General features: G+C 37.6%; 1 protein-coding gene across 1 annotated transcript; it reads left to right on the top strand.

Moving 5' to 3' along the window:
- Positions 1-49,608: 49,608 nt before the first annotated feature.
- On the top strand, positions 49,609-118,300 carry LOC134790450 (transcription factor Sox-21-B-like). Its single transcript, XM_063761257.1, has 5 exons — positions 49,609-49,924; positions 65,585-65,814; positions 82,204-82,398; positions 106,486-106,622; positions 117,074-118,300. Exons 1-5 carry the CDS (start codon positions 49,920-49,922, stop codon positions 117,518-117,520), a joined length of 1,014 nt encoding a protein of 337 aa, XP_063617327.1. The 5' UTR covers positions 49,609-49,919; the 3' UTR covers positions 117,521-118,300.
- Positions 118,301-144,179: the final 25,879 nt, after the last annotated feature.

Consider the following 144,179-nt stretch of genomic DNA (forward strand, 5'->3'; position numbering starts at 1 on the left):
CTGGGACAGTGTCAAGTCCTAGTGCATGTTCATTAAGTACAGCCCATAAACCATCGCCTGCGTGCTCATTTGCGTACACTAAGATATTAAAAATACCTCCCTACTTAAGGCAGGCGTGAGGCAGGGGTCCAGAATATAAATTCAAATCCAAAATATTATCCGAGACACCGCAGCTTCCCATAATGTAATCTTGACCGTTCTAATTTTCTCATGACCACATATTTCTCTATAAAATTATACATTCCCATACAATGTAAACATGACTTATTGTGTACCTCGAGGGTGCGCGCGAGCACTATGGCTCCTTACTCTATTTGTCTATGCTCATACAAGACGCGGAGTGTATTACAAAAAGGCTAATTATGCTTTATGTTAATTTTATGGATAAAATGCCTTTTTATGATCTTGGGGTGTATAATTTTGTGTCGGCTATGCGTATGTGAATTTGAATGTTTTTAATGACATTTTGAATGTTTTAATGTGTCAGTTTGACGGCATTAGCGGTGGATTAGAGAGGAAAGTGACAGCTCTTACGAGAATTACATTTGGAATAAAACGTTAAAAGATTAGACAAGGTAATGTGATTGTAAATTATGGTATGCTGCTATTATTTCTTTAAAGTAATAAAATTGAGGATTCTCAAAATATACTTAATGCAAAACTAACCGTTCTATTTTACAGTTCAACAAATAGCATAACAGAATGAAGAATTAAAATAATATTATTTTATTTTGTTTATGTTGTTTTCGTCTCTATTTGCTTCGTTTGGTGTCGGAACTCTGGGACCATGGGGCCCAGCGCGAAATTCTTATTTAAAGAGATTTCCTAGCACCTTCGTAGATACAGATACCTCAGGTGACCAGAGATCTGGCAGCTACTTTGGCCAGAGAATAAGCCTGGCCAAAATCTGGCCTAGCTGCCAGCCCTCTGGTAACATTAACCAAAGAGGTTACGCTGCCAGCCTCCTGTGCACCATGACGGGGTCCCTTTGTTTCTCATAAAGTTTTAAGTCATAATGTATTGTTTGTCATATTATCGTTAGTCATAAAACTGAAACCGTTAACTTTTCAGGGTTTTCGTAAGGTTATTCTATAGATAGGTTAGGTTAGGTTAGGTTTGTTTTATGGCAATCCTGAAAAGTTACGCGTTTCTGAAAAAACCCAATCATGACTAACGAAAATTCGGACAAAAAATACATTATGACTTAAAACTATTTGGGAAACAATAGAGACCCGCACCATGACTCATGGAGGCGACCTTGGGACTATAGCTTATTTTAAATTCTGTAATAGTATAGTTTAATTTTACTTAATATTAAAGTAAAAAGTCATTTATTGTCGCAAAACATACAGTAACAGAAAAAAAAACAAACAAAGAAAAAGAAAAAAGACACAATAAGCACATAAGTACATAAGTACAATAGGGTTGTTGACTGTATAAATATATATATATATATATATATATAATATAATTATCTAAATGTAGAAGGAGAAGTTAATTTGAACGATTTGAACGTGAAATGTATGGCAAGCATAGACTTAGGTCCTTGGGAAGCGTGTCCGTGTGAATTCCTTCATCCCTATTGCTACAGTGTGTAGGGCGGTGCGCTCAGCAGGAGCAGCCCGCCTTCTACTTGAAGAGGTGTGACTCCTCGCGCTGCGTGGTGCCCTGGTACGCGGTCTCAAGGAAAATAATAATCATGTTATATTTAGTCTGTCAAGTCATTTATGTCAGTAGAAAGCGGCAATTTTAAAAAACGTAGGCGCGAAGGGTTAGTTCCATAGACAATTTGACTAACGCGCCTTTTTCTACTGACAAAGTTGTTTGACAGAGAATAGTTTAATTTAATGATTGTGTTGCGATATATTTACATTAAACGATTTAGCAGTACATAGTTATGAGACTTATGAGTATCTTTCTATGTTCTATCTTCTTGTCTAACAATTGTTTATCCATGAGAAGTCCAGCACCTATTGCTACATTAATTGTGTAAGGGCGGTACCCTTAACGGGTGCGGTTTTTAGACTTGACTTTAAACTCCTCGCGCTGTTTGAATATAATATGGACTTAAGTCGTTTAAACTTTAATCGAGCTTTAAATTTTAAAGTTCGATCCGCAATTTTCCGTTACATGTAGTCTTCTGAGGTTACTTTACAATGTTGACGGTAATAAAATTGAGAATTCTGTTATTAATGTTCAATTTTTGATTTTCCCTGACAAAACATACCACAGCTACATCATGCGTGTGAATTCGTTCGTCTAGTTGCTTCTGCAGGGCGGTGCGCGCAGCAGGAGCGACCCGCCTTCAACTCGAGTGGAGGTGTGGTAAACGCTGCTTACTCGTATCAAAGAAGTATTACTTCACTGGGAAATTATTACCGTTTACTTTTTTTCATTAAGTTAAAATTGTAATTGGGGAACTGTAGAATGTACAATTGAGACATACAAGCTGGGACATGGCTGGGACTCATGATGATAAAGTATTTTATTTTTATAACTTGAACACGGGACCTCGTTTGCAGGCTACCGACTAGGCTATGAGGCCGTTAAATATAATATTTCTTGAACAATCCCATAAGTACCAGGAGAATAAAGTGTTAGGGGCCGTCCTAATACACCGCGACTATTACGGTTGTAGTGCATAATTATTTTCCATCGTATTTTCCTGGAAACGTACGAACGTGTCTTGCTATTTCAGTCAGTCTCGGTACAAAAAGTACTGACGTTGACTGAAGTAGCATGTTACGAACGTTTTTCACTTACACATCATTCACACATTATTTCTGCGTTAGGTAGGTTAGGCGTAGGTACACAGTTTGTCGCTGACTGTACGCCTGTGTCCAGACTTCAGTTAGTGCTAGACTTTGCTGGAACTGTCCCGTAAATCACTCGGATTCACTCACCGCCCGCCATTATGAACTCCGTAAGGCTCTTATATTAATGTACACGCGCCCTTACAAATTGAAACTAATACCGTACAGAGCACCATAATCTTGGACTGTAAAGGCTAGGCTACACTGATAATAAACTTCATAGACCACGAATTTTTATAAAATGTTCAATGATAATTGAAATAATATGGAACGATAACGGAAAGACATTTACCTTAATTTATATTTATTATACAACATCAACATACTAATACTAAAGGCCAGTTACACCAATCACGGACTGATCAACCGACCAACGTCACTCAGCAGAGAACTGTGAAACTTCACTTACACAATTTTACGAACGTTTTAACAGTGATACCGATCCTAAATAATGATGACGACTCATCGTTTTATGAAACATAAACACCACAAATCGAATCCTTACTATATTCCTTCCATCCCTACTAATATAAAGCTAAAAGTCTAGTTGTTTGTATGGAGACAGTTTGACGCTCGGGAAGGCCCAAGAGTAGTTTTTATTAATCATTATCATCCCACGCAGATGAAATTGAAGATAGAAACAAGTGAACAATACATTATTATATAACAATCGATACAATGCCATGTTTTAACGTACCCATGACAATAATACTCTTCAATAATGTACTAAAGCATCCACAGCCAAACATAAAGAAACAGTCATTTAATAAAATTCAGCTCATTTCATTTTATTTACACACCGAAGGACCAAAACGAGAAATAATTACATTTTATAACACAAAAATGTCCTCAATCGATAAAGATTATACGAGAAATATTTTAAAATTTAAGGTGCAGTGAATCCTTCTACGTATGCAAATCGCTGAGCTCCGAGCGGACGGCCGTGCGTGCCGTTTTTTAATTGTTACTTTTAGTTAGTTTAAACAAAAAAGTCACCGATTAATTTTATCAGAAATAATCACCCAACAATAAAAAAAAATTTCATGTTAATAGCTTTTTTTGCAAAAATAGTTACACATTTTTAATGGTGCATTCTAGACTTGTTTCGTTTTTTTTCGAGTGAAAGTTGTTTAATCGATTTCGAATCGATGAAGTTACTTGAGAAAGGCCTGAAGATCCATATTTCATATTTTTAGCAAAAGTATTAATCTAAAAAAGCGCTACGATTTTTCAAAAACTCTGTTAGTTGAACCCTCTGCACCTTAAGGTATATGAACGCAGCCGTATGGTATATGGTCGTGCAGGTAAGTCAGTAAATCAGGATTAGGACAACGAGGTCCATTTGTGCGTTATTTATAAACTAAATCCACACGACGAGGTCACCGCGGACGGAACGCTGTACAATTATGCTTTCAATGGGGTCTAATAATAAGTTTTCTGTCAAAATATGTAGATAGCAATAGTAGATGATTTACCTTACATTTATTAATCGTTAGGATGATATCACAACTGTTCAAACTTAATGATTTTCAATACATACTCGTACTAGTGGTTATGTAAGTCGAAGACCCCGAGAACCCCAATGATTTCGCCGTTAAAAAAGATCCAAAAACCGGAAAAAAAATCAATTATCGAATCTGCTTACAAAATTTCACCAGAATCGGTTGAAAATGTGACCTGTAAAGGAAGACAGAGCATGTTCGAAAGCATTTTTGCCTAAACTGAAACGGTTTTTATGCTCGTAATTCGCCCTCGCTCGGGTCATAATCATAATACCTTTGGAGTGTTTCACATTAATGCCAGCGGCAGCCGTTTGGCAACTAATTTTACTCCATAAGATTAATGTCTCATATACTTCGCTGGTTCGGTCACCTACTCAGAATGGGAGAGGATCGGGCTGTCAAGAGGGCGGGCGTTCTGGGGACGACCGACTGGTATCGCTGGGAAGACAGTGTGACGGCGGATCTGCTTCAGCTTCGCGTCAGTAACTGGCAAGAAGTTGCGCAGGATCGGTACAGGTGGCACGGTCTCTTTTCGGAGGCCAAGATTCTCTTTGGATCGCTGAACCAAACTAGTTAAGTTAAGATTGATGTACAAAAGCCCACAAAATAAAGCAACACCCGTCGTCGTGCACCTAGCGACATTTGTTTACCATCATCGATATGAAAAACTCACATATTGGAATGCGCCGTTTTTAAGCTTATTAACTTTTCTCATTATAATGCTGATAATTCTTCAGCTATTGTAATTCCTTAATGCTGTGGAGCATTGTTCGATCTATAAAGTGGCATTATTGCACGTTTCCTTAAAGTATTATCTTCGAGGGTGCCATGTGCATTGCTTCAGGGCTTTAGGACACAAGTTATGGGAAATACGCGTTGTTTGAGAGCTACTTGTAACATTACTGTTTCAATGTCGCTTATTATTTACTTATTATTTAGAAGTTTGAACCGCATGATTGGTTGATTGGACTAATTCTTCTCGATTACGAGTCGATAGAATAGGTGTTTATCATTCTGTGTACCATACGAGAAGGTTTATTTGTTTTGCTCCAACATTACATCTGGTAAAGTTCAAGTCGGACTTCCGGTTGAGCTTCATATTGATGATGCCGTCTCGTGATTTTTTGTTTTTGGCTCACGTTGTTTAAAGTGTAATATTGATAGCTTATTATTCAGAAAACTACTGTCAGTGTGCAGAAAATTAGGAATTCATCTTGAAACCACTTGAAACGCGTTTAATCTTTATTTAGTCAACCGGCAGTCCACATGACTGTTTGTAAAGTCCTGCTATCTCTTTACTACAGCAGGGCTATCAGATGATTGGCGCGACAGTATCTCGCGGCGAGATAGACTTCCTTTTTTATTAACATACATAGAAAAAGACGGGTAGTCTATCTCGCCGCGAGATACTGTCAATCATGTGCTCGGCCTACAGACTTGCTCAAAGAGCACACTTTTGATATGTTGGCGAAATCATCATACAATTTTGCCCTCCCTGCCTTGATACTGGCAAAATTGTCCCAATAGACAGAAGCCATTTTATATTTAAAAACTGAATTCAACATCAGATTTTAATCTTAACCCGCTCACCGCTCCTTCCTTACACCTGGAATCCAAACTGGACAACAGTTTGTATAGCAATTTGCAAACATAATATAATAAACAATCGTAGCAAATTATTGCGCCATACGCTCATTGTTCCACCGCCGCGGGGGATGCGTACCCTTTATCTGTTAATAATGCAATTGACAGTTGTTCTTAAAAGAATCTCAATTCTTTGCAATGTGTGCCATTTTGAAGATAAAAAGATGAACTTCTTGTGGTTTGATCGAGCTCAACTGCGTAACCTCAGGCATTTTAGTCAGCACGTTACTACGCGTCAATTTTTTGGAACAACGCCTTAGGGTGTCGAAGGTGCTGTGGTCTCTAATAAATCTTAATTATTATTATTTATGAAAATGGCACTTAATCGCGTATAATTAAGTTTTAAAATGACCTGTGACGTTTCGAGGACAGCATTGTTCCCGTGGTCTCAAAGAAGACTACGATTGGCATTGTCTCAGACTCCGACTACACGAGGACAATGTCATCCTCGAAACGTCGGAGGTAATTAAAAATATATATTATTTACGCAATTAAGTCCGTGTTTTTGTATAAAAATAGGTAATGAATATAAATCGTGATAGTTTAAATCACTAAAATACCTAGATAGAATGAGGACACCGATAGTTAAATCCATAGAAGCATCGAAATAAAACGAAAAATATCTTCATGAATCAGCTACAAAACATGCCAACTTAAACATCCACCGTTAGCCCAATAATTTCTGAATGAACAAAATTGACTTATCGCCACTCAAGCATATGGACGAAACTCCATTCAATGTCTCCCTTCATCTACCACGCAATTCCGAAAACGTGGTCGGTTTTTGTCCAGCCATTGTTGCCTCGATGCCCAGTGGGCCCACGTTTTGCGCATCTCTGCCCCCTTTTTGGCTTCGGCTCGCTCGAATCGGCCCTTTGTGCAGTGACAAGTATTTCAGAAAAATATACCACCCTGTTACTGGTACTAATTTGTACAGGGGTGTAGTTGGGTGGAAACAATATGGACGTAACTAATTTGACGTAAATTGTGTACGTATATTGTACAATAATAGGTATTACCTACGTACTACAATGATGATAATAACATCATCATGGAAATCAACGGAGAAGCGTCGGGAAACAAACTAGTAAAACAATTCTTTATTTTTCACGAAGGGGAAAAACGAAGGGTTGAAATTCCTCTAGAAACAACTCGTAATTAGTAAAATATAATCTCTAAAGATAAGTGCAGCAGTTAAAAAAGTACTCTAATAATTCACTTTTGTTTGACAGCACTTTCATTGTTTACTTAACCCTATATACCTAGGGCACACTTAGATAATAATACGGCAAAAATTACATAACATCAACTTTCTGTATTTTTTATTTTTACGTTTAAAAAATGAGCAATTAAACTAGAAATTCTGTACAACATATAATTCATTCATTTTTCTGTGATTAGGTGTCTACGGGGCTAAAGAAAATTCCAAATACGGCCCTGCGCATCAAGGTGCAACCCGTTGCAAAAACAGTCAGAAATTGTCCAAAAATTTTCTAAACGTGATCAGTCCATTGTCCCCACACACCAGCCACAATGCCTACAATGGGACCATCTTTAGCTACTCTTTTATTCCAACAATAGTACTTTGCAACTAACAATACTAACAAATCTTTCATCTAACATCCGAACTAGCATCGAACACTACTCGGATTTTCTACTTTATCTACATCACCATACGGTACTGTTTGGTGTGTAGTTAGTTGTGGAGTTACGTCGTTGTGATCATGGGAGGTAGTAATGGCATCTCACATGTTTGCCATAGTGTCATTGTTACCTATACCTATTGTGCGATTGTTGCATTGTCGGGTGGGTCAATGCGAAACATTTTAATATTGTGAAATTATAAACGTCTGCGCTAGAGGTGAGGAGTAGGTGAGATTTCGAAAAAATATAGTGGATAGATATATGGAAGAGATCCCTTAAAGCGATAAGTTCATCTTAGCACACAATTATTGTGTTCTCTCTATGTTGTGTAAGTACTTGTTTTGAGCAAGGGTCTTTAACTACTACTACAAACCTACATACTATATCTACCTAACTCAAAATTTTAACCTAACGTAGCTCTTCAATCAAATGGATTTAACGGGCTCAATATTATATATGTCGGTTAATATTATAATATAGTACAGTATAACGTCCCACACAACACCTGAATTGACATCAAAGAGATCATGAAATATTGAATATGCTTACATCTGGTTTATTTTGGTCGCAACCTTTCTATTACCCATTAGGTAGGTAGGTATAATGACTAGCGTATCAGATGAGAGGCTTAGTAGCTGCTTTGTTACTGCACACCGTTGTATGGGGACCTTGCACTTTGAGACTATGCGCTGAAACTTGGCACAGTTGATTCTTAGCTGGTCATGAGCAGATACAGACCGGGAGACCTCGAGAGCCATGTCTCATTTAGTGGGGGGGAGGGGGGGAAGTTCGACGCCGCCGCGCTTCACTTGGAGCAACATTTCTCTAAAACTATACCTATTAGGGAATGTAATATATCATTTTCGGATAAATTAAGGATAAGGAATCTAGTTTTGGAACAAAAACAATGCACTTTCTAACAAAAAAAAAGCATAAAGTAGAAAAGACTAAAAAACGTATTTTTTATTTTTTCATAATTACCAATTTTTTTTTAAAGTGTAGCAGGAATCTAAAAACAAAAAATACAGTCGTAAAGCTACACTTATTACGTTTAAGAAAATATATAGTTTAATATACAAAACTGTTGATAAATGGGAGATAAAAAATAATATTAAGCGTGGGTCAGAGTGATCTCAATACAAAATATTATGAATGTGGGAAAGTTACTTATAATTTGTTCTACAATCGTTTATTTTTCTTGTTTTTCGTAAATAACTCGTAAACGGTAGCCCACAGCAAAAAATATCTTTTACGTAAATAATCTGTTTCAGATTTCTTATAAAATAAGTACTACTGTTTTTCGCTACCATCAATATTAAAAAAAAATATTGAAGGGAGAAAATAAATACTTAGGTCCCCTTTTTTAGTCATTCGTAAATAACTCGTAAACGAAGGCCAATAGCAAAAAAATTTTTAGTACATGAATAATTTACATAAAATTTCCTACAAAAAAGGTCATTTGAACTTTTTCGCTAGGATCAATATTAAAAACGATATTAAAGAGAGAAAATAAATTCTAAGGTCCCCTTTTTAAATATTGATCCTAGCGAAAAAGTTTGAATAACCTTTTTTGTAGGAAATTTTATGCTAATTATTCTTGTGTTAAAATATTTTTTGCTATTGGACATCCTTTACGAGTTATTTACGAATGACTAAAAAAGAGGGCCTTAGTATTTATTTTCTCCCTTCAATATTTTTTTAAATATTGATCTTAGCGAAAAAAAGGAGCACATATTTTATAAGAAATCTGAAACAGATTATTTACGTAAAAGATATTTTTTTGCTGTGGGCTACCGTTTACGAGTTATTTACGAAAAACTAAAAAATTAAACGATTATAGAACAAATTATAAGTAACTTTCCCACATTCATAATATTTTGTATTGAGATCACTCTGGCCCACGCTTAATATTATTTTTTATCTCCCATTTATCAACAGTTTTGTATAATAAACTATATATTTTCTTAAACGTAATAAGTGTAGCTTTACAACTATATTTTTTGTTTTCAGATTCCTACTACACTTAAAAAAAAAAATTGGTAATTATGAAAAAATCCAAGATACGTTTTTTTGTCTTTTCTACTTTATGTTTTTTTTTTGTTAGAAAGTGCATTGTTTTGGTTCCAAAAAAAAATTCCTCATCCTTAATTTAACCGAAAATGATATATCACATGCCCTAATAGGTACAGTTTTAGAGAAATGTTGCTCCAAGTGAAGCGCGGCGGCGTCGAACTTCCCCCCCTCCCCCCCACTAAATGAGACATGGCTCTCGAGGTCTCCCGGTCTGTATCTGCTCATGACCAGCTAAGAATCAACTGTGCCAAGTTTCAGCGCATAGTCACAAAGTGCAAGGTGTCGTGCACTAACAAACTAGCTATAGATACTTATTGGGTAAAAATAATTATTTTGTTAAGTCTGATACTCCCTAGCAATTATATTTGAGCTTTGTATCAAATAAAATGTAAATGATACTTACCAGACTGAAACTATTTTATCTATAGACAATTCATATTGAACACTTTTTTGTTCGGACCAAAATTATAATAAAGCGACTCCACACCTATCGCTGCTCCGCCCACGCACGATTTATTGGAATTCGAAACTGTCTCCACATGCCTTTCATCTATTCCCAATCCCTCACAAACAATGTCGAAAACTATACCTCGCCGCGTCGCATCCGGCCATAACTATTGGTTTCATAAAATTCTTTGTGCGAATTGTATCATTCAACACTTTGTTACAATTCTAATTGTTTACCAGCATTGCGTTTATTGGAACTAAACTTTTATATTCATTTATAACTTTTTCATCCAATTCTGCACCTTATTCATAAACTATAAAATCTTTACTAACTATGTCATGATATTCTTCTTTAGATTGAAGGATTGCACATCCGGTCAAGTTCCCAGATTTGTACAATTGAATTGTCAGCCGGAAGTCAAGTGTGCTTGAAAGGTGTGCCCTGAATACTAGTGTCCTGTGGTTAAACCTTTCAGATTAACGAATACAATCTGACCATAGGCTTTTATGCGTAAATTGCTTGACAAATTGGAGTACCTTAGCAAGTTAATTGTTAAGGTTGAATACATTCAATACATACGAAACATCTGCGTTCTCATCATATTTATACTTATTTACTTTAACATGTTTAATCCTGTTCAGTTGAACTGTTTCATGGTGAATATCTGGATATCATACAGTACTTAAATCTTTAAGTTTATTCAGTTGAACTGTTGCGTGATGATCGAGCGACTGATGTCTTTCATATTGCACAAATCCCAGACATGAAAAACCTGATTACACAAAGTGCGATTAAATTAACAATTAGGTACTGATTACATCAATAGCGATGCCGCTTTGCTTATTGACAGATCGGATCAAGGCAGCAAGGGGCCAACCGCGGAAGCGGCGACTTTACCAGATCAAGCGATAGCATTCAAAGGACATCCTCGGAACCCATTCAGTACCTAGTTCAGTTTCATTCATAAATATTTACAACAGTAGCATTAGTATGTAAGCTCAGGACTTCATTCATTTCCAATTCATTCATCCTAAGGAATACGCTAGACAATCGGGCTTTGATCATCCAGTAATCCCATCTTTGTCCACATTTCTTATTTCATTCATAAATGCAGTTTTTGAAAACTTCAGAGATGTTATCAGCTCGCCGCTTTGCGAACGGGATATACATATTATTGTTCCAAGTTTGTGAGAATTACAAACAAACCGCAAATATACAAATGGCAAACAGATAACCACTTTTACTGGCCGATTTGTAGCGAACAGGTTATTAACTTATATGGGAAATGAGCAAAATGGTCTGTACTTATACATTAGGTACATGTCACATTTTAAGTACCTATCTATGAGCGTACACAAAGGCCGCTACAAATATATTAAGTTGGCTAAGTAGGCGCAATGTAATATGATTGAGAATACAATTTTTGTAGAGAATAATCCAACAGTTACACACGTGTGTAAATCAGCAACAATAGACCTTAGTCGGTCAGCGTCAACAAGCTATTGTAGGTACCAAGTACCTAACGGTGATTCCTAATCTCTTTATTATAATTTACAATTCATTATCAAAACATCTGTTACCCACTTCTGACTATAAAACGGATGCGTAATCTCCACATAATGTTACAATAACTCCATTAATAAAGAATTACCGTACAATTTTAAATAACCCATTTAGATCACAATTGCTTTTGAGGTACTCCGGAAAGACCAACAATCGACTTAAGTTGGTAGTCTAAAACTCTAATTTATCACAGAGCATCTTACACCAGACGGAGAGGCACCGGCTTATCCACATTGTTATTATCTATTTCATTAACATCCTCTGCTTCTATCGCTTCATTCTCTGTGGCTTCTGAAGTGTAAACTTTGTATTGTGAAACTTCTTAAGTAGGATTAGGAATCGAGCTTTGAGGGACCGCCTCCGTATGACTTTTGTTACATTTTGCGGTTGTGAATGAATTTCGGCGAAGTGGCTGGTTCGGTTCCGAGTGCTCGGTTTTCTTAACGATTTGAGCCTTTAAGTAACTTTTGGATACGTTTTACTTTTTAAATAATCAGCAATACTTTTTAAATAATTTTGACGACCGGTCTGGCCTAGTGGGTAGTGACCCTGCCTGTGAAGCCGATGGTCCTGGGTTCGAATCCCAGTAAGGGCATTTATTTGTGTGATGACACAGATATTTGTTCCTGAGTCATGGTTGTTTTCTATGTATTTAAGTATTTATATATTATATATATCGTTGTCTGAGTACCCTCAACACAAGCCTTCTTGAGCGTACTGGGGGACTTGGTCAATCTGTGTAAGAATGTCCTATAATATTTATTTATTTTTATTTATTTTATAGCATAGGGCAAATTGAAAAAGACATTGTCTACCATTAGTAATTTTTAAGTATAGTTACAATTAGGATTTTATTTTAACTACAATTTAAAGACACACCGTTTTTGATTTTAGGAAAAAAATCATCTTCTTATCAACCAATAAAAACAGCTGTCCATCTCTACGAGTTAAACATGTTTAAGCAATGTAACAATAGCCCAATCAAGACTTGAATAGGTACAGCTCAAAATCCCAAGGACGATGATAAATACTGCCTACAATCCCACAACATTTGGATTAAACAAGATACAATTCCACGCAAAATCCGAACCTTTTGAATATATACAATACCTATTTGACATATCCTGATCCAATAAAGGCAACAAGCTTGAAAAATAATCAACAGACAAAAGCTCCGAGTGTCGCTATAGCAAACAACTCACGCGCATAATTTTCGTCGGATATTCTCATCGCTTGCGCAGACGCTGGCGAGTCAAGTTCTTGATCAGCCCACTATAATTTGACTTCAATAACCGTTACAACTAGGCGTAATCGATAAAAGGATTAAACTGGTTGGTGTAAGCATTCGACTCTTCCACACTTTGTGAACGATGGGAATAATCCTGAACGCGATGAATTTAATTGATTAAGCCCTCCACAATGGCCGCACACATGAGATGACGACAATACCCGGGAATAGAACCTGGGATTAGCCGGTGGCCATTATCCATGAGAGTGCACCTTTACACGCCCACAGTTTTATTTTGATCGTTCTGCGAATGCTAGTTACTATGGTGTTGGTAAGATACTATAGAATTAATTGTGTTCGATTTTATTGCCAAAGATAGTTATTGCTACATTATATTATAATCTGATTGAACACTCGTACTTGTATGTACCTAGTTAATTATATATTTAAATTAGGTATAAATAAAGCTATAACTTGTATTGTAAGCAAACTCAAATAAAAGATTAACTGATAAACTTAATAGCGACCGAATAGTCCAAGCCAAATTCCTTAAAATCAGTTTCAAAGTTGCCAAATTAAATGAAGGAACGAATTAATCAGATTTTGACTAGGAAGGAATACACTGGGAAGATTTAGAATCATAATATTGTTTTCTTGCTGGACAATAATAATACTTAATAATCAGGATGGGGAATCTTTTTTTACAAATGCATTTAAAGTAAGTAAGTAAGTAAGTAAGTAAATATTCTTTATTGCACCAATAATTATACATTTTACATACATGTAAAACTACAAAGAAATTTTAACGGAAAAATAGAACCAGGTAACAACAGGCGGTCTTATCGCTAAAGAGCGATCTCTTCCAGACAACCTTTGGGTAGCAGGAAATGTAGAACTCAAACAAAAGTCAACAGGTAGTGCACGGAGCAAAATATGGAGACTATTAAACACAAACACACATATTACAAAACTAGTAAGGTTCAAATCAAAGGGATAACTTCGAATGCAGGGTATTTTGAAAATTGCTTACATCAAGTAAACTAAAAGCATTTTCTACAGTAGTAACAGTAAGCAAGATGCATTGCGTGGCCAAAATTTGAAGACCTTCTGATTTAGTAGATAGCGATTTTCAAAATTACGCCTTCGAAGTTCCCTTAATAGTGCACTTTATTCACAGTTACAAGCAGAATTTATGGGAATAACAATGAATGATAAGAATTCCAATAAGACACGTTTTTATCTACAGCCCAAAACACAAATTAACATTTTTATTGAAGCTTGAACCCAATTTTAATTATTGCATGCATGCATGTTATTTTTGTTTAATACCTGGGTTCTGTAACACATGCAATCCTAGCTCAGGACCCGTAGGCCTATATCACAATGTATCATCAGGTACTTACATGTTTATTGATAGTAAATCTTTCTATTTCTATTATTTTATTGATTAAGGTATATCAGGAAATAATCTAATAAGAAAAGTACTAGAATACTTTTAAAACTGATTTTTGTTTTTAATCTTAGTAACAGTGAAATAAATTAATACAGAAGAAACCTAAACAAAACAATAAAAGCCTATACGTGGCTTCTTTACAAGTACTATAAAGTTACCTTTTAAGATACCTAAATATACGCTCCAGACAAAATGGGTTGTTCATTATTAATATTTCCCTCTGTTTATTTAATGAAATACTCGTCTCTGAGCGGCTTCAATAACGATTGTTAGTATACATACTGCCTTCATCAACAATGCCTATCTATAGCATTCAATGCTAAACTCAAAGCGCTCCTATAGCATTCATCATTGTGCCCCACAAAGTTTAATTTAACATCAAGAAATGAACATCAATGAGTATAAAACGGCTCATTCCGACCAGGCCATTATCGGCGTCGAGGATCGACCAAAGACGAAGAGTTTCATTTGATATTTCCATTAAATTTCAATTCCGAACTCATCTTACGCAACAAAAGGTAGCTCGACAATGAGACCCGCTACTATGTCAGGTAGGTAATGAGTGCTCCTACGCGAATTTCACGCCGACTTTGCTTCTAAATCCTCCTATTCCCAGAATTGTGGCGTTCATTGATGTTTTTTTCCGAAGTATCCCCGCCCGTCCATTGTCCGCGCGGAGGCGGTGGATATAAATTTCCGTATACCTTTTTCTTTCAACAATGAAGTGTCATTGTTCATGTTTGTATTTTAATATCGCGGCGAACACACGACAAAATCGGAATAGATAAATAATGCTTAGTTTTTTTGGTCGTTTGTTATTTCGGTTCCAGAGCGTCTGGCGCGGCCATGTTCGGTGATATTAATGGCGGGATGCTACGTTCCATTCCATTCATGTCTTATGCATGTTCGTCATAATATGTTGCGTTTACAAAGAATGCTTTGTGGTTGTCGATAGCTTCATTCTTGGCTAGTTGGTGTCGAGTACCTGAATTTTTGAGAAATGGATTAAACTATACTAGGAAGCAACATTGGGAATGCTTAATGTTATTGTGCGTTTTCATATAAATCTTTTGGTCAATTTGGCTTCTCATAACAGACTACTGAAGTAAGAATTCCTGTATGATTCAAGTAAACCGTTACGTGTTTGACTTATGAAGTACATAATTTGAACTTCATGTTTTTCTTAAGAGTCCTTATAAAGCTATGTAGGTGGTACTTTTATAATAAAATCTTTTAATAACCCTGTACTTACTTTTGTTCTTTTTGGAGCAGGCGGCAGCATTAAAGTGATAGGTACCTACCTACAATAATTTATATTCTCTTCTGGATTCCTGCATTTAAGCTACTTGAGATTTCAAATAAATTTACTGACACTGACAAATACCAATTGTGAATATGTATTTTACAAATTATTGTCAAGTGAATATCTTTACAACAATTTTGTTAACCCTCCGTCATCGAACCAAGCGGATTTAGAATTTTACTTGCCTACAAACGCGTATTTTGTTTCCATAAGCTGCATCGTGATATGACCGTTTCTCAGACAATAAGTCAACAAAGGGTAGTTTCCTCTTTGCCAGAAGGGCTTAAGGGCCGTAGTTTTCCCACGGAAACATGTCGTTTTATCTAAGAAGGGTATTGGCGTATTTGTCAATGTCCAGTGCCCCTTTCAGGACGCGTTGGACCGTGACTTGCGGCTAGGATTATGTTTTAACATACTATTTAGTTTGGTAAGACAACTGGGGAGCTGATAATAGGGTATTGTGAGAATGTGTAGGAAGTAGACTGGAGCGGGTTCCGTGGAATCTGCGATAGGTTAAACATCGTTCATTCGCCTTAACCTTTTCGACGCCGTGTCAAACACAAAAGCTGTCACTCGGACGCCAGTCGACACGTCACCGAAGTGTGAAGTGTCAAAACTGAATTTAAACTTTATGCATATGCACGTAGGTATATGTTGCTCTGCGGTCTGTGACGGATTAATCCGTCTTCGGCGTTTGACCTACGGTGCGGATATATCCGCCATTGGCGTCGAAAAGATTAAACTACATATTTGAAGTAATATTTTACGAGTTGTGAACAGAACATGAAGAAATGTGAGGCCTTCAAACAAAACATTAATTATTGTCGGTTGTCGTTAAAGTATTTGTCATAAAAATAGAAGTGGCTCGGAATAACCCTAATTGATGGAAGTAACTTTTTGATTGAAAACTCCACAGCTGCTATAGTTTATCACATCTTTTAACAACTTACATCAATAAACAACAATCACATCCTCATGTCGTCAAGTGGCCCATTATTACCAGCATAACCCTTCGACGGAACCGCATGAAGAACGGGTTCACCGCTTCTAGTCAAACCCGTTCATGAAGGTGGCTGGACTAATCGGTTTGACGAAGAACGGGTGAGAATCTAATGTTTGTGCTTAGGATTAGATCATAAAGTTGTTTTGCTACCTTACCATGAATAAGGTCTGGGAATGGAGTCCAAGCTTAAACAAGGTACTTACCAAAGGAACAGATGATTTCAGAAATATAGGTACCTACCTACCTACTTGGGTACAGTGGGTCCAAACTCTACTGCATGAAGGATGACTCATGTTAGACCGGGCCGTGTCCGGGCCGGAGCTTCCGACGCATCGTTTTCTATGGAAAGCATCACGTGACCGCCTTTCATGTCATAGAAAAGTAAGCGCCGGAAGCTCCGGCCCGGACACGGCCCGGTCTAACGTGAGTCATCCTTAAGTCTATATACGGGCTCGATATGAATTAAACGAAGTATAGGTACTTAGTTATATAAGGGGAACCTCATTGAATTATTATACCGATCAACACAATGAAATTAACCTTTTCAGTAGTATATATTCATTTCTACAAGTACTCCATATTATCGACAAAAAGAAAATTCATACTTTCAACCGAACCTTACACCAACATCAAAACTGAATGCAAAGCGTCACCCATAATAGCTAATAGAGGCTCTTCAGCCGAATCAAAGCAAGGCAAGTGCCACCTTTGATCCTATATACCAGCTTTATACTAGGCCTTTTAAACAAAACAGACTTATGTGCCATAGGATAGGAACAGGAACAAGTCTTTTTTCGAAGTGAGGAAGTCTGAAAGGCCTTTATAGATTGGGCCGTGTGGAGAGTCCTTAACTTTGCGGACCGGTGTCCAGTTTGAGCTGAAAGGCAATTAAGATGGGAACTTTTCGCGAACGAATATTATACTCTTGCTTTTAATGCAATTTGAACTTTACTACTGAGAGACAAGGTTGATATTTAAAACAAAATAGTGTGTGAGGCGAGTTTATGAAAATTAGTTTTTGGTAAGTCGTGCGTGAGATTATGCTAAGTCTTTTGAAATAGCAACTTGGACAGTCGCCATCAATATCGGCGCGGCCAAAGTGATCACTAATATCTGAACAAGCACTCTAACGCCTTGATAATAGAGGCGTGCTCAGTTATTTATGAGCATCTTGGCCGCTCCGCTATAACTGATGGTGATGGTGGTGCGATATACATAGAGTATGTGGAGCTCTCCTATCGGTGCTTTAGAAAAAGCTTCCGAATACTAGCCGAGCCCGACGGCTCCGTTTAGCTACTGCATTAGGAATATATTGAGATTTTATACAAATAAAAAGTTGCGTTTGCAACAATCATCGTAGGCAAAGTTAATTTGACAGTCGCCTACCATTGAAGCAATTCAATTAAATCATCATTACAACTAGTACGTGACGAATCGTTGATGAACAATTCGTAAATAAAACATCAAACTAAATTAGTGACATGTGGCATGACGCGTCCAGTGCAGTGGCATATGCAGGGTCGCGACCTGAACAGTATGACCGTGTTGGGCGATGAATTGCCGATGTTATAATTTATAATGATATTGGAATCGTGCTTAAGTTTAAGTCTTTCCGTGCCCACAGCTGGTGCAACTCAGCTGAAACGTCGGAATTTAAGGTAAAAACAATGAAATTATATCGCGATAGACCCGTTTGTGTAATTAAATATGTGTACAGTCAACTGTAAAAATATGGGTGCACAAATCATCCCAAAAATATGTCCCATAGCTCTTATGTCAGCGAATTAAGAACTATGGGACATATTTTTGAATAAGTTGGCTACACCCATATTTTTACAGTTGACTGTACAAAACGCGAGAGTTTAAAGTGTTAATTACCAACTTACCATATTTTTTGTTTTAAAAATTATACTAAAGGGTTAGCAAAACCCTTTCACATAATTACCCAAAAAACGGTAAAAGTGAAATCTCTTAACAGCCTACCATTAACTATAAAAGAAATCCGAAAGTAGCCATAAACAAAATTGTATTAAACAAAACTGGTGCCCGGTTGTCTGGCGTGGCAGACACCACGTCTACCTGTTCGAAACCCGATTCCGTCCCACTCCCACACGTTTAAACACCCATTTACGTGAACGGGATAGGGTAACCCTATACCTTTTTTCCTTTGAAAGTGTATCCTGTGCTTGAAACTAAAAGGGTGTAAGTGTATTGTGATTGTATGGTGTTTAAATCGTTTTTATGGAGCTGTGTTGATAGCCTCCATGTTGTTTGTTCTAACCGCCTGGACCCGCGTCATTATGGAGTGTTATCTCCGGTGAGGGATATATTTTTAATGCCTTTTTTATTTTGGAATTGTGTGAGGAATTATGCTTTTTGAATGTGTCGAATATTAAACTTGGGCAGTATATGCGTGGGTTGAGATACTGGCAGTTCACCGGGTATTATTAGATTGTCTGGACAAATTATCAGAAGACCAGGAGTATAACTAGATAGACTACACTACTAGTGATTTCAAAACTCCATAGACTTCGCTACGCTTGACAGCAGAAATCTAAACTTATAAGGATGTTTTACGTATTCACAATTATTGTGTTAAAGGAAACTGCACGTCTCATTTCAAAGAAAGAAGAGATATAGGATATGAAGGATAAAGCAATACAGACACAAAGAGAGCTATCTTGTGTAAAAGTAGTAAAACAAACTACACACGTCACGTAGCAATAAGATAAATGACAGAACCCAGAAATTTAAAGTAAAATTTTAGAATTTCTGTAACTCTAAAGCATAATATTTCTTAGATATGGTAAATTTACCAATATTAAACAGGCTAAGAGGACAGGTACATATCTTATGAGTACAAAAGAAGTAGGCTCGAAGAATACTATAAGTATCATCTATTTTGCTAGTTGGGGAACGAAAAGCCTAAAATAAAATATGCTATTTACTTAATTGAAAGGATGGATCTGTTAGTCTCGTATATACTGTGGCCACCAGCGCCCGCGCATCTGATCAGGCTCGTTGCGGACCTTTATAGGGTTTTATTAAGCGGCTATATACCACCCTCCTCCCACCAAAGGACATATTTCCATATAAAAACCGTGTCGCTTACGACCCTCTGCCAATTGAGGCGGTAGGCCGCTCCCGACGTGGGAAAAGATTGGTGACTTCGCGTCTACGGAGTGACTTCCCAAAAACATATTCATTGTTTTCTTTAAAATTCAACCTAATTGATAAAGTGTTTTGGTTCAAGTTTGAGTGTATCCTGGAAAATAATGAGCTCTTATGGAAGTTTGTATTGTCCAACTTGAAGTTTAGAGTATCGATAAGTATCTCGGTGTCAATTTGGCTGTTTTTAACTTGGATGACGTTAATATTTTAATTGAAATGAGTTTGTAGATCGTTTGTGGATCTGTCAAATTTTGTGTGATGTTTTTGATAAAAATGTTTATGTTTGATCAAAATTGATCCAGCAGTTTGAAGAATATCAGCACTTTTTTCCAAAATGATCTAAGGCATTTTTGGCATAAAATGGTTTCAAATCTTATGGTTAGCGTGTGGGGTTCTTTTATTTTAAGTTTCCCACTACAATTGTAATAAACGTAACCGATTTAAAATAAGATACGTTTTAAATCAAACTGTTCAAATTAAACGGTCCTCAATTTTAAAATAGTTTTCAAGAACTACCGAAGGACAATCTTCGCAAAAAAAACTGAACCCTAACTATAGGGTTACACTAGGCAACTATTTAGTACAAAAGGACATTAATTGCATTTCCCATATCATCAAATGACGTAGCCAAATTCTGACCAGTACCAGTATGACCATTACAAAACCACACTATCCATTCGTACGCAACCATCCTTAGTTCTTCCACAGAAAACCTTTTTTCTCTTGAACCAAGCGCATAAGTATCTTTGTAAACTGGAAGGTTACCCTAATGCAAAAGGGCGTAAGTGGGTTACCCTTGAATGGGTTTAAAGTCGTTTTGGATTTGTGGCTATCAGTAGCTGTCACCTGCTAAGCCGTTAAGCCGGGCGACCGCAGTTCCCATAAAATAAGATTTAAAACACGGCCCATAAATAATGGGTATTATTTATGGCAACAATGCGCCGGCGCACTTATTATTTGTAATTATTTATTGTTGCGACAATGCTTTGTTTGATTGGACACGGTTAGTACGCCCTCTGGTTGGTGATAGTTGGTTATTTATTGACTAACAATACTAACATAACTATACTATTTTGGTTAAAGTTGTATTTACTATAAATATGTTTAACGATAAATAGGTACCTACACTCGGCGTCACGGAAATCGCACACCCACCGATTTTTGTTTTAAGCGAATATAGCTCTTATCATATGTATTATACCCTCACAATATATACATCATTTAAAAGCACAATTAATAAGCATTAAAACATGAGTAAAGCATTTTTGGGAAAAATAATAATAATCACGAAATTACGGCGTTCTGAAAGAACACCTACAATACGCGTTGTAAGGGTCGCTAGTTGCGTTACCTTGGATAGGTTTAAAAGGGGGGGTAAAAGTGGAATATGGGTCATTCGGTATCCAGAGTTCACAGAGGTCACACCGGAACAGCTGGAGAAAGAAAACACCCCAAGAAAATGGATACCACGGAAGCAGAAGCAGCTCAAGCAGTAGCCCTGGTGGAATCAGGAATGACGCAGTCTGCGGTTGCTCGGCAACTCAACATAAGCCGTTTCCGAGTTCTCCGAGCAGTTCATCGATTCCAGAGGACTAGAAGCTTCACCAGGAAGCCTGGATCCGGAGGACAACGCTGCACTTCCGAAAGAGACGACCGCTTTATTGTGTCGACGTCTTTGCGGAACCGTTTCTCCAACGCTGTCCAGCTGCAGCAGCAGCTGCAAGCAGTTCGGAGAACGGTGGTGAGTGTCTCTACAGTAAGAAGAAGGTTGCGGGAGAAGAAGATCATGCCCCATAGAGCGGCTACGGGTCCCAAATTGACGGCAGAGCATCGGCGAGTCAGACGTGAGTTTGCTCGCGAACACAAGGATTGGACGGTCGACCAATGGAAGGCTGTCCTCTTCTCCGATGAGACCAGGGTGTGCCTGTTCTGCAACGATAGGCGCAGAAAAGTGTACAGGAGGCAAGGGGAACGTTATTCACAGGCCTGTCTTGAAGAAACCGTCGGATACGGAGGAGGATCCTGCATGTTCTGGGGTGGCATTTCCCTCGCCGGCAAAACCGAGCTCGTTTGTGTTTCCCGCACTGGTGGTGGTCGAGGCCAGGGATCCATGACTGCTCATCGGTACATCACAGAGATCCTGGAGGACCATGTGGTTCCATACGCCGAATTTGTCGGTCCTGGATTCACATTCATGCAGGATAACGCCCGCTCCCACACAGCGTTGATTGTTCGGGACTACCTTGATCAGGTTGGGATCACCGTCATGCAGTGGCCAGCAAGGAGTCCGGACCTGAATCCCATAGAGCACCTTTGGGATCAGCTAAAACGGAAGGTGCGGTCACGTAATCCTGCAACTGCGACCCTGGAACAGCTTCGAGATGCCGTCATTGAAGAGTGGGATGCTATTCCTCAAGAATACGTCGTGTCTCTCGTGAGGTCCATGAAGGCTCGCATGGAGGCAGTCATTAAGGCCAGAGGAGGCAACACTAGGTTTTAAGTTTAGTTTTAGGCATTTGTATTCCGATATTTGTTGATTTTATTGTGTTTTAATTTGTTGATTTTTTTGCATGAATATACGATTTTTATTTCTTATTAAAAAAGGTGCCTTTTTTTTACTCTTTAGTAACTATTGCATTGTTTTTAAATGAAGGGTTAAATTCTCTTTAAAATGATCCCACACACTCATACTTTACCTTCAACAACATAAGGTTTATAACGGCTTGAAACAAAAATCCGTGGGTGTGCGATTTCCGTGACGCCGAGTGTATATTAAAATTATTTTAAAGGGTTACTCATGTATTATTGAGTCGACTAACGCTCGACATGTCTAGATCGTATTTTCGAGGATCTTCTTCACGGAGCAAAGACTGCACCGTCTTTACTGGTCGAGCGCGCGACATGTAGGTACTCCACCAGTAAAGTACCAGTGACAGTACCACCAAACCAGTAAAGGCGGTGCAGCCGTTGATCCTCGAAGAAGATCCTCGAAAAATGGATCGAAATAATGTCGAGCGTTTACAAATAATGTCGAGCGTTTACTCGACGTAATAATTAAATGGTAGACTTGTGGTATCGGACCCACGATCTACGACACCACGCTCATTACATATCTACAATTTCTTATTTGGTTGACATTTCCGCCCATTAGATTTGCTGTATTATTTGGTTCCAAGTGGAAGTTTTTTTTTTCTAATAAGCAAATGTGAGCAACGGAAGAAATCAGTGATTGAGTAAGTAAGTAAATATTCTTTATTGCACCAATAATTATACATTTTACATACATGTAAAACTACAAAGAAATTCTAACGGAAAAATAGAACGCGGTAACAACAGGCAGTCTTATCGCTAAAAAGCGATCAAAAAGTCAGTGATCAAATTAGTGATTTGGAAGAAAAAAAAATTGTAAGTAATTATATATTTTTATTTGTATAATAAGTAGCATAATACTATGTACTTACTTCCTAGATAAGTTCAAAAATGTAAGAATCGAAAAACCTACCAGTACGGTTACCATCAGTTTGTCACTGACATAAACGCCGTCGAGAACGTAATTTACTTTCTATACATCCCATTTGCACTAATATGCGAGTGCGAGCGCGATGTATAGAAAGTAAATTACGTTCTCGACGGCGTTTATGTCAGTGACAAACTGATGGTAACCGTACAGGAGGTCAAATTGGTTTCTACAATGTATCTTAAAGGACTTTCCTCACTATTGGGCCGATTTTATTTTGTTATAGTATTTTTTCGTTAAAATTAGATAAATTTCTGTACAATATCAGCACAATTTCTGTGACAAAATCTTCCTTTGATTTACGAAAACGTGTAGGTACCTGTTTAAGTAACTTCATAGAAAAGTACATATTATTATATTTCTTTAACCCAATTTTGTTTTTGAATGAGGAGCTCTTCAAACTTACCAAATTTTATAAAAATTGGCCCATTTATAAAACAGTTCCACACTGACAAAAAATTACTTGAAACAATATATATCATATATCTTGGATCAAGATTTATCAGTTCAGACATAGATAATTGGTTCTTGTCACAAAAAGTTTTTTCTGTGCAATGTTCCATTTCCTTCATTTATCGAACGAGTGAGCAAAGCGAACGAAGTTCTTAAATTCAACTTTGAACACACGGCTGGCTAGCGGCACGTCCCGGCATTTCGATGTTTTTAAGCTGAACTGTCAGAAGATAGTTTGATACTCAATAACTAAAGTAAATTTGTACTAATTTAAATGAAATTGGGTAAACATGTAGTCGAGGGCATTATATTTTAGTCATTAAATTATGAGCAGGCTCGATCAAGAGGTTATTGAGCTAGAAAAGCTTAGAAGGCCAAAAAGCTGTTTGTGAGGGGGCTTGCTATTCTGGTCATTTTATTTGCAAGAAAGTATGGTCGATTTTGGTATCAAATGGTAGTGCTCGGCTTACACTTTTATAATATCGTTTTTAAATTTACCATTTTGAAATAATTAGCAAGATAAAAATAAACATAATATAGGTATTTGACATTTGACAGGAAATATTTCGGCTTACCACAGATACAGTTTATTTTAATCTACTTATACGGTGACTTAAATCTATCAGTTATGGGCTCCACAGACCTTGCAAAAAATCCACGCGATTTTTGATCCAATGCCGCCTATAGTGCGACATAAAATAGTAGAAATTAAATAAAATGGAATTCAATAATGTCCATACCAAATTGTTGCCATGTGTAAGCATTTTACGTCAAAAATGTGACAGTTACGTAGAAAGTGGCGCCCTCATTTATTAACCGACTTCCAAATGTCAAAAGGAGGAGGTTATCAATTCGATAGTGTGTTTTTAGGGTTCCGTACCTCAAAAGGAAAAAATTGTGCGTTTGTCTGTCTGTCTGTCTGTCTGTCTGTCTGTCCGTCTGTCACAGCGCATTTTCTCCAAAAGTACTGAACCAATTAAGTTAAAATTTGGTACACATATGTAAATTCGTGACCCAAAGACGAATAATTTACGTAAACAAATGAATTTTAATCATGGAGGCCACTTTTGGCGGGTAAATGAGTAAATTAAAAAATGTTTTTTAAACTATATCGTGTTACATATCAAATAAAATAGTTCATTTTAAGAATGTCAAATATATATTTTTTGTAATTTTAAAATATATAGTTTAGAAGTTATTTAAGAAAATAGCCAAAAAATTACCATTCCCCCCCACTTTATTTCCGAAACTACTGGGTCTAAAATTTTGAAAAAAATATACAAAATAGTTCTTTACCTATAGATGACAGGAAAACCTATTAGAAATGTGCAGTCAAGCGTGAGTCGGACTAATTACTTAGTTTTTGATCTGAACCCTACGGGTTTTTTAAAGGCTATTCACTCGCGTTTCACATATAAAAAATACATTGTTAAAAATTGGGTAATGTACGGAACCCTTGGAACGCGAGTCCGACTCGCACTTGACCGGTTTTTTTTTTAATGTTTGTTACTCCATATCTCCGTCATTACTGGACCGATTTTCTTTTTTTGATTGTATGTATATACATACAGATTGGTCTCGTTTTTGTCAAAACCCAGTTCTGATGATGGGATCCATGAGGAATCGAGGGAACTCCTCAAATCTTAAAGGCAAGCGTATAGATATTTTTGTATTTTCATCAGAAAATCAAGCATTTTCATTAAAAACTGTCGCATTTTATGAAGTGGAACTGCTGATGATGATCAGAACGGAACTCTTCAACGACGCATAGTACACGTTTGGCGATTTCGAATTTCGATATTGACGGAGCTGGCCCTGGACCCAGACCTGAACCTGGATCCGGGCTCCCAGTACACCGCACCGCACGCGCCGTTAAGTGGGTTAGGTTAGGATTGAACTGCGATCCTCACAGAACCGAACAAAAGTGGGTTAGATTAGGTTAGAACTGCGAGCCTTACATAAACGAAATGCTACTAGAAAAGTAGGTTTGGTTAGGTTCGAACTGCAATCCTCACAGAACCGACTGCTATCAGAGAAGTGGGTTCGTTAGGCTAAAACTGCGACCCTTACAGAAGCGAAATGCTACCTTCTGGAAAAGTGGGTGGTTTTACCTCCTATTTTATGTCGCACTATACGAGTAAGTAGGTGCAACAAAATCGCTCTATATAATTTTTGCCAAACTGCGAGTTCTCAGTTCGGGGCGAACTACTAGTTACTATAAGTCTACAACACAATCAACTCATATCTCAGTCACGAACATCACTTAAAACATACGTAAGTACATCCGACCCTAAGCACAATAAATATGTTATCCATAATCCAAGACCATTATCTTCCACGTAATTTATTAAATTTGACACCGTTCCGCCCACTTTCCCCTATCCGACCATCCCTACTTCATAACACAAAATTATCTTTGCAGTCATCCGTGTCGCCACCATCTGAGCGTTAAGTGAAAAAAGTACCTACGTGATAATCGTAGTTACAAATTTCGCCGCCCGCATTTCATAAGTTGGTGTGTAACCCTTTAGGGGAAGTCGGGGAGAATGGAGTTGTCACTAAATGTATCTATTTATTTAATGTTATTGCGGAATTATGCAGAATTAGTGCGATTGAGACGCGTTGTGCTGAATTAATTTTATTACTGTTTTTGAGTGGTTATGGGAAGGCGTTAACTTACTGATGGTTAACGGCTCGATTCGAACTTTAAGAAACGTCAAATATTTGGTCTAGACACGATATGGATTAGATATGTCAGTGTCAAAAGTGACAATGATCTTCAAACAAAAACGAAGAGCGAAATGCACGATAACTACTTACATATGTAACATGATTTAGATATGTCAGTGTACGTTCGAATTGGCCTGTATGTAAATATGTTAAGGATGGATTATTAACTTATTTACATAAACACCTTTAAAATATTTAAATACGAAATACAATACGAATGCTAATCTCATCATTATTGTAACAAAATCACATATTCAATTAATATAGTTAATATGAGTGACAGATAGGTATCTTGTTAATCTTTATATAGTGTACCTAATTTAAATAACTAATATTGTATTAATCAATAAATCAACTGTAAAATAAACAAACATATTCGTGGTCAAATATGTCACCTTATTAAAATCGCATTATTATAACACCTAGTTCTGTATATTGAAAGGTGCTTGGAAGAGCAGCTGGCCAAGTCTGATAGAAAAATCGTACGTAACGTAAATTCCTAGTTAGGAATCGTAACAATACAATAAGTATCATATGCATGCATGTACATGAAAAAATGAATTGTATTACATTAAATTCAAATTACATAATTGAATTTTAAAATGTAATTGCGGTTTTCGTATTACATCAAATTCAAATTAATCTATTATTTCATAAATAATTTCTTAAATAGTGTTTAAAAGATCGCTTCGTCATCGATAACTTGGTTTTTACTTGGTTCAATTATCACACAAGGACTACTTATTCATAAATGAGTCGTAACATATTAACTTAATTAAATACGCTTAGTATGATAAACTTGTTACTTTGCATAAATTACCTTGAGATTGAGAAGTGAATATTGATCTTATTATGCTTATAATAACATTATTAAAATGACATAACTTACGTAACAAATATAGTAAGCTATATTTACACAAATATAGCTTACTATAAAAAATTATAAACCAGGAAAAGACTCTAAAATAGGAAAGCGTATGAAAAATATAAAAACATATGTCAAGAAGTGAATTCACTCTTAATTCTTGTAGTATGTATGTATGCACATAAACATCATTAAGGAAATAATGAACGGGCTATATCTAAACCAGTGATCTACGTATTAGACCCTGTCGTCACTTTTCATAAAGTAAAAGTGATAAGCTGGGCCGTTTGTAATAAAATGAATACGAGAAATAGTATTACTTAAGCGCATTCGTATTAAGCGGGTTTTACCAAGTCATATGGCGTTGCACGGTTAAGATTTAAAAAAACTAAAGATATATTATATTAAAAAACATTGCAATGCCGTTTGCAATGTATTGTGCTTTCTGTAAGAGTACAAAGAACGAAATCAAAATGAAATAAGGTGTACATTGTGCAACACGACGATCCGTCACCAAAACGTCAAGGCGATCTGTCAGAGTGTCAGGGAAGAGCGGGCGATGCGGGTAAAGGGTTCAGTTGGTATCAGATATATTTTTAAGTTTTTGTCTTTAAAAACATGATTCAAGCCTCATCGCCTCCTTAAGTTTCAAAAAATTCTGCATATGAAAAAAAAAAATATAATAAAAAGATTATGTTATAGGTAATTTTTGCCATAGGTATAATATTTAAGTGTGCCCTATAAAAGTTTAAATAGCAATAATGGCAATAATTATAAAAAAATCTATAAATCACCTAGCTGTTATTATTTTTATATTGTCAATGGGACTATTTTACACCAACTAACTAAAAGCAACTTGGCCGAGTTTTTATTGTGTTGATTTATTGAATTTTACGATTTATTGAATTTAACGATTTATTGAATTTTAATTTTCTATTCTAGTTTTCGTTCAAATTAATATGTAGGTATAAGTTTTTCCGCTACATATATTATTTTTTGAGTAAATACTTAAGAGAAAACTAGTTTTAGATTGTTTCAGTTTTCTTGCATCTACATTTAGTGTTTCTGCTGGGTGGATGGTTGACTGGTAGAGAATGCCTTATGGCATTAAGTCCGCCATTTATACATAATTGAATATCTTTGTGCAATAAAGTTTAAATAAATAAATAAAAGCAGTGGTGGCCAAGTGGATAATTATGACGTCCGACTTTCAATCCGGAGGTCACGGGTTCAAATCCTGGCTCGTACCAATGAGTTTTTCGGAACTTATGTACGAAATATCATTTGATATTTACCACTTGCTTTACGGTGAAGGAAAACATCGAGAGGAATACATCCGCGAAGAAATTGAAAGGTGTATGTGAAGTCCCCAATCCACATTGGGCCAACGTGGGGACTATAGCCCAAGCCCTCTTGCGAGTGAGAGGAGGCCTGTGCCCAGCAGTGAGGGCTGAATGATGATGATGAAATAAATAAAACGCTACATTTGTCAATGGTTTCTCGGTTCATCATCGCGCTTTCACATCAACAATTTTTCACGCAACCCTAAAATGATTGCAGAAAATCGTTCAATCGTTCTGAATTCGCAGCTCATTGTCTCCAAGCAACCCCAATCGATCGGATATTAAATTTAAAACCCTTTTAAATACAATTCAATGATATTTATTGCGTTTTTTTGCGCTCGCTCTAGATACGTCGACAATGTGCAAAAAAAAAGAAATAAAGAAAGGAAAGAAAGAGAAAAAAGAAGATGCTGAGGGTGCGTGATGGGTAACTTGAGGTCAGGCGGCTCACACCCCTGTACTTCCTTATTACGTTTAGGGTTGTCAACTGTTGAATATTTGTTGATTTCTGACATTGAATATAAATACCTAAGTACTAACCGTACCGACGTAAAAAGTGTAAAAACTGGTACGATGTAACCCATTCCCCCTTTCTCCCTACGTTTAACTACATTTGATGGTATATTTTAGGCGTCATCCTCAATGACCTTGAAACTTCATAAATTTAGTCCGCCGTCCGCGCACATAAAAATTAAAAATCAAAATTTCAAAGCATTTTATCCTCTTTGTTTCTTAAATGATACATTTTAAGATCAAAGAACAGTTTATTTTTGATATTTATTTCAAAAGCCATATCCTATATGCAAGTATTTTGACAGTGACAGCCCTGCACAACAATCGCACACGTAATAAGTACGAGTACAATTCATACAATTGTCGACACTGCCGACAGGGCACGGGCTAAGTTCCGTGAGAACTGCGTGGCCAGCTGAAGCCGTTGACAATTTTACTAATGTTAGATAGTGTAAAACTTTTAGACCAAAAACTTCTTACTGCAGGGTCCAAAATTAACTCAAATATTTTTAGCATGGCTATTATTTGAATGTCAACCTAAGGAAAAATATTTGTATCAAAATTTCAAAGCATTTCATTCTCTCTGATTCTTATATTTTGAGATAGAAGAACTCTCTAATATTTTTCCGCAAGAACTGCAAAAATTTAGTTCAGAATAAAAACCACATCAGGATGCTGGCAACCTAGATATGCACCTATGCAGATGGTGTAATTAAAAAGGAATGAATTATGTTCACCATCATTCAGAAAAACATTTAAAAGGTAAGTGGCTACCATCTTTAGTTCAACACACTTCTCAAATTTAAAGAAATTGTTACGTATTGTCACATTTCAAAACGTGTAGCTTTCTCATCAAACCATGGATTACCTACGCCGGAACCGTTACTTCCCATCCATACACAAAACCCATACAAAATATTTGTACCAAACACGCGCCTGTAAAAACTGCTAAAGGATTATCTTAAACTCTCACTTCATTAAAAAAAATTCAACCCTCTTGGAATGAAACGTCAAATCATACATATATTTCGTTCAAAAATATGCCTGCTTAAAATTAAACTATCCACTTTCCAAAGGCATCTGCTTTAAAGCTCTTGACTTGACAATAATCATTGTATCATACGAGAACTTTAACAAGGAAATTTAACCTTAAACTCATGGAATAAGGGTTAGATTAAGTTTTATGAACACAAGTAAGACAGGATATGAACTTAAAATCCGGCTATTTAAGACAGATAATGATCTAATTCACAAAATAATGATTTGCGGTTCTTGACAAGAGCTACTGGTATTTGCTGATTGATAAGAAATTTGAGCTTTAGTGGTTTGCTATTTATTTTTTCAACTATAAGTATTATAGTTTGGCCAGAAACTGTCTAATTTCAAACATAGGTACATAGATAGAGATACTCATAGGTACTGTCTTTGTCTTTCACTACTTGTAGCATCCAAAAAAAGGGAGAGTATAGTTTTTTTTCTTAATTAATGACAAATTGGGTTTGCCAGACTATATTTGATTGTGGCTTTCTTTACATGCAAATAAAACCTGGAAGGGTATTATGAATTTTGGTTTCAGTAATTTTTAATAGGTTAACTCGAATGTTTACATAAGATACCTATTTATATAATTAAATTTGTAAGTAAACATTTTAATTACAATTTAGCTAACTCTCATTTTGAGAAGATGAACCTGTAGGTATGTACTAGGTAGGTACAATTGGTCTAGCAAAGTTAGGGTTTGCAATCCGGATCCGAAATGTATGAAATTATCCGGATCTGGATCCGGATCCGCGGATATTCCCATACATTTCGGATCCGTCGTGCAAACCCTAAGTAAAGTGAACTGCCTCTAAGCAACTACTTTTAAAATCTAATCTAAACTTCCTATTCGACAAAAAAACTGAAAGATACCGCCAGTTTTCACAAGACCTATAATCCTTGTATTTAGCAAACCTCAAAAGACGCATCTTGTACAAAGCAAACATAATAAACCAAAACCAACAGCTCACTACCGGCACTTTATTAACAAACCATTTAAAATAGACTCAATGTAAATAAAGAACAGATTATTCTTACAACCACAGTAACATAAAGTAATGTAAAGGACTTTGTACTACATTACTGTAACCACTGCAAAATATACCTTAAGACTTACCCCTTAAAATTCATATTCAAATGAAACTGCTATTAAACTTACTTATTAGAATCTCTTTTAGCTTCACTTTTAGCCCTAAACACGAAGTAATAAGGTATAAATTCTGATATTTTTCTAACATAAAAATGTATAAATCCTTTATCGTAAGGATTATCTTGCACCCACAACAATGCATCTATAAACATCATTCCTACCTCTTAATAAAGTCGAATTTTGAACTATCCAGCTGTATTCGTCTTTGGTACTATACAAGTAGCTCAACCATTCACTTTAGCCATGCGAAATAATACCTTATGTCTATCACATAAGGGCTTTACAATGTGAAACGATGTAACAAAATCTCATTGTGCCTCTGATTAGCATTACGCCGGAAACGGACGAGTATGATGGAAATTGTTTTTTTTTTTTTCAACAATGGTGGTAAGTCCGGACGTGTGACTTCATTCAGAATGGGCATGAGACGAAAATGCCGCCGTTTCTAAGGATTATACTTTTAAAAATAGGCTCTAAATTTGAAAGTTTATCGAAGAACCAATTTTGTCGTTGTACCGTATAGAAAGTAGAATGACAAGACGTCTTGAATTCCGAATAAAATGAATATTTTTTTTAAAGAAAGATTCCAAAATAGCAACTCCACATACTTATAATAGTAAAAACTATTTAATTAAAATATTAATTGTATGTTGATGAACTTGGCCAATACACTACCACTGTACGGCCACCTGGGCTATAACCGCGAAAATCGAAGTTCGCAAATTGCGGGCATTTTTCTCTGTCACTCTTATTACGCCTTCATTGGAGTAAAAGAGAAAGATCCCCGCAATTTGCGAATTTCGGTTTTCGCGGCAACGTTTCGTTCTGCAATAATATCTTGCTCAGTAACTATAACAGCTAGTCAGATATTTTTGCGTGGTTCGTTAAAATGTAGGTACTTACCTAGTTAATACTATATAGGTAGGTATAGCAATTCATTGTACAGTCAAGAAATTTTTGTACTTTGCCGCAGTGACAATAGTATGAAGTCTCTATCGACTCATATTGATTGTCACTCTGACAAGGGACGAAATGGGTCGGTTTAATTCTTTGACTGCACACGTACCTATACAGGGGGATTTCGGGATCGTGGAGCAAGAGAGCCAGACATCATACAGAATCCAAAGATGAGCCTAATGATGTTGTTAATTATTGTTTATATGTATAATTATCACCAAAAATAATGATTATTTTCCAGATGACAAGTAGGAAAAAACATTTTTGCATACAATTTGGTGACCCTACTCAATGTGACATCTTGTCGCTTTCCATACAGCGTATGTCAAAAGTCATAGGGTGACCATAATTACTTAGTATAACATTAATTTTACTTGAAAAATAAGAATAATTCAAGTAATTATCTTTCAATCAAATACTACCATATGATAATGTGGATCATTTACAGAGTCAGAAAAAGTGGTTCTGGATCACAACCCCGAAATCACCCTGTATACGCGTCAAGCTAATACTACTACTAACTGTAATATTCCCAATATAGTGTTAGAAGTGTTAAGTCATACTGAACAACTTTCACTGCAGGACCAACCCTTACCATGCAAATAATTTTTGACTGGGCCACTAAAACCGACATGTGATCAAAATGTAGGTGACCTATCTACTTGTTGTAAATGGACAGTCGCCATCAGATTTATCGGAATTCGGAACGGCCCAAGTGCTCAAAAATATCTGAACACACCTCTATTGTCAAGGCGTTAAAGTGCGTGTTCACTTGTTCAGTGTTCACATATATTCGAGCACCTCGTCCGCCCGGTAAGTAATATAAGTACATATCTTCTTCTTCGTTACACTCTTGACAGAGTGCAGTCGTGGCCATTATGTAGACTTTTGAGCGACCCGTTTAACGACACGTCGCCATTCCTCCCGTAGAGCTGCTTTCCGTGAGCATTCGCTTACTGTGGCCGACACACTGGCTTTGATTTGGTCGGTCCATCTCATTGGCGATCTTCCTCTAGCCCTGTCACCTCCCACTCTTCCTTGCACAACTAGACATTCTATGGATGTTCCGACGAGACACGTGTCCAAAGAAGTTGAGGATCCGAGTTTCGACCGTAGAAAAACCGCTCTTTAATGCCAAGCTCCTCAAGAATTGATGCGTTGGTCCGGAACTCAGTCCATGATATACCCAGCATTCGTCTCCAATATAAGTATGTATATATATCTGATGGCAACAACACCTATGGTTATGCAAAATGGGTTGAACCCTGTATATTGAAACAATAAAAGTGCAAGTTGATTTTTTTATGCAAATGACAAATCCCAAGCTACTTAGGAAGCCAAAAATCTGCCATTGATGTTTATTTAAACATCATTCTACAGGTTTCCCCATGTAGTCCGTGGCGCTCACGACAAAAAAGTGCGATTTACGGCAATTGATGATGATGGAATTTCCTTTTGCAGAGTTGCTCCTTTTGACTCACAGATTGATTTAGGAAGGGGAGCCAACCGAATTTTTGATGCAATTTTTGACTTAAGGGGGGGTGCACCCCGAAATTTGTAAAAAAATAAGTTTTGCTATGTGCTCAAGTTTGGTATCATTTTCGGGTAAATCAAGGATGCTAAATTCATTTCTGATATTTAATTTATACGGTTTCATATATATAATAAAAAAATATGAAAAATAAAAATTTGCCAATTTTATTTTTTTCCGAATAAAAGCCTAAATTTATCTTATTTTTATATATACACAAAAAATAAAGAAATCATGAAAAAGCACTACTATTCCTCGTTATAAAAAGTATACACATGGCATATTTATTTCTAAAAATGTAGAGAGAATAAAATGAAATACCGACGTGCTTTCGACCACCAGTTCACTGAATAGTATACAAAGATATGAGTTACAGCTATGAGAATTACGGCGTTTGATGATGATGAGATACTCTTTAGCATAGTGAGTCCTTAGAACCCTTAGATCTTAGATTTTAGGAACGGGAGCCACCTTAATTTTTGGTGCGGTGTGGATGAAAGGGTGGAGATAGGCGTCACAAACCCGGTTTCACCGAAATCGAAAAAACCGGAAAAACCGGGTTTACAGCCAATTGCAAAAACCGGGTTTCAACTTTGATAAAACCGGCTTTTTTGAGTTTTTCGATTTTACAGTTTTATATACATAGTTTAATTACTTTGCTGAGCAACAAGCACTTCAGAGTTTACTGTTATATTTAGAACAATACAATATATTATAAGTGCGCACTGCGCACTAATTGTGCTGTCTCCTTGTGCAACAAGGGTCAGGTCATCATCAGCTTAACACCCGCGAGGTGGTGTTAGGCGGGATACGACTCAACCATCGATATTTTCAGACCTATGACAACTAATACTGGGTGGTGTTAAGAATGTGGGAAATCCGCTAGCACGTACCGCTCGGCGGCCACTGGGGTATCGTCTATTGCTTTTGTTGTGAAGATTGGGTCCGGGTTGTGGTCACTTCTCCATCGAGCTCCTTTGAACGTGCCTTTGTTAGAAACGGCTAAAAAAGTGTTGTTTCTATCTGCCCAGTCTATGATCGCCTCCCCGCTGGTATCAAGCTGGTATGGTAGCTAATCAAGTCCCAAGTGTAAAGGGATGGATGTTCCAAGTAAGGAAGGCGTGGAGTAGGTACGCCATTAGCTACGTTGAGGCTTATATAATTATGTTGCATATCCTCGTTTCGCCGATTTGAATAATCGTGGTGGCGATTTTGTTGCCGTCGATGTTATTTGAAATTACGTTGACCAGGGCAGTAAGAGAAGACTGGGGATATGTTGTAGCTCTATATTGTTTATGGTGTAATGATTAATGCCGCTACTATATCAAATCCCGGTATGTTACCTCGTTTAGCGAGTTGGGCATCATCAGCGGTGTGTGTTTCCAGAAGGAGTACTGTGTCAACACCATTGTCATGTAATATTTTTCTTAGGCATTCCGTTTTAGAATTGCTTTAAATACTTTATTGATGGAATTTGATGGTCTTGGTAAAAATAAAGTAAATAGGTAATATTAAAGCATTGATCCTAAACATACTTACTTATTTTACAAATTAATACGTAAAATCGAAATCACCGAAAAAACCGGAAACCCGGTTTTGCTGTTTCACAAAAACCGAAAAACCGGTTTTCTAAAATACGCACGGTTTTGTGACCCCTAGGTGGAGATGATTTGTCCCATACAATCATAAATTTATGAAAGCATCTGTTTAGGTTTCTGCATTAAGAAAATGGACTAATAGTTATATTATTTCGTATTTGAAAGATTTTACTACCTATATATTTGTAAACACTCTTTAACATTGCTTATACTTGGTGCACAACGTAATCCGATTTAAGGGACGTAGCTATACAGAGGAAAATAATTTAAATATTAGTCAATATTTACATTATTAATTTGTATTTTGAAGAATTAATTACCTAAATGATTTCTTTCTTTTGATTTAATCGAAAATGTCACCAAACTTATTGCAGACACCTAAACAGGTGCTTGCGTAAATTTATGATTGTATGGGACAAATCACTCCACTTTTCATCCCAACCGTACCAAAAATCAAGGTGGCTCTCCTTCCTAAAATGATCTAAGGGTTCTAAGGACACACTATGTATAATAAAAAGGGATCTCATCATCATCAAACGCCGTAAATCGCTTAGCTGTAGCTCACATCGTTGTATCTTGTTCAATGAGTGGTCGAAAGTAGGTCTATATTTCATTTTTTTTTGTTCACATTAATGTAGAATAAAAATACCAAATGTATACTTTTTATAACGAGGAATAGTAGGGCTCTTTCATGAAATTTTTATTTTTTGTGTGCATATTAAAATAACAAAAATGTAGGCTTTTATTCGAAAAAAAAATAATTAAAAAAATTATATTATTCATTATTTTTTATATTATTTATATGAAACCGTTGAAATTAAATATCAGAAACGAATTAAGCATCCTTGATTTACCCGAAAATGATACCAAAATTGACCACATAGCAAAACTTTATTTTTTACAAATTTTGGGGGGCACCCCCCTTAAGTCAAAATTTTGCTTCAAAATTCGTATGCCTCCCCTTCCCAAATCAATCTGTGAGTGAAAAGGAGCAACCCTGCAAAAGGAAATTCCATCATCATTGTTTGCCGTTTAAATAAGTGAACACCAGGGACTTCTGCGACCGAACTTTCTGAAGGATTTAACATACATACATTATATGGTAAATAATAAGTATTACGCAGTTATCCCCATAGATACGAGCAGGTACCATTAGTAAGGTGCCTAGACCTAGAGGCAGATTCGAAATTCGAAAACGGTATATCTGAGGGCGTACCGCGAAATCGCGAATATCGAAAATCCTAATTTCGTAAAGACGAACGAACGAAGTGGTTTGTGGTTATTGCTCTGCGTCCTTGGCACTCCAATAGTGCGAACTAAGGGCCCGATTCGGATTTTGAAATAGACATCTATTAGACATCTTTTAGACATCACCAAGATACGATAACGATATGTTTAAGATCTAATCTGTCAAATTTGACATTTGCGCGATTCTGGAGATACTGTTGAACGATTTCCACAGGATATGACTTAGAGATCCAATTCACATCTAATAGATATCTTACTCTATCTAACGTAAAAGTGACATTGGTTGCCCGAATTGCGCTGCAAACTTAAATAAAAGGTCATTGGCTGCAAAAGAGAACTAGTTGATATCTAAACTATAATCTATATAGAATGGATCTAGTACGTGTCGTCTCTTGTGAATATCTTGAAGTTCGAATACGGCAGTATGAGTAGTTTGACAAGGACGCGTATAGATATTATAGATAGAGATCCACATAGGTACCTCGGTAAGGTAGGCTAGGTAGGGTAGGTACCTACATATACTCTAGCACTAGCACACCCACTTTTTCAGAAGAATAGGGCGGTAAATTTAAAAAAATGTAGCCACGAAGATTTGACTTCCCATAGAAAATTTCAATTACGCGCCTATTTCGACTTACAAGTTGGGTGTGTTTCAGTATAGCTAGTTTTAGTTTATAGTTCGTTTTTTTTAGCATTAGAAAGAACTTGAAAGAAGGTAAGCGATCTTGACATGTCTTTTAATTGAAAAACGCGTTTTAAAAATCAGTAACTATTACTTATGAAAGCAGAAGAATATAAATGATCGTATTTCATTCATAATTGTTACATATATCTAGATGTAGATGTAGTGTAGGGACGCCTGGCCGGAAGCAGGCGGGCTGTCGATCGCGTGTCGCGTTCATTCAGCCCGATTCCCTGGAGTCGGAGCTGCAGGTTACTGTCCCGGCGGCATTCCCTCACCATTCTCCTCAAATCTTCTTGTTTTCCTGCAGAACAGAAGGACATCTTTGAGTTCGACGTCCTTTAGTTCGTTCTCTTTTAGTGTGTCTTTGCCGAATGTATTATATCGCGGTGCCGCATACATGATACATTCTGCTAGTAGGTGTAAGCTAGTCTCCTCCTTACCACAGTGTGGACAGGAGGCATCTCTGCTAATCTCCATTATCTTAAGGTGTCTATTGAGAGTATTATGACCTGTAATAATGCCTGTCAGAAGTCTCAGACTACTCTTACCTAGTTTCAGAAGATACCTGGTTCTCCTGTGATCTATGCCTTTGATCATCATCTTCGACTGTCTACATCCAGTTTCTTCTTCCCATTCTCTTTGTGCTTCCATCTCTTTTACCTTCTCTATGACTCCCTTCGTGACGTCCGCTGACATAGGTAGAGCCGGTTCCGGACCAATGTGATCCGTTTCCGCCCCCATCCTTGCCATCTCGTCCGCTTTCTCATTACCCGTCACTCCTTGGTGTCCTGGTACCCATGCCACCGTGACGTTTCTTCGTTTGCCTATCGAGTTAAGCTCCTCCCGACATTCTCTCACAAGGGAGGAGGTAACCGATGTTTTCTTTAGTGCCTTCAGTGCTGCTTGGCTATCGGTATATATTACAACAGCGCCTTCTTGCTGCACACTCTCTTTAATTATATGTGCACAGCGCGCTATTGCACATACCTCTGCTTGAAATACGCTAGCATACCTACCCAACGGTATTGATACCTTCTCTCCCAGTTTAGGGATTACTATGCCTGCTCCTGCTAGTTTCGTTGAGCTTCTTCTAGAGCCATCCGTAAAACAGATAGTCGTCGGGTGACTGACTTCTACCTTCCAGTTGTCTCTCTCTCCTATATGTATCCTATACTTCTTGTCAAATATCTCCTGCCTTTTTATGAGGTCGTTATTGACCATCAGCATCTCAAATTTTGATAGCGCCTCTTTTTGTATCAGCGCGTGTCTCTTGTCCACATAGCTTCCTCTCCATTCCTTGCATGCTTTCATTCTATACCACGGTTCAGTGGCTCTTTTCTCTACCTCTATCCAGAGTGGCTTCAGGCCTAGCATTACCTCCAATGCATGTGTCGGGGTCGTTCTCATGGCCCCTGTCATCATGAGGCACGCTAATCTCTGTACTTTGGTTAGGTCTTTTTGGTATTCTTTAATACGGGCCCTATGCCACCATATCACTGCCCCGTATAGCACCCTGGGGAGTATCACCGCCTTGTAGATCCAGTGGATCATACCTGGCTTCAGTCCCCAATTCTTCCCCACTGCCCTTTTGCATTGACACAGTGTTCTTATGGCTTTTGCCGTCTGTTCTTTGATGTGAGTTTTGTATCTGAGTGTACTGTCTAGAGTCACTCCCAGATATTTCAGCTCGTTCACCATTTCTATTTCTATGCCTTGTATCTCTAAGGGTCTCATCTCCTTTATTCTCTTATTAGTGAATAGCACTAGCTTTGTTTTCGACGGATTGAGATCCAGTCCTCTCTCTCTACACCACCTCAGTACCTGTCTGAGGCCTTTTGCCATTATATCTCTTATGACGCTAAGAACCGCCCCTCTCACTAGTAGCACTCCGTCATCAGAGTAGGCCTGCATATACATACCCCCTCTGTTGAGCTCCTTCACCATTGAGTCAAGAAGTAGGCACCACATCAGGGGGGACAGACATCCCCCTTGTGGGAAGCCTCTTCTTGGACTGATCTTCTTTGATACTCCTCCTAGCTCCGCCGTTATGGATCTGCCTTTAAGCATTTTTCCTATCCATTTTGCTATTGTCGGTCGGATGCCCTCTCTCCTCAGGCTTTCTTCTACGGCGTCGAAAGTAGCCTTATCAAAGGCCCCCTCTACGTCGAAGAAGCAGCCTAGTGCGTATTGTTTTGTGTCTAATGCTCTTTCCACCCTTACCGTTAGGTTGTGTAGGGCTGTCTCCGTTGATTTTCCTGCCATGTAAGCGTGCTGATTCCCGTGTAGGGGGCATCCGCTGCTTTCCACTTTCTCTCTTATATGCTTATCTATTACCTTCTCTAAAGCCTTTAGTACAAACGACGACAGACTTATGCTTCTAAATGATTTCGCCTCTTGGTACGATTTCTTCCCCGGTTTAGGCAGGAAGACCGCCCTTACCTCTCTCCATACCCTTGGAATATAGCTTAGGGCTATACTTGCCCTGTATAATTCCACCAGTTTCTCCTTTATGTATCTATATCCTTTCTGCAGTAGTGCCGGTAAGATTCCGTCCGGGCCCGCAGCCTTGAAAGACGCAAAGGAGTTGATCGCCCATTCAACCCTCTCCTCCTCCACCACCTCCAATGCCGCCGCCCAGTCGGACTCCTCCTGACCTTCCTGTTTACCTATTTCTGTCACCTCTACACAGTTCGGAAAATGTGATTTCAGCATGACGCTTAATATCTCTTCCGGTTCCGTAACCAAGTCTCCATTTATTCTCAAACTACCCAGTTGGCACATATACCTATGCCGTAACTTATTTTTAAAATGTGTTTTTCAATTAGGTAAAAGACACATCAAGATTGTAGACAGAAACGAACTATAGACAGAATTAACATCTTGCCAAAAATATATTGAATTAGAAATGTAACGATACATGATTTTGCCGATACGATACATACCGATTTTTGAAGTAAATAATCGGCGATACCGATACAGATACCGATATCAATGGCACAGTAGTTAGTTAATAAATGAAATAAATAAGGAATTATATAAGTACTTAATATGCATAAAACATTTTATGTATAATGTATAATAGACACTCGATTTTGTGAAATGTGAAGAACTGTAAAACAAATAAAGAAAAATGCCAAATCAAAATCAAAGAAAACATTAATTTAGGTAACCATCGAGCAATCAATGCCAAAGTAAATCCAAATCAGTAAGTAATTATAGTTCACTTTAGGTAGTTTTTTTTTGGTATGGAAACATAGTTTATTCAAATTATTAGCAGCGTCATTCGTTTCGCGCGCTTTTCAAACTGAATTTAAATCGCCGGTTATGTCGGCCGATATATCGGTATCGCTATCGGTATCGTTACATCCCTATATTGAATAAACTTGAAACAATACGTTGCGTCTCTTGAAAAGTACCTACATGGCATAATACCTACCTTTTTGTTTTAACAAATAACGCCCCCGAATTTGTCAACCATTTAGGTACTTGTACAAGTGGACGGCATAATGCAACCCTAAAAAGAACAATTCATCGATACTACACGCTCATCATTCGCAAGCCACTCAACGACACAACCATTCACTCATCGATTGTCCATCGAATGAATCGATAATCGGCTGTGAGAAATGTTAGATTTAGTTTAGACAGAATTAACATTTTCCCAAAAAATATATTCAATAAGCTTGAAACAATACGTTGCGTGATGCGTCTCTTGAACAGTACACGGCATAATACCTACTTTTTTGTTTTAACAAATAACGCCTCCGAATTCGTTAACCATTTACAAGTGGACGGCATAATGCAACCCTAAAAAGAACAATTCATCGATACTACACGCTCATCATTCGCAAGCCACTCAACGACACAACCATTCACTCATCGATTGTCCATCGAATGAATCGATAATCGGCTGTGAGAAATGTAAATAAAGAGGTATTAGTGACAGTTTGCGTCATTCGGCGTGTAATCTTTGCAGCGATTTTACGGTTTACTTAACCTGGTGCTACTCGAGACCGAAAATGGTTAACAAATGTGTAGGTAACAATGAAAAACAAATATTCTATGCGGTTTAGGCATGACGGGTTTCTTTATTTGACTATACATATGTATGCCTTTAGGTTAGGTATGGATATAAATATTGGGTAAGTGTACACTTGGATTTACATATAAGTAGATATATTTTATATTACTAGAAACAATTCAATAACAGTTTTCCCGTATAATGCAAAACCGTAGTTATGTATATATTTTTTCTTTTTATTTACTTTAGTAGGTATCGCCTTCCATACAATACATAAAAAATATGGCTCAATTATTCCTGATCGTTTAACGTAGGTATACTGTAATCTTATATTGATGAGCCGTTGATGAGACGAATGAGTAAAGTAAGTAGGGTACGAAGGATTATATAAGATTAATAGTAGCTTCTGCATTTCATACAACGGTTGAGAGCACACCCAAGGATATCAGTAGCATCAATTTTAAATATGTACGTGATACTGACGTCAAAAGCATTGTCAATCAAATGAAATCTTCCATACCATTCGTTCACGCCCGTTCACACACAAAGGCAACGCAATCGATATTAAATCGACTACTTTTATCCATAATTTGCATCAAAATGATATCTAACGGATTTGCACGCTATACAAAGATTTGCACAAAGCGATACAAATTTAAAAATGGAACGTTTTGTACGTCAATCGGTTTATTACCATATTTGACATTTGGCAGAGCAATCTCCATGTTGAAATGATAGTCAGAAGTCATAAACGACATTGTAATTGATAAATACATGCGTCATTTTTGACTGGAAGTAGTACGTGGTAAATATGGTAATGTAAGTTTATTGAATTATTTGTTACTGGTGTGTAAAATTGCATTGTACGATCGGAATTAGTGATTTGCTGCATCCGTGCAGAATCAATAAATTAGTACATACCTAATTTCTAAAAGCTCGTATGCTGCTTAATTGTGCTCGTGAAATTGTGTTTTATCGTATGGTCCTATGGTACAAAATCGCTGCTAATTTGAAAACCTGGTACGAGTTTGGGCAGGATTCTGTGGAAAAAACCCGATGGTGGCGTGACCGATTGTACGCTTTCAGGGGGCTTAATGTTCAGACAGTCTGTCATCATTTGCATGGTATCAACAAATGATATCAATTAACCTGCGGAAAATATCTACTATGTGTTTTCTGCAGTAAGTCATTTGAATTTGAACTGTTACTTCATGTATATAATTATTGTATTGTTTCTAGTAATCTTCTTTATATCTATGTTAAGGTTTAAACTAGAGCTCCCGATACACGTGTTACACGCTGACACGGGTACCCGTGTTCTTAAGCCCGCCGGGCTTAAGAACCCGAACTACACGAACCCGCCCGGATTCGGAAACGTTTACACGGGTACCCGTGTACACGGGTACACGGATACACGAAATAACGGATCTTATTTACCCGCCGGTTCGACCCTTCACTCTCGTGTAGCGGAGATTCGTGCTATGAAGACATACGATTGAATATGTGGAAGGTTAGGAAGATTCGATTACCTACTTTGCAGTTTTACTGGATTGATTTGTAATGTCAATAATAGGTAGGTAAGTACAATTTGTTTCAATAATCATAAGATTAAAATTAACAATATCTCAGTAACCGTTGACTTCATTGTTGGTATTTCAATTTCTTCATTGATGTAGTTTTTTGATAATTAAAGTAAACCTAAATACCACCACCACCATGTTACCATTTGTTGGGACGTCAGTCTTTCCATGGCCACAGCTGGTGCAACTCAGCTGAAACGTCGGAATTAAAGGTAAAAACAATGAAATTATATCGCGCTAGAACCGTTTGTGTAATTAAATATGTGTACAAAACGCGAGAGTTTAAAGTGTTATATGAACCTAAATGATTATTTAATACAAAAGTAGATAGTTATGCTTACTGAAACCAGAGTTGGGTATTATTCGAATCATTTTTAATCTAAATAATTATGGTGAGATTAATATTCGCGAAAAAACATTCGTTTAGAATTTCGAATAAGAAATGAATTATTCGAATAAATTACACGAAGGATTTTTGTAATACACACTCAGATAGCAAATCTGAATAGGTATGCAACTGCAGCGTATTTTAGAGCCAAGGAAAATTTTGGGAAAGGCCCCAACTGACCGTCGCCATCCATGGTGGGGACAAATGGGAATTGTTTATATGCAGCGCCTATTCCCATTTGTTCCCGGCCGGGACAAATGAGAATACATCCGATATTTGTGTAAAATATTATTATGTAGGGTCTACCCATATGTTCCCCGCGGAGATAAATGGGAATTCACCCATTATTGGTAATTATTAGTAATATGGGAATACACCAATAATGGGTGCATTATTGGTGTATTCCCATTTGTCTCCAATTCATGTGACCTACGCCATGCACGAGGCGGGGACAAATGGGAATGTTTATATGAATTTTGGTGTTCCCATTTGTCCCCGATATTGGCGTTGCCATTTGTCCCCACCTCAAAAGATTTCTATGCAGCGTCTTTCCCCATAAGTTTCTCGCGGGAACAAATGGGAATACACTCTTTATTGGTGTATTCCTATTTGTTCCTGCCCTACGTGACCGCCGCCATACGTGAGGCGGAGACAAATGGGTACGATTTATATGCAGCACCTATTCCATCAGTTCCCGACGTAGACAAATGGGAATACATCCGAAAATTGTGTTCCCAATTATCCCCACCCCAATAAGGTGGGGAAAAATGGAAAATATTTTTATGCAGGGTCTTCACATATGTTCCCCGCGGAGACAAATGGGAATTCGACCATTATTGGTAATGACGGGTGCATTATTTGTGTATTCCCATTTGTCCCCGATTCACGTGACCTACACCATACATGAGGCGGGCACAAATGTGCATGTCGTATATGAGTTTTGGTGTTCCCATTTGTCCCCGATATTGGTGTTCCCATTTGTCCCCGAGGCGGAGACAAATGGGTACGATTTATATGCAGCACCTATTCCATCAGTTCCCGACGTAGACTAATGGGAATACATCCGAAAATTGTGTTCCCAATTATCCCCACCCCAATAAGGTGGGGAAAAATGGAAAATATTTTTATGCAGGGTCTTCACATATGTTCCCCGCGGAGACAAATGGGAATTCACCCATTATTGGTAATGATGGGTGCATTATTGGTGTATTCCCATTTGTCCCCGATTCACGTGACCTACGCCATACATGAGGCGGGGACAAATGTGAATGTTTTATATGAGTTTTGGTGTTCCCATTTGTTCCCGATATTGGTGTTCCCATTTGGTGCCGATACAAAAGATTTCTATGCAGCGTCTTTTCCCAAATGTCTCTCGCGGCGTGGACAAATAGGAATTCTTCCGAAAATGGTGTGTTCCCATTTGTCCCCACACCAATAAGGAGGGTACAGATGGGAAATATTTATATGCAAATCCTATCACTTCTGTACCCGGCGGGGACAAATGGGAATACATCCGAAAATGGTGTGTTCCCTTTTGTCCTTACAAAAATAAGGTGGGAACAAATGGGAAATATTTATATGCGGCTTCTTTTCCTATATGTTCCCCGCGAGGACAAATGGCCATACACCCATTATTGGTTATAATGGGTGCATTATTGATGTAATCCCATTTGTCCCCTATCCACGTGACCTACGCCATACATGAGGGACAAATGTAAATATTTTATATGCAGCGCCTATTCCCATCGGGGAACAATAAGAATAATACACCTGTTAATGGTGTGTTCCTATTTGTTCCTGCTTCAATGAAGTGGGGACAAATGGGAAAGATTGTTTGTCTTTTCCCACATGTTCCCGAAGGGGACAAACGGGAATACCCCCATTATTGATGTATTTCCAGTTGTTCTCGCCCCACGTGACCGCCAATACATGAGGCGTATTCCCAGTTTCCACACCTCAAATCAACCAACCAGATAAACCGATAGAAAACATTTTCTTTTTACTATTGGGATATAAAACAGCTAAATAGTTATTTTGTAAGCTAACTATTCGACAATATTATTCGCAAATAATTTATTCGTGGGCTATTTTATTCGCCGAATAAATTATTCGCGAATGAATTGAACACGAATGATCATTCGAAAAAATTATTCGTCATTCGCGAATGATTTGGTAATTCTCATTCGTAATTCGTCATTCAAATGAATTTTGCCCATCTCTGACTGAAACTACCACGAACGGAATATGTTATATTTTCCTTTAACAAAATCGCATTTTGCTCACTGTTAGCAAAGTACCCTTGTTCGAGCTGCTGAGGTGAAAAATAAATTAAATTGGTACAACACATATCAATCACATTGAACATCCATATATACATTACTACAATCTCCGCTACACGCCAAGGACGGGTTAGGCCCGCGTGTATTTAAGGTCCGTTTCGCCGTGTACACGGGTACACGGGTACCCGGATACACGGATCTTAATTACACGTGTGCACGACTACACGTGTAGAACGGGTCAGAAAACCGTGTACGTGTAGTTCGGAAACGGGTACCGAACACGTGTACACGAAACCCGGACACGACCGCGAGCCCTAGTTTAAACCATGTGCAGTTTCAGCATTTCTGGTTGTAAAGAGTTCTTGTACCAGTAATAAGTATGCTGTTGCTGTGTTGTAGGTTAGTTTCCATTTTATTTCGGCACCTTAACTGAGTTATCAATAAATCTTGTCAATATAACAACAGTGCTTACATGCTTATTTACTCCATTCTCGAAGCGACGTAATGCAATTCGTTCACAAAACAAATTTGCAAAGCATTAATATTTAATGTTAGTTTTTAATGGAATCATTTGCCTATTACTAATTTATTTATATCGCTTTGTGAATAATCACATTTGTAACGGTCTGTCGAATTCAGTTGTGATCCAACAATCCAATTTAAATCACACGTACACATTGCACCCAATAAACCAAACTACCTGTACGCATGTTGCAAAATCTCCATATGTATGACACCGTGCCCCATATGCAAAAATCATTTATTGCCGTTTAAAATTCCTTTTTTACTGGCACAAGACCTGTGCGGCGCGAATTTGTGAATAGGATTTTTCTATTGGCAATAAAAATTGTATACTGTATGTAGTTAATTTGCGTATGGTGCATTGTGGGCATTGTGGGGTCGGGGGGCGCGACCCGCTGTCCCTTTGAACCGTTACAATTCAATTATCGAATCCCGCTTTTGTGCCATATTCATAAACGTAATTTTTAAACGGCCTTCCATTTATTGCTGGCCATACCGATGTTCGATATTTAAATTTGAAAGAACGAATGACATATTTGTAAATTCGTATCGATTTCGAATTTGCAATTCGCATTGATGTTTTGCGGATGATATCCTGGATGATGGACGTATGTTAATTTTTCTAAAGATTTCAATTTCGAATGTCGAATGGTAGTCAAGTGAAAGAAGTCATGACTCCTTGTTATTCTTTAATCAATATTCTTTATTCAAGAAAATTATTCAGGCGACCCTTGTGATCCTCTTGACCTTTAATATATTCTAACGGTCTTGTACTAGGAAATCGATATACTTATTTTTATTGTATTTTTAAGAATAACATGGAGATTATGAGAATAAAAAATATTTGATTCAAATGCAAAATTTTCTACCGTTTCGAATATCAATTGCTGATCTAAAGCAAAACGTTTTGAGTGGATAATATTATATATTTTACATTAAATCTGTTTTACAAAATATCTTGTGAAAGGGATCCTCAGATCACTTTGAAGATTAACTTTTATTTTTATTACATCTTTTAATACGTGTCTTCATGGAATAATACGAGTTTGGAAAGTATCCATTTACCAAGATTGTATTAGTAGATATGTACCGCAATAATATTTCGATATTGGATCATAATTGCGGTTACGGTTAGCTACTTAAACTTAACAGTAAATGAATAATATATGCTTTAAATTGCAGAAACCTTGATTATTAAGTGGACTTTATTAGATAACTTTTTTTAATATTTTTTTGTTCATCTATATCTGTAAAAAGATATTAAAAAATATTAGAAATATTTAATAATTTATCCAATGTGCACTACAGTAGGTACCTAACCAAGCGTTGTTAGTGTCATTCATATCTATGTACCTAGGTATTGTAGGTAATATTAGATGTCTCATAGCCAAGAGGAGTTACCTACATATATATGCACAAGTACTGCATAAGTGTATCTGCGTCTAGTGGGTTTTTTTTTTTGAGATTACTGTGCGATTAGATAGATTCGTGTTGTACCGATAACGATTTTTTTATTGTAGCTTAATTTTGCTATTTAACAGTTTTCTAGAATGTTCGTTCATTTCTGTATTTTATGTTCGTTCATCAATACCGTGGTACCTGCAGTACAGTACTAATGTATCTATTTTAATAAAATGATAATGTTAAATTGTTCCTTCTACCGATACATATCTCTTCAAAATCTTAAGTTTGATATGCGTCGTCAAAAGTGTTCGATCTTTATTTTTGTATCAGGTGCTCGATAAGCACTTTACACACCCACCCATTTTTATTTATGTAAGCCACACAGGTTGTGAATACGTTTGTGTGCGTTGTGTTGTGTTGCTTATGCCTATTGTGTACCTACATATAGGCATTATATAATAGCATTTCGTACGTAGAGAAAACGAAATGTTTGGTAACATTGTTTATATTTTTTTCACATCACCTATTCGGAAAAGGGCTTTTTCTTCCCTGCTAGGAGGGATCAAAGTGGCACTTTTCTTCCCTGCTAGGAGGGATCAAAGTAACACTTTTCTGTTCTAGCACATCATCATCATCATAACTTAAGAGCTTTGCTCTTGTCAGTGGAGTAATCGCCAATCATTTATTTCTTGTGCCAGTCTTTTAATTTCCACATACGACGCATTATTTTTTATTTGGCTGAGATAAGTGATTCTAGGTCTCCCTTCTTCTCTTATCTTTTCAATCCTGCCTTCCAGGATGTTTAGGAAAAAGTTATCATGCCGTATAGGGTGTCCTAACATCATGCCTATCCTATTTCTTATTGCGTTTAACTAGCATCGCTTTTCTCCTATCATTCTCAGCAATCTCAGCACCTCTTCATTCGTCACATTATTTTTTTAGTTTAAATAATCTGTTTAAGCATCAGATTGTGTCAACACTAAGATTTTTTTATTTTCCTCATAGTTGATGTGAAAAGCGGTAAGTGTCACACGGTATCAAAATTATTTCGTCTTGGGCGTTAACACTTGAATCCCTCATTACGCTCAGGATTCAATGTACGCCCTTGACGGAAATATATCATTTTGATCCTATTTCCTAAACTACTATTTCCAATTGTTGAAAGGTACTTACCAGTCTTACCACTACATTGCTTACATTTTGATTTACTTTTATAAACATTATTTAGGTACTATAGTTCGTTTTTTTAGCATTAGAAAAAAGGTAAACCATCTTGACTTCACTTTTTATTGAAAAACACTTTTGAAAAATAAGTCACGGCAAATATGTAACAATTATGAATCATATACGTTTATTTACATTCTTTTGCTTTTTAAAGTTTATAGTTAAGTCAATAGTTAATATTATTAGTTACTGATTTTATTAAAGAGTTTTTCAATAAAAAGACACGTCAAGATCGCGTAGTGTTTTTCTAATGCTAAAAAAACGAACTATAGACAGTTACAAATTATTAGGTGCATAAGGTACCTATTATGCATATTTAACCATATTTATAAGATACATGTACGAAGAATTACGAACAAGCCTTCTAAATCGATTCGTAAAGCTATTCGTGAACCAATGAGGACAATACAATGGCGGCTGAAACGGGCATTGAGCGATTCAGGAGAAACAATCCCAAGAACGTCGCACGAATATCCCTCTCCATACAACGAGCCACCTTAAACAACAAAAAGAAGACAAGAACAACTGAAAGAGAACACGGCCGCCACGCGCGCAACCAATTTACGTTGCTACGCCCGGCTCGAAAACGTTTAAATTCTTATTTCGAATTTTGAACAGTTGGTCTCGTTCTGCATAACAACATCCGTAAGGCAATGGCAGTTGCTTGGCCAATAGAAGCGCGCGGCGCGCTTTCGTGGGCGTATTGGCGCGCTCTGATTGGCGGAGCCGCGCGAGTTTATCGCCGGATTTGTTGCGAGCGCGGTCACCGCAGTCGCGCCGCACGATTGTCGATTGTCGCCATTGTACCGGGAGTCGCGCGCGGTGGTTGTCCGACTCGCACGCGATAATATCGATAAAACGCTAATCGAATTAATCGATCGGATTATGCTAGATTAGCTGAAGTTTTTGTTTTTTTAATTATTCAGTGTTTGGTTTTCGTGTAGTGCGGCGGACTGTTGGGTGATTTATCGGTGCGTAAAAGCGACAACGTGGAGCTGGACTTACATCAACGTGCCAGCGGGCACTTTATGAGGTAAATAAACAAGATGTCACCATAAAACACCTTTCGAATGCTTTTTTAAATGACTGGGTAAGTGTAGATTGATATAATGAAGTCGAAGGTAAGAGGAAGGGGTGATTGAACTGTGATCAACAGGAATTTGATTTGCTTCTTCGGCGCGTTCCAGTAGAGTAGATAGGCAGCATTGACCGTTACCGACCTTACCGAAGTCTTATAAGAATAAGTAGTTTTGGAAGTTAGGTAACTTCTAAAGTAAACGATAATAGTTTGTAGCTATTATAAGATTTGACTAAACTAAGCAATGAACAAAACTTTGTAAGTATAGGTAGGTTAATATATTTCCTCAAGGTATATTCATATTTCATTCAATAATAGTGAAGGTAGGTGTATGTTGATGTTCTTATAAGCATTAAATACTCGCCTACGTATTGTAAGATCTATTATTGTATTGTTTAGGTACTTTAGGTGAATGTAAATTAATTGACAGGTTATTTATCACCTATTCATGTTGATATTGTTTATGTTGGATCAAATAAATAAATAGACCAGCAGGCTTATTATGGATGGTTTTATCCACGTGATAAAATAACTGTCACTTTTTAATACCGCGGGATAGAAATTGACGGACACCGTTTTATCACGCTGTCACGTAGACATAGAACGACCATCATATCCTAAATTCGCACGACATAGGTAAAGGTAATTACGTAAGTAGTACAGTTAAATGTGATGTTCGGATGTCAACTGCAGGTGCATTACTTTTGCAGCGTTGTTGTGGCTGCCGCTTTTAATAACCTTGATAAAATGAGTGACGTTCGCCGTCGCAATACCTACTGCCGCGATTATAATGTTCATTCTGTCACTTAGCTATATTTATTAAGGGAATCGACAGATACAGCGGCGGCAACGATGTTGTAACAGTAATGTAGCTGCAGTTGACATCCGAACGTCACCTTTATGGTGACCAAGAAACTTATCTAGGTCCTGACAGGCCTCACGGCCTAGCAGGGAGGAAGTGGAGGTTGATTAAACGCACTTTGTTGATATTCTTTATATTCTTTTCATAAAGGACTATACGTCAAAATTGCCCCAACACCAACAGAGTTGAGAGTTAGGTCATTAGATAGGTATTTCTCTGTACTTTATTTCGTTCTATGGGCACCAAGCGGAATTCAAGTGCAGAACTGAGTAATTGGTATTTTAGTCAAAATGTCGTCACCCTTATTACCTAGGCAATAGAGTCCACCGCCGGGCGAGCGCGGCAAATCATTCGTGCTCGTCCGGCGGTGCGCGAACATCTACCCTGCAGCAATAATTTACTTACTCAGTCTCTATTGCCTAGGTAATAAGGGTGACGACATTTTGGCTAAACTACCAATATCTCAGTTCTGCAATGGAATTCCGCTTGGTGCCCATAGAACAAAATGAAGTACATAGAAATACCTATCTAATGTAGGGTTGCCATAAGTGTGGGGACTCAGACCGGGACATTTAAAGAAAACCGGCCAAGTGCGAGTCGGACTCGCGTCGCGTTTAAAGGGTTACACAATTTGTAACAATGTATTTTTTCATGTGAAACGTGAGTGAAATGTCTATAATTAAGTCCGACTCACGCTTGACTGCACATTTCTAATAGGTTTTCCTATAGATAGGTAAAGAACTATTTTGTGTTTTTTTTTTCAAAATTTTAGCACAGTAGTTTCGGAGATAAATTTTCCATGTGTTTAAATTATTATTCATTGACCAGTCAAGCTACCATGTTGATTCAGGGGATTCAGGGTCAACCAGCAAAAAACGCGAGCGAAGCGAGCGCGAAATTTTTTTGACAAAATTGTGAAAGAGTGTTAAAAAGGCCGGGCCGGGCCTAAAACTCCGAAGTTCCCCAGTGAGGCTAGCTTTCATGCGAGGTCGAAGCCGTGCTTCAGGATAAGCTCAGCTAGAGCATAGACGCCAACCAATGTCCATTGTATTAAAAAGCGAAACCGTAGGCCGAGCTTGGCCTAGCGAGGGCTAAGCTGAAGAAGACGAGATTTGGAAGACAAACCAAAAATTTATGTAAAATGTGAGGCTGAAGGTCGAGCTCAGAAATCTCCACATTACTTAATAAGCCCGAAGCGTACTTATAACCAGCGCGGTGAGCTTTCATGCGAGGCAAAAGGCCAAGCTTCTTAAATCAAATTTTTATATTTGTTAAAAATTAAGCGACACTGAAGGTCGAGCTGTAAGAAAGCAGCGCTAGTGTTACTCAACAATAATATGTGTCATATGTACAAGAGTTACTCGGAGGGCCGAAGTTCCATTGATGAGGTTTTAGGCCCTTGGGAGCCTGAAATTCGAGCTCTACATTACAGACTTTAAAAGCTATAAAATAACATAATATACATAATCATCTAATTATTGTGTGTCTGAGAAACTGATATTGGACATTAGGTAAAAGTAGGTACCATAAAACATGTTTTTTTTTAATTTTGGCTATATGAAACGTAGAAATGTAGGTATATTATTATTTACAAAGTCCAGCCCCCTACTAAATAACTATGATTTTTAAACCGGGACAATTTTCTTATCGGCCGGGACGCCGGGACACCGTGCTTCAAACCGGGACATGTCCCGGCGTACCGGGACGTATGGCAACCCTAATCTAATGACCTTACTCTCATTTCTGTTGGCGTTGGTTCCAGGCTCCCTACAGATTTGCCCATGGTCCTTTCAGTTAAGTTACAATAATAATATTCGACTAGTCTTGATGACTGCCTGCCTGCATCTGACAGCGAGATCAGATTCTAAATTCAAATAGAGTGACTAGCCAGTCACTGATCAAAAATGCTGTAAAGGTTGCAAACCTTTACCGTACCTAGCTTACGGCGGCCGACTCATTAATGCGAAATCTCGACTAGGTTAAATGCATCTTTACCTACAAATGTTCGAAAATATGGGTATACTAGCAAAAATAAGCCGCTAAGTTATGCTAGCTGCACTCCTACTTTGAAATCGGTTAAAAGGGGCTTAACCCCCGTTGGCAACGAATTAGGGTTATTAGGGTGTATGTAATGTGTAGAGATCTTATTTTAACGTTATAATAATGACATTTATTGCGTGAATGTTGGTTACATATATGTTAGTAGGTATGCCTATGCACCTATGCGATGGACTGATCAAATTAAATCTGCCATGGAAAGACCCCTGAACGCATTTGCTAGAATGACATCCAACCGCGGAAAATGGCGAGAAATCGCACGGCAAGCAACATCTGTGCCTGATGTCAGCAGTTGACCACGACACTCTGCAAAGAGTATAACGACTAAGAAGAAGAAGAGTAGGTATGCCCTTGTGTACCTCGTCACTACATTGAAAAAATATCGTATCTCGCACGGCTAGTCAAAATTAAAACGCAGTAAATAACTGTAGGTATAACTATGCATCCTATACCTAGTTACCACATTTATCTTTTGATTGATATGAGAACAAGATAGGTACGAGTTTTGTTTCAGAATAGTCACGAAGATATAAGTTTTTCGTCAATAATTTCAATTTGATACAAACTTTTAACGCTGACTACTCTTCTTTCAACGGGCAACTAATATTCATCGGGACAAGTTTGACAAACCCAAACACAATTTACGTTGCGTTGTTTTATCACAGAGCTCCTATATGGCCAGTGCAGTGTCCATCACCAAATCAGCTCGATAGTACCACAATATTGCATTGTCACTCACCTTATGGCACCTCTACACGATGGGCCAGCGCCGGCCACTCCAAGGGACGCATTTATGCGTTAGAGGGAGCAAGTGGTATTGCTATCTCATTCTACCGCATGGCTGCGTCCCTTGGAGTGGCCGGCATTGGCCCATCGTGTAGAGGAGCCATTAGGTTCATATACCTAAAGTATATAAGATTCATCTCAATCGAGTAATTTAGCTTGCAAGATTTGACTCGAACAAAAATATTACAAACAAACATTGCAAGTTAAATAATAGCTTGTAAAATATGTAGGCAGGTAAGTGCATGCCTACTTATGTAGGTACTGTAAAGAGGGCGGCCTATCTGGAGGACGTCGTGGGCATAGAAAACACGTAGTAGACTTTCTTTTAATATATTTGAGACAAATTTATATCAAGATCAACATCTATACTAGGTAGCTGCCTCTGATCGAATGCCGAATGCGCACCGCGTTCTATTTGACAGCGGGCTGATATTCCAAATTTAAATATCATAACTAACCAGTCACAGATTAAAAAGGCTGTAAAGGTTGCAAACCTTTACAGTACCTACTACCTAGGTGGTTAGGTGCAATCAAACCGAACCCAAAAAAAGACTACGGTTTTTTTTTTACTTTTTAAAGTTGCTAAGTACATAGGTATAATGTTAGGTATTTAATTTTGTCAAATGTAACGAAAATTGTTATGGCGCGGTTCCTTATTGATATTTTAATATGTGACGTTCCATGGCCAAAAGGTACCTTATGGCGGCTGGCGCTTACGTCGCATAGCGTCGCAATAATATTGGAGCGGCCTTAATAATAGTGTAAGCGCCAACCGCCATAAGGTACCTTTACCCGTGGGACGTCACATATACTGCCAACCTGCATTGTAAAAGGTATTACTATCGTTGTTTAGAGTAAAGGCTAACGTTGTTCATAGGTTTTCATCACACTCGCTCAGTAAATGTGGAATTGCACGCAGGTTTAGCGGGAGTTAAAAGCGTTCTCCCTAGGGAGTTATGAAGTTTCTAGTGCCATAATTAACAGTTTTTTGTCTTCATACTTAATTTTTGTAACGCAAGTGTGATGAAAAACATTGTGTGTAACTCGGGGCGTAATAATATTGCAAACTCGAGTCTATAAATCGCTCCGGCAAGCCGTCGCGATTTAACTTACTCTCGTTTGCAATATTCAACTTACGCCCCATGTTGCACAATGTACTATAACTTGCCCTAACATCCATAGCTAGCTGATTTTAATCAGCTACCAAAATCACTATAAAATATATATTATTATAGTGATTTTACCTAAACCTTAAATAACCCAACCAATTAGGTATTTTACAGATAGCCTAATGAACGCACAATCGCCCGACATTTACGGCCGACGCCATAAAGTAACTTTTTTTATTTTTTTACACATTTACAATAGTTAGTCTTTGTGCCGGCCGACGGACAATTAAAAAAAAATAATAACGTGAGTTATTCACCTTAAATGCGCAATTCGTTTTTATGCCAGTTATTAAATTGGTCAAGTGCGAGTGGGAGTCGTGTGCCGAGGGTTTCATTCACATTTTGTCAGTCTATTGAAACTATTGAAAGTATATAATTTTAAAATTAAATTGTCGCCTGTGGTATCTCCGGAAAAACCTTCAAGAAAAAGGCGGGCCTATATACCTATTCGAGCGTTTTCCAAAAAAAGTGTACATTTCAGTCATGTCTTCAAAATATTGACTTCTTGGGCTCATTTTACTCAGAATCATTTGTACATTCACGCCTCATACATGAAAAAAAGTGTCCAAAGATTTCCTTTCAAGATCGTCACATTCTTGTATGAAAAATTGTTTTATTTGTATAAACGTGTCGCACTGGAAAAAAATTTTTTCATACAAAATTTTGGGACACATTTTTTCATGTATGAGGGGTGAATGTACAAATGGTTCTGAGTAAAATGAGCCCAAGAAGTCAATATTTTGAAGACATGAATGAAATGTACACTTTTTTTGGAAAACGCTCATTCCCATCTTAAAGGCCGGCAGCGCACTTGGAATCCCTCTGGTGCAGGTGACCATGGGCGACGGTAATTGCTTACCATCAGGCGATTTGTCGGCTCGTTTGCTAGGCCTATATTATAACAAAAAAAAACCTATATTCGTACCTATTTCGTACCTGGGTCACATTCTTTTCGCTGTCTTTACGGTTACCATCAGTTTGTCACTGACATAAACGCCGTCGAGAACGTAATTTACTTTCTATACATCTCGCTCGCACTCGCATATTAGTGCAAACGGGATGTATATAAAGTAAATTACGTTCTCGACGGCGTTTATGTCAGTGACAAACTGATGGTAACCGTACTTGTTTCTGACTAATCTGTCGCGCTTCTATTTTTGTATTTTATCGAATAAATAAAATAGGTGAGTGCTATTGCATGTCTTTCTAGCTGTAGATTATAATTATCTTGAGAAAAATTTTAATCGTGATTTCACCACATACAAAAAGCTCCACTCCGCCCTTCCACGGTTAGCTCAAGAAGGCTAGTGTTGTGGGTACTCAGACAACGATATATATAATATACAAATACATACAAAACATCCATGACTCAGCAACAAATATCTGTGATCATCACACAAATAAATTCCCTTATCGGGATTCGAACCCTGGACCATCGCTTCTTAAGGCAGGGTATAGTCATTACCCACTAGGCCACACCGGTCGTCAAATTGATAAAAAATAATTTCGTTCCGATTGCTTACAACTCTTACAAGAACCTTCTGCTTCTGAACCCTAGAAATGGCGCTCAAATGATGTTGTTCGGCGATAAAAAGTTAAAAACAATGCTTTAATTTGGCGCGTATTTTCGGCTTCCATTTTTATAGCGATTATGGTTCTCCGGGCTTGTTATTTTGACCAGTGCGTAAAATGTTCGTGAGCTTATGATATATTATTATTGTTTGTAGGAAATTAAGTACCTAATTAAGCTCTTATGACTAAAGCTAAGCTATACACGGTGGTTAAAAAATAAATATACAACTTTTACTATGGGACCAACCCCGATATCGCGAAAAAAATTTACCCTCCCATAGAAAATGGACCAGCCAAAATGTATAAAGCAGCCAAATTTTCTTCGCGATTTCGGGGTTGGTCCCATAGTAAAAGTTGCTCAGTAAGTATAATCCCAAAACCTCCCTGGCAACGGGAATGCAGTTATTTTTTAGCCACCATGTATAATGGTATGGTGGTGGTTTCACTGTATTGGGTAAGGTCTTGGTAGCTCGGATGGCAGAGCCCTGGGCTAGCGGTTCAGTGGTCGTGGGTTCAAGTCCCATCCAAGACAGTGAATTTTTCCACTTTTAATTTGTTTCTAAGCTTAATAGCATTGTTCGCAGACGTTACTGCTTGATACAATTAATTTAACCATGGTCTGTATCTTTAGGTATTTAAATAAAAATAAACAAATAATTTGTACATTTTCGGGTAGTTATAACATTTATTGGTTAACCAACCAAATACAAAACGGCCTGGATCAGTCACTGAACTGGCCTGACCTACGTTATTTGATCGTGTAATGTTTTCATCTAACCCTCAACTGGCTTAAGGAGCCATTTGAGGGTAGATTTTGTTTACTTTGATTTAAATTAGTTTATTCATAAATTAGTTAGTTAAATAATAGCTACTGACATTGGCTGCACAGTCAACAACAGAGCTATGAATACAGGCAAAGTGCCCAAAATATGTAAACACGACCTTAATGTACAGGCAATAAAGTACTGTATACATATTTTTGACACTTTGCCTGTATTCATAGCTCTGTTGTTGACTGTACCATCATGACCATTTTGTACAATTAAGCTAAAAATGCAGTTTTTGGAAATGACATCATTTTATTTGGTAGGGGGGGGGGTCTTTCGAATTATATGATGGTTGGATGATTTTAAAGGGCGGGGTCTCATAAATTTTAGAGGACGTAATTTATGAACAGCCCCTTATCACTTAATTGTAACAGATGCAAAGACATCTTATTGTTCAGAATAATAACCGTCTTATGTGTGTTCTAACCTACACAGAACACTGATAACTTTTACGATTTATAGGTAGGCCATCACTGTCTCCGTCCTCGAAACGTCGGAGGTAATTCAAAACTTAATTATACGCGATTACTGCCGTTTTTGTAAATAGTAATGTAAAACCTATATAGACTCAAAATATCTAATTACCTACCTAACCTTCTTCGCTAAATAGTAGAATAATATCTAAATATACAATAATGTGAATGTATCACTTATGAAAACGGTTAATTTTTGTAACAACGTTTCTATACCGCTTTAAATGGATTTAAAGGAAATCTTTTGACCCAGAAAAAACACCACCAAACTAAACATTTGTTTTCCACGAACAAAACTATGTAGCACCAATGATTACTTATTAGACACCGCCGACTAAAACCCACTTGTTCATCCATAACAGTATTTAACAACTTTGACCATCGTTGAACCTTATGTTTTAGCCAATAAGGTTCACAAAGTATCAGTTAATATGTGGCCCAATGGTGCTGACACTTCTTGAACCGTATTGCCGAGGCACAAGGACTACCTATGGTCAGTTGAGAGCTGTTGGTACATTATGGACGAAACACACTGTCGCTAATGAGCTGTGTTCTCGCCGCCGCAAACAGAGCGTTTGCGTTGGCAGTTAGCGATGTGCGCCGATTTCACTCAGAAGGTGCCGAATCTTAATCTCAACTTGAGGTTAGCGCTTTAGATACGTGTTTCTAACTAACTAACTAAAACTAACTAATATGGCTCAGCGATCCAAAGAGGATCTTGGCCTCCGAAACGAGAGCATGCCACTATTCCCGATTCTGTCTTTTCGAGATACGTGTTTCTGTGCTCAATAATTGACTGTTGCTCTGAATATCTTATTGACAACAATTTTTAGGGTTCCGTACCCAAAGGGTAAAAACGGGAGCCTATTACTAAGACTCCGCTCCACCCCGCAGTTTGGTTTCAGATGGGACTTGGCACGGGTTACTCAGTCACCAAAGAGCAATTTTCTCAAAAAGTTTGTACATTTCGATCACATCTTAGATTTCTATAAAAATTGGTATGCTGGTAAAGTACATGAAGCTGAACAATTTCCACCATATTTCCCAAAATGTCCCAGAAAGTTATTATAAAACTTTCCTGTTTTGTTACCAGATTTCCTTGCACATTTGGCAACAAAAAAGGAATGTTTCTTAGAAACTTTCTGGGCATTTTGGGAAACGTGGTGGAAGTCGTCCAGTTTTATGTAGGTACTTTACCAATTTTTATAGAAATCTAAGATGTGATCGAAATGTACAAACTTTTTGAGAATTGCTCCAAAAATTAGAATCGGAATCTCCTGGGAATTTGCGAATAGGTAAGGCCAGGGAATGAGATATTTCAGGAATGACCTTAAAGCACAGAATAAGTAATAGTAGGTACTACTGTACAGAAAGGAAACTTCCTACGAAACCGAAGTTTGACAGCGGTTCGGAATCATGCTGTTCTTTTCTAATGTATGGCACTTTCCCTTTCGTCTAATCAGGGTTGTCAAAATTCAAGTAAGTAATTACCTTATCTGTGGTTGTGCACGCAAAAGGACGTCAAGTTGTGCCAACCCTAATATGTACTTAATTGCTCGGAGCAATGCGGAGCCGAACGAAGCCGATAATGCCCGAACACTCTATAGTTTCCTACCCCTGCCTAAAGATATGGTCTTCAAATACCCTACGGACATCTAAAATGTTCTACTTCCAACTGGTACACATTCCACTCCCAGTCCCACAGCCTTTGACATTTCTAACAGTTTTTTCGTCCGACAAGTCTTGTTAATTGGTTAAGCAAATGTCTTCCCAACGCTTGACAACCCCTGGCTATATTATAGCCAGTGTTGTGTGACCCCTGATTATCCGTAGTTTATACAGTGATGTAAGTCAGGTTGACTGGTCAAGACATACATTAGAAAAGGTCATGACAGTCCTAATTGCACCTAATATCATTGTGTTAAGGTTAAAAATGTTTTGATGTTGACCATGTTTTTTTGATAAGCGTAGTCCAGTAGCGTATTTGCCTGTATGAGAGGACTTGGTTTCTGTGACTTTGTAAGTAGGTAAGTAGCGAATGGTTTTTTTTAGCTACTGTATGATTTAGGAAATATATTTTTAAATAAGTACCTATGACTTTCCAACTGCGGAAAATGGCGAGAAATCGTACGACACTCTGCAAAGAGTATAACGACAAATAAGAGAGACCTATAACTTTATCAAAATATGTTCTAAATGTAACATCCTTAGGTATCTGCCCAATTTTTTTATTAGAATTTCTATGTTTGATAAAAATCGATCCAGCAGTTTGAATAGTATGGGTTTTTTGAAGTCAAAACTTCTTTAGCGGCCCTATGCACTTTTTGAGGTGGGGAAAAAATGTTAAACTCGAGACAGCGTAAGGCGTAACCCTCTATTTCTACCGCGCGGCGAAAATGTATGCCCGAGCTTGCTGTTTCGTTTAGGCGGCGCAGGGCGCTTGCGTGACGTCACGTCTGACGGACAATAAGTAAGTAAGTAGTAAGTAATCATTTATTGTCAGATTGTGCAATGTCAGTATACAGATGTTACAATATTATTTGATTAGAGAGTGTCACAATCAACCGGTTTACGGTATACAATGTCCTTATTCCTAAAATACATATAGTACAGTTCAAATAACCTTAAGATTAAACTAAAAAATGTCTAAGGTACAAAATACATATAATATAAAAAAAAAAACTATTCAACCCTACAATCATAATATTATAAAGCAGCATTATTGTTTATTACCTACTAGCTATATTATTAATTACTATGTCAATTAAATATTATTATAATTTACATTGTTATTAAGGTCAATATTCATAAGATAGGTATCATTCACATGTCAAGCGTTAGAATTGTTCTATCTTGAGAAAAAAATCATTGATATTGTAAAAACATTCAGTTAGGAGAAAGGATCTTAACTTGGAAAAAAAATTGTTGTTTGGCAACTCTGTCCATGACATAGGAAGTGCATTATAAATACGAACAGCCATGTAGTAGCAATTTTTCTTACTCACTTCTAATTTACATTTTGGGACTACTAAAGCTTTATGTGTGACTGTGCGCTTTCCAATGTTACATTTCTGATCAAATAATTCTAAATTGCATTTAACGAATTTACATATCTCTAAGATGTATAAGCTCGGAACTGTCAGGATTCCATACTGTTTAAACAACGGCCTACATGACTCTGACCACTTGACCCCCGCTATAGCCCTAACACATTTTTTTTGTGCTATGAAAGCTTGTTTTACATTTGTGCCATTACCCCATAATACTATTCCATAACGAAGTGCAGAAGCAACATAGCTATGATAAACGAGTAGCGCAGTTTTGTCTGAAGTCATTCGCTTCAGTTTTTTTATGGCATAAATAAATTTATTAATTTTAGTGGAAACTACGTCGATTTGTTGTTTCCAATTTAAATACTGGTCTACATCAATGCCTAGGAAAATTGTATGTCATTGTGTTTTCCATTTTTGATTTAAATGCCATCTAGTCTAGTGAGTTTCCCTCAAACTGGTATTAATATAACTGTAGTACCAAAGTACTCACAGTGATGTGCTTACGGGTTTCAAGTAATGCGACGAAATAACGCTAGATGGCGTTAGCCTCAATTATACATAGTGCTGCAGACATTTAGCACTAGATGGCGCTGGTATTAATATTTTGAGTTACAATGTCGTTGAGTTTTTACTTCTGCCGGCACTCCCGGAGTGCAACCCGTTGTTTTTTTTTTAAATTAATACATAATTATCCTTACTGTGTTCATTGGCTTATCTCCGAACACCGTGAAATACTTTAACCACAGAATAGAGAACTTAGCTAATAAGTTTTAGTCGGCCATTCTGAGAAGGAATGAGGCATGTTTGTCGTGACGTGAGTCAATATTTGTCGGTCGGCTACCGGCGATCGAAGGCAGTCAGGCCAATTCGAACGTACTTACACTGATCAGATGGCCTACCGGGAACCACGTTCGACGTGTTGCCTCCCTGTCACACTTAAGTACGAATTTACAAGTGCGACAGAGAGGCAACACGCCGAACGTGGTTCATGGTAGGCCCTCAGAATGACATTGACAACAGTTATCGTGCATTTCGCTCGTACTTATCCGAACATGTATTGGCGCGGGCGAGACGCACGATAACGAAATAACCATGATCAAAGAAAAAAAAAATACATTGCGTGCTCACTCCATACATCAGTTTTAGTACCAAAACGACTATTATTTTCGTAGTCGACATCTAGCACCGAGGAGCGGAATTATCAGTATTGCTACTTGACAACAGATGTTCCGACGACTGAAAATAATTTTCAGCAAAATTTCAAATAATTATAACCGGATTAACCGGAACTCTATTTTCAACTACTTATGCTTTTAATATTAGTTGTAAATTGTTGTTCAATACAATTTTCGTGAGTCGCGACACTAGAGAATTCTAGTACAATATCAAGTACTATACTGATAATTCCACTAGATATACTAGATGTCCACAGCGAAAATAATACTCGTTTTGGTACCAAAACTTATGTATGGAGTGAGCACACTATTCTTACTTTATTTCTCTATGACATGATTCAAATACCTATCATTATGATATCAGTGTGCTGCAGTGTATACGTTCGAATTGTCCTGAGTCTGGGGAAAAGTTAGTTTAGTACCTAAATTGCCCGTTAGATGTCGCTATACCGAGTGCCTATGATTCCTAAATCGCTAAATTTTCACAAAAGCTTATGCAAGTTTCCTCCCGTTTTTTTTACCGAAGAACAATTAAATAGTTATTTCTTTTTTGTTTTACAAGGGGGCCAACTTGTTGTTTAACCCGTCGTGCGATTCATACCCGAGCAAGCGAAATATTCCAAAATTAATTGAACGAGCGTAGCGAGGGGTTCAAGACACTTTGCCACAGAGTGAATACAATTTTTTTCACCACACCAACGCGAGGAAAATACTAACTGTAAAACTTTACAAATCAAACTGAAATGAGCGGTATTCAATATTTATCATTCAAAATCACAGCCAACACGAGGAAACAACTCAATTATGTACTTATTTCCTAGTAAGTACAAAAGTAAGCGCCAGTCAATTATTGAACCCACGACCCGCTCCGCTATTAAACCTTAATAATAATAGAGCAACTATTTATATTAAATGGCTTATTAATATAATAAAGCATGACATCGCCAATTCGTGACACGTGCATTACCTTAATACATAATTACATTGAACCAAAACATGTTTTATTTATGTCACTCGTATTAACATACTCATTCTCAATAATTGACGCAAACTCGTTATCCCTTATGTTAAAAATTAATATCTCCCGAATAGGTACTCGTACCCTATACGATAATCCACGTGTTCAAATTAATTAAAAAACGTCGCATTTCGCAACAGTTTAATTACATTTTCAACCTTATCTGTATGGTAGTAAAGTACAATTTAAATTGCAGTTTTTTCGAGTTACGTCTTTTTGGGGGGAATATTGTAACTTTTAATACTAGCGACAATTATATCGTTCATAAAGGTGGAAAATATTAATATGGAGCTGGGGGGTCCAAGTTGTTTTTAATTGGGAGTCTCAAGACCCTCTGGAAGGTATTTCGCGACAATTAGCTGGATTTATGACGTTTGCAAAGTGATTTATTGTGAGTTGTATTCGTACCTTGTATTGTACATGTAGGTTATTTATTACTTATTGGGCACACTTTATATCAAATTATTTGTATTAATATTATTCATTTCGTAATTGAAAATATGTATTTATAAACAATTAAGATTCCATACAAACCTAATCCCCATTTTCCTATCTGGATATTGACATTATAGAAAATATTTTTACACAATCCGATGTAGATATGACCACAGGTATGGTACGTCCCTTTGTTTGATTTTGTTACATTTTCTTATTATGTAAAAGCTAAAAGTAGGTAGGTATATATTCTTTAACAGCTGAACAGACAAAGATATAGACCTATATTATGTACAACAATTAATCTGTAATATACAGTTTTAACGCGGACTGTAGACATTTATCTACAGAGTGGCTAAAAAATAAACTGCATTCCCCTTGCCAGGGAGGTTTTGGGATTATGATGAGCAACTTTTACTATGGGAAAAATTTGGCTGTTTCATACATTTTGGCTGGTCTGGCCCATTTTCTATGGGAGGGTAAATTTTTTTTTCGCGATTTCTGGGTTGGTCCCATAGTAAAAGTTGATCAGTATAATCCCAAAACCTCCCTGGCAACGGAAATGCACTTATTTTTTAGCCACCGTGTATTTTTGGAAAGTAATTTCAGGGTAGATACTTTTGGCGCGTTGATGCTGGCTGTACTTACCACATCCTACAGAATTCAACACACTCTGAACCAATTCTATTATAAATGAACTAATAACCCCATCTTATTAGAATCCAACTACATTTCCAACTAAATGCAAGTGACTAGCAAATCCTATTTTACCCTGACAAATTATCCCGGATAGAGACGTACCGTTGTAGGGAATATTGCCCGAACTGGGAAGGTTGCCGACAATATTGCGCCCTCTCTTTTGCATTGCTCGCGCTGCGAACGTCAGTTGCTGGCAATATTGGTTGGAGTGGGAATGATCGTCACGTGCCAATTGCAATTTCAGTTTGGAGAAAAACCATATGTGTTTACATCAATCTTGGAACAGTTTTTGTGTCAGATATGTAGACTTTCTTGTTTACATTGCTTTCCAAAGCGAAGGGAAAGGGTTTACTATTTGAATATGTACTAAGAACATACAGAAACAAAGTGGATAGCGCAATAACATCCTATTAGGGTAAACATACCGAGATATTATTTTTAAATTAATACATGTTTTATTTTGTAATACTAGTTTTAATTTTTGAAGTCATCTCCAATTCCTCCTATAAAACTTAAAAAAAAACATGAATCATTTATAAACTAGAATCATTTATTATCATTAAGTAAGTAAGTAAATATTCTTCATTGCACCAATAATTATACATCACTCATCAGTATCACTTATTATAATAATATGTACATATTATTATAATAAGTGATACTGATGAGTGATGTATATATATTACCTATATGTTAAACATTTTCCTAAGTAACCTTATTGCTTACATTGCCAGCAATATTGTCGTTATCAGTGTCTGTATTCCCGGGAATGTGAAAACTGTTGCGGCACTTCACTAATTCCTGCACATGTTTTACACCGGGCTAGAAATAGGACATTAATTTACTTTTCCGCGATGATTTGTTGAACGTTAATGCAAATTTGAGGGGTAATTAAATGCGGTTTTGTTCCTGTAATACAGGTTCTAACGTGTTATGTCAAAATGGCGAATAATTATGGCGGTTGTAGGGCACATATGTCGTTTTGTAATTTGGAAGTATTTAATTTAGGTCTATCCCGAGGTTTGTTAGTGGTTTGATTTTGTTGGAGATGGAATGGGAATGATTTTGTGTAAATAATGTATTAATTTAGCTACTGGTCGAACAAGCATTGTAGTAAAGCTTGTGAGGACCGTGAGTTTAAATCCTGGTTTATACAGAGAACAGAGGGCCTACCGCGAACCATTTTCGATGTGTTGCCTCCCTGTCACACTTACGTACGAATGTACAAGTGCGACATAGGGCAACATGTCAAACGTAGGCCCTCAGTATCTGCATTACGTACGGATGTTCATTGACATTTTTCATTGGCTTTTTGCCTGTCGAACATAAATCTCTAGATGTCTGTAGAGTTTTTTTTTGCGATGAACTATTTTTGGATGGAACTGTATGGATTTGTCTAAATCATGGAGCGATAATGCCAATAAAGGTCCATATATGTAAGTAATGCAACCCGCCAAATAAATTCTAACGCTATGCTTTTCCCCCCAGTGCCGCTGGTGCGATGTGCGACCGAGCCAGCTTCGGCGGCTCCATGGGCTTCCCCATGAGCATGTCCATGGGCTCCATCGGCTCCATGCCCATGATTGGTCAGAAGAAGTCCCCAGAGGAGCACATCAAGAGACCCATGAACGCGTTCATGGTGTGGAGCAGGCTGCAGCGGCGGAAGATCGCCCAGGACAACCCTAAGATGCACAATTCTGAGATCTCAAAGAGATTAGGTGAGTTTTAGTTTTAGATATCCTCCTCCTTGCGCCGTAATCCTCAGTATTGAGGGTCGTGACCTCCCTTTTGAATCACTTTCTCTCTCACGATCTTTCTCCATCTGGTTCTGTCCTTGGCGGTGTGGAGAGCCATGTGAGCTGTGGAGTCAAGAGCCGTGCGGATCTGGTGATTAGTTTTAGATATAGTAGGTCCCTTTACAGATATTAAATTTTTTGACAAAGAATAAGAAAGAAATGTCATAGTCTAGTAGCACAAGGTGAAGATTAAAACAGCAAAAACTGATGGGGCAGTAAGATTCTGGTAAACGGATGATAAACTGACAAAAGTATGTCTTTAACTAGACTGACTAACATCAAAAAAAAATTAAAATGTCAATGTCAAGTTGATTACAAAGCTTGAAAATAATAGTAAAAACTAATGGGAGGGTTAAGATTTTGGAATACAAACTACAAATTGGATGCATGACCTGTTTTTCCCATATAAGCAGTATGAGTTGGCAATTCACAGAAAAATAAAAGAAGGAAAAGAACTGAAAGAAGTGTTGGAAAACATCGTTGGAATAGGAGGGAAGAGAAGTTCCAAGGGTGTACAATATTTTTCACATCACCTATTCGAAAAAGAGCTTTTTCTTCCCCGCTAGGAGGGATCAAAGTGGCACTTTTCTTCCCTGCTAGGAGAGATCAAAGTTGTACTTTTCTGTTCTAGGACACGATTTTTTCTTTCTTGCATACTATTTTTTTTGGTCATATAATACATATTTTGGAACATAACATTTTCCTCATAAACTTAGAATAAATTTAAAAGTGGAAAAAATACTGTCTTGGGTAATCCAGGGGTCGTGAGTTCAGGTCTCACCCAAGACAGTAATTTTTCCACTTTTAAATTTATTCTAAGCTTAATAGCATCGTTCGCAGACGTTTCTGCTAGTTAAAAATTAAAATTTTCCTCATAGTTGATGTGAAAAGCAGTATGTGTCACACGGTATCAAAATTATTTCGTCTTGGGTTAACACTTGAATCCCTCATTACGCACAGGATTCTACTTTAGAATCCATCGCTTCATTCAGGATTCAATGTACGCCCTTGACGGAAATATATCATTTTGATCCCTTGTAACACAAACTACTATGGATTTCTTGGTTTACATGATGATAAGGAGTTTTAATGACCTGATGACTAATCCAGAAAAAACATAAAAATATCCAAACATCCACTTCGCCTTGACAATACTGACGCATCTTAACTTGGCCGCTACAATGCAAACATCACCTAAACAATGTTAGAAGCTCATCTAAGTGAATCTTAAGTTAATAGCAACAGCCAAAGGCATTGTCTTATTCTTCCATCAAGCTGATCCTTCGCCCTTGATCTTATCTCCCGATGTATTGTGATGGAAAGCACCTGAGATTGCTCGGTGTAAAGGGGCTCATTTGATTGCAAATTGACCATTCACCGCTCTGAGCGGATCTGTGAGTGAATGATTTGGTTTAATTAGTTGTCTTGGTCTTGGTATGCACAAGTGAATGATTAAGTGTGAAATATGTTTGACGTAACCCGGATATGCATAGAAATACAAATGTGTATGTTAGGTTTCCTAAAACTTTGAATAATTATGAAACTTCTGTCAAAATAATTTCACATTAAAATAGAAAAAGTTTCAATTAAAATTAAGATTAAAAATGGAAAATCCGTTCCCCATACCAAAATATGAGAATCTTCGGAAATTTTCCATTTGGAATTTTTGCAATTTTGATTCAGTGGGGTCCAAAACGACCCCTACCTAAGTATAAATAGTATAACCGGTTAACTAAAAAGCTCTTGAAACATGGCGGTGAACCGTGTTACTAAATAGTTCCTTCCCGTTGTCAATTTATGGAAAAAAAATGTCGGTTAAAATGTTAAAACTGTACATGAGTACTCAGGCACTATAAAATAGTTGGTGCTACTTTTTACAAGCTGTTATTTATTTTGTCTTCGTCTTCACTTGTGCATGTGCGCTATGTGTCACCCGGTCTGTTTCGTACAAATCTTATAAGTTAAATAAACTTTCTGGTACAATTGAGTTCAAGTTTGACACTTGAAGTATTTACTTAGTTTTATTAGCATTGCTGTGTTGGTTTGATGATGACGGAGTCCGGAAGTAGGTAGGTAGCAATAATAAACTCATACTTTATAACCTCTTATGAGGTTATACTTTTACATAAGACATACGGCGCGATTCGAGAAACGAAATAGAGATTCACTAGTAAAGATAAATATCTTTACTATTTCATATCTAGTGAATCTCTAATTCATTTCCCGAATCGCGCCGATAGGTACATAAACGTCAGTCAAATCTGAAATGCAATTGAAATTCATTTGTCTTTACATTTATTGGTACTTATGAGACAAAATGTTGGAGACATTTTAAAGTTAAGTAAAAAAATTTGCAGATTTTCAACAACTTTTTAGTAAGATTATATCTGCTCCCTGCGATACGCCGTCCAATTTATCCATATTTACCTTAAGTAAATGTTTAAATTCGCGTCAAGAACCATTATTTGTATGCAAATGTGTCGGAAACACAAATTTGCAGGTTATTTATATAGCGAGCGTCTTAATTTGGGTCTGTTTATGGTTTTTGGGTTCTTTAATGTGTGGCAATTTGTGGAGTTTATGGAAACAAAACGTGCGTAAAGGCAGAATTTGCGATCATTAGGGAAGGTTTTTTTCATATTTAATAATCAGATTTGACCGGTGAATATTTTGTTTATAACAGGGAACCTATTTCAGATTTTTTTTTTGTCGTTAGGTAATATGATATGACTATTTCTTGAAGAACGAAACATTCGTTTGATAGGTATGAAAATATCATGATACAGCTTGTTTTTGATAAATTAAGAATGTTTATACAATAATATAGATACTGTGAAAGGTATATATATATGATAAATAGGCAAATGAATATAGGTACATACACGTATAGTTAATCCAAAATTAAAGGTTATACGTTTTGTAAAATTATCAGAATGCCTACTGCCTAATTGCCTATGCAAATAATATAATAAAATCAAAGTAATTGGCCTCCATTAGTTTGTATTTAACTTTGTTTATATATCTCTTCAGATCCGCATTTAATTAAAATAAATAAACACCACGAACTTATCATCCGGCATTCTATAAGAAAACATTCTGTAACCTGCCTTCAACCTTAAATTATGACTCGAGAGCTTTTGAAAATTTTAAACCGATAAAAACACTTGAATCACAAAAAGTGAGCGCAATCAACCGTGAGCCCAGCGGGGGACGGCCACCGAATTAATCAACAACCAAAAAGCCTTTAAAATTCACTAAGTTACTGAACATGACCAATTTAATTCAGACCTCTATTCGCACATTGTTGCAATGAATCTGGAAGTCAAAGTATAGTGGGAGCGAAGGAGTATAAAATGTTTTGTGAAGATTGGTTGGCTGTTTTCCAGCTACTGTCGGTGTCAGAGTTACATAGCTTTTCGCTTCAATGATAAGAATGATTGTAACAAGTGAAACAATATATTGCGAACTGTGCTAGAAAGCTCTAGGAGTAGAAGACAATAAACAATTTCGCGTGGCAAAAGAAAACGAATCAACTATACCAATCAACTAAGTTATAATGAAAAGAAGATGCGGATGTCATGGTTTGAAAATTACCCTTGCTGTGAACGCACTTCTCCGACTTTTACCGCATATTCTGGAATTAATGCAGAACTTATGCCTGGCGTAAATCCATTGGTATGATTTACAAGCCTCCATAACATATGCACGCTGCTCTGCTGGTCAGCTATCCATTGTCACTAAAGGTATGCGTCGACAAGAGGCTGCCGCGACCCGGCAGCGGCTGCCCGGCAGTCGCCGCCCGGCAGTCGCCGCACCGCTTTATAGGGATTTGTATGACACCGTCCGACCCAGGCTGCAGAGCGGTACGGTAGCGGTACGGCAGCGCTGCCCAACTCGTATCGGTCACAAAAATGGCGTCTTGCGAAGAAAACGACGAGTATTTAGTGGAGCTTATCTGATAACTGCCTTCATCAGCTCTGGACGTATACAATGAATCGATTCTACTCCTCTTTGATGAAATTAAAATCATCATTATTTCATCATCTTCTTCTTCGTCCTGAAGCAGTTGTTCCACAAGTTTCCGCTTTCGTATATTTAAATTGTCAGACATATGCATCGTTATTTTAAATAATACGCAACTGAATCGCACAACTGCTAGCACTGACTCCTGCGTGACTATTGCACGTGGCAGTCGGCAGTCGCCGCCCGGTCGCGCCTATCCGAATGCTTTCGGAGGCGCCGCCCAACTGCCACGTTCGGCGGCGGCGGTCGGTCGCGGCAGCCGGGTCTCAGCAGCGTCTTGCCAAATGCTATCTTAATCAATCCGCAATAACGAAACTAAAACACTACCCCGCGTCTCCATCGCAGTTTTCGTTCAAAAATTATTTGAATTTGAAATCGGAAATCTGCCAAGAGGGCCTTCCGCGAACCACGTTCGACGTGTTGCCTCCCTTACTTACGAATTTACAAGTGCGACAGAGAGGTTACACGTCGAATGTGGTTCGCGGTAGGCTAGGTATTAGGTTGTCCTATTTTCCGACACTTTGTCGTAGGTGTATTCTTATTTTGGAACTGTATACTGTGCTTGTGTGAGACGCAATGACAAAATAAACGCATCCTGCTGGTGACGTCGCCATTTTGTTTTGTTTTGTTTTGTGGTTTTGGTTGGCGCGTGTTTTCTTGTTGTTTTTCTTCATAGTGGATGATCGTTTTTTTATACAAATGTAGTTCCTATTTTCCTCCCTGTATATTGTTTGGAGAAGTGGTCACGTGATGTCGTCCCCTCTCATCTTAAGACATATAGGTTCCGCATTTTAGTTTTTTAGTTTATCAATATCGCCATTACGACTAGATATTTCCTGAAGTCCACAAGCGCGAATAATGTCTTCATCAGTGTCGTTACAGGTAAATACAGTCGCTATCAGATATATCGGAACGGCCGAGGTGCTCACAAATATCTGAACACGCCTCTATAAGGCGTTATGGCTCCTCTACACGATGGGCCAACGTCGGCCAATCCAAGGGACGCATTTATGCGTTAGAGGGAGCAAGTGATATTGCTATCTCATTCTACCGCATAGCTGCGTCCCTTGGAGTGGCCGGCGTTGGCCCATCGTGTAGAGGAGCCATTAGAGTGCGTGTTCAGATATTTGTAAGCACCTCGGCAGCTCCGATATATGTGATCGCGACTGTACAGAGTTCTAAAAATAGGAATATTTATCTTCCTAACCTTCCTTATGTAAACATAATCCAACGTGAAACCGTCCCGTCTCCTACAAAAAGGGCTGTCACCGTCATCGGAAAACAGTCAGTAACAGTTGCTTCCGCGAGTAGGGTGACAATGGTGCGTTTAAAAGTGGACCGTATTGTCCCATACAAACATACAAATAATTTATTCATGGCTTTCAAGAGTTGGATGAATTTGTTCTCCGCTTGAAGGATACGAGAAATGCTTTGTACACTTTATACACATTTTGCTCTTACAGGTTGTGCGATGTCCCAAAAGTTTCCATCCATTTTCGTTCCTTCCATTCCCTTAACGTAATACAAAGTCTACGAAAACTGTAACGGAATGGAAAAAAAAATCATGGGACACCTTTTTTCACCTATTAGGATCGAAAGAGCTCGTGATTCTATTTTGAGTAGAAATAACACAAAAATTTCAAAAATAAAGTTTAATGACCTAATTATTTCTGTAACTTCAAACACTGTCTCATCACAATAAGTTAACACTGATGACCAAACAGAATATCACTAATATTAATTCAGTTCTGTTCTTTTGGTACTAACCAATCGGAGCGTACTTGATTATTAAACCGAATAATAATTCAAACAAGACAGCATAATAACAGGATATCAAACGCACTCCAAATTACCTCAGTTTATTGTCAATAAAAACAATAGTACACTCCAGAGACCGTACACCCTCACATCTGTCCACCTGTCAATACGTATCTACGAAGTTTAAAATGCCATTCGAAAACCACCGTTGTTACCGTGCAATAAGGGTGTAACTATGTGTTCGGCACTAATAAATCGACGAACAAAACGGTTTTGTTTACGGAATCAATCGAAATGCTGTAGGTGTACAATGGAACGTTTTTGCTGGTGTGTGACATACGGGGCGCGAGGATGGGGAGCGAAAGGAAAAAGGGTATTTTTTTCAATTTTCTTTGAGCTAAACTGTGAAAAGGTGGCACCGAAATAGCAGGGCAAATCTATACTTACGGTTGGAATATGCAAACACTGTCATAATCGTATAACATTTTCTTATCATCATAATATAAGACCATCGGACGACTTCAATTCAAAATTATCCAGGCCTGTGCCTGTAGAATAGGTACACACAATGTCTTCGTTAGATGTTACTTTCTCATGATAGTATCGCCGTTTGTAAACATAAAAGCTAGCCTAAACCACAATTCCGTATTCCATAATTAAAACCGAATTTTGGTCCTAATGTATGGACACCCTACTGGCCTGTCTTGTTGATTCTTGACGAATAATGCAAAATAACATACCTACTTAAATTCTGTCAGAAGGTAAACTTCGCCTAAAAATATCTTATACTTCAACCTCATGAAAAACGCGAAACACTATGTAGGGTGACTAAGAATTTAGAAAAATTAGGACATACAAAATAAAATTGAAAGAATAATAAGATAGTAGGGTAGGTAGGTTTTAATTAATTATGAAGAAATTTTACAGTTATGATTTTTACGGTAATATTTGTCTCAGCAAATTTTAAATATTTCATCATCGATTTATCGAACATGTTTCCCTACATGCTCGCTGTCCTATACCTCTACTTATGAAAACCCCTGTTTGTTTTCTGTCTGATGCACCTTCAACGCTCAGTTAATATTAATTAACAGGGGAGCACCCTCGTACTGTCTCAGGTTACGTAATAGCGATTACGTACACATTCGACTATCACGCCTGTATTCTCGGGGTAGGCAGTTGTGTGTATGGGATATGTAGACCGATAGGCGTGTTTATGATAAAAGCTCTCAAAAATCATTATAAACTCGTTGGCTGAACAAATTTCAACAAATTACAATACATATTTTATTCAAGACAGGGGCATTTCATGATTAAACACTGAAAGAAATGTTTGCATTAACACTAATAACATATTTTGTTAAATACAACTTACCCAAAAATTGGGATATTATGTTACACCGGCCACCAGGTCGGTTGGTAACAACAAAATCGGTTTTAGAATATTGAACATTTATTTCTTAATCACTTAAGTTCAGTTATTTTTTGAATTTCTTCAGTTAAGGATTGTTCTCGTGAATCACATGATATAAGAACCCTATAGTTAAAATTCTTTACTATGACCTAATACGTATTCAATTTGTAGAATACGGTTAACCGTTGTTCACCACACTTTCTGTGCATGTATTTGAAATTTTAACAGCATTAAGTGCAATTAATGCTCCCTCAATTCTGTACGCATAACGCCTTAGATGGAGGATTCCCTCTTAATATTAATTACACGCACAAAAGCAAATCGCACCCTCACAACTCTCACACTTAACACATTTCCAGGTAATACCTTGCTAATTTAAAGAGCTACAAGAAGCCATACTTTACTAACGTTTATGTGACGTTTTAAGTTAGTTCGGTAGTTGGCTGAAGAGGTCTAGAGGTATAGGTATATGGTGGTAGGTATGTTTGTTTGACGTTTCAATATGCATTTCGTAGAATCATGATTGTAGGGGACTGGGGTATGTTATGGGGATTGAGTATGGTATGAAGGTAACATGTGTATATTATGTTATTTTATTTAATGTGAATGTTTGTTTGTCACTCATTAGAAATTTTATCGCATATGTAATTTACATACTTACGTAAAAATAATGACTAACTTTCGTATAATTCTTAATTTCAACAAATTCTTGCATTAAAAACAACGATTAAGTCGTAGTAAGCATTGTAAATATTTTACTTGATAATATGTAATTATATTTTGTCACTGGCAATAAGTAGATATGTACAGTCAGCGAAACTATTAGCTTAGCACCTCAGCATGCAAATGTGTATGCAGGAGTGCCAAGCTAATAGTTTTGCTGGCTGTACGTATATAATCATGAAACTAAGATGGAACCGGGAGCTATAACCGACTTATATTACTTATACATTTTTTCTATAATGACTTCACTGACCTTTTTCTAAGACGATTTGCATAGAAGCTTCACAGCTATTACATAGTCAAAGATCCAGTCAAATAAACTGCAAGTCATCGGTTAAATATGTACCACATTATCCACCCAGTCGCTTCACACGAAAATTACATAATCCGGCTATTAAAAAAAAGGAATCCCACTACATGCAAACAACAACTTTATTCTATGCTACTTAAGTACAAAATTGAAAATTATAATGTTTCAAAAGATATCGTAACAACATATGCCCGCTATCAATTTACAGCGATTCGCCCCGCTCCTTACATAGACCAGTTTCCCCTTTTAAAGCCATTTTTTGTTTCAACTTTTTGTAACAGATGGAGTAATTAAAGAACCGTAACTCGCTATTGGCTGCTGAACTCGCTGGCTAACGTTTCAAGCGAAAAAAGTCATAAGCGTATATGTATTTCAAATACTTTAATACCCATTTTCGTTTGTAACGAACACCGTATATAATTGTATAAAGCCACCATAAAGGTACTTTTTAACTATAAAGAATGTATATTTTCTGTGCTTCTATAGGTATTGTTGCCATGGAATCTATTAAAGTGACTATTTTACTGAATAATAAAGAATGACTGACTATTTCTCGGGTAGGCCGGGAGCGCTGTTGCTTTTTCTTTGCTTTTTTTAGTCTACGTGCTACGCTACTGTTGTGGCTTGTAATAAATTTCAGCAGCTATATTGTTAGTTTTTTTTAGATGGGTCGACGAAGTGAGAGGTGCAAGGTGCAAATGTCAACGGTGAATGCCTATTGCAAAAGTTCAGAACTCGGTGCCGTTTACAATTGTATTATGTTATCGTCACTACTTAGTTACAGAGAGGTATTATAGTACAAAACGAAAGAAAAGCTAGTTTACTTTCTCATGGTAAGAATTATCTTATTCCAATAGCATACATTTGTAGGTATATTAGCCATCATGTAATTTATATTCGAAGAAGTAAATTCAAAGTCGCAAAATATTTAATTGTACCTACCATCACACGACATGACCTGGAGCTTTAATAATATAATACAATTAATACTTTCTGCGCACTAACAGATCAAAAACCAACTTTACATATCTGTCCACAAACGCGCCACAAAACGCTGTAAAAGACATTACTGTTTTTATTTTGAAACCGCCGCATTGTCGCCTACTTACGCAGGCTTATCTGCCCCGTGCAGCCGTAGGGGAGAAAAATGTACGTATGCACAAAAAGGCGTATTTCATAACTAAGGCACAGTCAGATCTGCCCTTGTGCACTGAGCTTACATAACGTCTCTTGTGGGATTGTTTAATTACTTATTACTTTTTTGTGTCGGCTCCTGGACTATTTATGTAGACGTAATTTTTTTTTAATACAAGAATCTAATCAGAGTGTCAAATAGGTACATATAATTATGTAGGTGTTGGTAACGAACGATCGAACGAATTTTCTTCCTTAAAAATTGATAAAGCTTTTCATGAACAGTTGAAAAACGATGAAGTTTTCGCATGTCTCCGTAATATTTAAGTTGTTATATTCTATGTATGTTACATAAGTTAATGTTTACACAAGGGCAAATGATTTATATAACCATTTTTGCTATTAGCTCAAAGCCACGTCAAAATCGTTTTAACGACAAAGTAGCGGGTGTTGCGTAGTAATTATAAAACCCCTATTAAACCCAAATTGACTCGTTAATTAACTAGTTGATAGTTAATACCAATAACCAAAACACGTGTTCGGTAATTATTTCGTAGATTTTACTAGAATAAAGTAAAATGCGGGTGTAAATGAAAACATGACGGGTTAGATCAAACATGAAACACTTTGTATTTTAGGAATTGTGATAATTTAATTACACAAACGGGTCTACCGCGATATAATTTCATTGTTTTTACCTTAAATAAATAATATATGTACAAAACTCGAGAGTTTGAAGTGTTATATTGCGATAAAAAAAAATTGAACTGTAGGTATATTTCAAGAAAATTCAAAACATGCTTGGATTGTTTTCATGAGAGAAAAACACTATAATCTTTGTCTGAAAGCCAGACGTTGGTTGGCAACGTACCGTTGGTTAGCAAACAGAAGTTATAAAACACAAAAAACACAAATTATTTATTTCCATTTATTAACATGTACAATCAACGTAGGTGGTGTTACTATTACCTACCAACAATTTAGCTATTAATCGAATTTAAACTGTTGTGAGACATACTAACATTGAATAATTTTACGGTTTAGACTCACTTGTTTTTAGTCACTCGCGCGACATGTTTTGGAGAGCCTAGGTCTCCTTTCTCAAGCACTAACAGTGCGAGCAGCGTTCACGACGGCCGTGTGTCGCGCGAAACATGTCGCGCGAGTGACTAAAAACAAGTGAGTCTAAACCGTAAAATTATTCAATTTAGCTATTCGAAAAAATGTGTCCATTTTAAGCTAAGATTGTTGCTTTTGGGATGCAATACTTATCACATATTTTTACCTACTATATGTCCAAAAAATATATCGAGTCGTAAAACGTAAGTGAATGTATTAATCTACAAACTTCAATTAGCTAATAATCGTTTGTTTTTATCTGTCATTTTGACTTATGTATTTGTAGATAGAAAGGGATAAAACATAATTTAACTAGATCAGGCGCGTAAAGTTTTATGAATAAGGAGGGAGTTAGTATTTCAGTTATGTAACATTGAATGCCTAATACCAATAGTTGCAGCGTTTTCCCATGCAACCTCCACAAAAGCTACATAAAAGGCCCCACTTTGCCCACGATCGATACCTCCAGTTACATCCGCACTTTTTTACCAACAAACCCATTGTCTGCACAATCGTAAAAACAAACAAACATACATCACAATACACACACGTTAGGCACAATACAAATCGCAACAAAGGACTTGCCTCTCTGTGCTGTATTAAAGCACATTGTGTTCAGAATCGGACGAAAATGCTCTTCATTACTCTGAAAGCTCGTGTGCCATACGACAATGGTGGAAAAGGGGGTTTTCCACCCTAGGGGGTGACACAAAGACGCATGAAGGCGGGCGTACCCCCGCCCGGAAAATTGAAATGGTAAGAAACGTTATTTAGGTCATGATTTTATTAAATGTTAATAGATTCCTTTTCACTGTCGGTGTGGCTGCGCTTTTATGTTTTTTTTAAATACCACTGTAACCACACCTTAAAAAATATAGCCACAATCGAATACAGAACCTCCTCCTTCTATGAAATTGAAGTCGGTTAATAAAGTCCCCGCCGCGTCTGTCTGACTGTATGTTCGCAATAAACTCAAAAACTACTGAATGGATTTCCATGCGGTTTTTAACTATCAGTAGATTTATTCTTGAGGAAGGTTTAGGTGTATAATTTGTTAAGGTTTACGGATGACACGTTAGACCGGGCCGTGTTCGGGCCGGAGCTTCTGGCGCATCGTTTTCTAATGGAAAGCTTCACGTGATCACTGTGTCATGTCTTAGAAAAGTAAGCTCCGGAAGCTCCGGCCCGGATACGGCCCGGTCTAACATATAATAAGCCGGGGCGGATCGCTAGTTAAAATTGTAATACACAAATAAAACACTATTTAAGCAAAGATAACTTAAACATTATATTATTATAGCGAACTAAAGTTTGTTGAAGTATGTTACATGGTGGACCCCAATAGCCCGTCTAACTTTAACCACAGTAAAACAGTTATGTAAACTTTGGTCCCATTTTCCATTTTAATCTACCCTAAGAAAACAATAGCAGTTAAAAGTTTTACTCTTGCATATAATTGTTACAAGCAAGGTGAGAACAAACAAAAAGTTTTGTTAAATTTAGTTGAAAAGAGTTCGTCGCCAGCATTATGCGAAGTTATAACAAGTAATCAAAAATATTATTATGTTAACTCACATTTATAGACGGGTCTATCGCGAATTTATTTTATTACTTTTATTTACCGACGTTTCGAGTTTCGACACAGGTTTCATTGTAATATGTGTTCATAACGCGAGAGTTTTAAATATTAAATTATTAAATAAGTAGTGAGCATTGAGGTTAAGTTTCAATAAAAAAAGCAAGAGATTTCTTTCCGCTTTTATACAGAATTAGAATAATTGGAGAGATTCTGGTGACTACCATTTTGCTATGGAAATTTTAAACCAATCAAGATCGATATTTTTAATACAGAGGATTCTGTAGGAGTTTATTTTATAATTAACCATGTAGGTATACTTTTGCAGAGCTCCTTATACACGCAGTTTGACAGAAAACTATTATTTTAAACCTATGTGTGTGCAGATTTTATTTCATCTTCAGCCATCTAAGTTTTATCTCTTTCAACCTTTTTTTTACAGAAGTTCATTTAAACCAACCAAACCACTCCACGAATTTATTTTTAGGTACAATTTTGAGGATTAATCTGAATTCTGGTTTTTACTATCTGGTTTTAGTATGGGGGTCTTCAAAAAAGGAGTGTAAGTATAGGTTTTTAAAGGGTCGGCAACGCGCATGTTAATATCTCTGCTGTTGCAGGCGTCCATAGGCTACGGTGTACAGTCACCGTTAGGCGGGCCGTATGCTTGTTTGCTACCGAAATGGTAGGTATTTAATCTTATAACACGGAATCCCCGTTAACTGCAGCGGTTGCACAGACAGTCAAAGGCATATGCAAGGAGACATTGTTTCGGGATTCGTTTGAACTCAGCATTATGACGCATTGCACGTTGGATTGCGCCCTCGCATTTCTTTTGCGAAAGTAATAGGTTAAAGTGAAAAGCATCTTTTTGGTTCTTTCAAAGCTTAGGATGATACCTAATCATTGTGAGTTTGTCTACATAGGTACTTAGTTCGCAATTGGTTAAGTACAGTTTTTAGGGTTAAACTAAGCCCCATTTAGACGAGTCAAGAACTTGCATGACTTGACTGAATTCATTGTACTCTGTAGTTAGAGTTTCTTTCACTGCGTTGGCGATTTTGATAGCCAACGCAGTGAAAGTGTTATTTGAAACGTCAAACTTCAATGAAATTATGACGTATAAATAACACTTGCACTGCGTGGGCTATCAAAATCGCTGCAGACTTTTCATGGTCTAACTCTACATAGCAATGTATCTAGACAGGCGGTAGCCAAGTTTGAATATTGCATGAAAGTTGGAAAATGTAATTTTAGTAAAAATTGCACGCGTCATCTACACGTCACGTCAAATCAAATTAAGAATAACGTATAAAATTTTGCAATGCTTTATAGTATGACTCTTTTCACATTTTACTAACACACCAGCAGACAAACACAAATCAACAGCCATTCTACAGCTTTGTCTCGATTCGCATACTCAATGTCGACTCATATTTACATCACAATTACTCATTGTGGCGATGGACAAAGATGCAGAATGTGACAGTTGCTATACACGAAGTACGGTGGCCAGAGGTTGTAGGTTTGTTTGGGATTGTCTTTAATTATCAACGACAAGTAATTTGTACCGTAAAGCGAACTATAGTCTAGTATTACCAATTGTATCAATACCAATGTTCTTTTTGGTGTTGTCTGAGTTTTTTCTTAGATTTATTAAAATATTTTGCACTATAAATTTAAAATGAAAGCCACACCTCAACGACAATATTTGGGTAAATTTTGTACCACCGTAAGATAACTTTACCCGTGGAAAGTCACATTTTATATGCTCACTCTATAGTCAATGAAGATTTGTATTTTTAACCATCTCAACCAACTAAACAAACTTTGTCCAACTAAATCCATTCAAATGAAACAACATTTAAGTCCCCAACTGTACAGGTATTATAAGTCAAGCATGAAATATTCATGCGAAAAATATTAAAACAAAAGACAGTTTCCTCGCAAAGCATGGTAACCCTACCTCAAAGAGCTCTTTGCGTCGTTCTAAGCGCATTGTGGCGCTCACAAAAGGAACATTTGTTTTTACCATCGCAGTCTGCATACAAATGCATACTTTAAATAGATGTCATTAATTCGTCACGCGAATGCAGTAATGTGAATATAAGTAGTTCATGGTTCTTTATAATGTAGGTATACACATGTAGATTTCTGTATTTTCTCTGCAGCAGTTTTCTTGATTGTCCGCATACAACATATACCTACATATGTTAGGCTAATTTATAAATAAAATAAATAAATATTTACACACACACACACACTCTTACACAAAACAGTATTACATATATCGAAATTATTCGAAAATGTTGAAGTTGGATGTCGACGTGTATTACGATAGGAGAGCCTAATTTTGGTGGCAAAGATTCTATACACACCTCTAAATAACCATAAGCATTGGCTGCCTGTAAATTGATGGCACCAAAAATCCGTTACCGAAAAAACATACCGTTGGAAATATCTTGATGTATGTGTGATGTGTGTGTGTATTACATGTCACTATGCAAACATGCTTAAATTATACAGCCAATAATTTAAAACGCCACGCTGTCCCGCAACAATCACAGCTGTCATTTACGCCCGATTTATCTGCCAGCTAAAAATATTGAAAACGCACGCCATTTCAAGGAAATTAAAAAGCGAAATCTCATTTGGTAAAATCTCCAACCACAGTGTCGGGCATTATGCCGCTAAGTACACGATCCTTATCATCCCCCGACAAAAGGACTACCCTCCCAAGTATTGACAATAATGACGAAACGGGAAAAACTTCTGTAGCGGAATGAAAAGCGCAAATTCGTCATTAGGCGGCGCTTTCCGCCATTGTTGTTGCCGTCCTGGTCGCTCTTATACCAACAGTCACAAGCGTGAGAGAGACGAGAGATGGTCCTCCGAGCCGGATTGTTCCTTTCTGTGTTGGCGACATTGTTTTCGCTTTTGTGCTGCCCTGAATCGGGATTGTCTTGTCTCTTTGAATGGCCGGCCCCCTCCACGGTATCGATGAATACAGCCTTCCATAAATGGGGGGAGACAAAGGGTTGGTCTCTTGAATCGCGCCGGGAGACGGGTCGTTCGGGCGTTCGATTATGTTGTATCGATTCAATGCCATTGTCGGCGGAATGGGGGATGGTTAGAGCAAATTACTTTTCTGTTTTTGTTTCATAATGGTGGCTTATGACAGTAGCATTGTCAGGCATAATCAACTGCTAGTCGGTTGTCAGAATTGTCGTGCAGTGCAGTAATAGCGTCATTTCTTATGACAATGCGTGTAAACAGTAGCTGTCCATTGGTGTTTTTCTCTACGTTTCAGACTATTGGTCCTTTCCTCAATGTTTTTGACTTTGTAAACACTATGCTTTTGTTTTAGCCAATGGCACAGCCTTCTTTTGTTTCCAATGTGCCCATTAGCGAATAGTTATAGTGGTTAGTAATGGCTTCGTGTGAGAGGCTCTCGGATATTGAACACTTGAGTTAAATGCAATTTGCCGCTATTTAAATACGCGGAGGTTTGCATCCGGCTTCGGCAACGAGTGCAGGTTAAAGAGCATATTTTCTAGCTTTTCACTATTAATTGAAGCATTGTTTAGGCTCTGTTTTCAACTTAACATCTACTGGTATTTTGAGCCTGTCAGTGTAGGTAGTTAGTTGAACTAGAACTATTTGTATCTTCGATGTTGATCTCAAGCACACCGGAGATTTTCTTTTTACAAATTCTTGTTATGAACTTAATAGCTGTACGTGAATCCATTATTTTACTTTTTATCTTCTTCTTCTTCTTTAAGTGCCTTCTCCATCCCGGAGGTTGGCGACCTTATGTCTACATGCCATTCAATCTGAAGTCATGCGAATTAGTTTCTCTGTACTGCCCACGTCCAACCAGTCTCTTATGACTAACATTACATTACACGTTACATTTTATATATAAGTTAATCGTAAAAAGGGAAGCCTTGTAAAGAGCTAAGCATTTGTGATCTCATTTGTTTTCAGAATGAGATATAATTGGCAATACTGCCCATACCCAGCCCAGAGCGAGAAACAAATCTAAAAAAAACACAACTCTAATCCACAGTTTTTGAACACAGATACTTACGTACCTACCCTATCTGCCTGTAAGCGAAACTACCATTTTTATATTAAAGAATAATCACTTCTTTAGGCAAAACTCGAACTTGCAACTTTTGGAAGACCAGTCCAATCAATTTTCCTTCTTAATAAAAAAAATTGAAGATTCAAATCCATTATTTTCTTTCCCAGGGGCTGAATGGAAGCTTCTCTCCGAAGACGCGAAGCGGCCGTTCATCGACGAAGCGAAGCGTCTCCGAGCTATGCACATGAAGGAACATCCTGACTACAAGTACAGGCCGCGACGGAAACCGAAGACGTTAAGGAAGGAGGGATATCCGTACTCCATACCGTATCCCAGTGTGCCTATGGACGCGTTGAGAGCTGGTGAGTTTCTCGTACTTCCTATTCTAGGCGAAGCGAAGCTACGTGAAAGCGTCTGTGAGCGAAGACTTGAAATAATTTCTCCAAAGTAAGTAGGTACAAGCCGCGACGGTAACCTAAGACGTTAAGGAAGGAGGGATATCCGATACCGTATCCCAGCGTGCCTATGGGCGCGTGAAGATCTGGTGAGTTTCTTCTACTTTATTTTCTAAGCGAAGCTTCGTAAAAGCGTCTGTGAGCGAAGCACTTGAAATAATTTCCCCACTACAAGTGCAGGCCACGACGGTAACCTAAGACGTTAAGGAAGGAGGGCTATCCGTACTCCATACCGTATCCCAGCGTGCCTATGGACGCTTTCAGAGCTGGTGTGTTTTTTTTCTACTTTATTTTCTAAGCGAAGCGGAGCATCGTGAAAGCGTCTGTGAGCGAAGCACTTGAAATAATTTCTTCACTACAAGTACAGGCCACGACGGTAAGACGTTTAGGAAGGAGGGATATTCGTACTCCATACCGTATCCTAACGTGCCTATGGACACAAGAGCTAGTTTGTTTGACCATCTTACATTCCATCCAGCATCGACTTGAATACAATTGCCTAAAAATTACGAAATAACAGAACTACAAGTGTTTCAAAATGCTATTCTGTTAAGCAACGCTATGTAACCCATGAACGTTCTGAAGATTAGTGTATTTTATTTAAATCAATATCGTTTGTAGAATGTACCGTGTATTTGCTTCGTCAACCAAAAAGCATTCATCAATAGGTACATCTTGAATGCACGGCACGTTCCATGTATTTGGATCTGACTACCCCTTTTTCGGAATACAATCAAAGTATATACGTGACTTTCAATCAGAGAAGGGGCCTGATGCTTCATGTGCATAAATCACATATGCTTGTAGAATGCAGGTATATAATACGCAACGCGACGTTGGTGGTTTTATTTTGACCTTTCCTGCTGCAGTATTGCAGGGCGATATTAATGTCAAAATCGATGTTGCTGCCCGGAATTTTGACAGTTGCGGCAGCAATGCTGTCGGCAGTAATGTCGCGCTGCAATACTGCTGCAGTAACGCTGGTACCGTCTGAATCCGATTCCGATTATCCGTCATCCTAGTATGTTTTTATGCACAATTACAAAGTACTATACTTATCCAAAAAAAACTACATATTTGAAAGCTTATTAGGAATTTTGCCTTTGAAAATAGCGTCCATGTTTACTTATGAATTATAATATTTAAAACTTTCGCGTTTTGAACACATATTAACTCACAATAATACAACACACAACAATAATTAACATTACGTGTAGTGGGTGGTTTGTAAAATGTGATGTCTACCACAAACTTTTCCATACACTTTTCGTCGGTATAAGTTGCACAAATCTCTGTTTTGCCTTTTTGCTGGGACATCAGTTAGCCGCGACCACGACCAGTGAAACCTTTGTCGAAACGTCGGTAAATAAAGGTAATTGAATAAATTTCGCGTTAGACCCATCTATAAATGTGAGTTAATACTTATGAATTTCTTCAGAAACCTACAAAATAAATAACAAAAATAACGAAAGTCCTACATCTGAGAAGTAAACTAAACTCGAATACCTGACTGATGCAATACGAATCTAAAGGAAGCCATCTAAAGAGCAGGTCAAAGAGAAAAGTCGTTGACCCGCGGATAACCCTGAAACCCTTTCAAATATCTTTCAATAATTTAAATCGCCTGTCAATACGACAGAGGGCGTGAATGACGCACCCCACTAGCCATTGTCACAAACTGTCAACTGTCAAATGCAAAACTTAAACTACGCTTTTCATATTTGGGGTTGGAGTTTTTAATAGTGCGATGTAATAATGGTTAAGTGAAAGCGTGTGGTGTATTAGATGAAAGTACACGACGGTACTTTACGGTACTTGAAGTTAGGGGGAATCTTATGAAAATCGACGTAATCCGTAAGAGGGTACCTACGACTTAGGGTTGAGAGTTGAGACAGACGGACTGCATTGCAAATAGATGAAAAATCGGTCAAATAGTCAAATTGTATTTATTTAATTATTGTTGTTTTGTTTCAGTCTTTGTAGCGTAGAAATTAAATTTTGTGTATACTCCATCCTACCTGTATACATTTGTTTTTATTATACCTACCTACATATTAGATACCTATTCAGAAATAAAAACATTTGATATACAACTATACATACTAGTAAAATAAACAATACAGCTGTGTTCCATATAAATTTGCGTTTACATTATTAAATTAAATAGTGTACATTTCTCAGACAATACTTTTTGTAAACCAATCAAAACAAGAATAACAAATAGAGTTAGACCAAGAAAAGTTTGCAACGATTTTGATAGCATACGCGGTGCAAGTGTTATTTATACGCTATAATTTAATAGAAGTTTGACGTTTAAAAATAACACTTGCACTGTGTGTGCTATCAAAATCGTTGCACACCTATCTTTATGTCATTCGCACCCATTTCTCTACGAATCACGCAATAAGAAATACCGTTATCGAAACGAAAAAACAGCTGTTTGTGTTTAGATTTATAAAAATACCGTTGTCACGGAGATCGTGACCAACACTTCGTTGCAACAACGATAGGCACGCGGTGCTGCATGCCGCCTTTAGTGCTTTCCAGTTAGATTTCAAGTAAGTTGGCGAGTAATTAAGTCTAAAACAGCTGTTTGTGTTTAGATTTATAAAAAAACCGTTGTCACGGAGATCGTGACCAACACTTCGTTGCAACAACGATAGGCACGCGGTGCTGCATGCCGCCTTTAGTGCTTTCCAGTTACATTTCAAGCAAGTTGGCGAGTAATTAAGTCTAATGGCTCTTCTACACGATGGCCCAGCGCTGGACCAGCGAGATGACCATGCGATGGTTATGGCTCCTTCCTCTACACCATGGCCCAGCGCTGGACCAGCGAATTAATTGGCCATGCGATGGTTGAGAGCACGCACTATGGAATGGGCCAGCTACGTGTAGATGTAGATGCGTAGTTGCGTACGCACCATCGCTGGCCCACTACCTTTGCTCTGCGGACGAAGCGGTAGCATAAGGCCGGCGCGGCGCCCCACTGCTGCGCACGCTATGTACACGACCCACGTTCCTATACAAAATTTCGTGGGCTTGCCCACGGTTTGTATTAAAACGTGGGCCGTGGATGTAGCGTGCGCAGCAGTGGGGCGCCGGCCTTGCTACCTTCGTCGTGCTTTCAAGTTGCTTGCCAGGCTGGCGGACAAGTTGTTAACAATGTACAAGCTAAGCTGAAGATGTACTAGACATGGATAAGTCACTATATACGATTCGAGTCATGATAGTGTTAAGTTGTTTAAAAAATACATTTCCAAAACGTGACCTGCACAGGAGAACTGAAACGGGCTTGGGCAAATAAACTGGAAACTTGGGCAAATGATTTCGTATGTCTTGACGCCTCGCGCTCGGTTTATGAACTAAACTACTCGCCATTCCACTCGCTCTGTCAATCCGCTTATCTAAACGCAGCACCGCCATGGCCGGCCATTGCGTAAGCTTACGAAGCGCTGTGATGTAGTTCTGTACCTCTAAAACTAAAGTATATGTATAGTACCGATGACATCCGAAGAATAGATCGTTTAGTTCGCTGGCTTGCCATTGTTTATATTTAAAATGAACTAAATTATATTCTCTTTATTCGAATAAAGGACTAATTAATTGAGATCCAATTAGTATAGGTATATAGGATTCGAACCGGCGCCTTTAGCCACCATCAACCCCTAGAGGTCTAGGCCACTCCGTCCCGGTGGAACCCGTTCCAATTTCTTTCTCCCAAAAAAAAATTCAAATCAAAATATTTAATAAACTCATTTGTTTTGTTCCAAAAGCTTTAACAATATATCATGGGTATGAAAGGGACTTACTAAAATTTGCTATATCATCCAGCTTTCGCACTCGTAAAAGTTCTAACAATTACGTAAAGGTATTTATAAAAATTTCAATTGTTTGGCTCTAAGTATAATCAGACTCAAAAACCTTTAACTGCCCTCTGATTACATAGAACAACAGGCCAATTCGAACGTATACTGACATCAGAATCATATTTGAATCATGTTATTATTAAATAAAATTAAAAAACAGTTATTTAGTTATTGCGGATGGCTGTGTTCAGCGTGGAATAAAAAGTACCTATAAATAATAGAGATACAGTTCTGCAAGTATGAAATGTTTTATTGGTAATATCCTCCTCATTTGTAATATCAATTTTGGTTTCATAAACATGAATACTTTTTGAGATAATGCGAAAATAAAAAATATGAACGTTTGTCTCCCTTTTTTTGTTTATATATTTTGATATTTTTTGTGTGCTAATTACACGCTTCGAATACATTTTTCTAGGCATGATTACGAATCTAATGAGGTATCACACGTATTTTTAGGAGTAGTATCACTATTTTTCACCGTTTTCAGTTTCTCGAGTAGACTATATCGTTCGTCTCGCCCGCGTCAATACATATACGGACAGTTACGAGCGAATAGCACAATAACTGAATGACATCAGTTAGATGTCGTGTATGTTCGAATTGGCCTGTACAGCCGAATTTGTCCAACAATGTAAGCCGTAATAAACAGTTGGCATGTTTTATAAAGTATCACAGGGATCGTAAACCTTTACAATACATAATGAAAGGGCTAAAACGGCCGCTAGGTGACACCTGCCCACGCGTTTTGTACGAAAATTGTACAATGTTTAATTGTATGAAATATTTGTGGTTTGAAAGGAGCTTTATCGTAGCGATTATGCAATAACTTATTGTATTACAATTGTGTTTAAATGGGAAGCTGCACAAATGTTCTTTATAAAGCTGTTTCAGCTGAGTAGATGACAAACTGTTACATCGTATTTAACAGGCATAAAATAAAACCGGCCAAGTGCGAGTCGGACTCGCAAAAGAAGGGTTCCGTACCATTATCTATAATAAAAACGGTCACCCATCCAAGTACTGACCCCGCCCGACGTTGCTTAACTTCGGTCAAAAATCACGTTTGTTGTATGGGAGCCCCACTTAAATCTTTATTTTATTCTGTTTTTAGTATTTGTTGTTATAGCGGCAACAGAAATACATCATCTGTGAAAATTTCAACTGTCTAGCTATCACGGTTCGTGAGATACAGCCTGGTGACAGACAGACGGACGGACGGACGGACAGCGGAGTCTTAGTAATAGGGTCCCGTTCTACCCTTTGGGTACGGAACCCGAATTTAAATTTTTCATAAAAAAAAAATTTACTCTACGCTGGAGCTATGTAAACTAATTACAGGCATAGATATACCTCAAGTCATTGTATGTGCAAAGTTTATTACAATCCAACACGTTATGAGTTTATCCAGTTTTAAAATGAGAATGAAACTCCTTTTGTATTGGAAGATGAAATTCAGTGGAAAGCATTAACGGCCCGATTCAAACTTTAAGATACGTCAGTTAATAGATCTAGAAACGATATGGATTAGATATATCAGTGTCAAATGTGACGTTTCTTCAAACAATAACGTCTCTTTTGACACTGACACATCTAATCCATATCGTTTCTAGATCTAATGACTGACGTGTCTTAAAGTTCTAATCGGGCAGTAAGTTCGCCATTTGTACGTAGGAATGTTATTGTGCAATAAATCTTAAATAAATAAATACCCATGTTTTTTTTGATTTCCGTTAATTTCAAGGGTGCAATCCTGAGCTTAAATCAAGTAACTTTCTCAAAGACACCGATATTCTAATTAACTCCATTTCGGAGGTAATCAATAATTTATTTTTTTCCTATAAGGCCTCTACAAGCGTGTACACTTGCCTTAGGGCCGGTTTACATATTGATTAGTGTTTAGAATGAGTTCATACATTTGCTACTAAACTTAAGTACAATCTCGGTCGATAGTTCGAAATGACATTGATATGTCACAGATTTCAATTGTTTGGTTGAGTTTAATGTAATGCCCGTGTTACAATAATGCTATATGCTACATTTAATTACTTTTAGAAACATATTTTTTTTTTAAAGAAAAATAAAATTTTTTTTTGAAGCTTTATTAAGTATACCTACAAATATTTAAGCTGACTCACTGATTCAAATATATCAAAGTCAAAATTACGTAACTACTGTAACTATTAGTTCACTGGGTTGATCTGACCCCTTGGTGAGAGCACTAATCGTGGGCGGGGCGCACGTGTGGACCGACCCTTATGTAAGGCCAACCGCACACTGGCTTTTGAGTTCATTGGTGTTGCGGGGCTGACTAGTGCAGTGGTTGGTGTTGGTAGCATGGAATCCAAGTTTGATTCACTGTAGGACAGCATTTCTCAAACTATGGGTTGCGACCCATTGGCAAGGCTCGGAACCGGTTTTTTCTTCATACAAAAAATACCGGTATTATTAGGTTCTTTTTCGTTCTTTGGTTTATTTAATTGTTAATGGAACAATTTAATAATACGAAGTTGTTACAAATACATGATTCAGTCCTACGTATAGAGCATAAAATAATTAAAAATATTGGGCTATTTCGGGTTTTCTAAAAAAACTGGTTCCGAGCCCTGCCCATTACTGGGTTGCGAGCGAATATTGAGTGTGAGTGGGCCCTGAAACTACTAGGGCATCTGAGCGCTACAAATAATTTTTGTGCCCCCTTTTTAAGACAGCCAAGTAGTGGGTCCCGAATTTGGCAGATTTTGTTAGGTGGGTCGGAGCTTAGTCAACTTTGGAAACCACTACTGTAGGATATTATACAAGGGAACTTTACAGTTCCGTCATATTACATACCTACATTTGACATTGGATATTAAACATTTAAGCATACGAACTGGACCAATAGAACAGTTTTTTGAAGATTCTTTTTTTGTTTGAAACTTTGTGCCAGAGACCACTCTTCGAAATTCAGTAGATACTTACTTACATATATAGAACAACTTTTACAGGTAGGCCAAATTAAATTATTTATTTTCCATTAACTAAAATAAAAATAAAATAAATTAGGAAATCAGGACTATGTAAGGAATATAACACTAAAGTCCAGCGGTCGGCAACCTTTTAACAGCCAAGGGCCACATAGTAGTTAACGAAGTTGACGCGGGCCGCACTTTGGTAATATTTGTGGTTTAGCAGACATTGTCGTTTGTCAATATTACATAGGTACAAAATAGCCAGGGAGCTCGCGGGCCGCAAGCGAGAGGTTCGCGGCCCGCGGGCCGCTTGTTGCCGACCGCTGCCTTAAACTCTCGCGTTATGAACACATATTTAATTACACAAACGGGTCTACGTCGGAATTTAAGGTAAAAACAATGAAATTATATCGCGGGGTAGACCCGTTTGTGCAATTAAATATATGTAAGTAATGTTTGAATTATGAGTAAGTATAGTCAGAAGATTGAAAGAAATAGTTAACTACAGTTACAATATTTTCCTCGCCATAGGTACGACGTTTAAATATTACTTTACTCCAGAAATTAGTTTTCTCAAAACTGTAATAAAATGTTATTGGCATCCGATTTTAAAGCGACCATTTGTTTTGCCACCATTTCCAAACCACCGAGCTGTCAAATTTAACATCAGCCGCGGTCGTGGGCGGGGCAGCACGTGTGCAACGGCCCTGAGCTAAGGGCGGCCGCACACTGGCTTTTAAGTTAATTGATGTCGCAGTTGGGGTGAATATATAATCTTTAAAATTAAATTTTGGTGTAATGTGTTGTTGTGGTCGAGTTTTTGTGGTGTTATTATAATTTATTTTCTTGTTTGTGGTCTTTGTATAGTAGGTACCGTCAATAGTGGCGAATTGGGATGGCTGGGGTGAATAGGGACAAAAGTCTAAATGTGATTTACCTGTCAATTTCTCAAAAAATATCCACAAAAATTGTATCATTCGATTGAAAATAATAGTAGATTTTGTATGATACAATTGTAGTTATTAAGGAATTGTCAAGTAAATCATTTTATTTTGTCCCTATTCACCCCAGCCATCCCTATTCACCCCGGTTGACGGTACTGATAGTATATAAATTTCGATTAGGTACCTAGGGGCTATTCATAAATTACGTCATTTCAAATTAGGGGGGGGGGGTCTGGACATCGGATGACGGTAGCATGAAGTAGAAATGGGGTCATTTGATGCATGATTTTTGGATGATTATAGGGGGGGGGGGTCAAAAATCGTCAAAAATCGATGACGTAATTTATGGACAGCCCCCTACTGGAGATGTATGTTCGTGGAAATGGTGTAAAATACTATAATTACTGTACCGTCCATAATTACTACTGTCTCCCGTGGTATTTCCGGGCCAATACGACCTTTAAACTTTCAAGATAAGAGCGCACCCCCATCTTAATGGCCGGCAACGCACTTGCAACTCCTTTGGCGTTGCAGGCGTCCATGGGCAACGGTAATCGCTTACCGTTTCGTCTACTCGTTTGCCTCCTATACCTGTCATAATAAGAGTCCATGGAAGATGAAGGTACTTACTACTAAGAGATAGAAGGTAGTAGGTACCTACTAAACTAGTGGCTCTGTGAGCTGTAGACCTCGCGAGCAGAGCTTTAAATAACATGGTGCTAAGAGCTTTAAATATAGTAAATTAAAAAAAAAACAATACGAAATTTATGTGTAAAAAAATACAAAAAGTTATAATATCACAGCATACAATTACTGGGGATCGAACCCAGACCCTCTGTGCAAACAGAAAAGCGAACGTTTACAAACTGAGCCAAATTGTTCTTAGATGGGTTGACGAAATTTAGCTACTCCTTCTGATATTAAAATTAGTTAAAATTAAATATCTCAATACCTCCGAAACCAGCGAAATAAATTTACTGAATTTTTGGCCATTTAATCTATAAACATATCTCAAAAAGAAAACACTCGTATGGTACCGATACCACTATTTGTTTAGGCGCGAGCTATCACGACTCCGCCATTTTAAAAAAAATCAAAAAACCGGACGAACAAAAAAATTTTATTTACACATAGAATCCAGTCACAAAATTTCACGAGATTCGGTTAAGAATTGCGACCTGTAGAGGAGAACATCCGGACATACAAAAGCAAAATGCTCCAGTCGAAACGTAGACCTTCGCTACGCTCCGGTCAATTAGGGGACATCTTACACAGATCAAACCTAGCCCCAAACTAAGCAAAGCTTGTACTATGGGTACTAGGCGACGATATACATACTTGTATAGATAAATACATACTTATATACATAGAAAACAACCATGACTCAGGAACAAATATTAGTGTTCATCACACAAATAAATGCCCTTACTGGGATTCGAACCCAGGACCATCGGCTTAGCAGACAGGGTCACTATCCACTAGACCAGACCGGTCGTCTAAGGACTAAGGAAGTATATTGGAACATTTGGAACGTATATTCTTTTCTTGAAGGTTTGAAGGTCGTATCGGTCCGAAAATAACGCGGGCGACAGAGGGCCTACCGCGAACCAAGTTCGACGTGTTGCCTCTCTGTCGCACTTGTTAATTCGTACGTGAGTGTGACAGGGAGGCAACACGTCGAACGTGGTTCGCGGTAGGCTTAGTTCATTCAACAGTTTAGCTGCGCGCGAAAGGAACCAACTTATTGCTTTTTACGATTAATCCATAGGTACGTAAGTTTAAAATATGTAGTACCTACATGGGCATATAGGTGATATTGCGTGCTCAATTTCCATTTCGGCCACCCATTTTCATTTAACATTACGTTAACCATTTTAGTTCAAAATACATTTTCAAAAATGTCCCTTCCTGAACTAAACTACTATATAAGTACACATATATACTTTAACTGTACTAAGAGCCCTATAAAAAGGGCCATTGCACACGCGACATACACGTGCCGCTAAAGGCTCGCACACACTGGCACATTAGTTCAAATACAGGGTAAGTTCACATTGAGGGTTACCAATTTTGATTCGAAAACGTACTGACGTCTTGTGCAAGTGTGTGTACAGTTTTTAAGTGTGAGTGTAGGTGCGACGTTTGAGATGTGTGATTGTGAAAAGTAAAAAAAAATAGTAACACACTTTAAAATGTATGATATTTAAGCTAAATAATAGTGATATTCAATTATTTTGACCATCAAGTTTGTAAGTAAATTTCAAGCATATCAATTATTTAATGGAAATCCGCACATTTTTAGGGTTCCGTGCCCAAAGGGTAAAAACGGGACTTACTAAGACTCCGCTGTCCGTCTGTCTGTCTGTCACCAGGCTGTATCTCATGAACCGTGATAGCCAGGCAGTTGAAATTTTCACAGATGATGTATTTCTGTTGCCGCTATAACAATAAATACTAAAAACAGAATATAATAAATATTTAAGTGGGCCTCCCATACAACAAACGTGATTTTTTGCGCAATGGCACGAAACCCTTCGTGCGCGAGTCCGACTCGCACTTGGCCGGTTTTTTAATATGTCGCATCCCTGACCAGTCTTAAGTTTTCAAAAAGTTAGGTAGCTACCTAAATATCTTTCAGAATAAAAGTATTGAAATATTTTTGTGACCCTAATAATACTGCATTCTTCCCATCCTGACCTACGGAGCACAGACTTGGTCCTTGACAAAAGTTCAGAAATCCACCCTCAAGGTTTGTCAACGCGCCATGGAGCGTAGTATTCTCGGCGTGAAGTTGACCGATCGCATCAGAAACACTATACTACGCTCCAAAACCCAAATAGCTGATGTGGCTGAAACAGCCGCCAAGCTGAAGTGGGACTGGGCGGGACACGTTTGCCGTATGCCGGATGACTTGTGGGCTAAAACAGCAACCAATTGGGTCCCACATCAAACCCGGGGTCGCGGCAAACCTCGAAGGCGTTGGCGAGATGACCTCGACTCCTTTGACAGGAACTGGTGGGAGACGGGTCAAAACCGGGATACGTGGAAAGGGGGGAGGGAGGCCTTTGCCCAGCAGTGGGACACTCTAGGCTCATATAAATAAATAAATAAATAATACTGTATAGTATTAGGATTGGTACACATTGAGGTCGCTAGGGTGTCGACACACGCTGCCAGCAAGCCAATTTAGAAATAATTAATGGGTTTTCGGCTAATAAGTGTTGACATAATGATATGTGTTTTAGACATATATCATACGCCCAATAATATATTCTGATAGGCCCACCGGAAATCATTGATCAGAAAAAAAATAGGGGTTTGTTCGATAGGTAAGGAAGAAAACAAAATGCATACAATTCCTTTTTAGGGTTCCGTACCCAAAAGGTAAAACGGGACCCTATTACTAAGACTTCGCTGTCCGTCCGTCCGTCCGTCCGTCTGTCCGTCCGTCTGTCCGTCCGTCTGTCTGTCACCACGCTGTATCTCACGAACCGTGATAGCTAGACAGTTGAAATTTTCACAGATGATGTATTTCTGTTGCCGCTATAACAACAAATACTAAAAACAGAATAAAATAAAGATTTAAATGGGGCTCCCATACAACAAACGTGATTTTTGACCAAAGTTAAGCAACGTCGGGCGTGGTCAGTACTTGGATGGGTGACCGTTTTTTTTTTGTATTTTTTTTCATTATGGTACGGAACCCTTCGTGCGCGAGTCCGACTCGCACTTGCCCGGTTTTTTATTTTTGCCGTTTTTTGCATTATGGTACGGAACCCTTCGTGCGCGAGTCCGACTCGCACTTGCCCGGTTTTTTATTATAATTATGTAGGTATAATTAAAATTGGTATTGTTCTGAACTCGGCAGACTCATTTTCATGAGCGAACATTTAAGTTCTATCAAAATAAGATCAAATTGGATCTTATACATGTTGGCGCAACATTTGAATTAATTCTTTGTGTTTACATCTTAGGAAATTTCAATAGGTCTGAAATAACAACCGCCACATAGGTATTTTAATTTCAAATAAAACAATGACATGAATGCCTTTCTTCTTTAGCCACATTTTTCAATACAAAGTAATTGTTCCAATTCAATTTATACATTTAAACAATTGAATACGCTGTAGCAACTCTAGTTTAAAAAAGTCTTACGTGCTTATTAAATATAGTACAGATAATGCCTTTGTAAAGGCAAAGGTCGCGTATTATGTACACAGTGCTCGCCTGACCAAACAGTTTCATAATTAGGTTATTGTTTCGCAACCTGTGTTCTGTGCATGTTTGTAAAGTAAATTGTATGGACGGCCTACGTAGATACTTGTTTTCAATGTAATAATGCTAATTGACGCAGTTTGGTCGATTATTCTGATGTTTGCTCACTATTGTTCTGAGAACAATTGTTGTAAATGATTAATGTCTTTTCATTAAATATAAATAACATTAATATTATTTTCACCACACCAGCTCGGAAAGGCTTACTTTGCACTTCAAAAACTGATAGCAAAGTTGCATTTTATTCACATGTGAGGCAAAGTAATCAAATGCAAATTTTGAGTTGTTTTCTTATGTTTGCTGGTAGAATTGACTTTTAAATGATGATTTTGGATGATAAATATTTAAAAACATTCATTTGGATTTGATTTGGTTTGATTTTGTTTGATATTTTACATTAAATATTTGCTTCGGGTTGGTGTGGTGAAAAATGTTGTGTTTCACTCGGAGGCAAATTTTGTTTAACCCTCGTGCTTTGAAACCCTCGCAACGCTCAAGATTCCATTTTCGAACCACTCGCTACGCTCGTGGTTCAACTTTGGGATCTTTCGCTTGCTCGGGTATCAATATTAGCACGAGCGGTTAAACAACAACTTTGCCCCCTTGTAAATCAAATAACTATTATAAGTTATTTCTTTTCATCATGTACAACAAAGTACTTGGGTAATTCTTATTCTTATGCATTTTTTGTGTAACACGTAAGAATAGCATGTATTTTTGTGAAAATAGGTAAACTCTATATCAATATACTTAGCAATTTACCTCTAGTTTTAATCTAAATGTATTGTCCTAAGAGTATTAGAAACATATAAAAAAATAATTACAAGTGCGAAATGTCACGGACCGTGTAGTGTGACTTCCCCAGATTTTGTGATATTTGTTTTTTTTTATTTTATATAAAGTGATTTTGAAATAATTTATATCAAATATAAAAAACGAATCCTTGTTCTACAACACTGGTTAAAAATTGTATGGATTTAGAATGATTTTATATAATTTTAAACAACATACATTTTGTGATTAGTTTTCGCGTCACCACCGCGCGTGGGAATATAAACATGCGGTACTCGGTAGGAAATTATCTTTACTACTGGCAGCCTTATTAAAGTTTTTTACGAACAGCAACACTGTGTTGTTGTCAGGTTTACAAATGGCTGAAGGGAGAAGTTTTGTCGAAAATTATTTATTTGTGTTCATTTGAAAAAACGGTCAACCTTAACGCGTCACCGCCGTGTTAGAGTTTTAAAAGTAAGTTGCAGTTTCACGTTATTATTTGTAACGTAAGATATACCTCATACATTGCAGATTAAGCTAATTATTTAACATTTGGAAAATCAAAGGAAATGTTTATGTAATATCGAACACGTTCCAAATTATCACGACCGTGGCCTCAAAAATCTGTCACCACCACGGACTTTTGAGTCCACGTTCGTGACATATAGACACGTGGTCGTGTCTTTCTTAATTCGTTTGATTAATTTAGAGGCACATGCACTTTTCAGAAATGCATTTTTATTAGCTATTTTTGCTATTATTGCTCGACTACCAAAGCAAAAAAAATGTTTTTCGCTTATATGTATGTATGATGTGTATCGAATTCTTTGTCACGCTCTACAGCCTTTATAGTTTGACAGATTTCAACGTCTGAGCTGTCATTAGGTTTGTCGTAGTCATAGGAGTGACTAAGGCTATGTTAAAATAACTATATAAATCAAAATAGCCGAGTTGGCCACAAAAATGCCGAAATGTCAAAACTAGGGACACTTTGTCACAACCGTGTTTATGTACTCATTTTATTTACCTTTCCAGAGGGTATTAAGCTTGACCATATGAATCAAAAAATTGCTTTTTGTATGTACTTTTGATATATGTAATAATAAGTGAAAAATAAAAACTTTTATGAAAAAAAATTTTTTTGGACACAATTTAAGAATCACCCACTTATTATCTGTATTGTTATATGGTATGTATAGGGCGGAGTTCGTTTCAGCGGATTATTCTTTTTATAAAATGTTTTTACGGTTAGCGATAAAACTATAGTAATCGCCCATCGACTAGAGAACTAGATGAAATTTCTCACTCACTATATAATTGTTTTTACTATATATATAAGAGCCACCCCACATTAGCGTTTTTTGAACGTCGGCGTCTAGTCAGCGCTATGAAAATGGCGTCGCTGCGCAGTTGCGCCAACGCTGCGTCGAGCAGCAGCCATAGATTTCACTAGACGCCGAAGCTCGGGAGACACTAGACGCTAATAGTAGACGCGAAGATGGCCACCCGCTTATCCCGTCTTCGTGTTTTTCGGTTGGATCCTAAAAAAAATCTTTGGCAAATCCCAAAAATATACGCAGACACAAAATTTTGCGAAAGCGACTGTCATCTGATTCATTTGATCTTCACACCCAACGGATAAACTAGGCCTTATTGAAATCAATCCGGTTTTCTGGCGATGTTGTCTTTAACCAAAAATAATTTGGTATTGGTAATGATCAAATGACACACCTACCAAAAGACTCGTTTCTTCTCAGAACTCGCAGAATATGGTGTGTTACCTCCTGAGGTATTTCCTTTGTGCTACGACATGGGGTTCTTCAGGGTATTCAGGGTTCTCAAGGGTCGGCAACGTATAAGTGGCTCCTCCGATGTTGCTTTTGTCCTTGGGCGACGGGGACTGCTTCTCATCAGGCGCTCGTCTGTTCGCTTGCTGACCATCATATAAAATAATTTCACCATCATCATTATTCTTAAGAGAGGTCATGTGTAATGAAATGAAATGAAAATCTTTATTTCAGGCAACTAATGGCCCATACATAAATACCTTAAAACTAGCATACATATTATATAAAAATATATTTTAAAACTAAACTTTAAAAAACTAAACACTACATATCACATTATGGCTGCGATGCATTACGCAACCCCGCAGTGTCAGGGAGCCGGCCGCGGAACCGCCGAAACTTGACACCCTTCGGCCAAAACTCCTCCTTGGTCGCTAGATGGTCAGTCGGAACGCTCACCACAAACGAATTAAAATTCGCATTGTGTCGAGATTTCAACTTCGCGACCCTCAGGATGTAATGTGTAGTGGTAATCATTATTCTCTTATCGGTGGAATAATCACCATTCCGTTCTTCTCTCTTCCCCTGTTTTGAGCTCCTGATACGTCAATACGTTGATTTTCTCTTTGGCCTGGTCCAAATACGCACGACTATGTCTTACTCTGCTTCTCTTTTTTTCTATTCTTCCTTCAACTATAAAGTCTTTATGTAAGTATCGTGACGTATCAATATGTTTCCCCTTCTGTTTTCAATTATACTCAGCAGAGATCTCTTCTCACCTACCAAATTTAATACTTCCGTATTTATTTTCCTCTCTTTTCAGCTTATACCTTCCATCCTTCTCCATAATTTGACACGTCATATTTGATAATCCTCTCAAACTGAACCTACCCCAGGAGCTAAAAGGATCGTTGTCTTTAAGTCTGTTATTTTTAAACCGAATCAAACAAGTGGCAAGTACAATAGAACCAATAACATGCACCTGTGTCAACGTGGCGAGTAGCTGTTGTAAAATCAAACGTAATGTGCTCTCTGTCACACCTGCCCGCCGTAGGTGGATATGATAGAGAGCATACTACGTATTCGCGTGCAGCGAGTGTTTGGTCCTACTATAACAGCGCCATACTTAACGATTGGTAGACTTTATGTCGATGTAATAAGGATTATCTACGGACACTATCTGAGTGTACCATCTCAATAAAACCACAGACATGCACTCCTTTGTCCCTCGATAAAAGAACTCGTACTCACGGAATGTCCTGCGCAAACATTGACACCAATATCAGTTGTGTTGGTCGTATGCTTGGGAGCATGGTAGCAATCAGTTGCCTGCTTTTATTGGACCAGTAAAATAGGTAAGTAAATAATTAAATAATAAATAAAATGACACTATTCTGAGTGTACCATCTCAATAAAACCACACAGACATACATGCCCCCCATTGTTCCTCGATAGATTAGATTAGATTAGATATATTTATTTATATTTGGAAATTACATGTTATTTGCACTTAAAAATATCACAAATTCTAATGCACGGAATGTCCTGCGCAAACATTGTGGCCACCAATATCAGTTGTGTAGGTCGTATGGGAGCTTGGTAGCAATCAGTTGTGGTAGGGGGCCCAAGAGGGGATTTTTGTAGTTCCTCCAGCGTTTGAGATTAAGTTATGACTCATATCATAATGAGTGATATTTTGCTACCCGTGGACCTTAACCACTTTTAGTAGTTTATGTTGGTTAGTTGGTTGCTTTGCCATTCACAAGTGCATTGAACTATGCCTAAATTGTTGTGAGTGTATCATTTGCGTATTTTGTAAACTGTACAAAAGTTCATGCTAGAAGGACCTTCTTAACTTTTTTAAGCATAAATTAGCAACGGTATGCAGATTAAACTTTATCTTAAGTATGGATTGAGTCTTACTTTTCATACAATACATAGTATACATACTACATAGCCATCGCGAAAATGAATCAGCATCACCCGTCTGCCAAAACACTCAAGTTTTTTACTCTGTTTACGAACGAACCACTTCATCCCTTAAATGTATAGATTCGTCACCCTCAAAATAGATCACCGGTCCGACATCCAGCAAATGACAAGCGAAAATTCGCCCAAAAACACAAATTGATGAGAAGGGCGTATGTACCAGTCCCTCCTGTGTGTTGCTATTGGTTCGCGAGTCGAAGTTTTGGGCTTCATCAGAGTGACAGAGCTTACCGAGCGACAAATAAAAAAATCGTCGATTATCGTTTTTCGCGGTAGGCCCCCGCGTATCGTCAAGAACTACGCGTAATCGCGCACTTTAGAGTCTGTGCGGAAGGAGAAGAGTCGGGAAATGTAGGGGAGCCCATACATTCTACGACTCTTCTCTTTCCGCACAGACACTATTTAGTTTGATTAGACACAGCTGTGATATGTTCATTTTGATGTAGCTAACAAAAAAAAACCGCTGTTCAGTGAGCCTCTCCCAGTCTCGGTGGTCGATATGAAAATCAATCATGTCCCTCTTTGCACAATCTTTAAAGCGAAGCAATGGCCCCCCAACGATGGTGGTGGATTTTATTTGGCGTAAAAACAGAATAAATAAATAAATATTATAGGACATTATTATACAAATTGACTAAGCCTACGGTAAGCTCAAGAAGGCTTGTGTTGTGCCATAAAAACAACAAAATAATAAATCACAAGGACACCAAATAAGTTGCCGCTCATCATAAGCCATGTATGAATTAAATACGGCACAGATTTTCAGGGCACCCAAAATTAAGAATTTAAACTTAAAACAGAAACAGAACAGAACAAACCAGAAAAGGAGCAGAACAGAGAAAAACGTCAAAAAGGACTTCTAAACAAGATACTGATATATTTTGAGCAAGTGATATGTAGGGAAAGAGAATAAGACAGTCATGTTAGTGTAGTTACGCCTTTACGGAACATGCCGTTGTTACCGGCCTAACAAACCGTGGTTAAATTGATAGATTAGTCGCGTTCTGCAAATCACGACACGCTTAATGTTTGCATTGTGTGCGTTATTGCTTTTCGGTAATTTCGGGGAATATCTAGTAATTAACGTGTCTAGAAAAGCTCGGTTATTATAATGTACCTATAATTATATTTTTTTGCAAATGTATCAGTTTTTTGTAGATTACCATCGATTCGTTCATCATCGATAGAAATACCATCGATTAAGTAGGTACGTCAGGCCATCACTTAAAAAAAATGGAAGTTTTATTTTCTATTGCATTCATAGTACCTATCATTTGTCATTCAGCAACTGCCTATCTACTATTTTTATCATTCACTGTTCTTTCTTATTACTATACATTCTCTTAATTTGGAAATAAGTACAGTCAGCTGCAGAGCTACAAATTTCTATGCAGGGATGAAGAGTGAATTCAGTTATCTCTATAGCTAACTGTACACTTGATTTAAATTTGGTGTTTTTTTTTGTCAATATATGCAGCCCACACCATATCTTGCATCTCAATTTCAGACCTGTAAACCAATGATTAATAATAACTAATATGCATTATTTTCCCAACAACAATGACACGCCATTTCAGCGTCATTTCCCCAAAAAAACGTCCGCCCGCGCCGGCGGCCCGCGCGCAACTGCCAATGTCATGTAAATGACGTCACGCGGCCGGAAGGAGGGGGGCACCCGGACGCACGCGATTGGACACTTCCGTTGCAATATGGCGTATATAATATGCTAATCATGGTGAGGTTATTTATTACTTTTGTATTATGGATGAAGACAATTGTGAAAGTTAATTACGCATATGTAATTTGAACCGCCTGCAATAGTACATTGTGTATTAAGGGCGGGAAATAAGAAATTACGAACGAGTGTCAATTTTAAGCCCGACGCGAAGCGAGGGCTTAAAATGTTCACGAGTTCGGAATTTCTTTACCGCCCGTGGCACACACAATGTTTTTCATCACACTTGTAAGGAAAAAAAGGAGAATTAATAAAAACAAACTTCTGTATAAAACACTTTTCCGCCCTAGGGCGAAAATTTCAATTTCCCGCCCGCAAGCCCTACGTGTAAATAAGTGTTTTTCATCACACTTGCTCGGAAAAGATTTTTTCCGCCCTAGGGCGAAAAATTCAATTTCCCGCCCGCAAGCCCTACGTGTAAATACATCTTTTCCGAGCAAGTGTGATGAAAAAAACTTTTAATGCCTCTGTCTAATAAAATTGTAACTATCACGAATGACAAAGTGAGTGACCTCGTTTCCGGCACTATTAGAATACCTGCTGGTGTTAGAGTTAAACCAAGCTAACTCTGCGGCAATTTTGATAGCACAGACATACAGGCCAATTCGAGATTTAGTTATTCGATCTGTTTTAAATATAATACTGATCTGTCAGTGTCTGAAGTGACGTTTTTGGTTGAAGAAATGTGGTTTGCCTCATAAAAAGTAGCAGTTGCAGTATCATAAAAAGTTATGTAAACTTAACTATACACGGTGTAACATGAGGAAATCGAATAATTTTAACAGAGTATTCCTGATCATATTTAGACACAAAAATGCCCTATAAACTTTTTTGAAATTCGCCTAGTTTCAGAGTTATTACCAATTAAAAAAAATAAGTTTATATAGTTACATAGTGCAAAACGCCTTTTTAATGGTGATATTGCTACTATGGGACGTAGTCTAAATATCCTTATTGATAGATGTCAAAAAGTGACAAGTGACACTTTGCAAAAACTAGGTTTTACGAAAAAAAAAGTAAAAATCCATTTTAAGTAACAAGTTTACCAACAACATTTACTTTTTATATACATTCAAAAATTAAAAAAAAAAAAAAAAAAACAAAAAAAAATATTGGCGAAATTGACCTAAAACTCATATTTTTTTTCCTTCTTTTGACCTCAGAAATGCGTGGTTAAAATCTTTCGCATTCCTCGTGAGCACCTTGTATAGCTATATATAGCTAGGTTACGCGAATAATGCAAGAAATGTTGCTAGTTTAGATAAATTCCTGAGAATAACACATTATGCAAATAAATATTTCCTTTCAATAGAACCCAGTAGAATCCAGCCCTCTTTGTTTTTCTTCCATTTCAGATTACGGACTAAGGCCCGATTCCTATTATGCCGAATAGAGATGGTTCCAAAATACAATACCGAATCAAAATCATAATTTAAATTACATTTGACAATAGGTATACTTATAGGTAACTTGGGGAACAAATAAAATTTGTATTTTGATTTGTGTTTTCATGAGTAGTCGCACTACTACCTGCGGGCTCAGCACGGTTCCATTTTTATCGACTATCACTATGCGCGTCCCTTTCGCACTTACATACTTGTTAGAACGTGACAGGCATGGTGACAAGGGATAAAAACGCGACCGTGCTAAGCCGCCTGATGTACTACCTAGATGTCATTAATGATAAAAAAAAACTGGACTTGTGCGAGTCGGACGCGCCCACCGAGGGTTCCGTAATTTTTAGTATTTGTTGTTATAGCGGCAACAGAAATACATCATCTGTGAAAATTTCAACTATCACGGTTCATGAGATACAGCCTGGTCACAGACAGACGGACGGACAGAGGAGTCTTAGTAATAGGGTCCCGTTTTTACCCTTTGGGTACGGAACCCTAAAAAGAGACCAAGAGCCCTCCAGTGGCCGAGGTCGGATCGGAATCGGCACCTTCAGCTTACGCGGCTAACGCCCTGGACCTCTAGGCTACCCGGTATTTGTAACTCTTAGGCGCATCACGTACGTGCTGATTTTTTTCAAAATTCATATAATACATAATATATCTAACTGCCACTTACGAGCCAATTCGAGTTTTAGTTGTGCGAGACTTCTCTTTTTGTATGAAAAAATCTGTATGATCACGGAATATCTGAATTTGTTAAGTTAGACTCAGGCTCTGAATTTATGAAAATAAATCAGCTGGTGTGTGATGTGCTTTACAATGAGAAAATGTCTATGCAGGCAACTTTTTCGTTATAAATTTCGAACACACCCAAATTCGAAATAGTTCGAAACATTCCAAATTCAAATTCACACCTCAGACAGACTGTTAAGCCCTCTCCTAACGGCCGGCCAGAGCTTATATTACAATCGCTCGCCAAGTGCTGGTGAAACGATAGCTCTTAGGAACCAGTATAAAAGTATTCCCCAGTCAAGCATAGTTAGTATGGATCTCTAGTTCACAGTTACATTGGTCCGTCTAAGTGTTCGATTTGCTTGCGCTCTGTAAGCACTGTCGACACCAAGCCTGAGCACCAATTAATTATTTCATTGTGCTCGAATGCCGCTTGCATTACCAAACGATAAAGCCATAAGTAACCAAGAAAAGGCGTATACGACCAAGCATTCACAGTAACTTACGACGTTTTGGCAGTAACACAGTTGGTCAGTGGAGGACCATTAACTACCGGTCAGTTCCTTAGAGGTGTTTATCAAACATACCTTAGTTGGGAGTTCATTTGACGTGCTATGAATGTAGTGGGACAATTTTAATTGGTACCGACTTTAACTGACGTTAAAGTGAGGTTGTGGGAGTAGCTTTCTATTCCTCTGTATTTATTTTTGATTAGTTCTTTTGTTGATCAATTTAATTAAATGAATTGACAGGAATAATGTATAAATATTGAAACAGTCTTTGCATTACAAACCATCAATGGGCTTCATTTCGCTTAAATATTCCCGTGAGCTTCAGAAATAATAACAGTCATCCAAAATTTAATCGAGACTATTCGATTTAGCTTATTTATATCGAAATGTATTTGTAGAAAGTAATTACGTTTCGTTTAATTGGCAATCTCCGAAAGTAACACCTACAGAATAAACAGGAAAATCGGGTTCATTATAGAGGAGCTCGAATTCCATCCAGTTAATTTATTTATATTTACACTTGACGTCCTAATCGGCAATCGATGTCAAACGTTCGCTCTCTACTAAATAATTCGCTGAGTATCTCATCGAGTTAGAATACGTACCGAATTAGGATGTCAACGTACACTCACATTCGAAAATCGAACGCGAAGATTCGAATTTTGAATTTAAATAAAAATATGACGCCCTCACGGTGACGTCGAGTCTACAATTTATTATGATCGCCGACAATTTTTATTTGCAATGCAAAAAGTGTGAGTGGAATAGGAATTAAGGTTGAGAATGGATTGATTGGGGTGCAGGGGTGTTTGTAAGGGACGAGATCGGGGTTTTTTATTATTATATTTTATAATTAAATCCGCTGTCATCTCTGTGGTATTTTCTAGTCTGTCTGCTATTGGCGTGAAAGTGATGAATTTTCGCCTTCAATCTATTGAAGGGTTTTATTAATTTTGAGCGGGACGTTTTCTGGTCTCGGGAACTCTATTTAATGAAGTGTTCCGTGGAGTGCTTGAGCGGATGATGATACTCACAATTTGTTTTGTGGAGTTGTTTTAATTCAACATATATGTATTGCAGCTAATGAGGTTTCAGGGATTACCATGGAATTACCATGATTTTGGTTACTTTAAATTTTGAAGTGTGGTGCAAGACATTTTAGAAACCCCAATCACGATGATATTGATAAATTTTAGAGAAATTTAACGTAAATTTTCATCGGCCTCTACCTACTCTATAGTAGTAAATTTACTCCCTAAGCTCGTTCAACAATGTAACATTGCAGTCCTAGAGATTCAATGCGGTATCTCACTGTCCAGGACATAATGACGGTCCTCCCCTCACAATATGCCCATTATAACACGTTATACTATAACGTGCATTGCTGGCTTACCTCTCGGATCTGAAAGGGTCTCCTTTCAGGGCTCTTTTCAATTATTGTGGGGCGAATGTGTTAAATTTTACGGAAAATGTACGTTTTCTGGACGATCGGGTGTTTTTCACGTGCGCTTTTGTATGCAAATCACGTTGGGGCGATAATGAGAATGGGGTAGTAACATCTAAATCTTTTCAAATAGGGATACCGAAAAAGGTGAATAAAAGGAAAAGCCGGTTTATACAGTAAATTTTTCTTTTAATAGTGGAGATTGATAAATAAATTAAAAAAAAAGAAAAAATATGATTTATGGTTTATGATAAAAGATCAAAAGTAAAGAAAACTATGACAAACAAGAAAATTTAAAGCCATCCGAAGTGTAGAAAAACTTAACAAAATAACACGTGAACACAACACAAAACCCACTCAACATACAATAAAAAAATAAAAATTAGAAATATTATAAGCAGGTACTTTGGCGGCAGTTAATAAAAGTTTAAACACGTGCAAAAATAATAACAGAAAATTGTAAACACGAACCGAGCAACTTGACTTAACTTGAGGGATTCGAAACAAAACCTTTTAAAGTTACTTTGACTCAGCTAAAACAGGAGTGGACTCCAAATTGTAATCTCAAATGAAAACATAAAAACTTTCTCAACTTTGGAATTTCATGGGCTGTGTTTTGAAAGTAAAAAAAACAGTCTGAGCCGCACGAAATTATTCCTTAAACTAATGTAGTTAAAGCTGGACTTCTCAGGTATATTTTCCGTTTGAAATTAAAGTAAAGCCTTCAGTTAATTAAATTTATCCATTCAAAGCTACACTTTTGATTCTAGAGCATTTTTGCGGTTTCGCTAGTAAATTTAACCCTTTCTTGCGAGAATTAATTGAGTTTTTGTCGTCATTGTGGCGGCGGAGACGATCGAAGTTCGCCAGCTATTTTAGGGTTAATAATGCAGCTTTTGAGTTTTGTAAGGGTTCTGCAAATCAAATTAACTATCAATGGTTCGATATTGAGCCGAAGTTTGACGCCTTTGAGCGGTGGTTTTGAAATTTGAGAGCTCGGATTAATTTCCCTCTTTCGTGCAGTTTGTTTACGTCAAAACATCGGGTACAATATAAATATAGCTACAGTTAGGGCAACATAGCACGCAAACAAAACAAGATGATGGAGGCGCTTATTAATAGGTAGTAGAGATATCTAAACTACCTAATACAACATTTTATGTAGTTTGACTTCAGTGGTGACTTGTGACAAAATAGCCGAGAAACCTTAAGTTTAGTGCCCGATAAATCTATTCGTAAATATCCAAAAGCGTGACATAAATATTAACGGCGACTCTTGCTTAGTCGTTTAAGGTTGTTTTTCTTTAAGCTGTATCTTTTACTGTGTGCCAATAAAGAGTATTCTATCTATCTATCATGTTTGAGATCGTGATATCATGTTCTGTTGAAGACCAGTTTCCTCCATAGGCTTCTGTTCCTCGTCACGCGCTTGGCCTCGTGCAGTTTTAATATCATAAGTGCAGTAATTTTGGGCACACCAACTAGCAGGATCAGGGTCCTTAGGTCTCGTTCCTTTAACTTTGAACTTATAATTATTATAATAATTTTCTCCAATCTATATATAATTAGTATATATTTTTATTCACAGGCATGGGAGGCGGCATGGGCCAGATGGGAGGCTACTACGGCGCGGCGTACGGACCGCTGGGTGCCAGTATGGCGGCGGCGGCGGCAGCAGCCGCGCAGCAAAACGCCATTTCTGCTGCGCTCACGCCTAACGCTCAGGTCAGTGTCACTTGACGTAACCTAGTTAAAGTCCTATGATGCGGCATACGGCCCACTCATCTAGATTCATCTTTATTCTTTAATGCCCTTACAATGATCAAATAATGGTAACAAAGTTTGTATGGAGAAGCGGTCATCCACTATCCTCTTTAGGGTACTTAAACTAGTTTCAATATGGGAGCCTTCCCTTTGCCATACATCACAAAGTCATCACAATTTTTTGCCAAGATCCATTTTCGAACCGTATAAAATCGTACTAATGGATAACCGATATCTTCGATAATTACCTATTGCATGATCGAGCACATTATAATTAATGCGCCAGAAGCGGTAAAATCACTTTTACACCCATTTAGCGGGTTTGCTATTTTTACACCCGAAATTGCGTGAAATAAGAAGTGCGTGCGTGGAGAATGTGATCTGTGAAACTGCCGATTGGATGAAAAGATGTTAGCTACTGCTCAGTGCTCATAATATAGGTTATATGTGTTACTTCGTCTAGTTAAGATTTTCTTGGTCTATAATTAATGTAAGCCAACCAAAAAAGGTATGAAATATTTCTGAAAGCAAGTATGGGTTCCTATAGATATAAGTCAAACTCAAGGAGTAAGATGCAGGTATAAGCAAAAAAATATGCAAAATACAAAAAAAAACATTGGGAAAAGAAGCTATAGGTTAGATTCTCCAGAAGGTTAGGAAAAATGACCCAGTTTTTTAGGTTGTATTAAAAAATGTTAGACATTCGACGAGCTTCCAGACTTCAAGGGCCTAAGGTTTATACTTTAAATTGATTACTTTTTGCGGCATTTCTCAGCACCTTAACCATATGGGCGTAGTATCCGTTACGAACCATGTAAGTAAGTTTCAGAGCGTTGCGGCGTCATGCACCATTATTGGACAAGCGTGTAATGACACGACATATTGTCTTCATCTCTACCTTATACCTTTTTAATATTTTTGAGTAAAAAACTTATATTGTTAACAAGATTATTAACTACCTAAAATGCGTTAAATGCGTGTAAAAGTTGTTGATGTAATTATTTTTTGTAGAATCCGGGATAACTTGCAGGTGTTTGAGATTTACCGGCCGAAAATTGTTGATATTTTTTATCAATTCGTAGGCGTATGGTAGATACCTTTACGACATAATAAGTAGAGAGAGGAGATTAACATATCTATAACTGATTCCACATGCTCTTGGAATAGAGAATATGGACATGCTCTTAATAAGTACCTTCACATAGGCACGCTGTATTAAAAAAAAATTGTAATATACAATCGATCTAAAATATACATATACGCAAAACCAGCTAGCTTGCATAAAAAATAGTCACCCCTAATTCTAAAAGAAAATCTGTCAGTTACAACAATTTGGTTGCAGTAACCTCTCGATATCATTAATCTGGGAGGGTGCGAGACGAGATGGCGGGTAACAGTAACTTGATCAAAATATATTTCGAAAGTAGGCAAAACTAACATACTTACTTATTTTTATTTCCAAATCCAGCCTACTTACATAAAAAAAATGCTCAACCCTAATTCTAAAAGAAAATCTGTCAGTTACACCAATTTGGGTGGGATCTCAAACCACTCGATAACATTAATCTGCGAGGGTGCGACGCGACGGGTAACAGTTGTAAGTGTTGTAACGAGGACCGATTATTTGTAACTAATGTCATCATTTATCTGTACCGATCGTATGCTCTTTGTCTACCTTTATTTATTAGCTTTCCTTCTCTTGGGTTATTCATAGCATAACGGTTTGTAAAGAGGGGGCTCTACCGCAAAGTTGTAGATTATATATGTATATTGAATTTTCTCATGTTTTAATCAAGAGCAAATGCCATGAAATAATCTCACGGAAACTAGACAGAGTTCAAACTCATAAGGTTAAAGTTGCCTCGATCGATAGAAAACAAAGTTTTGTACGGAACACTAAAAACCGTGTGCTACTCTGAGCGGCGCCACCATAATGAATACCAATGAATTATATGGTGAAATGATGTACCTAAAAGGTACATCAGGTACCTATAATGTTTTTGGCTGTACCTGTGATAGGAAACGAAATATTAAGTACTAAACTCATCATTCATAAAGAATCAGTGACTAATACTAGGGGGCGGTGCTCTCGATTCGATCTCATTAATCTGTTCATCGGAGGGCGCATCGCTTGACTGGGGACTTACGACAACAAACATTTTGCGAGGGAGTGGAATACAAGGGACGTTCACGACATATCCCCAGTTACATCATTACACCTTATAACGGAGCGATTCGGGAAATGAATTAGAGATTCACTAGATATGAAATAGTAAAGATATGTGACGTTCCACGGCAAAAGGTACCTTATGGCTTTACTATTTCATATCTAGTGAACCTCTAATTCATTTCCCGAATCGCGCCGTAAAGCAGTCTCCCGTCGCGTCTGTCTGTTTGTATGTTTGTTCGCGATGAACTCAAAAACTACCGAACGGATGCGGATGGGGTTTTCACTTTCACCTATCAATTGAGTGAATCTTGAGGAAGGTTTAGGTGTATAATTTGTTAACCCGTGCGAAGCCGGGCCGGGTCGCTAGTAAATCATAAACTATACTGACATCAATGATGTCCCAAAACATTAAATAAAAGATAGTGTTAAGTAAGATACGTTATTGTGGGTCCAAATTTTTTTTTTGTCCCTATCGTCAAAAGGATTAAAAATTTAAATTTTAATGACGGTTACTACCCGCCGTAATCTGAAGCATATGCGCCCTCTCAAGATAAACAATTTATATTTAACAACCCACCAGATTTAAATCAATCAAAAATTACAATTAAAAATGGCAAAAACCAATGTTAATCCAATAAGGCCGGGGTGGAACCCTCTTTCACACACTCCGTGTAAAAAGGCGTAAGTGACTATATACAGGGTGCGTATGTGATTGGAGCTTGAATTGCAAGAATCGTCCTTGTTCCTCAAGTACCTACCTAAAACTTAGGTTAATATTTTTATGTTTGTTCGGCTCGCAATTGGGTTGTTTTAGCTATGTGCCAGTTGTAAAATTAACATTTGTAGTATGAGAAGCCAAGTCAATTAGGTAAATTAATTTAATTACTGGCAAAAAATACAATGAAAAAACTATTTAGTGCCTTTGAAAACTAGTAGTTTACTTAGGGTTAGGCTAGGGGTTCACTTAGGGTGTTTGTTTATCAAAAGCGCCTATTTCATGACAGAACGATCTTTAGATTGCTCCTTCTGGTAAATTATGCTGGTCTACATTTATATTTGCCTGTTATATGTGACCACAACTTTAATTATAAATTAGACTTCACATTTAAAAGTCTTGATGTTAAACCCTAGATTTAGAAATAGCATTTTACTTGCGCCTATTTATGAGGAAGTAAAATACTTCTTAAAGCTTAAGTTTAAGAATTTCCATTTTAAACCCCCATGTCAGATACACCCTGTAACGTGTTACTTACGCCCATTTGCGTAGATGGCGTAGTGTTAAACACATCTCCGGGAGATTAAACGCCAAACAGAGGGGAGGATGGCGGAATTAATTGTACAAGCTAGTGTCAAGTAGCTGGGGTGCGTTATGTCCTGGTTATGTCTCAGTCCAGTTTAGCTCTGATTTAGGTTATAGGCCTTATTTTTAGGTTATTGGCCTTATTTTTAAATTTGTAGGGTACCTACTTAAAGCCACTGTCAGCTAAACATTGCGTAAGCTGATGTCTGAATGCAGGCCCATCTAATATTTGCAAAAAAAGCTTCCATAATTCACGCTGGTTCAAAAACACGTTGACATTTTTTTTTGCTGCGGCATATTTCTGATAATTTTGAACAAGTGTTTAACAAGCACGTATTAATGTATAAACCTATGTCCTCTTTTTGTCTTATCTACCCATGTCTGTTTTTTCTTTCCAATAAAGAAAAGAAAATATAATAAAATAAGAAAAAAAAAGTGTTTGCATTAATCAAAGCCAAAGAAGTATATTTTCAGGAAATTACGTTTTCTTATAATTGACATTCTGTAAAAGACGTGTAGCTAAGTAAGAAAGATATTTGTAAAAAATATTTGTCAACGTATTTTTGGCCACCCTGTATCACCTAGTAAACAACCATATACTTTTGCAATAAATGTAGCTATAAAGATTCGCAGATATTTGTTTAAAACTCAATAAAACTCCATTAGCGAGAATTTATTGCATTAAACAATAATAAATTAGTAATGAGACGCCATTACAGATAAGTTTGTCACATAACCTGCTTGACCTCTTTAAGTGGTGGATTCGAACTTATTAATCATCAGTTTCATTAAGTACAAATTCTCAAAATTTCACTAAGAAAGAACTAAAACATAAACCAATGCTAGTTTTTTTTTAAAAGAAGCCTTCAGACGCATAGTGCCAGAAACGCAAATTACTACGCGGATGACCAGATGTCCATTTCGAAAATCCCGATCAGTCAATCCCGAATTCTCACGAAACGAAAATCTCAAGTCATAATTTAATTTTGTGACGTTTAAAATAACACTTGCACGTCTGTGCTATAAAAATCGCTGCAGAGTTATTTTGGTCGGACTCTAGCTATGTTACATTGATTCGAGCAAAATCTGCAAACACAACAAATAGCTATAAGATCAGGCCAATACAAGACAAAGTCACAGAATCGCACTTGCGCTGGTACGGCCATGTCATGAGAAGACCAGATGATCACTTGACAAAAAGTGCGTTAAGCCTCATATCGGGACCATATCCTCGTGGCAGTGGCAGACCCCTTACTACATTGGATGTCAGTTATTAAAAAGGATCTCTCCAATAACAATTTACATCCAGTGACGACCCAGAAACGATATCTCTGGAGAAGGAGGATTAGGAGAGCCGATCCCAATTAGAAATGGGACAAGGCCGGAAGAAGAAGAAGACAATAAGTCTATAACACATATCAATAACAAATTATAAACAGAATTTCAAAGATCGGATGCCGCTCCAGAAATTTTACGATTGCAGGCGTGGGTCGAGTCGACTCATTCGAGTATTATTTATACATATAGTTATATTTATTTACTGTTTATAGTTTCTGTTTTAAAGTCCATTTTATGTCCCGATAGCCTGAAGTGTTAGCGATAGTTTATTAATTGTATTATTGAAGCCGAATCGAGATCCTCGAATACGGGAATCATATAATTATTGATAGTATTTAATTTGTGAAAAATAGACACGTTTAGGTACTTTTTATAATTTAGGTACAACAAACAGCTCCTTGATTTTCTCTTTAATTCCGCCTGAAGTTACAAAAAAATGTGGAATCTCAATAGGTATGTTTCGCAATTCATAAATTTCAATGACGTGATTAGGAGACCAATTTTAATAAAATTGTAGTTTCTTTCAATTAAATATATTTAAGGAAACGGGAATATTGATTTCATTTAGTAATTATTATATTTAAATTCGAAGTTTATTACATAATATGATGCTTATTGAACAAACTAATAGTTTCAAATATTACATGTACCTACACCTTACACCTTGTTTATTTTTATTCAGCCATAATAAAGTCTGTAGAGTTTTTTGGAAGTCAGGGTTACACCCCTGCTGCTACCAGATCCACAAAATTACTTTCTCCAACGAAGACAGATATTGTACAGGCTATTACTAAACTGAAAAGAAAAACCTATCAGTAGCCCCCGATCCATCAACCATTGTGCTACTTTAATAGACCCCGAACTATCGAATGAAAAGCATTTTTTTCGATTAACGTTTGGAATCGACCCCCGTCCGAGAAACAATATAATCAGCTACCATTGAGTATGAACAGTATTTTACCTGTATTAAAAATGGTGAGTGCGCGTTTTTAGAAGCATTGTGGTGATTCGATTATGGTATAGACAAGGGTTGGGTGTGGGTCACCGGGTTATAGTTTGCCCGCGGCTATGGATAATTAGCTGAGCTGTTTACGAGTTTGTGACTAATATGGGACAATATTTTACTTGTCCATTTTTAACACTTTAAACTCTCGCGTTTTGTACACATATTTAATTACACAAACGGGTCTACCGCGATATAATTTCATTGTTTTTACCTTAAATTCCGACGTTTCAGCTGAGTTACACCAGCTGTGGTCACGGAAAGACTGACGTCCCAGCAAATGTAGTAGTAGTAGTAGTAAACTCTTTATTGTACAAAAAGACATATTAAAAAATAACGTACAATTAGTAAGAAGTACAAAGGCGAACTTATCCCTTTGAGGGCTCTCTTCCAGTTAACCTTTGAGTAGATGAGAGGAGAAAGTGAAAAGAGGGTGACAAATGCAGCAAAATGTACAACAAGGTACCAGAAAGATACAGGATATAAATACATACAAAATTTATAGGATAAAGATATATATATTACACAAAAAGGAATGGGGAAAATACACTAAAAATTGGAAAGAATTAGAACGATATAAAGCTACTATATAATAGAAATATAGACAAATTAATCCGTCAGATCAGATAACCATAGTTTCTTTAACCTCTCCTTGAACGACGCAACCGATTGTGCCTGCCTGAGCGAAACAGGCAGCTCATTCCACAGCTTCACTGGACGCACTGCGAAGGACTTGTTGTATCCTCGAGATTTGTGGGGAAATGTCAACGGATATATAAATAAAACACCACTAAACTACCCGAAATTAGTTTATAAAAATGTGTAAGACACGTCTCTTTTTGTAAAGGTGACGTTCAAATGTCAACTGCAGCATTACTGTTGCGGCGTCGTTGTTGCCGCCGATGTATCCATCAATTTCCTTGATAAAATGAGTGACGTTCGCCGCCACATTACTGCCGCGATTATGACGTTCATTCCGTCACATTACTATTGTGACGGAATACGTAAACGTCACCATTAGTCACAAGAATATCGACCAAAACTTAGCCCTCGAAAACTGAAAGCCAATTTGACAATTGAACTATTCATACGACCAATCGCGAGTAAGGCATACTCAATCTTGTCAAAAACTTTCGCCAAATCCTTTCGAAAGCCGATGCCCCATAAGCACAATCGTAACACGCATTCAATTAATTGGATTAATTCGTGTTAGTTCAATTAAAACTGCTTTAGTCCATTTAGTTACGTCATAGTTCGGACAAAGGCAGCGCCGTACAATACGGTTTCAATTAAGGTATTATTTGTTTGTGAGACTGACAGCAATGGGAAGAAAGAGTACTGCGTAGTTATCTTCATTAAGTAACTTGTGTATGGGAGGGATAAAAGCGACAGTTTATTTTCGGCAAGATTCAGTACCAGCCCAAATTATTCACCTAGATATCAATTGTATGTTGCCACAGTTTTTAAGCGCATTCCCACCCATGTAATGGTTAATTTGGGCATTTTTCTTGATAAATTAACCCGGAAGACTGACCACGTAATCCTGATGGAATTACCAATAAAACACGATAAAGGTTTTTTTACCCCCTTAAAATTAAGAGCTTTTCATCCTAGTGTTTTTTTATTATTATTAGGTGAAATATACAAGCATTTATTCATATTAAAACACTTCAATGACAGTAAAGAATAAAAATGATCATAAGTCTAACGGCTCGGCCACGACATCGAGCGACTTGCGACGGCGGTAAGGTTGGAGCGTGACACAGCGATCGGACCTTTCGCTCCAACCTATGGTTATCGCTCCCGCCGTCGCAAGTCGCTCGATGTCGTGGCCGAGCCGTAAACCTAAATTAGCCTGAGGCATTGTTCCCAGGACACTGGCCGCGTTCCCCGTTATTATTAAGGGGCCCACTGATTAACAGTCCGCCGGACGATATCGGCCTGTCAGTTGTTCGAAACTGTCAAAATTTTGTTCTAACTGACAGGCCGATACCGTCCGGCGGACTGTTAATCAGTGGGCCCCTTTAGGCAGCGAAATCTGTAGTTAAAGTTATTCGGTCCATTCGGACCTGAATAAGCCGAATACTTACTATAAATAGGAAAGGAGTATCTTGTGCCTAATATAGTAAATATTATGAAAAGACGACGCCTGCCGACCTTTCCACAGAACTCGATCAATAATTCCATTCGTCCCCAACCTGTTGTATCGATTATGCATTTTATCAATACGAGAACGACATTGACATCGCCCGTATTCTTATTGCTATTCATTTGTCGGCCATCTTTTTACCCTGAAGCAGGGGTCAGAAACCTTTTTAAGAAAAGCTTATTCAGCAGTCAATCAATAGAAAGCTGTGCACAGCATCAATAGTAGCGGATAGAACAACGCGCTAAAATATACTCATAAACAAATTTAGAGGAACGCAAAAAAAAGTTTAATTACTGGATTACAGCATCTAAAGTAATTTCAAAATTACATTTACATTACATCGGAATTTAAGGTAAAAACAATGAAATTATATCGCGGTAGACCCATTTGTGGAATTAAATATGTGTACAAAACGCGAGAGTTTAAAGTGTTATAATTTCAAAATTAGTAATTTAACTTTTTTTTGCGTTCCTCTAAATTTCTCCATGAGTGTATTGCCACGCTTTTTTTAATCATAAGCAATTACAATCACCCATAGCCACTTACAACACTTTGCGTTGTCGGCCTTTAGGATGGGAGTACTCTCTTTTCTGAAAGGTTTGAAGGTCGTTCCGGTGCGGAAATATTACGGGTGATAGTACATCTCTATGACTTTAAAATTTTATCTAAGCCAATCAAAACTTTTTTTAACCAATCACATTTTTTAAAATACATATCGGGAAAAAATGTATTGGGTAATTTTAAGCTGCGGGCGGGTTATATTTATGAAGAAGGGATAACTTTTAGTGATATATGTGTAAACTAAGTGTCATGTGGACCGTTTTTCGAATTCATAAATGTTCCGAGAGCTTCATCTATATATACTCCGTTGCTGCCTTACTATTATGCTTCTTACATATTTGCCATCGTCTATATAAACAAGTCTGATCAAACCCTTAGGCTAAACTCATACCACACTTACCCAAGACAGAAAGCCGTAAGCGACATTCAATTCTACCACATTACTCCCTTTTAAACCTGGTTAATCTTGCTCGTAAACAATTTAAAATTTTAACGCTCGGACACAGCTTATAGCAGCGTCACCAGTTTACGACGCTATAAAATAGCGGCGTATTGTACGTAAAGTGCTGTCGCTGGATAAGCCTGATTTAGCGCTGCGCGGTCGTATGTTAGGGGTAATGCGGGACACACGGCTGGGTAGAATGGAGAGCATTTAGAATTTAGAAACTTGAATTTAGGACCCCTTCTCCATCTCAAAATTTTTGCCTAGGTCCTAAGGCCCGGGCCTTGTCGGCCTAAGCGGAAATCCGGCCCTGATGGAGAGGGAACATAATCAATTAATCAACAACCAAACATGTACAATGCTGACCCGTTATTACTTAGGTAACCTACTTACCACCCCACTTATTGGGCAACATCTACCTAACAGGTGTTAGGTAGATACATTTTGTGACCGTTTAATTTAAAAAAATTGTTAGGGTGGACACATAATTAAGACTGATTCATCTACAACTTAATTGCTTCCATTGTGTAACGAAAGTTGCCCCAATAAAGTTATATTATTTATTACTCAAAAGACAAATTAAAACTAAGTTAAGGTCTACGCTTACCAGTTAGACATATACCTACCCACACATTACAAAGCTTTAAATCGAGCATCTAAAATATCTTCGCTAATATTCGAGTTAAAAGATTCAATCGGAAAGTATTTCGCTAATTAGTGTTTCATAAACGTATATTATTCGCTCAGCGCACGAGCGGTGTGTATACTTCATATAATATTTTTCCTACAATACCTGACACAGTTCATTAAATTACAAATAATCGATATATTTGTGCGCTTGTCCCAGTGATTTGTAGTCACACAATCACACACTTTTCCAAACGGCTTTAAAAACATAATGTGGACAAAGGTGCAATATGATGAATGTCCACATCTCTGGCACTTACGACCTAAAGTCAAATAATAAGAAGGGCGTAAAGGCCATTCTTGGTTGTAGGTGTCATTCAATTTGTATGAATCACTTTATAAATAAATTATATTTTGAATGAAGTTATTAATGAGGTGCTTAATGCAAAGCCGGATTAAACCAGTTGTGGCCATTCATACATTTGATAATAATTTAAATAAAATTAACTACGTTTTTAAATGCATTGTGATTGGGAAGGTGGTGATCGGAAAATATTTCGACATGTAGCCATATACATTATAGCTATAAACATTTAATTCATCTCAATTCGATTAGCAAAAAACGCATTTAGTAACTTTCATTTATTTGTTATCGAAATAAAACAAAATGGAACGTTTTATGATTAAATTATATACTATTTGATTACACTTATCAAAATGTTTATGTAACAAAACCTTACGATTTTCATATATTATAGAAGAGCGTAGAGTTTACCTACCTCATAATTACCAACAACTAAATTGTTCTTATCATTGTTTCAGGTGGGTTCTACAATGGACATGTCCAAGTACTCCATCGAGGCCGAGAAATACCGGAGCTACGGCATGTACCCCGACCCTTCAAGGGGCTACCTGGACTCCGCCGCGCTCTCCAAGGCCTACATGTACATGGACCAGCAGCAGCAGCGGTCTTACCCCATGGACATCAGTAAGATGTACTCCGAAGCGTCCGCGGCGGCCATGGCTGGCTTAAACTCAGTCGCTCCAGCGCCGTCGAGCTTATCCCCACGTTCCCCAGCAGAATCTCCTGACACAGCCGTCAAGGGGCATGATCGTACTGAAGGCAGCTCCTCCTCAGGATCAAATCCATCCCCATCACTTCCTTACTACCAAGGCTCCCCAGGAATCCTCATGCCACAATACCCAGCTCAGTACACACAGGCTAGCCAAGGCGGCGAGTTCCGACGGCCGCTAACAGTCATATTCTGACCTGACACGTAAGCGCGTTCGTTAAAAGTTGCGCGAGCGGTTTATTTATTGTGCTCGTTTTTGTTTAAGTTTGTCAGTGTTGCAGTTTTGTATTGGTTCCTCTGCGGGTAAAGCGGACAGTATTTTTTTAAATTTGTGTCCTTTACATCTAGGCGTATGCACCAATGTAGACAATGGGTACACTTACCCATAGGTATTATAAAGTAGTCCATTATCTTAACAGAAATATGTCCGTATTTGCCCCATGTTATTGCCCAGTCGCGCATCATTTTGTTTTCCTATTTTTCACGATTTCGTGTTTTCCAAAGTTCCTCTTTCGGTTTCCTCTTGTAGGATTAGAAATTATATTGTGACTTACGGCCTGATTCGAACTTTAAGATACGTCAAAATTCTGTTAAAGATACGATATGGATTGGATATGTCAGTGTCAAAAGTGGCGTTTTTGTTAGAAGAAACGTCACTTTTGACACTGACATATCCGATCCATATAGTCTCCTTAGCAAATTTTTGATGTATCTTAAAGTTCGAATAAGGCCGTTAGATTCGTGTATATTGTAAATATTGAAGTTCCTAGTGCGTAAGTAAATGTAAAGTATTGGTAGATATTTATAGTCCAATATTAATGTATCTTTCAAGCCTCATGGCTTTCGTATTTGTCGTACGAAGTTTTACTATCAAAGTTCAAAGCGGTATATTTTGGTTGGTGAGATATTGTCAACAATAATTTAAATAAGATTAGGCGGGGTAAATCAGGAAAAGGTCAAATATTCTACGTTATATATTTTTTTCTTTTGCCCCACCTGATGTTTACTTATTTCATCTATGCTGCCAATTTATCCTATTATGGATGTTGTCTCTCAATTATTATTTATAATAATTACCATAACATACTTGAGTACTTATGTTGTACATGATTCTTTACCAATTTCACAATTCTTTTTGTTTTATATAAAAGCTACAAGTAAAGTAAAGAAGTACTCTAAACAATATGTCCAATTTCACTCACAACGATTCTATATATTAACTAAATGTAAATAAAATATTTGAACAATACTGTTAATTTGTACATAATAAAGGATTAAGCTAACTTAAATTAATAGTTTCGTCATTAGATCTAGATAAGATTAAGGCCTTAGAAGCAATTGTTTTCGTTCATCTGCGGTTGTAAAGACGCTCGCACAAAACGCAGCGATTTTAGTGTCAGTGGCCATGTCCTAACCATGCATTTATATGTTGCCATACCTTTTATATCTCAAGCATAATTTATTTCTGAATAATAATGTTAGAAGTACAAATGTATTTTTTTCTTTCGGAGAACAGTCTTTTTATTTTTATTTATTTAAGCCATTTGAGGTAAGGGTAACTTACCTTATTCAAAACAATTTTTGTTTAAGACACAACAAACACATTGTGATGATTCTGGTACGTACCTACTGCTTTTTGACACATCCTTAAACACAAATCATTGCTTTATGTTTATAATTATATTGATAATTTAATTTGTGTTTTGTTTTGTTTTACTATTCAATCATTTTGTTCTGTTAATAATTATCAATAATATATCCAAGTGCACTGATTGAAATCAAATCAAAACAATCCATTTTTCAAATTATCAATGTCCTTCATTTGCTCAATTATTTCGATGTAACAGTTTTTCAAAACTTGGCTTATTTTGCAAAGGCGATTATTGTATATTAAAGTCGAATGTATAGATGAGACTATATACTAGAACTTAATTAAAAATTATAACAAATACGTAAATAAAATACTATTGAAAAATCAACTTCGTGCTTTATTTTTTTAAACCTATATTTTCATCAATGTTACATACAGACGTCGTTACGTTAGGTAGGTATGTAAGGAAAGTACCATAAGTGGACTTACTCGCTCCCCTGTGGGTAATTATGCTCCAACCCCGTAAAATGATGTGAATTTTAGTAGGTATTTACATAATATGATGAATTGCTACGTTGATACATAATCTCTTCATATTTTCCTCATTTTGGAGCAAAGTAGGAGCTTTACGGTAAGTAACATCAAATGACATGAAATGATCAAATTCTATGATCTAGCCACGACATATCTACTTATTACTAGCGACCGGCCCCGGCTTCGCACGGGTTACACAAAACCTTAACAAATTACACACCTACACCTTCCTCAAGAATCACTAAGTGAGACTAGCTCAATTTGCGTAAGATTGTCAAATAATATTTAATTATAAGTAAGTAATAAGAGATAGCAAAATTTTAAGCAACCATGAGGCCTATTTTGAATATTACAAAAAACGAACCCTACTCGTATTTTAACCCTAAAACCCGAATGAAATGGAAACATGTTCTTACAAAACGCCTCAGTAAACTTTCAGGGACACGACCTTCAATGAATAATGTGTCAAAAAAGTTTTTCTTGAAGTCATCGTTCTCATTTGTTGCTTATATAGAATGTAAATTCAAAGGTCGTAAGGGACATTTTGTTACATAAAACAGTAGAGATTACATTTAAGACATTTCTAGAACGATCTGTATACTTTTAATAATGGTATGGTAGTAGATATATCTATTAAAATATGTACCTATATTAGGCAGTAAGCATCCCGAATAAAATAAAATAAAAATAAAGAATGATTAAAGTTGGTCGTAACTTCCTAAAGTTAAACCGATACAGGGTCAAATTTTACATTATTCGCTTTCGCGAAATGTAAGGTATACGTATGTCCCTTACGACATTCAGTCAGATACGTTATTATAACGTAAATCCTAAAATCGAACGTAATATTAATCGGTTTCATACAATTATTAAGTATACATATAATAGGTTTATCCCTATCCTAATGCAATATGGATATACCTAAATCAAAATCAACTTTTTATATGTATTTTTAGTATTAATCCGAGTGCAATTTACTAAACCCACGACACTTAAGTGCGTAAAATGAAACCCCACTTCAAAACTATTTTCACAAGCCATAATACAGCAATATTTACGCTGTCATTATCACCTATCAATTATTTTTAAACCGTTGCAATAACACTGGCAACCCCTTTAATAAAACAATCGACTGTCGCTACAAACCCCAAGCAATTTCAAACCTTAAATATTATAACATAAGACTCAAATTGATTTGTTGTAGGAGATGAAATAATGACGTAAAAATTAGTTAAGAGCGCACGCTCCCTAATGTTTTTATTTTTTATTATTTTGCTTAGTTTTTTCGTAAAATATGCGTTGATATCACTGGGGTAGTGATTTGGCATAATATAAACACGGGTGGCGAAATACGATGGAACAATAAACAGGCCACCCTCTTGGTGGAAGGTGGAAATTGGTTCACAGGGTGTCCCATAATTGCAGTCAGTACCGTCTTTACCATAAGGGCACACGGGGCCCGTGCCCAGGGCCCCCATCTTCAGGGGGCCCCGAAGGACAGACAGTAACATTATATTTGATTACCCACAATAAATAAAAGATAATACCTAGTACAAAAATGTTAGTTTCATTCGCTTTCTTTACTTTCCAATAGGGCCCCAAATTATTATGTGCCCAAGGGCCCCAGCATAGTTTAAGACGGCCCTGATTGCAGTAGTTTTGTACTTACTAATAAACTGTGTACAGTCACCTGCAAATATGTTACACAACGAAGGCCGCAAAACTATCTGACACGATCCTATTTGTAGTTTTACACGCCGAAGTAAAAGTTGTAATACATATATGAAATAAGATGCGTTTGTACGGGACAGCCCGTGGAATGTTCCAGAGCCATAAGAGCGTGTCACATATTTTTGCGGCCTTCGAAGAACATATTATTGTAGGTACATAACCATTGGAAACGGTTATATGTTTCAACTTTCAAGTAGAGTTGAAAATACATACGTTTTAAAATTCCAGAATACAGGTGGATAGTTTCATTAGTTGGAGAATGGCAATTTTATTTCTCAATTTAATGGTTCTCAATGAAGCTACTCCTTGAGACAGAGTCTATTTCTCGTAGCATCTATTAGAAGTAATATTGAAGTAGTCTTCCATTTAATTATGTCCTGAAACTAGCCCAGTTTCTTCTGTACCTATTAGGTATACATGCACGTTTTGCTCTGTATATTGCAAGCATGCAAGAACAAGTAGTGGTCGAAACCGGCCTGGACATTATGACGAAAAATACTTAATAGGTAATAGTCACTCAGTTCTAAAACTAAATCCCTGCATCCAGTTTTCAGGACACCCTGTAGCGGCCGACGCACAAAACGAAGGAAAGCAAACAAACGCGTCCGACGCAGGCGCTGTTTGTACACCAAACACGACGCATAAACGCTCATTTACCGGGCACTTCGGCCTGGTACAGACCAGAGACCTTGTGAATATAATACTGACGAAACATCAACAGAATGCTGTAACATAAACTATGTATACTACTAACTAATACTAACATACTCTTTTGGTTTTCTTACGGTGTTTTTCTTCATCGAAAAACGATATTTCGTTAACCTTTTGAACGCCACAGACGGCAATTGACGTCAACGCAAAATCGTGACAATGACGCCAAAGACGGCATTTGACGTCGATCGTTTTTTGATGTAAATCTACTGAAAAACACCCCACTTTTAGGTTGACATTATTTATTCACAACACTAAATTTTACCCCCATGGCGTCAGTGGTTAAGAAACTCATTGGTTAGAGCCGGGGTTCGAACCCGCGACCTCCAGATTTAGTCATACGTCTTACATAACACTTACGCTCTTTTTCATACGATATCACACTAAAATATCCCTTATTTTTTGCATTAACCCGAAGAGCGCCCTAGTATCACACGTGTGATTACTAACTCAATTTGGGTCGTAGCTATTCAGTACCTATCAGACGTGTGTTACTACAGATCAATATGGGTCAAATTGCTTTGCTTCAATTGGTTGTATTATGGGCGTTCGATGGGTTAAATAGTATTATTTTTTAAATAATTTAGGTAACTATGTATTTGCAATTTTTGGCGTCCAACCATCATCCGTCTCTGCGAGAGAAGCGCTTTCAGATTTTGAAACAAGAACTTCATTTGATATTTATCAGTGCATTTAACTGGCACTTGTGCACTGGTGCAACAGGGACGGACTGAGGTCAATATCGTATCATAAGATCTGAATATGCCTTAACCTTGTCATAGTCCCATTCCCATAGTCCGATACAAGCGCAACTCCCATAAATTGTCCACAAGTCGACGAGTTGGAGAAAACACATAATTTACCTCCTGACATGTCGGCTAGGGCTGCTACTAATGTTTATATTTCTAATACCTATAATGTTTGAATGAGAATTAGGCTATCTATATGGAAAATAGGTACCCTATTTCTAATTTAAGGGCGTTTTATAGTACCGTACCGGACCGCGAACTTGGCCCGATCAGCTTCAGCATAATATATATTCTAGTTGTTTAGGATTCGCTTTTAACCCTTAAATTGGCAACGTGACTCACGTGACACGTTGACTTTGAAAAAATACTGAACCTGATTTAAAGGTTTGTTTGTACAATTTTTACTGGCAACTCGTCAATTGTGTTATAGTTTATAGTAGAAAAAATAAATAACACTAGCAACTGTCAGTGTCAAAATGAGTTCGAGAAGGAAACATTTGCCGGCAACTTCGGTAAGTTATACTAACTTTTTGAAGTTTTTGGTGTACTGATTTTACTTGACATGTGTGGAATTTCATTTAGAAATATTAATCTATACGAATAATTATACGATCACTTGTTTCCTTCTTAATTCAAAAGTCAGGCAAACGAAACATTTGTATGTACCACAGGAGTACCGTTGCCAATTACATAGAAAATTGCGAACGGGTACTACGAGTTCCATCGCCAACTTGTCCGAAATATACTTTTGTTTATTAATTGCATGGTTTTATGAATTTTTGTTTATTTTTGGGCATGAATTACAGTATTGTTGTGTTTCTTTGTCGACAGTGCTTAAAACTAACACGAGCGCACAAAATCTTGGCTTTGGTTCCTACACCTTAATATGCATGTTCGGATGATGGGTCGGATTCTGAAGATGAATCAAACTTACTAAAATCTCATGAACTGTCAGATCAAGACATAAGCTCTGATCCACCATCCATCAATTCTTCACTAGAGAGGTTAAACATACTAGGAAGCAGCTCAGACGAAGTAGATTCTGATAACGAAAATGCACTAACTACTGCACCGCTTTCCCCCCTTATGCACCGAAGTTTTGCCATCTCCTGCTTCGATATATAATGCTTTATCACCATCTGTACAATCAATACAAAAACAACACGCCTTTTTCACCAAAAATAGAGTTTTAATACACTTATTTTATAAAGATTTCATAGTAATAAAGTGCATTTTTCTTTAATTTGTTGTTTTACTAAGCTCTTGGCAACGGTACACACAAGGCACATTCACCAGACAGGGCATTTCACTGGTTAGTTGGCACTGTGACACGTGTGGTACATAGGTTTTCTGAAAATCTGAAAAACCTGGATTTTTTTTTCTATTTTTCCAGGGCAGCTTGGACTATGTCTAGTCGCTTTTATCAGTGAAAACTACATTATTTGTAACTTTTATGTCTTGCCAATTTAAGGGTTAAATAAAAATAAAACTTTTTTGTACTTATTGCAAATTTTGAAACACGGAAATTGTACAAACCTAGTTTGTCATTGTGTCAATAACATACTAATAAATCATGGAGAATGGAAAATATTTAGAAGTGTAAAAACGTTTTCTCTTTTTGTATGGACGAATACGTGCTATACTTTCCTCTTAATAATTTTCACGTTGGTACACATTTTGTCGAAAACTTCCTTGTCAACGCATTGTAATCTCCTTTATACCTTTACATACGCGCGTATATTAACGATTCCTCCATCTGACAACCCTACAGATTGTCGCTCCCTGTTTGTATGAAAAATACCCATTGTTGGCAACCCTCGGCGGAATTTAAAAGTAAAGGGGGCCTTCTTTAAGATCCCCTGTCAATTGGAATATTGATATTGTTGTCTCGAAGGTATTATTGGATGTTTTTCAGTTGGAGTTTTCACTTTTTAGAAATAATGGTGAACCATCGCCCGAACTGTTAATGTCCATCAGTGGACTCTTATGCCTTTTGTAATGAGGTCCATCAATTGACAGTTAAGAGTGTTGCTTTTTGTAGTATTTTTCTTTGACAAAATTGCCATTCAACTTTGACTTTTATGTACCTAATCATACCGAAGATTGCATAGTAAAAAGCAGCATAATTAGCTACGTTTGCGTTCATAAGTATTTACGCACAAAATGATTTGTTAGATATCTTTAATTCTCAGTTTGTGAAGATTCATAGAGTCCATCTAAGATAACTTTGCACCGGCTTTATAAATAAACATCATACATTCATAGACATTTGAGAAGAAGAAGAAGAAGAAATACATTTATTTAACATCTGAGTATAGAATAACACACAATACAAATTTCACAACGCTTTCGGCCACGACACTAATCTTTTCACAAAAAACCAGTAGCTGGTCTCTATGTCGACCAAACTGTGTAAATAATAATAAAAAATAAAAAAAATTACACAAACTAGATGCTAAACAGGATCCCCACTCAGCATGATGCCACGGCAATTCAAGACTCTGATTTTTATTTGGGTACCTGACTTAAAACTAATCTACAATTAAACTAAAACTAAACGAGTGACAACACACACCTCGGACACAGATTTGATGTTTATGGTGACCACCCTCCCATCTCCCATACCTACATTTGTCATTGCAAAATCAGTGCAGAGCTAGCTTGGCCGACGCCACACACCCTCCAAAAATCCAATTTAGATATATTCTGCCGTATTACTAACCGAAAACAAGAATTAAATGTGTCAAACACCTCATATTATGTCAAGAGCCTTCACACACATTAAACTAGAGTAACTATTAAATTTTTTTTTTTAGATGTTATGGTACAACCACTTTATAATTCACTCCTTCACTATCTAGGTAAGCTATCAACTATTAAATTAAATATTTAACTATCAAACATAGCTCGAGTGAATTGCAAAAAAATTGTACATAGTTAAGCACCTGTAATTAGTCTAAAGTTAATTGATTCCATTGTGTTACCACAGTTAAGCCATTTCTATTTAAGTTAGATGCATGAGTGTAACGCGTATATGCTATAGTCTTATATTATATGTGTACGAATTAAGTACCTACAATAAATAAAATTTACATAGTTAATTTTCGGGTATCGTCTTGGGTCGTCCCATTCGGTTTTCGTCAAGTTCTTAAATTAGTCCTATTCTGCTTTCGTCACTCATTCTACATTGAAAGCCACCACCGACGATAGTGACGACTGTAGAATGAGTGACGAAAGCAGAATAGGACTAATTTAAGAACTTGACGAAAAACGAATGGGACGACCCAAGACGATACCAATTTTCGTAACACAAATGAATCAAACTGATCACAACTTCTTAACTGCGCTTAGTTACGTACAATTTTTTGCAATTCGCTCAGCTAAGAATAATAACCACCGCAAGAAAATTCGCTTTCATGTAAAAAAAACCGCATTGAAGTCGGTCCATCCGTTGGAGAGCTACAATGCCACAGACAGACAGACAGACATTGGCGCCAAACATAACACCCCTCTTTATGCGTCGGGTGTACTTACTGTAGTGTAGTGTAATGTTTGGTGGTGTTAAATAAAAACAGCTCTCTCTCTCTTTCATATACTACCCACCCGTCTTCAATCGAGTCGGGGGTGCGAAACTCCTCGCTTCGGACAAACTCGGCTCCGTTCGGCTCAGCGTTGCTCCGAGCAATTGGGTTGGCACAACTTGACGTCCCTTTGCGTGCACGACCACAGATAAGATAATGACTTGAATTTTAACAACCCTAAATAGCCGAAATGGATAGTGCTATATCTTAGAAAGAGCATGATTGACCCTGTACCGCTGTCAAACTCCGGTTTTGTAGGAAGCTTCCTTTCTGTACGGTACTATTATTTATTCTGTGATCGAGTGCGAAGTCCCTCGCATGCAACTGACATTACCATTTTCTAAACTTTCCACATTTCCAGAAAACCTCAGACCCCGGGGTCAAACAATACACAATTACACCATTTACACCTCCCTCGCAGTTTACAGCCACGTGCTTGACGTTGACAGTTGACAGCTGTCAACGTGCTTTGTTTGGATAATCGACTTTTGACCAAAGGTTAGTTTGAAAGCGGCTTATTACGGATATTTCACACGGTGTCCGGTTGGGGTCACTTATTCGATTTCACAGGAATTTCACAGATATGTTGCAATATATTTATTTCATTCTTAATATTGAAGTACGTTTCCTGTGTTTACCTAGGTAGACAGGTGTCTAGGGTTACCAGACGTCAAGAATTTTCCTGACAAGTCAGGAATTTTGGCCGTTTGTCAGGAATGCGGCCGGAATACGAAAATGTCAGGAATTTTAATGAATTTATAGACTTTTTTAATAATGTACCTACCGTTTTGTTTACTAAACAAAACGTTGTTGTTTCGTCAGGTAATTCAAAAATTGTATATGGTAACCCTATACCTCTCTGACTTAATAAGCCTAAGCTCCAGTCCGCTAGTGTCCAAAATGTTCGGCAATAACTTAGTTGTTAAGATTTCCCAGACCGGACCAATCCCAATAAGGCCTAGTTTCCCCTTTGGGTTGGAAGGTCAGATGGCAGTCGCTTTCGTAAAAACTAGTGCTGACGCCAATTCCTGGGATTAGTTACTATGCGGACTCCAGGCTCCCATGAGCGGTGGCAAAATGCCGCGACAACGCGAGGAAGATGATGATGAATAAGATTTTGACAAACTCGCCCGCTTAACTACTTTTAGCTTCGAGCGACACCGGCTTCCGATACATCGGAAGGGAGGGGCCCAAGCGATATCTCACCGTACAAATCTTTCTGCCATTTTTCGCGGGGGGAAAGGTGCACACAGTCGCACTTCTCACACACTTACATACAAAATCCAATCTGTAATGACGACACAAATACATAGAAAATGACACACGTCAAAGACAAATCTTGCAAACCTCGATCTCTTTTTGTGTACGGACGAGTGACAAGTGTCACAACACGCACACTAACACATTTTCGTTGAAGTATGTTATTGTATTCTGAGAGATGAGAAGTCGGATTTGTCGCTCGACCGATCCGCAATTTGTACTGAGCGAGCAAAATCGATAAATCCAACAATTACATGAGACTAAAATATAATAATTGTGTTTGAATGTAATTAAACGTATGATATGTAAAAAAAATATTACATGTGAAATGTAACACTTTCTTTTTGTAAATTTGATGTCCCCGACCTCTTTTTATAACAAAAAACCGAGCAAACAGGCATTTATGTGCAGCAGTGTTCACGCGCGCGTCTGGACTCGGTCTAGTGAAAAATCCAAGTGCAACTAGTTTTATTACCCGCGCTAGATTAGATTGACGCGCTAATCTTGTACCTCGGCAGAGGGGAAATAGTGCGAATGCCGCCTCCCTTCCGTGTTGCTCGAAGACTTTTAGGCACTCGTATTAGCTGAAGATATTATAATGATTGTATTTTACCTAAGCATGGAATACGGATAAACCCAAAGGTACCTACATAAAAAGTTCTATTGCAAAGTTATTGTTTCGTATACACGGTGGCTAAAAATAACCCGCAATGCAGCAGATGAATGCAGATTCCCGTTGCCAGGGACGTTTTGGGATTAGGTATACTGAGCAACTTTTACTATGGGGCCAACCGCAAAATCGCGGGAATGCAGTTATTTTTTAGCCACCTACTCGTATATATGTCCAGAATTAACAAACAAAATTCTCCTCTATACCTAGTCATCGAAATGTTTGGACTGCCATTATAATGTTTGCAGTTGTAGGCGTAATTACAATAAAAAACATGCTAAATTCAACCTTATATCAACACCATAAGCATCAACATCGTCTTTATGTCGGCCTAGGAAAATAATAGTTTGATGCAAGATGGCAACTGATTATTAAGGGTAAGTATTAGTTACTCGTCCATTGATTAAGGTGTAGACACAGCAAAGCAAGCAAATTATAGAGTATGGCGGAATATATGAAGGCACTTTTTAATTTGATGAACATTATGTCGGGTATTACAGGTAATGTTTGTTGCATTAGGGTTCGTATAATATTTTGCACTGGAGCATGCTCTGATGTGGCCCGGTAAATGGGACGATTTAATTTTATTGTCGTATTTTTTCATCAGATTTCGATGAATTTGGTGAATATGTAGTTGAATCTGTAGGTGTATAATATGAGCGCAATTTCACCGTATGTGCCGTAGCCTTAGGTTGGTTCCGTAGGTTAGTCCGTTACCAGTCCACCCTGCAGTCTCTAGCCCTATCGGGCGGCCTGCCGTCCCAGGCCAATAACGTCTACACACATAAGCGATTAATGGCTGCCGGCAATGGCTTGCCGGCAATGGCCTGCCGCTACCTCTGCGACTACACGTCGTCAGTTTTCGCCCCAAGACCACGGACTGTCAGGCCAATATCTGTCGACGCTGACCGGAATAGTCAAGCGGCCATACACTCTTGGTTCGTATTAGTCGTCATGCCGAAACCTGAAATGGAACTGTTAGTGTGTGACTTTTTGCAATTATCTGACAGACTTAAGGCTGAATTCCACCTGTGTGCGGCACTGTGCTGCACAAGCATATTCAGTACAAAAATGCTTGTGCCGCACAGTGCCGCACACAGATGGAATCCCACCTTTATCATCATGCGAACTGATAGGTAATTTCTGGACCCCTTAAAGGGGCCCACTGCTTAACAGTCCGCCGGACGGTATCGGCCTGTCAGTTAAAACAAAAAATTTCACAGTTCCGAACAACTGACAGGCCAATACCGTCCGGCGGACTATTAATCAGTGGGCCCCTTGAACCGCCGCCACTGTTGCGCAAATAACTTTTTTCCTGACAAGTTCTTAATCTATTCTCGTCAAATATCAAAGCGGCTGACGTTTTATTCCTTATTGTATGTATATCGATGTAACAATGGATAAACTGGGAGGCTGGATCGAGCTTTTGATTCACCCACACACTATTGTGAGTACGATTTGTATTTATTAGCTGATGTAGGTACAGTGCACAGGATATAGTAGGGCATGTCTTTAGTTTTGTATAGTTCGCTACAGAAGAAGAAAAAAACTTTTTTTTATTTATGAGGCAAACGGGCCGATGAATCGTCTGATGGTAAGCAATTATCGCCGCCCATGAACACTTCAACACCAAAGGGGTTGCAGCGTTCCATGGGTTGCCAGCCTTCATGAAGCCATTTTCTTGAAGGTTTGGAGGTCGTATCGGTCCGGGAATACCGGGGGCAACAGTTGAGTTTAGCTGTGCGAAGCAGAAAGTTTCTAGAGAAATGCACAGTTGTGGACTGCCAATCATCGAAGGGCCGATACAGACCCGACTGCATATTTGTATGGAGCTGCACGCCGACTGCTCGCCAATAGGGGATATTACTGCAATGTTCTGCCGCCAGAGTGCAGCACTACCGACTCAGTAAATTCATAGACTTACTTATACATACTGTGCCTTAAACTATTTTTTGACAAGTTTTCACAGACAATAAAATATGACATTGATGCATCAAGGCGGTTTGTTAACAAGGGCCTACCAGTAAACGCGAAAATCGAAACTTAGTTATCTGCCTCTTTAATCGCTCGAATATGCAAGAGTGATAGAGAGATTAGATAACGAAATTTCGATTTTCTTGTTTCGCGGTAGGCCATGTGATGTGATTGACGTGACGTGTGATGTGTCAATGTGGTTTGTTTACTGTATGTGCCACAAAGGTGCCACCTACGTAGAGCTTTGCCTAATATTCCCTATTGCAACGTCCGCGTGCAGTTCCCATACAAGTTGCAGTTGGATTGCAGTCCGTCTGTACCGGCCCTAAGTGGTGAAGATGGAAATATTGTCGCGTAGAGCGATGGCGGAAAGAAGCGTCAGGGATACATCCAAACAATTCCTCTCTTGTCAATATTTTATTATTTATTTATTAGTTAAGTTATTGATTAAATTATTTTAAAAAACAATAAAGATTTAACACTGAAATTGAAGAGCCGACACGCGCGCCACACGACACAATACATTCCTATAAAGAGGTATCTGTAATGCATAAATAAGTAACCAAAGTAGGGGTGAGTGAAAAGAGCGATAATTAAAACGAGATAGCATCGACATGAGCGTCCGTCTGTCGCGACAGATACGACGCTGAATCAACACGATTGTGTCAATTATAATATTTTTAAATAAATATTTAGTGTAGAATCCTTTGAGCCTCTTCGTTGTTCGAATATTGACCTTGGCTGTTTAGTTAGCATCAAAAGGGTGTATAAAATGTAATAACGCACCAAAAGTATGCCACCCTGGAATACTGACTATGAGATAAATCTCCACAAATGCGCGTTCAAAAGTAGGTATCATCATATATATAAAATTGAAAAACCAGAACGGGATAAAAAACGAGCGAAGAAGAGAGATGGCGCCTTACAAATTTCTAAAAAAGTTTTTGACACGTATCTCGAATACAACGCACGTATGATAAGAAAAAACTGTTTAAATCTATTATCTACATATGAGAATAAAACTAGAACATAAAAACTATCGCTTTCGATGCGTATTTAATTTACAATAAGGAAAAGAAATTTTCATAACAATCTTCATTTTACGACTTCGACCATTTCTCGGGAACTCTCGGTTGCTTTCGTTTGGCGGTGCTACAGATTAGACCAAATAATCCGTAAGTTAAAGTAAACTAAATTATGTTTGTCATGTTGGTATTATACAGGTATTTCTGAGTTTTTTTACACGAAGTAAAATAAAAAGTGCTGCCAACCTCAACCTTAGTCCATAGCCCATACGAGTGAATTAGGGATACATAATAATGTCGGTATTTAACTAAACATAAGACAAAGACCGTCTAGTCTATGATAATATTGATAATCCAATTGTTCTACGTATTGAGACATCATTGTTTCTTTTTGTTAAGATATTAGAGAATGGTAAGTACACATATATACTACTTTTGATGCGTCTGATCCTTTACTTTTGATGCTGACTGTTGTACCTACTGGTTGTGATATGGTATGGTAATAGGAAGTACCTACTAATTTAAAAAAGTTGCAAAAACGTTAATTAACTGGCATGGAATCAGAGTATCGTTGGCCGAAAGGTTACCTGAAGTAACTTTTTGATAAAAATTACTTACTTTTGCATTTTTTTTAGGGTTCCGTACCTCAAAAGGAAAAAACGGAACCCTTATAGGATCACTCGTGTGTCTGGCTGTCTGTCTGTCACAGCCTATTTTCTCCGAAACTACTGAACCAATTAAGTTGAAATTTGGTACACATATGTAAGTCTGTGACCCGAAGACGGACATGTAACGTAAATAAATGAATTTTAAACATAGGGGGCACTTTTGGTGGGTAAATGGGACAATTAATAAACAAAGTTTTGTAAACTATATCATATCTATGTTTTACTTGATATATATGTTATACCTATATCAAGTAAAAGAACTCATTGTGCTAATCTCTAATATATTTTTTTTATAATTTTAAGATAAATAGTTTAGAAATAATTTACAAAATAGGCAAAAAAATGACTATTCCACCCCCCCCCCCCCACCCCTATCTCCGAAACTACTGGGTCTAAAATTTTGACAAAATACACAAAATAGGTCTTTACCTATAGTTCACAGGAAAACCTATCAGAAATGTGCAGTCAAGCGTGAGTCGGACTTAATTACTTAGTTTTGGTCATTTCACTCACGTTTCACATCAAAAAATACATTGTTAAAAATGGTGTAATGTACGGAACCCTTGGAACGCGAGTCCGACTCGCACTTGGCCTGTTTTTTCTACATTGATTGAGCTCAGTTATCTACAAAAGAATACCTTTTCGGCGGATTTGTCTTATTTCTAATTTAAAGATATCTCTGTAGACGTCAATGTGTACTGTATCGATTCCCCACTACCCCACATGAGATGGCCCTACGAGCGTATGTTATCTACACACACAGAATACAAGCTATAACCAAGGCGACGCGGATTTGCCTGACAAAGCGCTCGACTCGTCTCGGCGACACTTGGGCAACCACAGTTTGGGATATTTCGAGACTGTCCTGCGTAAAATATTGGGTTATTGGTATGTTCTGTTCTTATTTGCTGAAAAAGGGTAAAATTACTGAAATTGCATTAGGTACACGTGTTAGTGCCACTTGCACCATCCCACTAACCCGGGTTAACCTATAGTGTCAAATTGTAGTGGTAACCATTCTGCAGGTTTAACCGGTTAACCCCGGGTTAGTGGGATGTTGCAAGTGGCCCTTAGAATATTATAAAACGGTATCACTTTTTAGGGTTCCGTACCCAAAGGGTAAAAACGGGACCCTATTACTAAGACTCCGCTGTCCGTCCGTCCGTCCGTCCGTCTGTCACCAGGCTGTATCTCATGAACCGTGATAGCTAGGCAGTTGAAATTTTCACAGATGATGTATTTCTGTTGCCGCTATAACAACAAATACTAAAAAGTACGGAACCCTCGGTGGGCGAGTCCGACTCGCACTTGTCTGGTTTTTTTCAAACGTCTACTATCCTGAGTATGTCTTTAGCTATCGGGAGAAAGCATTTTTGTCTTGCACCACACAAATCCCAACAAAAACAGACAGTCCCGACTTTCCCTAGCCGCACAGACACCCCAGCGCTGCGCGCACAATGCCGCAATAATATAATCGGCGGCGCCACTTGCCATTAATTAAATTTAAAACCCGCCGGTGTGCGCGCGCCTTTATCGCGCCTGTATTGTTGTTCGTTCGCGTTTTTATATTAGATTTGATTTTGGAACAGACATTGTGGCGTCAGTTTTGACAGGAAATGGGACAGTGAGTACATGTAGCGCTTTTTAATGTAAAGATTTGGGGGGAATCACTAGGGCCGGACCAAGCTAACCCTGCATCGCATTTGTAATGACCTAATTGACAAAACGTGTAGGTACACTTGCATAATAATATTTGTGTAGGTAGTCTAACCATGAAGATATGTATATGTCGTAGTCAGATCGTATAATCCGCCGTATTACATTACGGCTAGCCGTTATCAAAAACAGGGGCGTTTTGAAATGCGGCGGTTCGACGATTAGCCGGATTGTCATTGCGATACGTTCTTCAATAAGGCGGCCAACGTTTAGCCGCATCGTACTACTATTTTAGATTGTAGAGTGACCAGTTCTTTCGGTCGCCCACGTAACCGGAGTTTGACAATGCACACTACATGTGTTTCTTTTCCAAAACATTTCCTTCACAACTTAAATAGACGGAGCCCCGCAAGCGGGGCTCCTATTTCTGGGCGGTTTGCCCTTCGGGCATCTGAAGCTACCTAACGAACCTAACCTACTTACCTACCTACGCTTTTTTCCCCAAAGTGTAATGTTTTCACGGACGTCTCACTAAATCAATAGGTAGGTAGGTTAGGTTCCGGTAGGGCTCCGTCTAGTTAAGTTGCGAAAGAAATGTTTTTTGAAAAGAAACAGTCCGACGAACTCCATTTTTGATGGACACCCCAGCGTTTGTCAGGCAGCGCCACGGGTGTTAAAAATGGGAACCAAAAACTGTCAAAGCGGCGGCTAATGACTCGCTGTATTACATTACGGCTAGCCGTGTTGAAGAACGTATGGCGCCGAATACATTCCGGCGGATTCTCATTCAGCCGCATTCAATCCGGCTAATCGTTAAACCGCCGCATTTCAAAACGCCCCTGTTTTTGAAAACGGCTAGCCGTAATGTAATACGGCGGATTATACGATCCGACTGCGACATATACATAGTATACCTAGGTACTCTACATACATAAACTCGCTCGTCTAAATTAACTTTGCAACCCATTTTATTAGAACAAAATGAGACAGTGTCATTATTAACGTATTTTTTTTTAAATTGCCATTAGTGATGACAACACCACACTTTGTCATTAGGTACAAATGCTAGCTTGGTCCGACTCGACCAATCGGATGCACTTGCAAACAAAATTGGAATTTGTTACTATGCAAAACTGGTCACAATCCTAATCGTTTTAAACTATTTTGTCATTTTCATTTGTAACACTTTATACACTACCTTTGACTCGTTACAAACGAAGAATGCCATTGTGACAGATAATTAAAATCACTACACCTACCTTTTTAATGCCTCAAATACGGTATTATACGTAATCCATTTCAGTTGAATAGCATCAAAGATCGTCACAACGACATTTGCCACGGCTGCCCAAAAAACCATGGGACCGAGCATTCCTTGCCACCATTCCACCATGGAACTTTTTTATTACAAAAAAAAAACTTTAACACTAACTCCCAGTGACGAAGCAAAAAAATTTGATACCAATTTATTAAAGTCCAGAATCGGGCCGCGCGCGCTGACGTAAAATTTTTGTCAATGAATTTAAAAAGTCAATTCAAGATGGCGGCGAATTTATAGGGTTATTTTTTATGACTTCCTGGTCTTTTGGGTGTTTTTTTGTTGTAAATGGTGTAATAAATAGGCAGGTGGGGTGATTAGGCAAACGGTGGGTTGTTAGGCAGTTTTGTTGTCAATGAGGCCCTTTATGGCACCGCGGGATGAATGGGAAAAGGTGTTTTTGGTGTTTGGAGCGATTTGGGTGCGAATAGTCTTTGTAGGATGTGATATTTATTTATTATAGGATTATAGGTTTTTAACAACTTTCGTTCACTATATAAATTTATACACAGGTAAGTAGACACAATTCACACAATTACACGCACTCGTGTTGTCATATTTGATCTATATTGTTTTTTTTTATGATTGGTAGAATACGAGTATAGGAGCTAGGCTGAGCATGAAATGTTCATATACGTGAATGCTTTTTTTTGCACATTGCAATTATCTTTACCTACCCGTCCTACCCGTGATGACATACGGAGCCGAAACGTGGACACTCACGGTAGGACTGGTCCATAAATTCAAAGTCGCTCAGCGAGCTATGGAAAGGGCTATGCTCGGAGTCTCTCAGGGATCGTATTCGAAATGAAGTCATCCGTCAGAGAACTAAAGTCGTCGACATAGCCCACCGGATTAGCAAGCTGAAGTGGCAGTGGGCCGGTCATATTAGCCGTAGAACCGATAACCGTTGGGGTAGGCGAGTTCTGGAGTGGAGACCGCGCATCGGCAAACGTAGCGTAGGACGCCCTCAGACTAGATGGAGCGATGACCTTCGCAAGGCGGCTGGCAAGAGCTGGATCAGAGTTGCCGCAAATCGTGCTCAATGGCGTGCAATAGGAGAGGCCTATGTCCAGCAGTGGACGAGAGTAGGCTGATGATGATGATGAATTATCTTTAAGGATAAGCGTAATTCTAGATAAATTTTAGTCACTGAAATCGGTCAATGATCATTGTTCGCAGAGAATAAGAACGAAACGTCTTAAATATGTCACAATATCGTTGTCGCTTAGGGCCTTCTGTGTCAAGACAATATATTTTTTTGTAAAGATTAATTATTGAATGTGCAATTTATGGTGTACCCTTGTTTTGCCGACAAACTTTTCATCGAATATTATTTCATCGACAACGATTCTTCGAAACGTTAGTACTAGGTACTAGTAATATTGTTTGGCGTTATTTTGTTTCATATACTATTTATTTCAATTTTTCTTACTGCGTAGAAATACTATTCAACGAATATTACTTGATCGCTGATTCATTTCAAATAATTTGAATTGGCACAACTACTAAACATTGCAATTAATTTGTTCGACGTATTACTTTAATACATTTTTATATGTCGTACTACTCATTTATACATTTTTCTGTTGTAAGAATTTTAGGTTTCGGTTAGATTAGAACTGCGACCCCACACAGAAACGAACGGCTATCAAAGTCGGTTTAGGTTAGGTTAGAACTGCAACCCCACACAGAAACGAACGGCTTTCAAAGTAGGTTTAGGTTAGGTTAGAACTGCGACCCCACACAGAAACGAAAGCTATCAAAGTAGGTTTAGGTTAGGTTAGAACTGCGACCCCACACAGAAACGACCGGCTTTCAAAGTAGGTTTAGGGTAGGTTAGAACTGCGATCCCCCACAGAAACGAACGGCTTTCAAAGTAGGTTTAGGGTAGGTTAGAACTGCGATCCCCCACAGAAACGAACGGCTTTCAAAGTAGGTTTAGGGTAGGTTAGAACTGCGATCCCACACAGAAACGAACGGCTATCAAAGTCAAATATTACAAATTGAAATAATTTTATACGTAATAAATTTTATTAAATGCAATCCAAAATGAAATTAGAAAACCAGTAAAGAAATACCACGATATAAACTATATACGAAATAACTCGAGTGCCAATTAAAAGTCCCAGATGTAAATTTACTAGTATCAATTCTTCGACGCAATGACTTGTCGATGAAATGAAAATACTTGAAACGTTGTCTTCGAAATAACATTCGATGAAATGTCTGTCGGCAATTCAAGGGTAAACCGCAATTTATAAGTATTTATATTTTTCATTTTATTTGTAATGAATTGACATTGTTTTATTAGTATGTATGTATGTAGGGTAACTTGTTGATCAATGAAACACTAAAAGTTCAAACCTTCCTATCTCTGGTATTTTTAAAGTTATGAGTGTGATATTTCGTATGAAGATAAACAATTTAGTTGGCTATCGTATGGCATTCTTGGTTTCTAATTATCTTTAACAGTTTTTGTATTATGAACCTTTAAAAAAAAATGATTTTTGTTTCATTGTGTGCATGTTTTCAATGAAACACTCAAATTTTTACAGTGAAACAGATGTAATAATTTTAGTCTACCATGAAACATCGTTAATAAACATTGAAACGGTGTTATAAATAAGTGACATTAATACATATATGCTTTCAATCAATTAATGAGAAAGGAAAGGAGAAAATAGTGGTAGGCTGTAATTGGTTATTTAAAAGGTTTCCGATGAAATGAAATGATTATAAGATTGCTGAAATATATAAAAGCGAAAGACTTGTTTCATTGTATACAACTTGAGTTTCATTGTGAATTGAGAGGTCGGCACGTACGGCATGCTGCGAGAAAGGCACGCCTTTTATGTCCACGAGCATGATTGCCAACTAGGTGGACGCGGGAGGGTTTTGAGCACCTATATGCTTGATATCATACACTTTTTGGCAACATAGTGTTTTATAAACGACTGTTTCATTGTTCGACAAGTGACCTATAACCTTGCTATCAATGAAACATTCAACATATAAACCATCCTATCTTAGCCGTTTCTAAAGTTAAGTATCTTATATTTTGCCATATGATAGACACATTATTATCAATTTTCACGGTGTTTTACTTTCACATATTTCGCACATATTCTTTAATTATTTAAAAAAATAATGAGTTTGTTTCATTGTGTACTGGTAAATGGTGTTCAGTTAACATCATGTTTCATAAAACATGAGACCTGTTCCATTGTATACTACATACAAATGTTTCATTGTGAGACAAGGGGGTGTTTTTTAAAACAATTAAAAAAAAAACAGCACCAAAGAGTGAACCAAATTTAAAAATATTTAGCTCCAAATAAACTTTAATACACATAGAACACAACAAAAAATTAAATATCGTCAAACTCTATTCTATATCTTGGTTAAAAATTGCGAAACATAAATGAAAAAAAATACTTTTGCCGCACGAATTCACAATAACGCTCGTAGCAACGTGCTCCTTCTCCGAGGCGCACTCGAGTATTGGTGGCTGTGGGTCCCTAAGCCTGCCCTTGCTTGACAGACGGCACTAGCTGGTAACTCTTAGTTTCCGAGATATCGCAAAGTTTCACTGTGTCCGTTTGTTTCAATGTAGAACAACTGACCCTATGCATAAACTCTTTATTGTACAAAACACAAAACACAAATTTATGGCACAGGATAGGCAGTACAAAGGCGAACTTATCCCTTTCAGGGACTAGTTTGTATTAATGAAATTTTATGCATGTACCTGATAATGTACATTGTACAGTCACCTGCAATAATATGTTACAGAACGAAGGCCGCAAAAATATCTGACACGATCTCATTTGTAGAGCTCTAGAGCCATATGAGCGTGTCATATATTTTTTCAGCCTTCGATTATTGCAGGTGATTGTACTACCCTACTAGTATGTAAATGTAATTTACAAACATTTTGTGCATATTGGCTTTATGCTGACTGAATACTGATTCTAAAACTGTATATTAAGACCTAATTGTAACGTATTCTGGCAAATAAACATTTCTATTTCTATTTAATCTCAATGCTTTCGTAGTCACTGAGATCGGCTAGTGACCATAGAGAGAACCAAAGGGCTTATGTCGCAATGTCGTCGTAGTCGCTTAGGACCTTCTATGCGAACACAATAGAAGCAATCAAGGGTCCATTGTGGTAAAGTTTGATTGGTGAGGTCGCCAATTACTGAGCGTGCCACGGCGGATAATTAAAGATTTTTAATTGATTTTTTGTTTAGTTGGGGAAACTAGAGGAATACATAAAGGTTTATGTTGACGTAGCATTATTTGCTATTACATATTGCAAACAAACGGCAAAAGTAAAAAGGTCAAGAAATTTAATAACAAAACTTCCGTGAGACACAGACATATTAAATATATTAAGAACGGGTCACTCACGTATTTTAAGTCGAAAAACGCTCGACAAGTTTCGCTCCGTACCGAGTCTGCGCCGGTCCGTCACCGTAGTGCGTACGGAGTGAAACATGTCGAACGTTTTTCGACTTTAATACGTGAGTGACCCGTTCTTAATATATTTAATAAGGTCAAGAAAATCAAAGGTAAATTATAGGCTGTGTTATTAAAACGTGGGCATAAAGTTAGTGAATAATCCTTTCTCATCGTATTTTCATACTCATACCTACTCATAATCTTTGTAGGTTTGAGGGTTTTATTACAAAAAATTGTATATAATATGACACCACACATGAAAGAGGAGATCGAGTTTGTTTTCGAAAACGTTCGTACCTACAAAAATACTGAGGCTGACTGTATAATAGTAACATGACAAATATAAGAACGTTTCCTATTTTCTCTTAAGTGATTACCTATTCACTGCAGAAATAGGTATGTTGTTATTTACGATACAAGTGCGGAAAAGAGGAATCGTTACGTTTACATCAGTAGATACATATGGCTCTACTTTCCGTGCGTGCGTATGTCAAAAGGACCATATGTAGTTACCTACATACTGTAAAACGTTGTACAATACGCGTGCGAACAGTACGGTTACCATCAGTTTGTCACTGACATAAACGCCGTCGAGAACGTAATTTGCTTTCTATACATCCCGTTTGCACTAATATACGAGTGCGAGCGAGATGTATAGAAAGTAAATTACGTTCTCGACGGCGTTTATGTCAGGGACAAACTGATGGTAACCGTACTGGTAATTCGCAACTCGTCTCGATTTAAAACACTCCCTTTGGTCGTGTTTTAATTTATTGCCACTCGTTTCGAATTTCCTCTTTTCCGTACTTGTATCGTAAATAACTATTATCTACCTAGTACCTACCTACATCTCTATAGGTTTTTATTTTCTACCTCAATCGCATATACACGTAAATAGGGAAGTATGTACTTAACCTACGTAGAGTCATCACTAAAACATTTATTACACGTTCAAATCTAAAATATCGAACCTTCAATGCATCCATATAAACAACCCACGAAAAAAAAAACATATTCATAGACAACTGTCAATTTAAAACCGATCAAAGCTGCCGGTTGCCTTCAAAACATCTGCTACCATTAACCATCCAACCGAAAATGAATAATAATTCCTTGTAAATAAGTTCAAAATCGATTGACAGGTAAGACTTAAGTAGGTAGCTCAAAAGATACGATCTTTTTTCAAACATTCTTCAAACTACGGGTGGTCAATTAGGTTTACATTCTCGTCCAATCGCGTGAAGGCGGTGAGATGAAACAAAGCGGGGGGCGGGGCCTGCATTGTTCGGTACAATGGGAAGACAGTCGGTCCCTTTGTGCGCTTTGTATGGCTCATTGTTGCCCATTGCGGGGGTGGGGCGTGTGTGCTGAAATATTTTGTTTTTAGAGGGATTTGATTGGTGGGAGGAAGTCAGTGTTATGTAGTGTATTAGACAAGACATAAGTAAAATACGAGACTTTGATTCTCGTGCTAGTTATATTTTGTATATTTATGCACATAAACAGAAAAATCGGTATTCTTCAATATGTAAAACAATCAGTCTCTTTTTTTGGTGGCTCTAAAACACGAAATGACAATACTTTAGTATTCTTTAGAAGAAAAACTCAATAAGGAATTACAGTAAAATCTCCAGAGAAAGAAGAATTACAGTCTCCCAGACTGGGATTACTTCTAAAGTTCAGCTCAAAATCGAAAACCGATAAGTTATCATAAAATGTCTGAGTAGTAGTTTTCGTTTATATTCAAATGTTATACGATTATTTTATATGCTTATTTATAGGTACTATTAATGCTGTTAATTTATATACTTATACAAATGTCGTAAAACAGTCGTAACACTTTTAAGGTCCTACCATTTTTGAACACCAACGACTCCTAAAAATGATCGTTAGCTTCTGCGCCCCCATATTAGTCACATGTGGTAAAATGAAAATACGTGGGTGGAGTATAGATACATACCTACTCTACGCGGGTAGAGTACAGTATCAATCACATGGTTGGTCTGTGGCATCAATAGTAGCGTATGAAACAAGGCGCCATAAGTATCTGTTACCCTCGATTAATTATTCAAATAGAGAGATCTGATTGAGAGAGAGGTATATCTCGACGGATCGTGTTCAAACGTATATATATATATATATATTTTTTTTCCACACTTACAACTATCTTTACAGGTGCTAAACCTAAGACAATAGTGCAACTATTAACATATATAATTATATATCTATCTAACATATGTATATCTCTAATTGATGTTATGTCGCATATAACATAATATGAACAATGTGGACTTAGTGAATTCAGTCAGAGAACACCAAAACAAATCAATGTTCTCGGCGACTAGGTTAAGGGTCCGCACCGCGCGCGTCAGCGGCGCCTTCCCGAGCAGGTTGGTGCGCCCGCGCCGCTCGGCCAGCAGCCGCGGCCGAAGCCGCCGCCACACGTACCTGTCGGGCACGTACAGGCTCACACAGCTCAACACAACACTGTTGTAGGCTTTCCCCCGCAGCAATCGGAACAAGTATGTCGCCAGACACAGCTCTCTGCGCACCTGCAACTCGTTGTATCCCACCATGCCCAGGACAAACAACGTGGGATACATAAGAGGGTAAAAAGGATATACTCCATATTGTCGTAAATACAGAAAACGAATAAATTTATTTTGTATACGTTCGATCATTAACTGGTATTTCGCCTCATGCGGAGCCCAGATTACTGCATTAGGTACATTCGAGATTGCTGCGGAGCAGTTGCGGCTTTATATAATGCTCTCGGCATTATATAAAGCCGCAACTGCTCCAATGTTCGTAAAGCTGTGAGACCGACGCAGTACAAAACCAAGCATCCTGTAAGCTTTTTTACAAATATTTTTAATATGATCCCGAAATCTCAAATCAGATGTAAATTTTAAACCTAAATCTTTAACCTCTGTCACTTTTTTTAAATTTTCGGCTTGGATATAGTAGTCGTGATAGATAGGGGTGTGCGCACGCGCAAAAAGTAATAGTCACGCACTTGGATGAGTTAAAATATAACTTGTTACTTTCACTCCATAAAACGACCCTGTCTATATCGCTCTGGAATTTGACGCAATCTGCAGCACTATTTATGGGTAAAAATAACTTTAAATCATCCGCAAACAGTAAGCATCCTGCATGTCTGATAATCTGGGGCAAGTCATTTACCATTATAATAAATTCTAAAGGACCAAGGTTGCTTCCTTGACTTACTCCAGACCTCACAACATAAGGATCCGACCTGTGTCCGGCGTACTCCACATACTGCCGCCTGTCAGTCATGTAACTCGCAAAGAATTTCAATAAGTGAGGAGTCAAGCCGACGCCAGCCAACTTTCTTAGCAGGATGTCATTATCGACGATGTCGAACGCTTTTTTAAAATCAAAATAGGCGGCGTCAACCTGGCCCCAATATCTGCAATAGTTCAATTGTTCTATACAAGGTTGCTAAAATATAACTGCATTCCCGTTGCCAGGGAGGTTTTGGGATTATACTGAGCAACTTTCACTATAAAAACTACTATTTGGGTCCAACCCCGAATACGACAAAAAACAATTTGGCTGTTTCATACATTATGGCTGGTCCATTTTCTATGGGAGAGTATACATATTTCTTTTTCGCGATTTCGGGGTTGATTCCATAGTAAAAGTTGCTCAGTATAATTCCAAAATCTCCCTGGCAACGGAAATGCAGTTATTTTTTTGCCGTGTAAGGTTTACTCGGGTAATTCCGAAATTCGGATAATTCCGAAATTCAGATGAAAATCACCCTTAATTCCATCATAATAAAAGTCTCTTTTCGGAATTATCCGACCGTTTTCGACATTCGGAATTACCCGAGTAAACCTTATACATGTATAGAGAAACTTTTGGTTAAACTATCAGATAAGATACTTTTGACGCATAGGTACTTTAGATGCTGACTCTACCGATTAAGGAAGTACAGTCGCCATCAGATATATCGGAGCGGCCCAGGTGTTCACAATATCTGAACACGCGCTCTAACGCCCTGACAATAGAGGCGTGTTCCGATATTTGTGAGCACCTTGGCCGCTCCGATATATCTGATGGCGACTGTACATATGTACTCGTATTGTACATAGCTATGCAAACGTAGATACATGTGGTTTTAGGCCTAAACTTACAAACCGTAACTATTAGGGGTCCTTTTCTCAAAAGCTTGTAACTTGTAATACAAGTGGAAGTCCCTTTCTAATAAAAGCTGTCAAAAAGTGACATCCGCTTGTATTACAAGTTACAAACTTTTGAGAAACGGGCCCCAGTACTGAAACATGGCTGTATTTTTCAAGGTTTTCTTTTGTTCGTACGTATTTTTCGTTCTTCAGCATAAGGGGTAGGTAGGCCCAATTGGCTGAGGGGTAAACTTCTTATCTACCTACAGTAGGTTCCTAGAAAATAATAGGAAACTTGACATTAAATACAGTTACCACTGGGTATATAATGGCCAAAATCTGAACACGTCTATATATTTAATTGCACAAACGGGTCTAGCGCGATATAATTTCATTGTTTTTACCTTTAATTCCGACGTTTCAGCTGAGTTGCACCAGCTGTGGTCACGGAAAGACTGACGTCCCAACAAATGTCAACAGAGATATTAATAAAACACCACTAAACTACCCGAAATTAGTTTATAAAAATGTTTGGGGTAGACAAAGAAATGGCTACAAATATAATGACCACCAAAAAATACTTTGGTACCCTAAAAAAAACCGGGCAAGTGCGAGTCGGACTCGCGCACGAAGGGTTCCGTACCATAATGCAAAAAAAAAACGAAAAAAAAAGCAAAAAAAAAACGGTCACCCATCCAAGTACTGACCACTCCCGACGTTGCTTAACTTTGGTCAAAAACCACGTTTGTTGTATGGGAGCCCCATTTAA

Source organism: Cydia splendana, chromosome 5 (assembly GCF_910591565.1).
Source record: "Cydia splendana chromosome 5, ilCydSple1.2, whole genome shotgun sequence".
NCBI lineage: Eukaryota > Metazoa > Arthropoda > Insecta > Lepidoptera > Tortricidae > Cydia > Cydia splendana.

Coding starts and splice junctions, on each gene's coding strand:
- LOC134790450 (XM_063761257.1), top strand. Junction 65,815..82,203: donor TGAGATCTCAAAGAGATTAG/GTGAGTTTTAGT, acceptor TTTCTTTCCCAG/GGGCTGAATGGAAGCTTCTC. Junction 106,623..117,073: donor CGCTCACGCCTAACGCTCAG/GTCAGTGTCACT, acceptor TCATTGTTTCAG/GTGGGTTCTACAATGGACAT.